This window comes from Mus musculus, chromosome 2 (assembly GCF_000001635.26).
Source record: "Mus musculus strain C57BL/6J chromosome 2, GRCm38.p6 C57BL/6J".
In the NCBI taxonomy this organism is placed as follows: Eukaryota; Metazoa; Chordata; class Mammalia; order Rodentia; family Muridae; genus Mus; species Mus musculus.
The window spans coordinates 5,131,780-5,275,958 of NC_000068.7; the positions used below are offsets into that span (position 1 = coordinate 5,131,780).

General features: G+C 44.4%; 1 protein-coding gene, 1 long non-coding RNA gene, 1 other non-coding gene and 1 pseudogene across 4 annotated transcripts; 3 read left to right on the forward strand and 1 right to left on the reverse strand.

Annotated features, from left to right (window-relative positions):
- The first annotated feature begins 5,531 nt into the window (after positions 1-5,531).
- Positions 5,532-104,188, forward strand: Ccdc3 (coiled-coil domain containing 3). 2 transcript variants are annotated; one of them, XR_001783188.2, is made up of 4 exons: positions 5,532-6,528; positions 9,452-9,626; positions 97,137-100,808; positions 101,171-104,188. XR_001783188.2 is itself a non-coding variant. In NM_028804.1 (3 exons), exons 1-3 carry the CDS (start codon positions 6,155-6,157, stop codon positions 97,407-97,409), a joined length of 822 nt encoding a protein of 273 aa, NP_083080.1. In that variant the 5' UTR covers positions 5,997-6,154; the 3' UTR covers positions 97,410-99,092. The 2 variants fall into 2 exon arrangements, 1 of the variants encoding a protein (NP_083080.1); NM_028804.1 differs by lacking the exon at positions 101,171-104,188 and having other exon boundaries at positions 5,997-6,528; positions 97,137-99,092.
- On the forward strand, positions 24,776-25,328 carry Gm13198 (predicted gene 13198; annotated as a pseudogene).
- Positions 83,626-89,075, forward strand: Gm46729. The gene is made up of 3 exons (XR_001783223.1): positions 83,626-84,132; positions 84,957-85,144; positions 88,860-89,075. It is a non-coding gene; the product is annotated as a predicted gene, 46729 (long non-coding RNA).
- A 23,961-nt stretch (positions 104,189-128,149) lies between the features above and the next one.
- Positions 128,150-128,336, reverse strand: Gm23118. The gene has a single exon (XR_003954251.1). It is a non-coding gene; the product is annotated as a U2 spliceosomal RNA (small nuclear RNA).
- Positions 128,337-144,179: the final 15,843 nt, after the last annotated feature.

A 144,179-nucleotide genomic window follows, 5' to 3' on the forward strand; every position in this document is an offset into this window, starting at 1 on the left:
ATAGAGTTTCTTTACCCAGTCACCCGGGTGAACAGAGTGGCCATGCAGAAATGGCATAGGCTCCTCACTGGTTTAGCACTTCCTTCATCAGGGTTGGCCTGATGAACTACTGTTGAGAGCTTAATGTGCCAAAAGGAGACAACACTAACTCCATAAGAATGCATCATTCACCCGGAGACCAGTCAGCCACCTGGTTGATTATATTAAACTTTTTCCATTTTAGAAGGGACAGAGATTAGGTACTGTCTCAGCCACCAGGTTGATTATATTAACCTTTTTTCATCTTAGAAGGGGCAGAGATTAGGTACTTTCTGGACATGAGTATGTTTTCCCTGTTCATGTTCCTGCCAGCATCATCATCAATGGCTGTAACTTTAATTTTTAGCAGCAGCAGTGGCAGGACCTAGCAGGAACAGCCAGGACTCAGCCAAATGGGGCATGAGTCAGCAGGAGGGATTTGGACCAACAGGGACACCAGGAGAAGTTCTTTGCTGTGCCTCTCTCAGGGAAGCCAAGACTGGAGACCAAGACGCACTGCACAGCCAGCTCTACAAGCAAGCCCCTCTCACAGTCTGTTGAGTCCTATGTATACCTCCTCCAAACACCAGGTGCCCTCCACAGGTCTTGCTTCAGCACGTGAGTCTGTTTCAGATGACGTCACACGCTGCCAATCAGCCCGAGCCCTCAGAAGTGGCAAAAGACTGCAGCACACCACCAGAAGTTTTTTGTTGTGCTTCTCTCTATGGAGTCCTGACAAATGGAGCTCAACTAAGCAATGTAAGGTGGACCAATACATGCATGCCATTAGCAAAGAATCTTTCATCATTCGTCCTTTCATGTGCTTGCTTTAGCAGAACATCCTTTCACCCATGTCTGCTTTACGTGTTTGCCCCAGCAAAACACTATCCAATAAAACCAATTCTCCAAAGATCCCTCAAGTTTCCACTTCCCATGGCCTCCCAGAACAGCCTGTCTGCCTCATCACATTTCCCAGAGCACCAGTTCGGACCAGTGCGTCCCATTGCTCCTTCACAGCAATGGGCTCATGGCCACAAAATCAACTGATCTTACCATGTATGCCATCACCTGGAAACACCCAAAGGAATTCTGAAAGGTGTGAGGGACAAGGAAGACTCAGTTATAGGGTCAGGTGACAGTCAAGGCCCTGTGGTAGAGATGACAATTCCTGACTCATACCTTAATTGATGGGTCTTGGAATCAATGGGCAGAAATGGCTTGCTTCACTATACAACCCAATAATTATTAAATGGAATTATATAGAATTTTCATTTCTTTCTAACTATCTTGAGCTCTGCTTATTTTGAGGATCTTGTTCTCCAAAGATTGGCAGATTACCAGGGAACACACCAGCAGCTCCACCAAGAAGAGAAACCAAATGGGGGCAGCTCTCTGCCAGCTCCTACAGAGAAGAAAAACATAACGGATTTACTGGAGAATCCATGAGGACAAGCTCTGGGCTGGCTTCAGGAAAAGATGTTTTGGGTAATATTGGAAGGGCTTTGATTCTGTCATCTTTCTACAAGACAAGAGGAACTAGCCAGGCCTATAACTGTTTGTTTATTGACTTGTCTAAACAGAAGGGAAAGTCAAGGTTTTAAAGGTAGTGGAGGCAGACAGACCTTGTTCATCCAGGCCCTGAGGCACTTGAGGTTTAAAAGAACAACTTTTAAATAATCTTGTCTGCATGAGTTTTAACATACGGCTGAAGTAGAAGGGGGCTTCAGGACTGAACAGTGTGAACACCAGGTCAGTTTCACAGTCACTAAATCCTTCCTGAGTGTGCTGGTTTGAATAGGTATGGCCGCATAGACTCATGTCTTTGAATACTTGGCCCATAGGAAGGTGTAGTTTTACTACAGCAGGTATAGCCTTATTGGAGGAAGCATGTCACTGTGGGGAAGGCTTTGAGGTCTCCTATGCTCAAGCTATGCCCAGTATGGCACACAGTCTCCTTTTGCTGCCTTCTGATCAAGATGTAGAACTTTCAGCTCCTTCTCTGGTACCCTGTCTGCTTGCATGCTGCCATGCTTCCCACCATGATGATAATGGGTAAAACGTCTGAAACTGAAGCCAGCACCGATGAAATGTTTTCCTTTGTATGAAGAGTTGCCATGCTCATGGTGTCTCTTCACAGCAATAAAATCCAAACTAAGACACTGGGGCTAAGTTCTTGCTAACTCTACTAGTACTTCTGAGTAGCTGTGTCCAAAATGCATGAAAAAAGTGACTTAGAGGAAGAATTCTCTGTCTTGGCTCAGGGTTTTAGAGATTGCAATCTACCGTCACCCATGGTGTGGTCAGTTCTGGGTCTGTGATGAGGCAGACCATCATGGTGGTAGAGGTTATGTTGGAAGGAAGACTTTACCTCATGGTGGACATGAAACAGAGAGAGGGGGATGGGCCTATGATGAAGTGCATCCCCAAGGGATGTGCCCCAGGATCCTGCTTTCGCCAGTGACATCCTATATCCTAAGCTTCTATAACTTCCCCAAAATGGCACAGCCAGCTGGGGATCAAGTGGTCAACAAGTGAGCCTGTGGGGGACATGTCATATCCTTCTGGTTTTGTCTTTAAGTGTCTTTAAGTATTCACTTTAAGTGAGTGGACCTTGGACTCCTGGCCCAGTCAGTTTCTAGCTTTTGTGTATTTGCTAAGTCATTTAACCTCCATGTGCCTAAATGCTCTTATCTATAAACATAGTGACAACAGGTCTAGGGAGATAGCTTGTGGAGTGAAATGCTTGCCGTGCAAATGTGTGGACCTGAGATTGGAACCCACGTAAAGCCTGTAATCAAAATGATGCATGGTGAGAAGGGATGTGGAGACAGGAGAATCCCTGGGTACTCATGGGCCAGCCTGCCTGGTAAACACAGTGGTAAATGGCAGAGATCCTGTTTTAAACCAGGTGGGAGCTGAGGACCAACATCCAGAAGACCAACATTGGTAGCTGTCCTCTGACCTCCACATGTGTATCATGTCACTGTGTGCCCACAATCACACACTCTACTGTGCAGGAGAATATATATGCTCACACACACACACACACACACACACACACACACACACACACACACACCACACAAAATCATATACATACAAATTTTTAAAAATGAGGACAACAATAGCAGTATCTATTCTGGAATGCTATTTGGCAATCTAGTTAAGATAAAATATGCACAGCCCATACAACAGTACTTGGCTCATACTTAGCTGCTGTTAATACTGTGATTTGACAATGCTTTCTCTGAGTCTGTTTGCCAGGAATATAAATGATGTCACACTTTCTTTCTCAGCAAATCTACAGAACACCTGCTGAACAACCTTTGTGTCTACACCGACTTCTCCACCCCACTCTTAGATCAAAGCTCTCTCCTGCCCCTCTGTGCAACTGTATTTGGAAATAAGGCCTTTATGGGGGTAGCTAAGGCTAGGCTAGTTGATAAAGATGGGGCTCTAAACCACTGGACTGGTAAGAGAAAGACAGAAGAGCACAGAGGAAAGGCCACCTCTTGCTACAAGGATACAAAATGGCTATTTACACACACTTCAGGGACAAAGGTCTTCAGAGACTCTAGTCTTGGCTTCTGAATACTGAACTTTTAGTTTCCAGAACTGGAAGAAATAAATCTCTGCCCTGTAAGCCTCCAGCCTGTAGTATTTCATCATGACAGTCAGAGCAGGTTCATACAGTAACCTTTCGAGAGTTCATAGCTTAAATGTCCAGTGAGAGACAATGAGGCTGTGCTGATAAGTGGCCTCTGATGTTTGGCCTGATGTTGCGTCACTACTCATTGTGTGAAAGTCTGGTATTTCCCATGGCAGGTAACTGCAGAGAGCCATTTGTCATCCACATCCTTGGCACTGCTGTCCCCTGGATTTATTTTTGCCTATAACTAAGACATTTTTCTACATAATTTAGGCGTCACTGAGCACAGCGGTGCACACTTGAGATTCTTGCGCGGAAGCATTAAGGGGCCACGACGTCGCAAGACCGAATCCCTGCCCACCTCCTACCACCATCAAGATAGAAATTGGTCGAGGTCGCAGGCAGAGTACTTGACACATGGAAATCTATGGCCCATGAAGGGCCTCTTTCTCACACTTGCTTCTGTTTCAGGGCTTCTATGAGGTTTGTGACAATTAAGCCTGATTGGCTCAGGGACAATAGTCTAAGCTCATGTGACCCTCATGATGTCTGAGGCTCTCCAAAACTGACAACTACATAATGCTGCCTGAAGTCTCTTTTACTGTCTAAAACTGCCCCACACCCTCCCTCGGGTTTCTTCCAACCCACCTTCCTTCTAAGCCCCCTTTGCGTAGTTTGGGATTTGTAAGAGCTGCCTGTCAACACCTGCAGCCATCCCAAGTGATCACAAAAAGAACCATCCAACCATAGTTTCAGGACACCCTGGAAGACTGCGGCGAGGTGAGGCCAGCCTTCACACTTCCTTCCCACACCTGTATATTCTCTTCACCTCATCCTAGGACGGCTCTTCTCTCCAGGTCCTGGAACAACTCCGGATCCCAATCCTGCAAACCCCAATGAGAAGCTTCCAAACAATCTTCTAAGGGCAACTTTGCTTAAAAATCTGCTGAAAATGCATTAAATACATTATGTATATTATGATAATGATATATGGCTAACACCCATAACATATAATTAATACACTTACACACAGGTATTCTCTCTCTCTCTCCTTCCTTTCTTCCTTGCTCCCTCCCTTCCTCTCTCTCTCTCTCTCTCTCTCTCTCTCTCTCTCTCTCTCTCTTTCTGTCTTTCTTTCTTTCTTTCTTTCTTTCTTTCTTTCTTTCTTTCTTTCTTTCTTTCTTTCCTTCTTTCCTTTTTTTGGAGACAGTTTCTTTAGCCCATGCTGGACTCAAATTCCCTGTGAAGCCTCCCTGTGTAGGTGAGAACAGCCCTGAATGTTGATCCTCCTGCCTTCATCTCCCAGTACCGGGTGTTTGCCACTGTGCCCCTCTGGTGAGGTGCTAGGGATCAAGTCCAGGGGGTGATGGATGCCAGCCAGCACACTGGTAATGGAGCCACACCCCCAGCCTTCTTGTGATTGATTCTCATTACACCAAGAATAGTAAAGGCAATGGAGGCTGGGCACTTTTGAGGGTTTTGGTCTCTTCTATTTTACCCACTAACTAGTGAAAAGCTTTTTTGAATTTATGGGTGAAGTTGCTTCCCAGGTATAGAACTTTCTGAATTTGGGGCTGTATAAAGCAGTTAAGCTTAAATAAATAAATAAATAAATAAGCCGTGAACAATGGATTTTCAAATCTTTATAGGGATTCTTTTGACATTATTATTACAGAAAACTCAATGTGTGTGTGTGTGTGTGTGTGTACATGATAGAGAGAGATGAGAGGGAAAGGGGATGAGGAGAGGAGGGGAGGGTGAAGGGGAGGGGGAGGAGAGGAAAGGGGAAGGAGGAGAGGGGGAACAGACAAGAGAGGAGGAGGGGATGAGGAGATAAGAGGGAAAGGGAATAGAGGAAGGGAGGGGCAGAGAAAGAGAGGAGAAAGGGAAGGAGAGAAAATATTATTCTACACGAAGTTCTGGGAAGATAAACTCAGATTTGATTTCTATGTGCTTTGATTCTAAGTCACTTGCATTGAAAACTTAAGACTCCTGCAGAGCACTCCACTGTACAAACTGAGAGCAATAGTAGGAACACCTGCCTAGGGAAAAACTCTACTGGCAAGCTCTGACCTAGCCCATAGTTGGGTGCTACAAACCAGTTAGGTCTGGTGGTCAAGGCGTTGTACGCACATCTCCTCTAGTCACCCTGGAGTCCCAGGGCGCAGGGGTTCGTCCCTTCCTCCCGGGAGTTCTGCACGGGCCGGTTGCGGGGTTGACGGACTCCCCGCCCCTGCCGCGGTCCACGCCCCAATCTCCGCCCGTCCCGTCGCGTCCTCTGGACCCTTTTTAAGCGTGGCGGGGCGAAGGCCCGGTCATGGTGATCCAGGCCGAAGAGCTAGCCGTGCACCCAGCTCTCCGGAGCGCGTGCAGGCGAGCCGAGCGCCCCGTCCGCGGTTCTCGGGCAGGCGCTGCGGGCTCCCCGGCTCCCCGCCGTCCCGGGCACCCGGGCGGGCCATGCGCCCGGGCTAGAGCGTAGCCGCCGGCATGCCGCTCCCGCTGCTGCTCGCCGCGCTCTGCCTCGCCGCCTCCCCGGCGCCCGCGCGCGCCTGCCAGCTGCCGTCGGAGTGGAGACCCTTGAGCGAAGGCTGCCGCGCCGAGCTAGCCGAGACCATCGTGTATGCCAAGGTGCTGGCGCTGCACCCCGAGGTGCCTGGCCTCTACAACTACCTGCCGTGGCAGTACCAAGCTGGAGAGGGAGGGCTCTTCTACTCCGCCGAGGTGGAGATGCTGTGTGACCAGGCGTGGGGCAGTATGTTGGAGGTGCCCGCCGGCTCCCGGCTCAACCTTACTGGTCTGGGCTACTTCTCCTGCCACTCCCACACGGTGGTCCAGGACTACTCTTATTTCTTCTTTGTAAGGTGAGCCTGCCCCCCTCTGCGGGCTACCTGCAGCAGGTTAGGAGCGCCCCGGGGGATCCGTTCCCCCTCCCCCAAACTAAACCACGTCCTAGGCTCTTCTCATTCTTTCCTTGCTCTGACCGCCCTTGGCTAAAGCTGTTTAAGATACAGTGATGCCTTTGGAGTTTATATGTATAGACCGGGTTAAAGACAAAAAGGTTAATAACGTGCTCTTGTTTATGAGATCGGATTTTTCTGTGATCTTCCTGCCTCAGCCCCTGAGTAGGGGGATTACACGCTACCACACGCAGCTATCAAAGTGCTTTCCAATCACTCATTTGATGTTTTGAGAAAGATGACCTTTGCCATCAGTTGTTGGGATTCTTTCTGGCTTTGAACTTCTTTGTATAAGTTTCGAGCCAGTTCTGAGTCCACTCTCACGCTGCTCCCCTCCACCAGTTCCTATCTGGATAAAAGTGGGAAGCAAATCGTGACAGAAGCTCGCGAAGCACCTGGGAAAGTCCTGTCATTTAATGTACACCCAAGCTCTCCTTTCCTACCCACCTTGATGCCAGAAAGCAGCCCCCCCCCCCCCCCCCCGTGCGCTGTCTTGTCTTGCTCTCTTATACCAGCTACCCTGTAATTCAAATTAGCAGAGCTTGACTGGGCCCGCTGGTGGGAAAGGTAAAGACCCCGGGTCACAGTGCTTTGAAGTGTGCAGAGGGGGGAACAGGCAGGTGGTGGGTCCTATGTAGACACCACCAGTCTTGTGAAGTTCCACTGAGGTTGGCCTGTGACCACAGCAAATTCCCCCAAATTCAGTTCATTTTTTATCTACTACTGAATTCAACCTAAATCACAGGTAGGAAACAGCTGGTGGATCCTGAAGCTGTGGGTTGCTTCTAATTTAATAAAGATGGATCTAGAACATGAGGGGTGGGGGAGGATAGGATTTTATAAAGATGGATCTAGAACATGAGGGGGTGGGGGGGGGAGGATAGAATTTTAGCCACGTTTTAAGACAGTGATTCAATCCAAAGGCTTATGACAGGTACTAGTCTCAGTCTTACCACTTGTAAACCAAGGTTTTGGGAATAATTCTGACCGCGGGCTGCAGATTCAGTTTTGAAGTCTCTGAGAAAGAAACTGGTAAGCTCCGCAGAAGGGGGACTGACCGGTAAGCTCAAGGCCACATGTGCTTTCCATAGTGAAGGCAGGCTAAGTTTAGAACGCGTGTTCTGCTTTGTGTGGCTTTGAGCTGCTTAGCCAGATTAGGTTGATTTTTTTAAAAAAATTAAAAAAAATTTTTTTTGTATTTGTCTGGAAAATATTGTTTCTAAATAAAATCAGCCAGGACTCTGAGCGTGCCTTTTCTTGATACAAAGAAATCCGAGTCGGCCTTTTCATGTTTTTATTTAGGGAAAAGACTGAAAGCCCAGCTATAAAACAACTCGACGCGGCTTTATTTTCCACTGGATGAAAGCTCGAGAAATGAGCAGGCAGTGTTGGACTTTTGCTTATTATTATACATTTTTTAAAAAATCACAACATGGACCAGTGACTGTGCGGTGGTCAGTCACTGTTTTCATCTTTTGTGATGATCTGTTGGCAGAAAGTCACACAATTATGTGACAGACTATCTTTTCTTTGGGCTGTCTTGCCTTGAAGAAGGCTAATAACTGCACACAAGGCATCCATTCCTCCTCTGGTCTGGCCTTTCTCTCCCTCTTGTTCACTCGCTGTGAGTGGCAAATGGAAAGGAGAGAGGGTTTGTGTTTGGCTCTTTCCATGGCCATGTGGGCCTGTGCACTGGGGCAGATGATTAAGAAGCAGGGGGAGGGGCTCTTCACCTCGTAGCAAGCAGGAAGCAGAGAGGAACATAGGAAGGGCGCACAGCAGGACATAGCCCCAGAGGCATCCCCCAGTGATTTATTTCCTCCAGGTAGATCCACCCTCCGGAAACTTCCCATTCTAGTTGGGTACCAAGGTTGAAACAAGAGAGGAAGGGGGAACATCTCAAATTCAAACTGGAACCCTTAGGTTAGAATTCTTACCTCTTTTTTTTTCTTTCTATTTCTAATAAGCACTTTACACTTAGTTGTGTGAAAAGGTTCACTAATATTTGTACTGCATCCGCTCTGTGCCAGGCTCTTCATCATCCTTGTGTGTGTTGGATGTGTGTGCTACGCGTGTATGTGGTTCATGTACTGCAGTGTGAGCACATGCAGAGGCCGGAGGAAGACGCTAAACACCTTCCTCTACCTCTCTCCACTATATTGTCTTGAGAGAGGGTCTCTCACTGACCTGGAGACTTGCTGTTTGGGCTAGGCTGGGCTAGCAGGCTCTCACAATCTGCCTGTCTCTGGCCCTGTGATGGTGTTACTAGCGTGCACAGCCATGACTGGCTGTCTATGGGGGTGCTATGGATTTGACCTTGGGTCCTCCTTCACACTTGATCAGGAAGTGCTCTTACCCACTGAGTCACCTTTACAGTTTTCCAGTGTAATCCCCATGAGAATACCAAGAAAGCATATTCTACTACAATCCTCTTGTAGCAGATGGGAAGACGATGGTGCTTAAAGAAGAAACTGGTTTCATGTCATGAGCCCAACATAGCAGTGAGACTTGAATCCAGGTCACATTACAACTGCTGCCTGCTCACCAGGAAGCAAGGGACACTATGAGACATGGGAAATAGACAGGAATGCATACATCGCCCTTTCCTGTTGTCTAGAGTCCATTCGTTAGAATCCCTTAGGCTAGACTCGAGCATTGTAAAGGGAAAGCAATGAGAAGTGTTAACGGTAGAGGTCCCTTCCTGAGACCCGTGCCAGAGTTCATGGAGACATTGGTGAGACCATCTCTGTCCTTTGTAAACCAGACTGAAGCTGGGCCCATCTCCAATAGCCTCACCAATGTGTCTGCTTTGACCCTTCCCCTTCAGGATGGATGAGAATTACAATCTCTTGCCACACGGAGTCAATTTCCAAGATGCCATCTTTCCAGACACCCAGGAGAACAGAAGGATGTTTTCCAGCCTTTTCCAGTTTGCTAACTGTTCCCAAGGGCAGCAGCTGACGACTTTCTCGAGTGACTGGGAGGTCCAGGAAGACAACAGGGTAAGGACTGGCTACACAGTCTGTGACTTGGCAAAACAATAGTGTAGTCATATTGTCATGAAGATATCGCATCATGATTGAAGGGGTCAAGAATGCTCTTCTAAGTTATGTATCCACCTGTCTTTTCTCCAACTTGGCGCAGAGCAAGTGCAGTGCACATACTAGTGGACATTATTGCATGCTCAAGGGTAAAGTGCTTGTTAGAACAGGGGCAAGAGTTATAACCTAAGTGTTTCAGTTTGAATGTGAGATGTTCCCTTTCCTCTCTGTTCCAATCTTGGTACCCAGCTAGGGTGGGGGGCTGTGGGAGTTTCAGAAGACACATCTACCTGGAGCAAATAAATCACTCGGTACGGTATGTCTTTGGGGCTATATCCTGCTGTGGCTTCTTCTCATATTCCTTTTTTGCTTCCCGTTTGCCACGAGCCAATGCTGCTCCTAGGCTTTGGATGACCAGGGTTAGTGCTTGATAAGGAGTTCTTCACAAAGTAGGAACGAGATGGGAAGAAGACACACGCATCTCAGGTTCCCCTTCTTCAAAAGGGAGACAAAAGTCAAAGCCATATTGCACTCATTTGATTTAAATATGTAAATCTCTTGGCATAGAGCTTAAGAGTGCTCAAAGTCTGTAAGCCATTATGACTATTCTTGTGACTGACAGTCTAAGGCTCTAAGGCAGTGGTTCTCAACCTATGTGTTTCGAACCCTTTGGGGGGTGTCTAATGACACAGGGGTCGCCTATCAGATATATATCGGATATTTACATTATGATTCATAACAGTAGCAAAACTACAGTAATTAAGTAGCAACAAAATAATTTTATTTTGTTATATATACTTATTATGATTATGATGATGATGTGGTTGTGGGTCCCCACAGCATGAGGGACTGTATTAAAGGGTCACAGCATTAGGGACCTTGGAACTACTCATTTAAGGTATTTTCTTGGAAGAAAAGGAAATGAAATAAAACAGGTCTCAGAGCTAACATTCCATGTTTTAAAAAGCATTTTTATTTTTCTAAAGATTTGTTTGTGTGTGTGGGTATTTTGCTTGGCTGTATGTGTGTGTACCATATGTGTGCCCGGTGGCTGGGGAGGTTAGAAGAGGGTGTTTGCTCCTCTGGAATTGGAGCTTTTGGGTGGTTGTGAGCCACCATGTCGATCCTGGAAATCAAACTCAGGTCCTCTGGAAGAGCAGAAAGTGCTCTTAGCTGCTGGGCCTCCTATCTAGGCCCTAGTCCATGGGTTTTAAAGTGATACTCCCTTTAGAGCTCACAGGGCAGCCCGAGCTTAGTAAGGGCTAAGATCACTTGAGTATGGAGACATAAAGAGATCTGCCAATCTGAGCCAAATGCCAGTGAAGGGGAACTTTTAGGGAGTGCCACTTTTCCCAAACAGTGACAGTGCCCATGGCCCCGATGGGATACAGTCAAAGCAGGCCTGGGGGCTGCTGGCCCATCATTCCCTGCCCTCTGTGCAAAACACATTTGAAGTTAAATGCCCAGTATCTGAAGACAGGTCTGATGCGCCTATCAAATTAAACAGTGGCCCTAATTTATGGCATAAAGAATCACCTTGGAAGTATCCGGCAGATCCATTCTTTCTATCCATGTGTGGATGGGCTGAGAGGCATGCCGTCTTGTCTGGTGACTTAGCCTGGGGAAGTGTCTTGTTCTTACAAGCTTCATCACCAGGCATCCCTGGCCCCCAAAACCATTCTCTTACTCTCACAGAGAAGCTGCGCCTGCGATGCACAAGGCTGTCCAGACAAAAGAAGTAACTCGCTTGCCTTTTCACACTCGAGGTTCCTGTCGTAGATCTACCTTACTGACAGCAGTCTAGGCTCTCCTGGCCTTTCTTCTGTGCTTTCTGAGAGTTTCCTTGGGTTTGTCAACCCATGTTTTGCTGCAGCATGGCCCTGAGCACCTGCTTGGTTTCTCCTCTCCCCGTCCTCTCTGTGTGAACAGAGAGGATGTGTGTGCTGGTGCACTTGCTGATGTGGGTGGAGATACATGGAGGCGAGAAGACTTCTGCTTTTGGTCTTTAGGCCCAATATCAGTTACTTTTCTGTTGTGCTAAAACACTGTGAATAGAGCAACTTATAAAAGACAGCTTTTAATTAAGCGTATGGTTCCAGAGGGTTCGAGTTCCTAATGGACAAGGCACAGGCGTGGTGGTAGGAAGAGCTTTGATCCCAAAGCAGGAGAGACTGGAAGTGGTGCCAGGCTTTTGAAACCACAAAGCCCATCCTTTATTGATACACTTTCTCCAACAAAGCCACACCTCTTAATCCTTCTTTGACAGTTCCACCAGCTGGGAACCAAGTATTCAAACCTGTGAGCCTCTGGGGGCCATGCTCATTGAAGCCACCCACTCTGCTCTTTTGTATTTTGACACAAGGGTCTTTTATTGATGTGGACCAGGCTGGATGGCCATCAAGGCTCAGGTGTCCCTGCCACCTCTGCCTGCTGTGCTAGAATTAGAGGGGTATGTCATAATGCCTCACATTTTTATGTGGGTTCTGGGGTCTTCATGTGTTCATAAACACTTTACCAACTGGGTTTTCTCTAGTCCTGGTTTCGTGTGTGTGTGTGTGTGTGTGTGTGTGTGTGTGTGTGTATACACTCTTGGACATCTTGCATTGGACATCTTGCATTGTCCTCTGCATTAGTTACTTGAGGCAGTATCTTTTATTGAACCTGGAACTAGACTGGCAGTTAGCAAGCCTGGAGGATCTTCCTATCTCTACCCCCCCCCCCAAGCACTGGGAGTTATGGATCTGTATGATGATGCTCAATCTCTTACATGTCTTACATAGGTGTTGGGGATTTGAACTCAGATCCTCATGTTTATGCAGCAAGCTCTTTCACACATGGAGCCATCTCCTAGTCCCGGATTCTTCCTTTGCGTTTTTATTGTTTGCTGCTTCTCATTACCTAAGACGCACGAAAGCCTTGGAATTCTAAACTCCCGTCACACCTATTCTATCGGGAATGTAATCAGTTTAGTTTTGGCTTACTTTGTGGGAGCTTTGCACATGTATATGACCCACAATAGCAATAGATTTATGCCAACAGATCAAATATTACTCCACAAAAAGCTTAAGGGACTCAGCTGAAAACTCTTCAGCTGCATAACTTATTAGTCGTTTGCTCACATAATGAAGCTATTAACGTTTGTTTGGAATTAGATTTTCCAACTTTAAAACCGGGAGAGCAGAGCAGCACAAGGCCACAGGGAATAGCTGCAGTGTGAAGGATAGCTGCAGTGTGAGGCGGGTCTGTTTCTGCCAGTCAGATGCGGCTGATCTTGGGGAGAGTGCTTTTCCCCTTTAGTGGCCCTGGCCTCTTAGATAATGGAGTGTCGGGGTGCTGGACATATGGAGGAAGAGTAAATATGAAGTGTGTGTGTGGGTGGGGTGGGGTGGGGGGTGGGGTGGGGGGTGGGGTGGGGGGTGGGGTAAGGAGTGATAATCATTCCAGAATGCTCCCTGATGCATAGTAAATTTAAAGGTTTGATTTAGAGCACTCTTAATTCCCTAGACCCTTTTTTTCATTCCACTATTACTCTCCACCCTCTTTGAAAGCGACCATATCAGAGCACAATGAAAGTGTCTGTCTATTGTTCTGTTTGTCTGTCTATCTATCTATCTATCTATCTATCTATCTATCTATCTGTCTGTCTGTCTGTCTGTCTGTCTATCTATCTATCATCTCTCTCTCTGTCTGTCTGTCTGTCTGTCTATCTATCTATCTATCTATCTATCCATCTGCCTGCCTGCCCGCCCATCCATCCATCCATCCATCCATCATCCATCCATCCATCCATCCATCCATCCATCCATCCATCCATCCATCCAAGCAGTGTGTCCGTGCACATACATGTGTGTGTGTGTGAGCATCAGGATCTCATGATGTGGATTCTCAGGCTGGTCTCAAGCTAGTCTCAAATTCTCAATCCTCCTAGGTCAGGACCTAACTGCTGGATTTGAAGGCATGTGCCATGATCCCTAGCGGCTAATTATTTAAACCTTTAACCTAAGGGCTGGCGAGCTGGCTGAGTGGGTAAAAGCACTTGCTGCATATTGTGAGCATGCTAGCCAGAGAGGTAGAGGAAAATGTTTGTCTATTTCTCCAACATTACAGATTGTTGAATAGGAATGAATTCTTAAGGTCCAGAGGTCTCAATGATAGCAACTTGACAGATAAACAGATAATAAACACCACACATGGTATATGTGTGTATGTATGTATATACATACACACATACATATATACATATGTATATACATATATGCATGTGCATATATGTAGTTTCTAGAAGGAATGCAAGTTAAAGCAGATGTAGCAGAACAGGAAGGGTTTTAGAAGTAGGCTGTGAGAGTCTATGCTGATAAAACTACAGGCCAGACCAGGGCTGGGAGGCAGGTGAAGTCACGGTTTGAAAGAAAGACTGTAGAGTTCAGTTATTGGTGTAAGTCTGGCTCTGTGTGCAGGAAACTGCAGTATCCTAATTAAGTTCCCATTGCTTTTGGAAAGGCCATGACCCAAAGCAACCTGGAGAGGGAAGCGTTTATTTCATCATGAAGAGAAGTCAGGACAGGAAGCTGGGGGCAGGAACTGCAGTAGAGGCCATGTTTACGGTTGTGTTCCCCATGTCTTACTCAGCCTCATTTCTTTTACCACTCACAACCACTGGCCCAGCCAGGGATGTCATCCCTCAACAGTGGGCTGGCCCTCTTTCATCAATCACGAATCAAGCGAATATCTCACAGACTTGTCTGTTTGTGGAAGGTGACAGAACCCAACATGGGCTGTTTTGGCTGCAGGTTCACGTGGTTGAATGGTGGAGAGGCAGGTGGTTGCATTGGCTGGGTTAGCAGAGGGATCCCCAGTGGAGATGAAGCTCCAGGGAGGTTGGGGAGTTCTCTGCTGGTTGGTCCTTGATGTACATACTGGCCATCAGGTGATAGGTTGGTATGACACCATATGATCACATTAGGTGTCTGTCACTTGATGGCATCCAGTCAAGTGGGTTATACTCTGGTAAAACCTTTTGCTTTTGTCTGGTGTGTTTAATAAGTTCTTAGGTCTGGTTACCCTGATAGGAGTTTAATGCATTCATATGCTTCCATAGTCTGAATTCACTCCAGATAAATGTGTAGGGTGGCTTTCCCTTTACTTCTGGTCATTTATCGGTCTGTGGCGCCTGGCAGGTGTTTTTTGTGTGTTTTACACAGGGGTTGTGTGTTTATACAGGGGTTGCAGTCTTCCTTTCTTAAAATGGAGTAAAAAAGGTCTTGGGGGACAGACAAGTTGATAAACCACTGCTTTAGATCACATGGGGTAACTCAGAGCAGCCTCATCTCAATATCACACAAACCTAACAACCTGAGTCAGGACCCTCAGAACCTGCATCAAAGTTGGATGCATAGTGCAGGTATCCATAATCCTAGCATGCTCCTACTGGGAAACAGGAGGCAGCGACAGGGTAAGTTTTACAAGCTCTTCAGTCAGCTAGTCTAGCATAGTCAGTGTAAACAGACCCTGTCTCAAATGAGGTATAAGGTAAGACCGACACCTGAAGGCCATCTTCAGACCTTCACAAGAATATCATACATGGCTGCGGACACAGACACAGACACAGACACAGACAGAGACAGAGACAGACATACACACACACACACACACACACACACACACACACACACAGACACACACACACAGACACACAGACACACAGACACACACACACACACACAGACACACACAGACACACACACAGAGAGAAAGAGAGAGAGATATGCATAAACACACAAAATTTACCTTAGAATCAATATATTTACTTGTAAAAATTCTATTGTGAACCTTGTAGTCTTTCTCTGTAGTGTGAAGTAATTCATTTGGTTGTGTGTGGGTGATTCTAATGGTTGCTCAGAGTGATTCAAATGGTCACGTGTGGACAAAGAGCTTCAGGAAGAGTTACCATCCCTTCCTTCCTTCCTTCCTTCCTTCCTTCCTTCCTTCCTTCCTTCCTTCCTTCCTTCCTTCCTTCCTTCCAAACAGCAAACACAAACTGAAAAGCAAGCAAGCAACAACAGGTACCCTTCCTGGGGGCAGGCAAGCCTCTTCCTAGGACGAGCTTGCCTATGATCTCAGACTTGTTACTTGTTTTCCCACAACCTCCTGATGGTTCAGAATTGTTGTGTAGGTCACTGTCCTCCAAGTAGGAATAAATGCTGGGCTGGGAGGCTTTTGTGAATGAGAACCCACTAATCCCTCACGTGTTCAGTGAGTGAGTGGCCTTGGACATTGTTGTTCTCAGTGTCTTATGTGTAGTGTAGGTGTGTAGCGAGCTCTTATGTGTCTTGTTGTTGATGCTGTTGCCCTCCAAGCTTCCTTGCAGCCTGGACAGGTGACCTAGACTCCAGTCATGAAGGACCAAGGTGATCTGGAGGGATGGGATGGGGTTGTAGGGAACTCTTACATGGGGATGCTTTCATGCACCAGACCCAGGCTGCCATTCAACTGGATCAGAAGGAGCAAAATCCTCCCTCACTCTGGTCTCTTCCCAGTACTTTATTTTTAAAATACCCCCTCCTCACCCCTTACTTAGTTTATAGAGACACAATCTTGCTTTCAAAAGTTGCCAAGACATCGGGAGTGTCACCAAGTGCTCAGCTCCTCTCCACTGGTGTCACGGTGCTAATGGGGCTTGAGGGGATGTCTTTGGCAATCAGTCTTTACTAGCAGGATTCTCTGCACTCCAGCCAAGAACATTTTTCCTTTCTGTTTTCCCCCTGCTTGGGTGAGTGTAACAGTCAAAACAGAAGTTGGACATTTTTCCTTTTCTGCCAGTACTATCCCCTGGGACCAAGACCTACCCTGACCTGACTTACATTAGTCTGTCATAAAATGGCATGGGTTTAAAATAAAACCTGTGAAGGTCAGGCTGCCCTCCGCTATCCGCACATTCTCCTTTCCTTGTCTGGAGTGGGGAAGGAGCTGTCTCATCCTAGGCTGCTTCAGAAGGAATGTAAACTCTTCATTGGATCTGGATGGCTCGGTGTCAGGAGGACTGACCTTGGGCAGGTCCTTCCACTTCTTGTAGCTGAAGTTTGTTCATCTAGAAGATGAGGCCCGCAGAAACAAAGATTGCTGCACTGGAGTGTGTATCCAATGCACTTTGTAAACAATGCAAAGCACTTCCGGATTCATCATGACTGTAGTCATTTCAAAGGCTTTCAGCATTGCGTTTTTACAATTTAAAAAAAAAAAAAACTCTCTAGGGCTGGAGAGAGCATATCCTCCTCTTGCAGAGTTCCCAGCATCCAGCATCCATGTCAGGTGGCTTGAGAGGCACCTGTAACCCCAACTCCAGGGAACTGAGTGCCTTCATGTTCACATTTGCATACACACACACACACACACACACACACACACACACACACACACACATACATACACACACACACACACACACATACACACACACACACACACACACACACACACACACGCAACTAAAAAAAAAAAAGGTTCCTATTACCCCACCCCCACCCACCAGGTAACTCCTAAGACCTGCGGGGACTGGCAACTGCTAATCCCAGCCCAACTCCCTAGATTGAGGAGAATATGTATTAGTTAGGCTTTCACTGCTGTGAACAGATGCCACGACCAAGGCAACTCTTATAAGGACAACATTTAATTGGGGCTGGCTTACAGGTTCAGAGGTTTAGTCCACTATCATCATGGCAGGAAGCATGGCAGCATCTAGGCAGGCATGGTGCAGGAGTTGCTGAGAATTTTACATCTTCATCTGAAGGCTGCTAGAAGACTGGCTTCCAGGCAGCTGGGATGAGTGTCTTAAAGGCTGCACCCGCAGTGACACACCTATTCTAACAAGGCCACACCCACTCCAATAAGGCCACACCTCCTCATAGTGGCACTCCCTGGGCCAAGTGTCTACAAACCACCACAGAACAGTAGAGGGATGGGAATGAGTAAGTAACTATTCATATTTTCTTCCATTCAGCAGCATTTAATACATTTAATAACTACTGGGCAGGAGCACTCTGAAAAAGTATGTTAATTGAATTGCAAAGAGATGACACATTCATGTGCTAACAGCAGATCTCCCTCTCTGACGCTTGCTCCCCAGTTCTTACCTACCCCACAGACAAACAGCCGGGGTTCTTAGTTTCTTGTGCAAACATTCAATCTGTGTTTTGATGCTGCAAACACAGTTCAACATGTCTTATTTACTGTTGTCTTTGCTAGGCTGCTGGAGCACTGAGGCACTTACCTGTGCATCGCTTTATTCACATATAGATTTCAAGGATCTTTCTGTTTCTGAACGTCTTAAATGGCTGCACAATATTCCATTGTATGGATTTAACATGATATGTCATGTTTAATGGAGCCTCCTGCTGTTTGGTTTTTGAGTCATTTCTAGTACAGCATCATCACAAATAGTGCTGACATCATTATATATAACTAATTGTAGGACTCACTACTGTGGCTAATCCTTAGCAAATATTTGGGTACCTCCCATGATGCAGTTACATTGTGAGATGCTACAATTTCAATATTTAGCAAAGCCCAGATGTCATATAGTCGTATAATCCTAATTAACAACAGACATAATCAAAAGACCATATGGATCAAAATATAACCAAAAGATTATTGCATAATGTTAAATGGAAATAATTGTTCCAACCTAAGAACTTAAGCAAGTAAAGATCCTTTCCTGGACTTGAAGGGGAAGAAAACCTTCTCAGATGAACGGATACAAACTGAGATAAGACCTAGACTGTAAAGGGGCATTCAAGTCAATGTGGGTGACTGTGGTTCAGAGACAGAAGAACATGCACAACAGCCCTGTGATGGCGAGGTATGTGGTGTGAAGAAGAGCCTTGTAGTGGAGCAAAGGCTACGAAGCCTGAGTTACAGCAGGAGCCGGACCACTAGGCTTGGTAGATCTGAAGAGGATCCAGACTTTGTTCCAATAGTTGGTAAATCTTTGACCCCTTGAAGGAAAGGGTAATGGGCAATCAAGCAGACAGGAGTGGGACCTGGGACTGCTGGGGTTAGAATGATTGCCTGTGGTGCACTTGAGTGGAAGTGAGGTGCTGTGAAGGTTCTGGGCCAACGCTAGAAACAGCGACAAGATGTAAGAGATACTTGGGATTAAAAAAAAATCAGTCTTTATCGGTCTCAGAAGACTGGTGGTGAATTTTCACTCTGTCCTGATAGGGCTCCAAGACTGGCTGTGGGCATTTACAATGTGCCTTTTTAAGAAATATTTCTTCCTTTGGAGGATGCCTCAGATTCTAAGCGTCTGAGCTGTGCCATCTGCCCCACTCAGGGGAACATGTATTATGGCAGAAGCCCCTGTAGCTCTTGTCTGATATTTGTCTGGTTCACTCCCTCACTCCCAGGCACGGTGTAGTCCTGGTTGCCCAGAAACTTGCTCTGTAGGCCAGGCTGGTTTTGAACTCACAGATGTACCTGCCTCTGCTTCCCAGGAGCTAGTGGGAATGCCATGGGATTTTGAAACCTCCAACAAGGTCATACTTCCTAATTCTTCCACCAAAGTTCCACCAATCAGGGATCAAATATTCAAATATATAAGCCTGGAGGGTAATTCTTATTCAAACGAACGTGGTTTCTCTCAGGGTGTTCTAGTTGGTGAAATGTAAAGTGCATAGGCATGTCCAAGTTCCATGGGAGTCACCTGTCACTGAGAGAACACTGCAGGGCATTCAACTATATCAGTTCTCTCTCATTCTCTCTTCATCTCTCCCTTTCTTTTCCAAAGTAGTTTAGGCTTGTCTTTTTCTTTTAACATCTTCATATAAATTTTGGAAGTATCTTGATGACATACAAAAGAAGTCCAGGAGCTGCACAGACAGCCCAGCAGCCTGAGCTGCCTTGTCTGTCCCAGAGGATCAGAGGATCAGAGCATGACACTGGACAGCTCCCACTGCCTGTCACTCCCCTTCCAGGGCCCTCAAATGCTCTTTTGGCCTCTAAACACCTGAATGCTTATATACACAAACCCACACTTTCCCCCCTGCCCCCACCACACACATGAGAGAGGTGGGGAGAGACACACAGAGAGAGAAAGACAGAGAGACAGAGAGTCGAGTTGGGGGCAGAGACACAGAGAGATAAGCAAATAATAAATCTTCAAAAATTCTATTTGTATTTTGCATTATCGCATCAAAGTTACAGAACAAGTTTGAAAGAATTAACAAACTAACAACACCAAATCTCCCACTCCATGAACCACATATATTATCTTTGTTTCTGGAAAGTTTGATTTCTTTAATTAATGCTCCGTAATTTTTAGTGTATGTATTCTATCGGCATTTGATTTACACTTCTGCATTTTATATTTTGTGCTATTGTTTCAGATACTGCATTAGTTATTTATCAATGCTGTGAGCAGATGTCTGGCCAAATGCAACTGAAAGTGTATATGAGATTTAATTTGGCCCAAAATTTGAAGGGATTTAGTCCATTGTGGCAGGGAAGGGATGGTGGTGGTGGCATGTGTGGTGGTGGTGGTGTGTATGTTGGTGTGTGTGTTTGTGTTTGTGTGTGTGTGTGTGGTGAGTGTATGTGATGTGTATGTGGTGGTGGTGGTGTGTGTGGTGGTAGTATGTATGGTAGATGGTAGCAGTATGCTGGCAGTCAGCTGACACAGGACAGGAAGCCCCCTGGAGTATAAATCTCAAGGCCTGTCTCCCAAGATCCACTTTTCTTCATCAGCCCTCTCAAAAGTCTTACAATCTCTCAAAATACGACCCCCATCTGGCAACCAAATGTCCCATCACATTTCACACACAAACCTTAATGCAGACCCTTTTTGTGTTGTTTCCAGTAAGCTTTGCTGTGTAGTTCAGGCTGGTCTAAAACCCACAGACGACCTGCTTCTTTCTCCTTTGCCCCGAGATTACAGGTGTGCCACCACATCAGGAGCAGGTACCTTCAAAGTATGCATGTGTGTACTTGCATGGTTGTATGTATACACATGATCATGTGTGTGTGTGTGTGTGTGTGTGTGTGCACACGTGCATGTTTGCATGTGCACACAATTGTGGACAACCTGGGGTGTCAGTTCTCATCTTCCATCTTGTCTAAGACAGGCTCTCTTTGTTATCTACCACTGTGTACATACACCAAGTGAGCCCACGAGCTTTAGGCGATCCATCCATCCATCTGAGTGCTGGGGCATAGAGATTCCAAGTGCGTGGTACCACACTTGAAATGGGTTCTGAGGGTGAAAATTCAGGTCCTCAGGTATGGAGCAAGTGCTTTATCCTCTGTGCCTTCTGATCAGCCCAAGAGGTGCTGTATTAAACCTTTATTGCTAACCTACAGGGACACAACTCAGCTTTGTGTTTTAGTCTTAGAACTGACAACTTACTGAACACACCAAATTCTGAAAGATTTTGTAGATTCCTTGCCATTTTTTCCACGTAAATAATCATGTTGCCATAGAGTACAGTTTTTATTCTCCTTTCAAAGTGTTTGTCTCTCTCTCTCTCTCTCTCTCTCTCTCTCTCTCTCTCTCTCTCTCTCTCTCTCTCTCCTCTATCTCTGTCTCTGTCTCACCTTACCTTTAGTGTGAGCACGTGTGGGAATGGTGAGCACACACAGTATATTTTAAATATGTTGACTGCATTTTTCAGATTTCTTTAATCAGCTTAGAGACGTTAGCTTCTATTAGTTCACAGACACTGTGTATATATGCACAGCACGTGGTACTGGGATGTATAAGGACTCTCACAAGCACACGTTGCTGAGCACATTGGTACACTTCATTTGCCCCTCCTTCATCTCTCCACACTTCAGATAAGAGAAAATGCATTTGTCTTCCTGACAATGGCCTAATTCATTTAACAAGGTGATATCCAGTAGCACACATTTTCCTGCAAATGACATAATTTTATTCTTCCTATGGCTAAAAGAATTCCACAATGCTCATGCAGTTAGTGAGAGTTGTAACAATGTATTGAATTTTGTCAAATGTTCTTTCAGCACCTACTGGGAGGCCATGCGAGTCACCCCTTTTAGCTTGTTAGTAAAGAAAATGCTAAAGCAGAGGGGATAGTCCCCCAACAGATTCCCCGAGAACCTCAGCTCTCTTGAATGAACTTCTACTATTCCTATATGAAAATCCATCAGTTTGTCATGTGTCTGAGGTTTTTTTTTGTTCTCTCTCTCTCTCCATATGTTCCCTCTCTTTTTCTGGTGTGTGTGTGTGTGTGTGTGTGTGTGTGTGTGTGTGTGTGTATGAGAGAGAGAGAGACAGAGAGACAGAGACAGAGACAGAGAGAGACACAGAGAGAGAGAGAGAGAGAGACACACACACACACAGAACATGGCCATTCCTTACAGCACCTTGGGGGGGGGTTAGAGGAGGATACTGAGTGGATGAGAGTGGATGCTGTCTTCCACTGCTCTCTATGTGATCCCCTTGTGGCAGGCCTCTCATTGAACCTAAAGCCAAGTTTGTAGCCAGCAAGCCCCAGGGATCCCAGTGTCGGGTTTACAGATGCTTGTGTGGTCACAAACAGGTTTTTATGTGAGCAAGTGCTACAGACTCAGGCTTGGGCTTCCATGCCTGGACAGCAAACACACCGACTCACCGAGCAAGTTCTCCAGCTCCAGACTTTTAAAAACTGTGTATGAATTTGCAAAATGACACACTGAAAGTATGAGGTCAGATTGCATAGATACACAGGCACTTGGCTGCATTATTTAAGAAATTATTTAATATCGATGTCAGTTCCATCTGGAAAGGCTGAAGTACTGGGGAACCTCATCCTTATAGTGGCAGTGTTCTTAAAACTCTGACACTTGGTGACAGCCCAGATGTCATTACTGGCAGCAACAGGTACAGTCCTGGTTTTCTTCTTCATGGCGGGCTTGCTTTATTCATTCTTTAAGGAAATTGAGCCAATATAGTTTCAATTGAGCACATATAGTTTGCCACTCACTCTTTCAAGTAAAAATAGTGTTTTTTGAATAAAACAAAACAAAATAAAAAACCAATCAAACAAACAAACAAAAAAAACCTCTCTGCCTTGGCTCAAAGCTTCATCATGTGAACACTCGACCTTGAGTCACTGCTGCAGTGAGAAGCCTCAAGCCTGAAAGTTCTTCTTCACATAGCATGCTAAAAATGTTGTATTTGGGTCTTTAAAAAAATGAATACTTCTTACTCTTTCATCAAGGACTTGAAGTAAAACTAGTTCATTTTCTTGTGTGGTGAAGAATACAAAGTTCTAGTAGAATCTGGTGTGCCTGCCTTGATTAGATGAAGTGGGGATAGCTCGACTCGCCTATGCTATTGCTACACTGTTCAGAAGAGGCCAATATGGTAAGGACTGGAGAGGGACTCAGTAGTTACGGCTGCTACTGCTCTTCAGGACCAAAGTTTGGTTCCCAGCACCCGTGTCTGGCTCACAGTCACTTGTAGCTCTGGCTGCAGGGGACTTGATGCCCTCTTCTGGGGTCCTTGGGTATTGTACTTGTACATGTAGTACACAGACAGACAGACAGACAGACAGACAGACAGACAGACACGCACTCAATAAAAATAAATCTTCAAAAGCCAACATGGCAAAAAGTCAAATAATATATTGATATCACTTAGAAAAGACATTTTTTTCTAAAATACAAAGCTCTGTTTCAGTGTGTGATCTGAGATGCTTTCCACAGCCCTTGCTGTCTCCAGGAAAATTCATCCACTTATTACTGATTATTTTTATATCTTGCACTTAGGATGTTTTTATTTTCCTTATTTTTGTTTGTAACCTGACACATGATTTTTGGTTTTTCGGAGACAAGGCCTCACACTCTGTAACCCAGACTGGCTTGGAACTCACTATGTAGCCCAGGGTAGCCCCAAACATGTGGCAATCCTCCTGTCTCAGCTTCCTGAGTGCTGACTTGTCAGAAACGAATACCATGCTGAGCTCAGAAAATAGCTTTTATCTCCTGGGTCACCAGAATATCATCAGTTTTGATCTTATGGGTCCCCAGGACTCTGCAAACTTTTAGCTATGCTGCATGGACCAGGTGGCAAGGAGTGGCTAAAGAGAAGGCAGGGGCTGGAGGCACATGCCCAGGAGCCGCAGTTTTTAATGGTCTAAGTGGTCCTCAATCTTCCTAAGGCTGCTACTCTTTAATACAGTTCCCCATGTTGTGGTGACTGCCCAACCATAAAATTATTTTCGTTGCTACTTTATAACTGTAATTTTGCTACTGCTATGAGTCCTAATATAAATATCTGATATACAATATCTCTGATATGTGACCCCTATAAAAAGGTTAGAGGTCTTGACCCAGGTTGAGGACCACTGGAAGCAGGCAGGCACATGCGGCCTCAGTGTGGACCTCAGAATCCACAAGATCTGGGGTAAATGTTGGACTTGAGATGGCTTCAGTGGCTAATCTTTTAACTCTCAGAAAACTGGGAAATGAGAAGGCAACCTGAGTGTGGTGGTGGAGGCCAGTCCTGTGGGGGCATTTTCTGAAGATTTCTTTTTTCCTAGAAGACCCTAGCTTATGTCAGGTTGACATAAAAATTATCTAGCCCAATATCATAGCTTAGTCATAACATGCTTTGTATAGGTTGTGTCCCACGTGACCATGTGATTGGCTGGGACCTGCAAGTGGATGTCAGATGTGGCTGGCATTGTAAGAAGAGCTGATCAGACAGTTTCGCATTACCCTGGAAATGGATCAGAATTTGAAGTACAGTTTCTACTAAATCCTATTACCTGTGTGCAATCAAAGAGTCAAAAGTCATAACTGGAGTTGCCGTCAGGGCCGACTTTACTGGTCATGAGTGAAACTGTAGGCCATGGTTGTGACAGAACTGCTTATAGTCTATAATGCCCTTGTATTGCTTATCTGCTGTGATTTGCTTGCTGGCATGATACATCTGCTGCAGCAGCTTGACCCTCTCGATGGGTGCTACCACCATCTTGGAGATGGCCGCAGCCACTCCACTGGCCAAGAAGTCCTTGGCGAAGGACACGGTGGCATCTGTCATGTTGAAAGCAAAAAAAAGAAGAGGCAGGCGAGTGTGGGACAGGACTGGGTCGACAACTGGCTTTGACTCCCTGACTCTGTGTGGTTCATATCCCCAAGGAACAGGGAATCCTGTCCATCTAGCGTGGGAACCTGGCCAATGTCATCAGATACTTCACCACTCAGGCTCTCAACTTTGCCTTCAAAGATAAATACAAGCAGATCTTTCTGGGTGGTGTGGACAAGATGACCCAGTTTTGACGCTACTTTGCAGGAAACCTGGCATCAGGTGGTGCTGCTGGGGCCACATCCTTGTGCTTTGTGTACCTTCTAGATTTTGCCCGTACCCATGTAGCAGCTGATGTGGGCAAAGCCGGAAAGGAAATTCAAAGGCCTTGGTGACTGCCTGGTTAAGATTTACAAATCTGGTGGGATTACAGGCCTGTGCCAAGGCTTTAATGTGTCAGTACAGGGCATTATCATCTACCGAGCTGCCTACTTTGGTATCTATGATACTAGAAAGGGAATGCTCCCAGATCCCAAGAATTCTCACATCTTCATCAGCTGGAGGATTGCACAGTCTGTCACTGCTGTCGCTGGCCTGACTTCTTATCCTTTTGGCACAGTTTGCCATCGTACCATGATGCAGTCCTTTTCAAATGGGCGGCAACACTGGCGGCAGCTGGGTCGCGGCTTTGCAAGGCCATCCCAAAGGTGCTGGCACCAAGACAGGAGTGTGGAGACAAAAGGGCAACTGCCTTAAAAACTTTTATTACCATGAAGTACAAGTGGAGGTCAGAGGTGTGATGTCACTTCCTTCCTCCTACTTTATGGAGTTTCAGGGATCAAATTGGGGCCTCCAGGCTTTCATCCTTGGCTCCACGTGGGTTTTAGCCCCTGAGCCACCTTTCCAGCTCAGGGTCTTGATTTTATCCTTTTTTTCTTCCAGATTCCTCCTCCCTCTCAGAGGCCCTCTGAGCCACCCTTACCCAGGGGTTAGTTTCAGCGTTCAGCTTTCCCAGCATACATTGCCTTTATCATAGGCCTGCAGGGACATTTCTGAGGCTGCTGGATCTCAGTGCTTACAAATGCTGCCTGTGAACCTGGTGCTCAGGGAGATTTCCTGCTGTCCCCCTAGGCAGTCTTGGCTCTGGCTGCCCAGACTCTCTGGGATGCTGCCCGGCTTCAGAGGCTGTATCTCATCTCAGCCGTGACACCCGGCAGAATCATGCATCCCTCCTGGGGGGTGGGTGGGCTAAGCAAAGCCTAGATGCTGTTGGCAGGAACGTTCAGGGTCCCCCAGAGGTGACCTGGGACTCTTGAGGCCAGTCTGTTAATTTTGCACAGATGTGGGATGCAGACTGCCAGGGACAGAAAACTGTCTAATCCAACCCTGAAGTGCAACATCTCAGGAAGCTGTGAAGAGAGAGACAAAAAGGTCAGGGAAGTCAGAAAGTAGGGCTGCAAGACAACGGCTTATCCCATAGCCCTACCTGCTAGCATGGGGCCTGTCTGTAGTTTATGTATGTGAGTACACTATCACTCTCTTCAGACACACCAGAAGAGGGCATTGGATCCCATTTCAGATGGTTGTGAGCCACCATGTGGTTGCTGGGAATTGAACTCAGGACCTCTGGAAGAGCAGTCAGTGCTCTTTAAACTCTGAGCCATCTCTGCAGCCCAGCCTATCTGTATCGACTTTATATCCAGACACTGACACGGGGTTTCAAAAGTGTACAGTTGGGTGGTTGTTGTTTGTTTGTTTGGTTTTGCACATAGCTTTGTAGTTGAGTAAAATAGTCCTGCTGAAAGTTACTGGCAAGATGGCTCAGTAGGTAAAGCACTTGCCTCACAAGCTGGCAGATCAGAGTTTGAACTCCAGGAACCACATAAGAGAAGGGAAGTTATAGTGCTACATGCTGGTAAGCCAATTGCTGAGGCTGCACGGTGAGTCCCTGGGGCTCCCTGGCCAGCTAGCTCAGCCTACAAGCTCATTGAGAGACCTTGCCTAAAACAAACAAGGGGTGTAGCATGTGAGTGAGGATAGCCTACACACACACACACACGCACACGCACACGCACACGCACACGCACACGCACACACACACACACACACACACACAAGCACGTGCATGTCTACATGCACAGAACAAGAGAAATGAAACTGAAATTGCTCTGATCTGAAATACCCCTGGAGCTGTAAAGGATGCGACAGAGATGTAGATGTGAGCTGTAGATGATGTGAGCTGTAGATGTGAGCTGTAGATGTGAGCTGTAGATGTGAGCTGTAGATGTGAGCTGTAGATGTGAGCTGTAGATGTGAGCTGTAGATGTGAGCTGTAGATGTGAGCTGTAGATGTGAGCTGTAGATGGTGAGCTGTAGATGGTGAGCTGTAGATGTGCTCCAGTTGGTTCTGTATCTCAGGGAAAGTCCTTCCTTCTGTGTCCTGGCCCCAGGGCTGGAAAGAGGCTCTGAGAGAAGGACAGCTTTCTAGTTTTCAGGGACATGGGGACATGGTTGTAGTCCTCAGTACTTGGCTTACCAGAGATCAAGTGCCTGTGGTTTCTAGATTCCCTTCCTCTTCTCTCCCCTCTTCCCTTTTTCCTTCCTCCCTCTCTTCCTCTCTTTCTCCTTTCCTCCCTCCATCATTTTCTCTCCCTCCCTTCTTCTTCTCCCTCCTTCTCTCTCTTCCTTTCTTCCTCCTTCCCTCCCTCCTTCCTTCCTTCTTTTCTTCCTTCCTCCATTCCTCCACTCATTATTCCCTCCACAGAGACCCCAGGTTGCTTGCCCCAGCTCTCAGCTTGCTTGCTTTCTGCCCACCCTGGCTTGTGTGCTCCTTCCTTCCTTCCTTCCTTCCTTCCTTCCTTCCTCCCTCCCTCCCTCCCTCCCTCCCTCCCTCCCTTCTTTCTTTTTCTTTCTTTCTTTCTTTCTTTCTTTCTTTCTTTCTTTCTTTCTTTCTTTCTTTCTTTCTTTCTTTTTCTTTCTTTCTTCATGAGTATTTTTCACTCCCCCCCATATTTGGGGGCTGTGGTGGGTTGAATGGGAGTGGCCCCCTTAGACTCATAGATTTGAATGCTTCTCATTGGAGAGTGGTGCTACTTGATGGGGGGGGGGTGCTTAGGAGGCATGGCCTTGTTGGAGTGGGTGGGGCTTGTTAGAGAAAGTGGGTCACTGGGGATGGGCTTTGAGGCTTCCAAATGCTCAAGTCAGGCCCAGTGTCACTCTCTGCCTGTTGCTTGTGGATCTGAGTAGAACTCTCGAGCTCTTCCTCCAGCATCCCGGCCACCTGCACACTGCCATGCTTCCCACCATGATGACAGTGGACTAAACCTCTGAAACTGCAACAGCCCCAACTGAATGCTTTCCTTTGTAAGAGTTGCTGTGGTCATGGTGTCTCTTCACTGACTAACCCCCCAACTCCAACAGGCCCTACAGTTTCTTTCTGCTTCTTCACTACCTCATCCTTGCTGTCACAGGACCTCAAGGCTCTGCCACACGGCTGGTGGTGTAGATTAAGTCAAGGTACGTGTTAAAGGGCAGCAGTAAGAATTCGTTCCTTCCTTTCAAATACTTAAATTTAAAAGCCTTGAGCCTTTCATCCTGAAATGAGAGTGAGGTACACGTTTTAGAGCTGGAGAGTGACTTCTGTCCAGATGATGTATTGGGTTCCTTCGACCACACAGTTGATACCATCCAGACCCCGCCATGCACAAGTCCAGGCTGAGCTTGTTCATGTGCACTGTGGCTCCAGAAAAAGATGGAGCCCATATCCAGGCATGACCCCAGTGAGTATTTATCTGAAGCGGGTAATGAGCGAGACTTTGGTCTTCTCACATCCAATTCTGTTGATGAACAATAGGCACTTAACGCGTGTCTGTTTGGGATGAAATATTGAGACTGCCAATGGAGGCAGCAGAGCACATGGTCCAGTGTTTAAAATACTGCTTATGAAATCTTACTGGAGAGGCCCCAGGGGAGCCTGGATTCTGTTATGAGAAACACTAATTAATTGAAGCCCTCTGTGGAGGTCACTTCTAAAGCCTCGAGACAATCTCTGTAGCAAATGGATTTCTCTCTTGCCTGGGGGGTGGGGGCATCACTTTCTGGAGGGACCTGCTGATGACGGAGGCTTTTAGAAGCTCTGGTTGCCAACACTGCAATCTAAGTGCCTATTCTAAGGGTGGGGGTTTGCCCTCCTCCTTTAAGATCTATACGGACGGCTGGTTTGATGGACCTGACGGACTGAGATGGAAGAGAGTTGTCTTCTGACCACCGCATACATGTTGTGGTGTGTGCATCCCCCCACTGTGCACATGTTTGCATGCACACGCACACACACACACACCAAATAACAATAATAAGGAGCTTTATGTATCCAGTATCAGTGAGCATCAGGGACATCGAGGCAGCACTGAGGAATGACAGTCCCGAAATTACTGAAGGTGGATGGCATCTCAGAATCTGGACTGGGACAGACCTAGGGTAGCATCTTAGCTCTGTTTCTTATGAACTCTGCAAGCGCGTTTATGTCCTTCAGTGTCACCGAGCCTTAGCTTTGGCTATGGGCTACAAGAATGGTCCCCTTTCTGAGTTTTGAGATCTAGGTGAGATGTCCATGCAGCGTTCAGCACAGACATTGAGACACAGACGAGGAAGTGTCCCACGGGAGAAAGGGGGGGTCTCAGGTTTAGTGAGTCCCAAAGGGCCTGCCTTGTGACCCATGGGCATTTACCTGCCATTGCAGCGTGGGGTAGAGCTCATGGTGGCAGAGTCTGGACTTCTAAGTGGATGCCTCTTCAGAGCCCGAACCCCTGATGGTGGGAGGCATGGGGTGGGGCACTCAGAAGCCTGCCATGCTGTGCAGCGCCCTCTGCTGACGTGTGAGAGTCTTTGTCCAGGCCAGAGCATGAGGTGATGGCTGCTGTGGAGAGCGTTGGTATAGAGACAGTGTGGGCTAGTGGGTGACTCAGAGCCCTCACCCCATTTAATCATTTTATGATTGAGAGGAGGCAGTGGTTTGTAAAGACTAGGTTTGCGGGCTGGGGGTGGTCCTTACTTGGCAGAATGCTTGCCTAACATGACTGACGCTCTGGGTTTGATTCCCAGAACTGCATAAACTGATGGCCACGTGGGAGGTCCAGAAGTTCAAGGTCATCCTAGGCTATGTAGCAATTGGAGGCCAGCCTGGGCTATGTGAGGCATTGTCTTGGGGGAAGGAAAAAAAAGGAAAAATTAGATTTGGCACCAGGGAGTTGGTTTAGTCAGGAGCTTAGGAAAGTACTGACTGTGGAAGGAGGGGGAGACAGGAGGATCCCTGAACTTCACTGGCCAGCCAAATTAGACAAACCAGTGAGTTTCAGGTTGAGAGAGAGAGAGAGAGAGAGAGAGAGAGAGAGAGAGAGAGAGAGAGAGAGAGAGAGAGACTCTCTCTAATAAAGCAAAACTGAAGAACAACTAGGGATTAGATCAGACATTGATCCCTACTGTCTGCACACACCTGTGTACACTTGTAAGCACACCTATACACACACACATATACCAAACTAGAAAAAAATAGATTTTGTTTCTTATAGCACAGCAAGTGGGATAGAGATGCAGGAAACTCCCACATACCTGCTGCCTTCACATATGTGCAGCCTCCCTGACTGTCAACACCCCCAGCAGGGTGGGACATGGCTTTAAGGATCTGTCAGCCTACAGTTATAGATACTGTTATCACACGGGCCCCATGGCTTTCATTAGGGTCCATGTTTGGTGTTACATTTGTGTGTGGGCAAATACAGAATAGCTTGTATCTGCCATTAGTGTGTCTTTCAGAACAGTCCGTCTACTCCAAGCATCTTCTGTCTTCCACTGGTTCAGGATTCATCCCCTCTTCTCTGGTCTTCTTTTCAGCAAGGGTTGAATTATTTGTATACAGACAGCACTATGTACGGCCCATGTGTCTGTTTTTATCTGTTTGTGTGGTGATGCTATGGATGAAAGCAGCCCAGGGACCAGATGAAGAGAGCACACCCCACAAGATGTTGGCCCTTGTGACTGTGGAGTTTTGGTTTGATAAGTCTCCTCTTAGGGCAGAGTGTGTCTTAGAATTCTGGACCATCCCATTCCCCATATCAGCACCTCCTTTGCTAGCCCACTCCCTCCTCTGACTCCAGTGCTCTTTGTAAAAGATTTTATTATATTTAGTGTGTGTGTGTGTGTGTGTGTGTGTGTGTGTGTGTGTGTGTGTACATGCATGTGCACATGTGCAAGCCACAGCATGTATCTGGAAATTAGGACAATTTGTATGACTCAGTTTTTTTCTCCCACCGTGTGGGTTCTGAATCAAAGTCAGGTCCTTTACCTGCAGAGCCATCTTGCCAGGCCTGACCCCTGTGGCTTGTTTCCCATGTGCTCAGTAAATGCTCTGTGAATGTGTGAGTGAATACTGAATCCTGCCGAGCTGTTCTTATGGTTATCTGCCCACAGGCAGGCTTTGCCTGTGTCTGCTGCTACCCCCACCCACTCCCTGTCCGGCTGCTCCAAGGCCAGCACTGCAGAAGCCAGATTCCCTGAGGCTCGGAGGTCGCTTCCTGGCTTTATCTGGGCTGTTGTTCTGTGCTCCAGCTGCTAGCAGGACAAACTGACATTGTCCATGTAGCTGGTTCTGATACAAGGACTCACAGAAGTCAGAGGCAAAACACACAAATGTAACTAACTATGCTGGGGTTAGCCATTCCTGTTCTGAAGAGAGTGTGATGCACGGTGGAAGACACCTTTGGGGCCTGAGCTGTGACCTGGTTCTTAGCCTGGCTAGCTCCAACCCATTGAAGCTAGACCTCACTCCTATAGATTGGGAGTGGGCTAACTTGTTCTTGGTAACGTAGCTGAGAGGGATGGTAAAGCGGGATGCATTGAGCCCTTCTGGTAAGAACGACTAGTTAACTGCATACCGTATATGTTCCTGTGGCAAGCTTCTGTGGTAATATGTGAGAAGCGCTGGTAAGATGAGAAAAACGGCTGGCGGGACTTTGTCCACTTGATTTCTGGCTAGCAGACACTAGGCTAGTGAGAGTCAGTTCTGCAAGCTTTGCCCATCTGTGGGAGGGGGAGTTTGCAAGTTCTGAGACCGTAGGAAGATTGTCTTCTTGTTGATCCATTTTCCTCTCCTCTAGTTGGAAAATCAGCGGGCTGGACTGGGCTGGTGGATTTCTTTCCACTTTTGAAAATCCCCTTTCCTAGACTTCTGAATCGCATAAGGCTAATTTAATGTCTGCCAGGTAGAGGTAGGGCTGCCTAGCACTCCAGAATATACCTGCCCAGGCAGAGTCTGGGCTGGTGAGGGCAGGGGGGTGGGAACCTGGAGATGAAACTTGGGTTTGTTTTCATGGGAGACTAGGGTGTGGGCCTCCCCTTTCTTTTGGGGAGGGTGATGCATGGGGTGCCATGCATGGTAAGGGCACCTTCCTTAACTCTTCTGAGATGGAAAGAGGTTGAGAAAACCCCGGAGGGGAGGGTGTTTACTGGAAAGACTGGCCTTCGCTTGGATCAGGGGCTTGAGGAGAAGGGATGATCTAAGCCCATAACCCTAATTTAAACTTAGGAAAGGGACTGCCTAGAGGGACACACACACACACACACACACACACACACACACACACACACAGAGAGAGAGAGAGAGAGAGAGAGAGAGAGAGAGAGAGAGGGAGAGGGAGAGGGAGAGAGGGAGAGGGAGAGGGAGAGGGAGAGGGAGAGGGAGAGGGAGAGGGAGAGGGAGAGAGAGAGAGAGAGAGAGAGAGAGAGAGAGAGAGAGAGAGAGAGACAGACGAAAGAAGAGGCCACAGGGAGTTCTTGGCTGTAGTAAGAGTTTCCAAAGAGCCTCAACTTTTTCCAGCTTTGCAACTAAGTTAATAATATTCCTTGAGGTCACTTAAGACTGAACTTCTCAAGTTTAAATCTAACCCGCCTTTAAGAAAACAGTGTATCGAACTTACTGTGCAGGGGATTTCTCATGTGGTTAGCTTTTACAACCTACGTTAAGTGCATAGCTTAAATCAGAAGTTATGTACTCTTTCTTGCCCTTACCCAGAACAGTGTATGTGTGTGTTGTAGTATTTACTGAGAACTGTCGACAGGTCAGCAAAGATCCCATACATGGGGGATGCAGCATGTGGATGCAGGTTGATGGGATGTGGTTTTGTTTGCTGTTCTAGGTGCGCAAAGTAACTTCTTTCCTCATAAAACTCTTGAAGATTTCTGAAAGAACTCCTTACTTCTTTCCCATCCTAAGTTTTCTCCGTTGTTCATGAAAAACAGAGTAAATACTTTTACTAGGTACAGGTGCACGCGTGTGCGTGCATGCATGTGTGTACACACACACACACACACACACACACACACACACACACACACACACACACAGGACAGAACAGACGCCCAGCACAAGACATGGGTAGTAGGGACAGACGGATCAGACAGGTACAAGAGATAGATAGAGATAGGCCAGTAACCACAACCTACAGAGAGACAAAAGCCACAGGGAGAAAAATGAAGAATTTAAATTTGGGTTTGCTTTTGGTCAAACTAATCCAAGAGGAAGTAGCTTTTTCATTCCTTAAGGTGACATTGACACATTTTGGGGGGCCCCCTCTGAGCTCATCTTCAGTGTGCTAACTGATCTATCCGGCCTTGCTAGATTTTGATTTTTAGAAGTTCCCCCATCTCAGGCACCTGACTCATTTGTTTCATGACATTTGTGGATGTAGCACTGCTTCTAAGACATTGTAACTTCATGGGATGGTATGTGAATTTTGGGGATCAAACCCAAGTGGTCAGGTTTGCCAGCAAGTGTCTTTTCCCACCAGGCCAGCTCAGCAGTCCAGTCTTTGTCTTACGTGATTGGCTTACATCATTTAACGTTTGCAAGATGCATCCGTGTAGAACAGGTGCCAAGATTTCCTCTTATACACAGACCAGTTTCTTTATTTACCCACTGGTGGGCATTCGTGGTTGCTCTACCGTCTAATCTACTATGCCATCCTTTTCTTCCATTCCTTACCTTGTATCAGCCCCACAAGAAGCTTCCTTATCCTCAAGAGGAGGAGGGGATGCCACTGGGCCATATTCTCCAACCCTTGCTCATACACCCACCTTGATAGCAATGTATTGAACGGGGCACATGCCGGGCAGAAATCAAATCTCACTCTCCCTAAGAAATAGTCTTACTATTTCAGGAGTAGGAGAGAGAATGTCCTCATTGGACCTTAAGGATGGACATCTGGGACAAGGAGGGTGGGGGCAAAGCACTATATTTGACATATGCATGGGCTGAGCTGCCATGGAGAAACATTTGCAAATCACTTTCCTCATTTCCTGTTCTAGATTCAGGGGGAACCCTCTCCACTGGGAAGAGCTTGCTCTTCCATTCCTTCGTTCCCTGTAGAAAGATGGGGTGTCATTCTGGCCTGGGGTTTCGCAGCCTAGTCTGAGTCTTTCTGGATGTGAGCTCAGCTCCTGTCTCCACTGTGACTCATAACTTGAACTCCATCAGTCCTCTGAGCCACACCCTCAGCTTCCCAGTACCTCGTGTTCCCACCAGAGAATAGCTCTCTCTCCACTCTACCTCCCCCAGCCTCTGCCTTTTTATGGGTGGCATGAGGCTGAATTTAGGTGGAGAAAACAGTCTCGTGTATGGTTTCCAAATTCCACCTAGGTCAGCCCCCCATTCAGCTGGCTCTCCCCTCTGCTGCTGGAGATAAGGACAATAAAAACACATTCTAAGAGGAAAAACAGGAGGAGAAGAATGTGGGCAGCCCCTGCCAGCGGGGCAGTGGAAACCTCTGGCCTGTACTGAGCTGACCTGTGTTCTGCTCTCTGAGTTATGCCTCACTCGGGACATGCCAACCAGCTGGACCAGGCCTTTCTTATAAATGGAAACTCCAGACAGGAAGCTCGTGACTTTGGTCCTGTATTCATAGTGGGATGAACTTTTAAAAAAATATGTAAAAAAATATATATTTACCTCTATTAATTAATTAATTTATTTAAGAGGGGGATGGGGTCACGTGGTGCACATGTGGAGGTCATTCTACCATGTGGATCCTGGTGAGCCACTTCAGGCTTAGCTCTTCAGGCTTGGTGGTAAGCACCTTTATTGAGCCATATTGTTGGCCTGGGATAAGCTCAGCATTGTGGTGGCTTGGCTCTTCTGGGGGTATTGTGTCCACCACTTCTTATCTACCACCAGTAAGGAAGCTATTGATCACACTCGGCCACCTTTCTGAAATGCTGCCTAGTTTCTGGGGTTCTTTGATTTTCTTTCTCTAGCCTCTCCTAGCACAGAGGCCATGACCCCCATTTACTCACCCTGGTTATATGGGAGGCCTCCATATTGGAAAAACAGATCGGCTCTCACATGTCTCTGAACACACAGGACCTACACCAGCGACATTGCTAACATAGCTGTTCAGGGCTTAGGTTAGTCAGTTGTCTGGTCCCTGGTCTTTCCCTTTGCTCAGACCTCCTCCCATTTGGTGACCTTGCTCTACAGCTGTCTCCTCCATTCACTCTTGTGGCTTACCCTGTGGCTTGGACTGCTGCTGTTGCCAGTTCCAGGACACATGGACAGGTGACTAAGGACAGTACTCTGCTAGGATAACATTTTTGTCTCTTGTGTCTCCCTTGCCTCTCCTCTGTCCATCTCCTGTGATCACCTCTCCCTGTCTCTCCCTCTCCTCCCCCTCCCCCTCCCTCCCTCTCCCTCTCCCTCTCCCTCTCCCTCTCCCTCTCCCTCTCCCTCTCCCTCTCCTTCTCCCTCTCCCTCTCCCCTCTCCTCTTCTCCCTCCCTCCCCCCTCTCTCTTGGTGGTGGTGGTGATGGGGACAGCATTCTGCTATGAAAGCTCAGACTGATCTCATTTGTGTGATCTTACCTCAGCTTCCTGAGCATCACAGACATGAACTCCCACACCAGACAGCCCACTACTATTCTTCAAAGTGCTATAATCCGCACTTATAGTTAGCCTTGGCACTATACCTGTAACCAGACAGATGCCCAGGGTAAATGATGGATCTTGATATGCACAATGGTTTTGATTGTAGCCATGACTTTGCCAAGTGCTGTAGGATTTCCAGGGTTAATAGTATATTTAAAGATAGGCTTGTAATTGAATTGACTATCCAAATTTACATGTATTGTATATGACATGTCCATATTTATATACTATATTGTAAAATGGCTAAATTAGTAATCAACATACGTTGCCTCACATTCTTTTCTCATGATTAGAACATTTAAGACCTAACCTTTCTGCAATTTAATTAATTAACTAAGGTGACTCTGAAATTTTCAAATGAATAATATATTGTGATGAACTACAGTCACTGTGATATACCATAGAGTCTTAATTAAATTGTTTTAATATAAATATATACTACTTAAATATATAATTATGTATATATTTATTAAAATATTAGATATGTGATATTTAAATAAATTTTTTTCTAACTGATTTCATGTCTGATGAACAGCATACCCCCAATAATCTTTAGCCTTTGATAGCTGCCATTCTGGTCTATTTCTTTTTTCTTTTTCCTTTTTTCTTTTTTGAAAGATTTATTTATTATTATAAATAAGTACACTGTAGCTGTCTCCTGATGCACCAGAAGAGGGCATCAGATCTCATTACAGATGGTTGTGAGCCACTTTGTTGTTGCTGGGATTTGAACTCAGGACCTTCGGAAGAGCAGTCAGTGTTCTTACCACTGAGCCATCTTGCCAGCCCTGGTCTCTTTCAGTGAATTCTACTTTTTGATATTCCATGTATAACTGGGATCATGTGGCATTTGTCTTCTCTGACTGGCTTATTTTAATTATCATGTGTCTTCTAAGCACATCATGTCATGAGCGACTGCCCTAATTAGGGTTACTGTCCTAAGGGTGTACACAGGCTCCCTTCTCCCACTGGAACACCTACGTGATACAGTGTGTGGGAAGGAAAATCACAGGACAACCTCAGTTGTTGGTCCTTGCCTTCCTTCTTTGCCCTGGATCTCTTACTGCTGTGCAGGCAGGATGGTTGGCCTGTGAGCTTCTGAGTGTGACTCTATCTCTGCCTCCTATCTTGATGCACACTACTGTGGATATCTGACTTGATGTGGGTTCTAGGCCCTCATGCGTCTGTGGCAAGTGATCTCCTAACACCACCTCCCCAACTTGATACACACCGTTATTTAACAATGCCATCAGAAAGAGTGTTCTGCATGTGTCTCTCAGGTACATTTGGTCTGAAATATGGTTCATGTCCCTTTGGGCTGTGGCTGGTAGTCCATAGTTGAAATGGGGGACTGACTGTATTATAACCTCTCCTTGAGCCCTAAACACTTGCTTTGTCTGCTCAGGATTAAGATGTTGAGTGCATGTCTTTTTTCTTTTCTTTTTTAAAAAAATTATTGAAAATAGTTTCTTCTCTCATGCTACATCCTGATCACAGTTCCTTCCCTCCAGTCCTCCCAGCTTCCTGAAGCTCCCCTCTGTCCTAGGTTCACCCCCCCTCGCCCCAGACAGGCAACGGCTGCACCTGGAAGCTGGACAGGTCACCTATTGGAAGGAAAGAGTCCAAGAGCAGGCCAACGAGTCAGAGGCTTGCCTTTTTTTTTCTCTTCATGTTGGTCAGAAAAACTTTATTATTTTTACTGATCACTCTCCTTCCAAATGCTGGTTATTAACGTCTTCATGATCTTTGTGTACTCACTGGTAGATTGGTGTGATTCTAAATAAATTTAGATTCTTTCTTCGTCTTATTTATTTTCTTTTTTGTTGTCAAAGAATCATTTTCTTTATATTTAGAATATTTTGTAATTAAATTTTTTTATATATCTTGATCATGTTAGTCCCTTCCCCAGGGCCTTTCTACCTTCCCACCCACCTAACTTTATCCTCTCTCTCTTTTTCTCTGTCTCTCTCTCTCTCTGAACAAAAACAAAAGACAAAACAAACCCCACAAAAATGAAAATTTAAACAAGCAGAAGACCAATGAGACAAAAATATTAAACAAAGAGAAAGTCTACAAACATATTCCTGAGTTTGTTTTGTGTCAACCAGCTAACCTCTCCCAGGATGATTTAGAATGAGGAAGTGGAGGATCACATGAGAAAAGAAAGAAAAGCTCTACCTTCCCTCCTCTCCTCCTCTCCTTCCCTCCTCTCCTCCCCTCCTCTCCTCTCCTCCCCTCCTCTCTTCCCCTCCTCTCCTTTTCTCCTTCCCTCCTCCCTCCTCTCCTCCCCTCCCTTCCTCCCCCTCCTCTCCTCCCCTCCTCTCTTCCCCTCCTCTCCTTTTCTCCTTCCCTCCTCTCCTCCCCTCCCTTCCTCCCCTCCTCTTCTCCTCCCCTTCCTCCTCTTCTCCTCCTCTCTTCTCTTCCCAGTTCCAGGCTTGGGAGAATCAAGTCTCCAGAGATAATCACTTGCTGCTCTTGGTGTGTTCCCTGATGTATTTTGTCTTCAGGCTAGCTACCTTTCCTCATGATTGCAAAAGGACTGTAGCAGTTCCAGGGATAACTCTACACTTAACAAGACCTGAAAAAGAAAGGTATTTTCTCTTCTTTGTGACTTTTATGAAGAACAGCAAATCCGAACAATGTCTTTTTTCATAAGCCACCTTTCTAAAAATGCATCATGGGCCAGAAATGTCACATCTTTGACCCTAAAGGACCTTTGAACCTAAATAATCTTGTTTTTCTTAGACTAATTGCAAGGATAGGCCCTTTTCAAGTAACAGCCTTGAGAAAGAGGGTGGAGCTGAGTTGGGTGGTCAGCCAGGAGAGGAGATAGATGTAAGTCACCAAGTTAATAAGCCTCATGGGACTATGTGATGGGTAGATGTCATGAAACTTAAGTTAATGAGTTAGCTTACATAACCCTTAAATAGTGGGAAGTGCTTTGTAAGAACATTTGCTATTACTCATGGTGATGGTGGTGATGGTGGTTGCGATGATGATGATGATGATGATGGAGTTAAAGGATGGGTACTGTAAGTCTCAGTCTATGGTGTTTGCCTAGCATGCTCAAGTTCCTAGATATGTTAAAAGAAAGGTCATAAAGGTTGCTCATTTGACAAAGGGATTGCCTTACAAGCATAAGGACTGGAACTGGGTCTCTAGAACTCATGTCAAACATCCCAGCAAGGTGGCTTGCACCTGCAATCCTAGCCCTGGGAAAGATGGAGGACAGGTGGCTGCCCAGCCAGCCAGCTTAGCTTATGAGGCAAGTCCCAGTCTTGGGAAAGGCCCAGGCCCAGAAGACCCCAAAAGGGGGGTGACATGTAAGTGACACCTGGAGTAGTCCTCTGGTGTCTACGAGCATGTGTGTGCATATGTGTACTTGCATACACAGAGAGGAAGGAGAAGGAGCGGCTCCCCAGGGCCTCTGCTTCTCTTCAAACATTCTCTTCTACTAGCTAAAGCTAGTGGCTTAGGGCTAGGGGAGAAGGGGAGGGAAAGTGCACACTGTGGACAACACTCCATTTTCTGCGTGCCTTCATGTATTCAACATAGCGCCTGTCAGAAACCACACAAGAGTGGTAGCAGTCCCAGCCATAAAAGGAAGAGAAGAAAACTGGCTTTTAAAAAAGCTGTTAGCTTGAACTAAAAATAATCCTCCCAGCCTGTGCCTGATACTCAAGAAAAACTGTGCACTGTAAATCCTGAATGAATTTTGAAGACCCCCCTCCCCCCACCGTTGTGTCTGTGTATCTGATTGTGTGTGTGTGTAGGTTGGGACTTCAATTGTTTGTTCTGGTCACTTCATGTTGCGTTTTAAAATCTAACAGTAGGATGGATGCAGGTCCTAGAAAGAAAAAAGAAACGCAGTTCTAAGTGTAAAGCCATTTCTCAGGAATGCATTAGCCAAAGGGACTTTGGGGATTCCCAATTCTGTGTATTTTTTAATGGCACACAGCACATTTGAGGCGGAAATTGTTATATCAAATACACCAGTTGTGGGAAACTAAAGAAGGAACGGAGAAGTACCAATGCTCACCCTTGCAGCTCTGCTTTCATTCTTAAACATCTGTTTTATATGTAGATGTCTGTGAGCGTGCAGGAAGCCACAGGGTGGGGCCAGGTCCTCTAGAATTGGAGTTCCAAGAAGTTGGGGGCCACTCACCACCTAATGAGGGTGCTGGGAACTGAACCTGGGGGTCCTTTGCAAGAGCAGCAGGTGATCTTAGCCTCTGAGCCAGCTCTCCAGCCTCTTGGCTTTTGCTCAAGTTTGGCTTTGCATCTCCTCAAAGAGTGACATTTGTGTTATTGACAATCACCCTCTATAAAACTCACTGTGTACCACCCTCTCTGTTTAGGACTTGGCATACACACATCTAAATACTGATCTCTTTATCTGAGGTTTAGATTTTCTTCCACGCCTACCCTTTGGGAAAAGGTTCGAAGGGGGTTTCCTGACATTTGCAGATTTTTCTTTGAAGTTCAGGTTGGCAGCAGGCTATTTGGAAGCTTCATGAAGCAGCTGATTATCACAAATCTGAATCAGCAAGGGGAGGGGTGTGGTGGGTGGAAATGCCTATTTCATCTGATTACTGGGACATGTTTTTTTTTTTTTTTTTCTGATCCACTCCCCCCACCCCCAACCCTTGAATGAGCCTGAGCTCTGTTGACCTTCTCTTGCTTTCAGTGCCTTCCTTTGGAAACCAATCTAACAGGATCTCACTGTCTACACCTATTGAGGAAGAGGCTGAAGACACACAGAGACAGGATCCATTTGTGCCGTGGTCCATGGCCCTGGGGAATAAAGTATAGAAAGAAAAACAATACTCCAAAGTGTTGATGCAAAATCTTGATGTGGGATGACCATTTATATAAATACTTGGGCAATGTTGCACTGCAACTAGAATACATTAATACTGATGGAGTCATTTTCTTCTCTACTTTAAGGCTCTTTGGATTCCATTTTTATTTGGTTTTAGAGAGAAATAGCTGGTCTGGGGCACTGAGCTAGTCTATCTGCTTTTTCCTTTCCAGACAAAGACTTGGGAAGTGCCCATTTGGTAGCAGGCAATGGTAAGATTGGGATGTGAGATTTTCTCCTGATCCCCGTGGCATGTGTTCTCCTCTCACAGAAAATGAAGCTGGTGTTTGCCAGGGCCTAAGTGACTTTCACCCCCCCCACCCCCCCACCCCCCCATGATGAGGCCCAATCAGGGTTGGTATTTCTGAGGCTCTAAGTTTGTGATTGCAGTAATTGTGTATGGAGCTATGCCTGGATGTAGGTGCTCTACAAGCACCTTCAAAGATGCTCAGGTTGCTAAGGGAGTCTTTCTTTCCAGGCATCTCGTCCATTATTAGGCTCATCTATACTACCATGGACCTTCTTTCTCACCCACTGCACTGGATATCATTCATTAAGAATACCAGCCCAGGCTGCAAAGGAAGGGAAGCCAAGGTCACTGTGATATCAGCCCTTGAGTTTACAGAGCTCTTTATAATCTCTGGACTCCGCTCCATCTATTATCTGGCCATGGCTCTGTCTATGAGAATGGTGAAACATTTGGTAATTAGCATCAGGTCACCTATAAGTCAGGGACTGTGCTGAGGGATAATAAAGTTCTTTTACTTATTGTTCACAGTATTCCTACTGTTTAAATGTTTTACTTTGCATTTTTGCATGTACTGAGGCAGCTGTGTGAAGCTTGGAAGACAACCTTCAAGACTTGATTCTCTCCTTCTTCTGTGGCTTCTTGGGATGGACCTCAGGTTGCAGGCTTGCATGGCGAGCACTTTTACCGGCCTAGCCATGTTGCTAGCCCATATTCCTGCTCTACTGTCTTGTAAAAGAGTGGAGGGTGAAGCTGGAGAGATGGCTCAGTGGTTAAGAGCACTGGCTGCTCTGATCTTCTCAGAGGTCCTGAGTTCAGTTCCCAGAAATCAAATGGTAGGTTGCAACCATCTGTAATGGGATCCTATGCCCTTTTCTGGAGAGTAGACTTAGATGCAAAGCATTCATATATAAAATGTAAACAAAGAGTGAAGGGTGAGACAGAGGATGCCTTCCTCTGACTGACTGATGACGGCAGCTGTAGGAGGCAGTGCTTATGTTCTCAATCTAGAGGTTGATGCATTCTTAGTCTGGTTTGTAACTAGTTCTGTAAGTTTTGGTGAATACATGTGCTGCACCTTGGTGAAATGTAATTTCTTTTCAGGGTTAGATACCTTGTCCATGTCTATAAATAAGTCATATGCTACACAATGATACTGTGGTCCGTGTTTCATTCTAAGAGTTAGTTCTTGCCCTCAGTTAGGAACACTGGCTTGCTCGCTCTTTCTTCCTTTCTTCCTTTCTTCCTTTCTTCCTTTCTTCCTTTCTTCCTTCCTTTCTTCCTTCCTTCCTTCCTTCCTTCCTTCCTTCCTTCCTTCCTTCCTTCCTTCCTTCCTTCCTTCCTTCTTTCTTTTTTCTTTTTGTTCACCGTGGGGTTTTTTTTTTGTAATGGTTCTCTGACCTTTTGTAGATCACCTTTTCTCAAATGGTACCCTGACTTTCTTAGATCATTCATTCTCACTGGGTTAATTGCAGCCATGGAATCCAGGCCTGGCCAGTTAGAACTTCTCATACTTCCTGGCCATGGTGTGTGGGGTTCTAAAGTGTTAGAGACCCGAGGGAGGCCAGTATGTCTTTGCTGGAACCGAGGCATAGAGCAGCTCTGGTCCCATGGGGGTTGCTCTAGGCAAAAGAAATATTAATTCTATTTTAGTATGCAGTTTAGACTTAGATGGACCACACTCTTCTCTTGGAGGTGGGGAGGGGCTCCTTTATGAGCACAAGACCTCTGTCTCTGTTTCTTTCTCTCTTGGTTTTGGTTTGGTTTGGTTTGGTTTTTTCGAGACAGGTTTTCTCTGTGTAGCCCTGGCTGTTCTGGAACTCACTCTGTAGACCAGGCTGGCCTCAAACTCAGAAATCCACCTTTCTCTGCCTCCCAAGTGCTGGCATTACAGGCATGTGTCACAACTGCCCAGCCTTCTCTCTTCTCTCTTCTCTCTTCTCTCTCTCTCTCTCTCTCTCTCTCTCTCTCTCTCTCTCTCTCTCTCTCTCGTTTAACATGGCTTCTAGTATCACAAAACAAGTTCCTCAGATGACTGCGCCCTACCCCATTTCTATCTTGGAAAACAAAGTTATATGGCATGGAGTGGCCACTGTGTGCCACCTTCCCACATGGGGTTGGAGAAGGTCTTTGATGTTCATCAGAACCATATTCCTGGTCTGTAGAAAGAATGTTTGTTTAGTTGCCATAGGAAATCAGGTATATTTTGAAAGGTATCAGTGATGGGCCATGAAAAGATTTTCTTTTCTTTCTTTCCTTTTTTTTTTTGACTGTAGGGTTGGTAGTTTGGCAAAAATACAAAACAGTGATCCCAAGTCCCTGAATCATGGATGAATCAGAAGTATCCAGGATGTGGTTATAAACTCACAAATGTGAGAGCTCACTTTGAACTTGCTTACTGCTTACATTCAACAACCTGTCCTATTCAAATGGTGAGAAGCTGGCCCCAATCCCCTATGGCAGCTATGGGAGTAGCTAGCCAAGAAAAGCTAGTCACTTCATGGGGGACAGGAAGCAGAGGGTAGCTGGAAGGGGGCAGGGCCAAGATGTCCTCCTGTACTCCCTCACCCACTACATGGCCTTCCTCCTTCAAGTTGGTCCCACATACTAAAGTTTCCAGAGCCTCCATAGCTCTCAGGTAGAGAGCAAACACTTAGTAAATGAGGCCAAGCAGGGCATTTCATATTAAAACCTAACAGACAGGAATCTAAGTTGTAGTCCATTAGAATTATAGTACTTGGTAGGTAGAGACAAAAGTATCAGGAGTTCAAGGCCAGTCTCAGCTCCATAGTGAGTCTGAGGCCAGACTGGGCTATGTCAGACCCTGTCTTGGTTTGAATATGCCTTGCTCAGGGATTAGCACTATTTGGTGGTGTGGCCCTGTTGGAGTAGGTGTGTCACTTCCCTCCAGTGGAAGCCTGGTTACAGGAGACAGCCAGTTCAGGTCCCATATACCCCATTGCTAGGAGTCTTAGCTAGGGGCACCCTCATAAATTCCTGTTTCCATTGTCCTTGGTATCTAGCTAGTCCCAGAGATACACCCCTCTCCCCAATTCAGTTATCTCTTCCAGTACTCTTTCCCTCCATCCTCCACCCACCTCACCCCTCCTGTTCCTATCCCCCAGTCAGTTTCCCCCCCCCCTTCCAATGCACCCCGATGTCTAATCTATTTCCCCTTTTTAGTGAGATTCAAGCATCCTGACCCTTCTTGTTACTTAGCTTCTTTGGGTCTGTGGATTGTACTCACATATAAGTGGATGTTAGTCATACAGTACAGGACAACCATGCTACAACTCACAGAGCCATAAACCTGTCTTAATCTACTCAGTCATGTTCTGAGTTCTTTTTCAATCTCAAAACAAAACAAATCACAAATCGGGGCTCTTGCTCATTCGGGCATTATAGATTATTTAAGTATATGATTCCATAGGTGGTAAGGCTAGGGGTTGTGCTACATTGCAGAGTGGGATACTAATGCCAGACCTGGCACGCTATGGACTTCTAACATCCAGTGGCAGATGTCTATAGAAGATGTCCAGACCACATGCATCTGTCCATAGAAGCAGATGACAAATAATGTTGCCAGTGTAAGCATAAACTTGAGGAAGAACATTATATAGTCTGCTTATTGGAGACTCGATTCTAAATTCTATTTACCAAACACTTGACAAAGCTCCCTTCACAAGCTAAACAATCCCTCCCAACACCTGGAACTCGGCATTTCTTTAACCTTACGTCAAGCACACCAAAAACTGGATGGGAGGCAGAGCTTGCTTTTCTTTTGGAAACTTGGGGGTGGGGGTGGGGTAACAGGAGGCAGAATTTCTGGCTGACAAAAAAATAAGATTTGAAAGTAGAAATTAGAAGGATCCAACATAACAGATGTGACCTCCATCTTTGGTTTTCTGTTGAGATTTCTGTGCCATTTGTTTTCTTTCATGTGGCTTCTGTCCTTTCTTATCCTAACAGGTTAGGAGGGTGGTAGTGGGTGGATGTTAGTATGTGGTGATGTCAGTACATGAACTACTGGAAAGGGGAGCTTTGTGGCAGTGTAGATGAAGTAAGTTTGATCCACCCCAAGCAGTGCGTATGCTGAGGGAAAAAAGAAGCTGGCAGAATGGAAAAGGGAAAATCCTACCCTGAAACCATTACAGAGGGAGTTTGAGAGTCTTGGGACCATGGTGATGTGTATGTAATACTTGTCCATAAATTGAACAAGTTGATTTGAGCAATGAATGACTCATGGTTAGGGCAGCACTTGGGACCAGAGGAGGTCAACAGCCCTCCACCCAGCAGTGTTAGCAGTGAGCCTTAATAGAACAGGAAGCAAAGAAGAGAAGTTACTTGATTGTCTACTGGTAGGCATTTGGCTTTTTTGGACATCATGTGATTGGTTGCCTGTCTGTGACTGTCTGAAACTAGACTATTTGTTACTAAGATTTACACTACCAAAGTCTACCGTCTGTTACTTAAGAATTTCATCAGTCACTGCATTTTAAGTTCTTTGGGTTTGTCTCTCAGTCTTGAGAGGTTGGTCACCAGGGCTTCTCCATCCCCATCCTAATGGATGGGTTTGATGTCAGTACAGATTCTATAAGTCATGATACAAAGTCATCTGAATGATCTGATGGTGTCTCCTCTTGTGTTTAGTAGCATTTGGTGCACAGTGAATGCCTGTGTATAAGCACTTGAGACACTTGGGAAGACAGGATGCAGCGGGGAGATTACTTCAAGGGCTTTTAGGAGGGTGATGTCATTAAAATCCCCCACCCACATTGACCTCTTCTCCCCTTCACTTACTGAGGAGTTGCCAGCACATGTGTTGGCTGATAAATCTTGCATAGATAAAAATATCTCCTAGATGGGCACTAACGACAATCTCTTTGGAATGCTTCCCATGTTAGGGGTCACCAGTAAGGCAGACAAACTAGTGTCCACTCAGTGTTCTCTGTCAAATTATTGCATGGCTGGAGGCTACTGACAGCAGAGACTGAAGCTAATGAATTTGTCTATAGACTGCTGAGTTACTTTTTCGGCTGGTTTTCTTCATCAGTTTGGAGCTCAGTTTAACTGTAAAGCCTTCAGTATAGGTTTTGCTACTGTTAAATTTCAACAAGGGGTTGGCATGTAGATCTAGACAACTAACTCTGTAAAGAGGTCCCGATGAGGAATCGGAATCACACTTGGATTACTTAATGAATTGAATGGCCTTCTTGCATTTTTATTATGACCCTAGGTATATAGACACATAAAGATGAGCACAAATCAAACATCTCCTTATATCCATAAAGAAATGTAATTATTTAAATTATATATAAATAAATTATTAAAATATTTAAATCCAACACGTAAGAGGAATTGGAAGCAGGCAGATCTCTCTGAGTCCTAGGAAAGCCAGCACTATATAGTGAGAGCCTTTCTGAAAATGAACAATCCACCAACCCTCAACTCTTTGACATACATGTAGATTTACCATTTGTTAAAGATGAAAGCAACTTTTCACATTAATAAGGCCATTATCCGTACTGGATGAACAGATCTTTGATAATTTTCAGGGCTGATGGTAATTTTGATTTTATAGTTGTCAATGCTGAGAATGATACTTTATATAAAACCAACAGTACAAAACGGCAGAAGTATGTTCATGGCCATTTCAGAAATCACTGGAAACTTTACTAATCCTGAGCTGTCTTAGTCAGGGTTTCTATTCCTGCACAAACAAGAAGCAAATTGGGGAGGAAAGGGTTTATTCAGCTTACACTTCTATACTGCTGTTCATCACCAAGGAAGTCAGGACTGGAACTCAAACAGAGCAGGAACTTGGAGGCAAGAACTGATGCAGAGGCCATGGAGGGATGCTGCTAACTGGCTTGCTCAACTTGCTTTCTTATAGAACCCAGGACTACCAGCCCAGGGATGGCACCATCCACAAGGGGATCTGCCCCCTTGATCACTAATTGAGAAAATGCCTTACAGCTGGATCTCATGGAGGCATTTCATCAAGGGAGGCTCCTTTCTCTGTGATAACTCCATCCTGTGTCAAGTTGACACACACAACCAGCCAATACATGAGCCAAAATTCAGTTAATATTTTTTGTTTGTGAAATTCAAGTTTTTAAACTTATACATCCTAAAATAATACAAACTACAGATAAACTACTTTGATCCTTACATAATAAGGAACAACCACAGAAAAACATTAGTCTTTATTTCCTGTAGCAAATCATAATGATTGTATAAGAATAGAAAAGTTGAGGGGCGGGAGAGGCTCCAATAGAGATGTAAAGTGAATAAATTAGTGGAGAAAAAGAGAAATTTGTACATTAAAAACAGTAAGTTAAATGATTCCTAAAATTGTGTAGTAGTCTCAAATCTGAGCCAATGTGTTTTAGCAGCATTCATTGCTGTTGAGATATCATGTACAGGGCCTTGTGTGCATGGCTGCCAGCAGTGTTCATTGCTGTTGAGACATCATGCACAGGGCCTTGTGTGCATGGCCGCAGCAAAGTTAATTAATTCAACATGGGCCAGTACAGTCAGAAACCCCTCTGGCTCACTGTGCCTTAAGAAGCCTCTCACCAAAGTTTTCACATTCCCCTCCTTCAATTATGTGGCAAAATAAACATTCCTCACCCTAGTTAAGATGTAAGCTTGACATAACTTCTAAGGAAACCCAACTGATTGCCATTATCTTGTCATACACTAAAAAACAAAACAATGCGGCAGAATGGGAAAGGCCCAGACAAGTGTTTCATGTGCAAGAAGTCACGATCCTGGTGATGTGGTGGGATGTTGTCTTTCTGGGAAATGTCTCTCCTCCTCATCTTTACCTTGAGGCTCACAATGGAGCACACATCTGAGAATCTGGGCAGGGCTTTCTTGAGAGATGAGGCCCACCAATGACTTGAAGCCTTTCTGAAGCTTTGTAGCAGTGTAATTGGTGAGAAGAATTGGGTATGTGCCCTCTTTAAATCCTGGTGGAAGGGCCATCTTTCTCTGGTTTCTAAGAGATCCAACCTCTAGGTTGGTTGTCTTCAGCTGATGGCTGTACTGGTTGGTTTTGTGTGTCATCTTGACCCAAGCTAGAGTCATCAGAGAGGAAGGGGCCTCAGTTGAGGAAATGCTTCCATGAGACCCAGCTGTGGGGCATTTTCTCAATTACTGATCAATGAGGAAGGGCCCAGCCCATAGTGGGTGGTGTCATCCCTGCTCTGGTAGTCCTAGGTTCTATTAGAAAGCAGGTTGAACAAGCCACGGGAAGCAAGCCAGTGAGCAGCACCCCACCATGGCCTCTGCATCAGCTCCTGCCTCCAGCTTCCTGCCCTGTGTGAGTGCCTGTCCTGATTTCCTTCAAAGATGAACAGCTATTTAAAAGGGTAAACCCTTTTCTCCCAAACTTGCTTGTTTGGTCATAGCAATAGAAACAGTGGCCCTTTCTAAATCTAGGTTTATGCTGTATGTAATTAAAACAACCCATGCTTGGTCGCTAGGCTCTGGAACCAGCAGCTGCCCACTCTTCTAGCTGGCCCTGCCGAGCTGCTCAGCGCTGTCTTGTGAATGCCCGAGCCACTGCTCATGCTCCACAGACCAGCCACCCCTGTGGCTGGCCCTGCCTACTGCCAGTGACCTCTCTGGCCTCACCCAGTTCCCTGTAGCTCCATGAAAGGAAAACACTGGAGACTTTTATATTTTAACACCGACCAGATAACTCAAAGGCTGGGTGAAGAGTATCCTTCCCCACCGTCCTTGGCCTCTGCAGTTGCCTGTGGAGGCCACAAACTATGGGTGCCCTGAGAAACCTACGTGTCTGTAGCTCCATTCTCTCCCTTCTTGTCTGAATCCCAACCCTCGTTCCTATTCTGTCTGGAAATCCTGCCTATTCTTTTACCCAGCGATTAGCTTCTGCTGTCTTTATTTAGCCAATCAACAATTAGGGAAACTCTCCCTAGAGGCTTAATACTGACTTACGCCACACCAAGTGCCAATTTGCTGTTCTTAATCAGGAGGTGCATAGTGTTAATTATAAAATAGGTTTATCATCAGCTGGCTTAGGATAACACATGCTAAAGTAGTTATTGCACTGGCGTGCTTCATTAGAGTTGTGGAAACTGATCTTCAAGCCTCAAGAAATACAAGTAGCTTGTATCTCCAATAGCCCTGTCTACAGATGTCACGTGTGTGCTGTGTTGCTGCGTGCAGCATCTGTCAGAAAAGCACAGGCATTGCAGGCAGCACTTAAAATTGTGTTGATTGTGAAACCTTTATAATCAAGTAAAATGGAAATCTCATCATTTGCATGATAATATTCTAAGATAATAACTGTCCTGGTTAGTTTTACATCAACTTGATGCAAGTTAGAGCCATTTGGGAAGAGAGGACCTCAATTGAGAAAATGTCTCCACCAGATCAGCTTATGGGCAAGCCAGTGGTACATTTTCTTTGGTTGATGTACTGTTTGCAGTACTATGTCTGGGCTGGTGGTCTTGGGTATTAGAAAAAAAGCAAGCTGGAAACCGGCATTCCTCTGCACTGCATTAGTCCCTGCCTTGGCTTCCTTAGGAGACAGACTGCAAGCCGTAAGCTGAAGCACACACTTTCCTTCCCTAGTTGGTCGTGATGTTTTATTACAGAAATTGATACCCTAATTAAGAAAATAACTAAATCATTAAAGTTAACATTATTCTAGGAATGTTATGTAGTTTACAAGAGACATTAATAACATGCTCATATAATGACAACATTGAATAAACTTACTATTAACATTCCTATCAATTAATTGATAAACTTAATTAATTTTGAGACAAAGGCTGTTGTACCTCAGCATAGACTCTTAACTCTGTTTAGCAAAGAATAAATTTGAGCTCCTGATTCTCCTGTTGCAACCTCCCAAGTGGTAAGATTATAGGCATGTGCCACTTATAGAGAGAGACAGAGAGAGAGAGAGAGAGAGAGAGAGAGAGAGAGAGAACCATTTTTTAAATATTCTAGAAGATCATTGGGAAACTCTGAAAGCGAATAATGAGGTCAAAAGGTTTTAATTTAGAGTTTGATTTGGGAAAGTTGTCAAAGTGCTGAACGATTTAAGACATTTGATTAAAATAAGTCCAGAGGTCACTGTGAGGCAATACTTACTTAATCTGAGTGTTAAAGCTCAGAGGCACATACACTCAGCTATTTAGTTGCAGAGAGGGCCCAGTTTCCTTAAACAATAAAAGATGTAATAATTTTGATAAAACTATAGTCTGTTTCTTTAGTCAATTGCTTCAGTGAGAGAACCTGTTACTTCTTTGAAGTCTTAGAGGCAGAAGGCAAGGCAGAGGAGAAAACAGCTCACCTTGTATGTTTATCTATTACTTAGCATATTCCTTATAATAAATACAGAGAGTGGACTGGACTGCCCTCAGAGGCAAGTCACATGAGAATAAACACTAGGCAGTCATGCAGCTAGATCAGAGTTGAGCTCTGGGTTCAGAAACACCAGATGGTGCATCTAAGTTACTCCCTCCCCCCAATAAAAACCCAGCCTGACTCCTCTCCTTTGACTAGGAGACCATTGTAACCCCTAAGGCCATGTCTATAGACACCTCCTTTATCGCCTGGATTTCACTGGTACAACACTGAGCTTTTCCACAGTATGAGCTTTACTGACTGACATTCTTCCAGATCCTTCCATCGTAGTCCCTGGCAGCAGCCGTCCCCATGTTGCATTTCCCAGTGATGAAGTCATGTTCCCAGGAGAAGAGGGAAACTTGGCATACAGGGAAAGGAGACCCTGTCAACTCTCCTTTCCCCAGATGCCCTTTCTCTTTGAGGATGGGTGGGGGAGGGACAGGACTCCATAGTTGAAATAGTCTAATGCTGGCTGCTTGTCAGCAGGTCCAGGAGAAAGGAGAGGTGTCCCACTCCTGCCAGTACTGCTGGGGTCTCTCCGGGGCTGAGTGGGATGGCGAATGTCGTCGACCCAAAAGAAACACACCTGGGCAGGGAGTCTGTCAAAGTAGGAACTCAACTCTATGACATCAACCTCTTGTTTATATAAGTTCGGAACATAGGGAGGAGGATTTTTGATGGGGTAACACGACATAGGAGATGGGGAAGGGTGATGGAGGGTATGGAGTGACTGACAGGGCCAATGGCAAAGCTCTACATCAGCAATGGTGGGGCAGAGGCAGGCCAAACAGATCTTGCTGAGACATCCTAATATGGAAGTGACTGAGACAGGTCTCTGAGCCGGGCTTAGGCTCTCCCACAAGGCCACAGAAACTCAAGCCAGGCTCAGGTTTGTCCTCAAAGCCCAAACCAGGGCCAAAATGGGGCCCACCAGTCTGATGAACTTAGAGTCAGTTTCTTTTCTAAGAAGAATATTCACTGTCAGATTTCTGTGCTTTGTTGGAAAAATAAGCCTGTCTCAGACATTCAGATTTATTGTTAACACAGGACTCAGGTTAGAAATGGTAAAGGTCCTGGATCCGTCCATCTGTCCACCTGTCCATCCGTCCACCTGTCCAGCTGTCCATCTGTGCCTCCTTTAAAGTCCTTCAATCCCTTTGATGAATAAATACTTACCAATTTTATGTCTAGGAAAATTTTAGAACTAGTCAAAAAAACTATTATTTGTAATACATTATGGTTATGAAAATGATTTAAAAAAAACCAGGCTCTTGCTATGTAGCTAAGTCAAGTCTCCTTTGAACTCAGTGCAGGTGTTCTGCGTTCTAACTTATTCATGCAGGTCAAACTGGCATTGAGGCCAAGTCAACCCACCTCTACCAACTATTACATACCAAAAGCACCTTTTACAGAACATGGCCCTTCCTTTCTCATGCTGCTTCAAATTGGACTGAAGTTAGGTAAATTCTTGCTTCTGTATTCTAACTCAAGAGAGGGGCGGCTTCTCCATCGAATGAAGAGGACAGGATGCAGGTACATCTAAGGAGAACGGAGCAAAGTTGAAGTTTCTACCTGGGAGCCTCTTTATTTTTGCATACAATAAGAATCAAAGAACTCTTTGCAAGACTGTAGAAAATGGTAGTAGGAAAGGGGATGCGTTAAAGGACAGACACAACTGTGGTAAGTAATGTGACAGAGAATTGACCAAGATAAGCAAAGGGACGGCTTGGGAGAGGGAGCATCAGAAATGATGAATGTGTAGTGGCAGCAGTGAACACCAGAGTAGTGGGATGGAAGCTCGATGTCTAGTTATGTGTAGACTAGCCTATAGGTGGAACAGGGAGGCAATAGATAGAGAAATTGTAAATGCATCATTGATTCATTCTCCAAATAAACACAATAAGAGACATTTTGGCTGGACACAGAATCTGTCAGGAGACTAGAACCCTCAGGTTAACACATTAGTGAAAGTGATGGATAGGTAGGTGATCTGGAAAGATGGAGTATTTTATTCCTTTATGTTTAAACACTATGTCGGATGCTTTACAAGTATCAGTTCAGCTCTCTCTCGCAATGATGTCGAGATCAGACTCACAATGCAGGGATCTAGAACAACCAAGTGAACCTGTCCACAATTCCCCAGCTAGTCCATGACAGAGCTTGGACTTTTGTATCTATGTGTTCTGGCATCAACCCCCAAGTTCTTCTTTCTACATCACACTGCCTTTAGAAGGGCATGGGAAGAATGTATGAAGTGATTAATTGCCTGCAAGAATTAACACATAAACAACACTGGTGCCACTGAAAGTGACTGGAGACGAGATTTCTCGCTACAACATCCATATGGTTGTTGTGTCAGTGTCAGCAAGATGAAAAGGTGTGAGAGAAAGATGTGGGGCTGGGATGATAAGAACGTTCACAAGTGTGGGCTGCTGATCAGAAGAACAGCACAGGACAAAATGAAGAGGTGTAGCTGGTCATGCAAGCAGATGGACTGAGTCCCAAAGCTCAGGCTTATGTGGGTGGAGGAGTTAAGTAAAAAACGCTATGGTTGGAGAAGGAAAATGTTGACTCTTCCTCTCAGCCCTGAGTCCTGATGGGTTGGAAAGAGCCAGGCACATCTTAAGGAGGTAGATGGAAGGCACATGCTCCAGGCAAGTTGAAGACTCGTAGAGACTCACTTTGTATACTGCAAAGTCCCAGGAATTTGGGGAGACTGTGGTGTTTTGAATAGTTTTGGCCCCCCATAGACCATGTGTTTGAATGCTTGGCCCATAAGGAGTAGCACTATTAGGAGGTGTGGCCTTGTTGGAGGAAGTGTATCACTGTGTAGGTGGGCTTTGAGGTCTCTTAGTGCTAAAGTTCCACCCAGTGCAGAAGACGCCCTCCTCCTGATTTACTGCAGAAGACGTGTAAACATCACTGCCTTTGGATCAAGATGCAGAACGCTCAGCTCCTCCAGCACCATGCCTGCCTGGATGCTCCCATGCTTCCTGCCATGATGATAATGGACTAAAACCCTGAAACTATAAGCCATTCCCAATTAAATGGTTGCCATTTAAGAGTTGTCTTGGTCATGGTGTCTCTTCATAGCAATAAAATCCTAAGACACCAAGTGAAAGCATAATAATGTAAGAGAGCATTTGAATGGGAGTGTCAAGCATATTCAAACCACCACAGCGAGGGAAGAAAAAGGATGGCTAACTTGTGGGAAGGAGAGAATGTGTGGGCAATGATCAAGGATGATGGACTCTTGATGCCACAGCCTACCTGAAACCCTGCAGGCAAATTTGCAAGGCTATCAGAAAAGTACCCAATCCAAGAGGACAAAGGTGGTTGGTTTTTTATTTGATTATGGATAATAAACATGTCCTCTCATAGCATGGCAGACATCTACCAGATGGGTAACACAGTCTATTACCATCATACTGGCTTTTTAACATTTTCTCTACCCTGGAGCTCTTTCAGAGTATATTGAAACTATGCACCCCTTTTCAGAATATTTATAGATTATGTACTGGCTAGTTTTATGTCAACTTGACACTGAGAAAATGCCTCCTAAGTCTGTGTGAGCAAGTGTTCTAGCATGCCTACTAAACACATTCAATGCATCTCTAACTTGCAAGTCTAATTTGGATGTGACCCATTCTTAGATACCATGTGTATTTATGTGATTCACACAGAAATGCCAATTTCTTAGTCCATCATGAAGATTAGAAGTTACAAACAACAAATAGAGGACTGAGGGGAAAAAGCCTTAAATTCAAGAACTCTTCTGAAATCTGCCAGAGAGGGTCACGAGCCAAACTCTCGAATCCCAAATTGGAAAGAGAGATAAGTTGGATGCAAGAGACATAACTCACTGGAGCACACACATGGACAAAAGGCAGCACTAGGGTCAGAGTGGCTTCACTCTAGTTGGCAAAGTGCCAATCAGAAAGAACACACAAGTTTAAGAGTCAGAGATTCCAGGGGCCAGGGGCAGGGCACTTTTCCACAAGCATGTTGTTAGTTTGACTTCAGGGCCTCATAATGAATATTGAAATAAAGATCCCTGGGTTTCTGACACAGGGACTAAAGAAAAGTATCATTTCGTGTTCTTATATGTATATACTGTAGGTCAAATAAGTTCTCCCTTGCTCTGTTTTGCTGGAAAATATGTGTGTGTGTGTGTGTGTTTGCGTGCGCGTGCACATGTGCCACATGTGTGTGGGTAGATGTGGAAGCCCGAAAAGGATATCTGGTCCCCTGGGCTTGGAGTTACAGGCAGGTATGAGCCACTCAACATGGATGCTCAGAATCGAACCTGGGTCCTCTGGGAGAGCAGCAAGACATTAGTCATTTACCTCTCCAGCCCAAAAGGCAATATGATGAAAGAGTCCAGCCTGTCTTCAATCAGAAGAAACAATTTAACCAGAGCCTCTCCAACCTAGGAGGGAGGAAAAATATACTTGGTTATAATATTCCATGTGGAATAATAGGAATACCTAATTCTATCTCACTTAAGCCATTCTGGTCGACCTAAGGGGAAGGGGACACTAAGAAGTGTGTGTGTGTGTGTGTGTGTGTGTGTGTGTGTGTGTGTGTAGGTCACAAGCTCTCTAAAAGCCTGAGGCCCAATACTGATCCTCATAAAGTGCACCCTGACTACTGTCCCTCTCTATGACCGGTGTGGTGACAGTTTCTTTTACCTATGGCAGCATTTCAAGAAAAACCTGCCTAGCATAATAAAAGTTAAGAAAAAAAATACAGCTTGAGGATGTCAACACACATCACAGTGAGAATCTGATATAGCAAGAATGTTGGCTTTAAAATAGGAATTTTTAATAACCATAATTAATAGTGAAATGTAGTGAAAAATGTAGTGAAAAAAATCAGATGATATTTAAGAAGAGGCGGATAGAGTAAATAGGCAGAAACATTAAAGAATCTGAAATAAATGGAAGAGACCAAGGCAGGTGTCCCAGAATGAGGGTGGATGAGGGAGGAGAGAGGAGAAGGGAGGAGAGAGGAGGAGGGGAGATGAGGGAGGAGGGTGCTGTGAGCTCCTGGCATCTAGAGTTGTAGAGTAAAGCCTGCCTCACAATGATAGAGATGAAGAGAACTAATGGAAATGGAGGGATGCCTTCCATGCAGTCATTGGTAGACTGTCATAGGTAAGGAAAGAAGACAGTAGCTGCTTCTAAAACTGAAAAGCAAAGGAAAAAAAGACTGGAGCTTGTGGGGTGAGCACAGCACCCACAAGCGGCCACAACACAAGCAAGAGGACACCAGAAGGAAAGCGATAAGAGAAGAAATACAGAAAAACATCTAAAGCAATCACCACGGAACATTTCCCAGGTTAACACCAAACCACAGACCAAGGAAGTGCGGGCAGCGTCAGACTGGACGAATGCCAAAACTCCACACCTGGGAGTATTATATTCAAATTTTAGAAAATCAAACAAAGTATTTTAGCCAGGCTTACTCTCTTCCTACAAAAGAATGTCACTTTATCAAAACAGGAGCAAAGAAGAAGAAGGTGGGGTGGGATGTTTAAGAGAGGAGAGAAACAACCAAATTAGGATTCTCTACCTTGTGGGATTATTCTTCAAAATGAAGGAGAAATGGATTGCTCAGAATACACAGGGAAGAAGCTTGTAACATGATGGAGGAAGGACACAGAGAATGAGTGGGTGGAGGGGAAATCTTTGGTCCTATTCATGTCCTCAGTGTGTGTGTGTATGCGCGTGCACACGTGCGAGTGTACACACACAAGTGTGTGTATGCATGTAAGTGTATAAGAGAGAGTGTGCATATGAATGTATGCACACATGTATGCATGTGTGTGTAGGTTAGTATGCATGTGTACGCACACGTGTGTGCGTGTATGTAAGTATGCATATAAGTGCATGAGTGCACACACGTGTATGAGTGTGCATGTATGTGTGTGAGTGCATGTGTGTATGTGTGCATGTATGTGTGTGTCTGCATGTGTGCCATGTATAGTGAAATTAATAACATGACAGTAATACAAGATTGGAATGAGAACTATTTTGTTCTGATATCCTCATACCTGTGAACCATTATAATGCTATTAGAAACGACACTTGTAATTTATATGCTAAGAAAGAAAATGGAATCACATGACTTGCTCAGACTAAGCTCACAGAAAGTAAGGATTAGCAGATAAAATAGAACAAAGAATGGAAGTCACACATTAGACCTGTCCTGGTGTTTAATCCCGGCCTGTGTCTTAGTCAGTGTCTATGCTGTGAAGAGACACCATGACCACAGCAACTCTTATAAAGGAAAACCTTTACCTGGGCTTTGCTTACAGTTTCAGAAGCTTAGTCTATTGTTATCATAGCAGGGGCATGGCAGCACACAGGCAGACATGGTGCTGGAGAAGGAGCTGTGAATTCTGTATCTGGAATTGCAGGGAGCTGGCAGAGAGAGAGGGAGAGGGCAAGGGAGAGGGAGAGAGAGAGAAAGAGACTGGGAGAGACAGAGACTGGGAGAGAGACAAGGCTTGGCTTAGGCTTCTGAAACCTCAAAACCCACCCCTACACTTCCTTCTAACAAGGCCACACCTTCTAAGTCCTGTCAAATAGTACTACTCCCTAAAGAACAAGCATTCAAATATATGAATCTATGGCAGCCATTCCTATTCAAATTACCACAGCCCCAAATAATCCAATAAATAAATAGGTAAATGAATCAGGCATTTATCAAAAGGCTACATATGGCCAATAAATTCATGAAAATGTTCAATATCCTTATCCATCAAAGAACTAAATGTAAATCAAAACGACACTGAAGTTTCGTTTTATCCCAGCTGGAGTGAATGAGGACCACCAAGACATCATCAAGAAGTCAGTAGCAAGTGTCCGTGAGGATGTGGGAGCGCTGTGTGGAAGCAAGTGTCCATGAGAGTGTGGGAGTGCTGTGTGATAGCAAGTGTCCATGAGGATGTGGGAGCGCTGTGTGGCAGCTAGTGTCTGTGAGGATGTGGGAGCGCTGTGTGGAAGCAAGTGTCTGTGAGGATGTGGGAGCGCTGTGTGGAAGCAAGTGTCTGTGAGGATGTGGGAGCGCTGTGTGGTAGGGAAGAGCCTTTACACAAGGCTAGTGAAAATGCAAACGGGTGCAGCCACCCTATGATCCACCTGTCATTCCTATATATCCGAAAGAGCCCAAGCAACATGTAACAGCTACTCATACATATATATTTATTAGAGCAGTTTCCCAAAACAGCCAAGGGATTAGCTGAGGGATACCATCAAAAGATGAGCAAAGAAAATATGGTATGAAATATTGTCTTAGTTAGGGTTGTACTTCTGGGAACAGACACCATGACCAAGACAACTCTTAGGACAACAGTTAAGTGGGACTGGCTTACAGGTTCAGAGGTTCAGTCCAGTATTATCAAGGTGGGAGCATGGCAGCATCCAGGCAGGCATGGTGCTGGCAGAGCTGAGAGTTCTACATCTTCATCTGAAGGCTGCTAGCAGAACACTGGCTTCCAGTCAGGAAGGATGAGAGTCTTAAGGCCCATGCCCACAGTGACACACCTACTCCAACAGGGTCACACCCTCCAATAGTGCCACTCCCTGGGCTGAGCATATAGAAACCATCACAGACACACACACACACACACACACACACACACACACACACACACACACACACACACAAACATACAAACACACTCTAATAACCTTTGGATTTTCTAGAATGTCAAATAAGATGGCTCAGGTTTTAACAGTTATGAATCTGACTATATGAACCCAAATATGATGTGTGTGTGTGTGTGTGTGTGTGTGTGTGTGTGTGTGCGTGTGCATGTGTGTGTGTGCTGTTGTATATAGGTACGACACCACATTCCTCAGTCATTGCATCATTTCCAGGAAAATGGATGGAATAGCAGATCATCATGGTAAATGAATCATGCCAGACTCATCTGCAAGTAACACGTTTCATCTCCTATGTGGCTCTACCCTTTAAAAAGATAAGTCAGAGGGAGCAACAAGTGGTTGCATAGCAAGAGGCAGGATACAAGTGCATGGTATCAGATTAAAGCCAAGTCCATTATTTTACACCATAAATATATCCTAAAAAATAAAGGGCTGGTTCAATAAGAAAAGGAAATAAAAGACACAGATATGTGATTCATGAAATAGGTGATAAGCTACTCTAAATTTAAATTAAATAAAATTAAAATAAGTTATTTGCAAAGAATGCAAAGGAAACAAGAGAAGACACAAACCTGGAAGAAAATGCTCATGACCCACATACTTGCTCCCCCAAAGAATTATCTAGAAGACACAACCCTTAAAATGTATTAATTAAAAAAAAAGAATGGCCTGGTTTAAAAGTGGATAGGAGATCTGAAAATACAAGTTATTAAGAAAACATACCAGAGGCAAGTCAGCCTATACAAAGATAGTCAACATGATGTTGTTGTGGATTGAAGATTGTAACAATAAGTCATTACTACACATTGATTACAGTGGCCCAAGTCTAAGACCCTGAACTATCAAGTGCTGGTAAAGACAGCGAGCAACACACGCCCCACGGCATTGTTGGTGGGAATACACAGTGGCACAACTGCTGTGGCAGCCGGTAAGTTATAAAAATAAGCATCCTCTTGCCAGGTGGTCTGGCAACATGCTCCTTGGTATCTAATAAATAGGAAACTTATATATACCCAAAACATCCATTAGGGTACCTATAGCAGATTCATAACTGTTAAAACCTGAGCCAGCCTATTCAACATTCTAAAAAAATCTAGATGTCATTAGTTTCTGGGTTAGTGGGGAGGAGGAAGGAATAGGTATAGTGTGGAGGACTTTGAGGTCAGTAAAAATACGCAGCATGAAACCAGAATGACAGACAAAACCAAGAGTGAACCAGAGTACGAACTATGGATGTTGGGTGAGAGTGATGCAGGGCAGGACCAGCAATTTAATGGATGTGGTGTGGGATGCCTTTTGGGGAACTTTGTGTATACATGTAGATGAGAATATATCAGAAGTGTCTCCACTTTTCCCATTCAGTTTTACTATGAACCCAAAACTGCTCTAGAAAATAAAGCTTACTGACTTTCTGAAAATATAGTGGCTGATAACGTAGCCACTGGAAGCTGCCTCCAAGTCTCTTGGGTGGCAAGGGTTCCAGATTAAGGATTCCTGCATTGAGAAAACCCAGTATAGGATTGAGTGGATTTGTGGTTCTCCTGGTCAGGTCCATCACGGTTCTGTTACAAGAAATGGTAGGTTACTCTAAGAATTTTAAGCAGAACATAGTTTAAAACATAAAAGTTCAGTCTTACATAACTGTGAGAGGGACAGAAGTGGAAATGACTCTCAGAATGCTACAGATACATTCTACTAAAGGAACTACTACTTCTGCCAAAACGCCACTGTAGGAAGACTGAACATGGAGGAATAGCACTGGCCGATCAGCATGGATTGCCTTTTAAACTAACCACTGCAAGGAAGTCTGGGAAATGTTGCTCTTCAGCCTCCAACCTCTGTTAAGGAGGCAGTGCAGCTAGGAGGAGACAGAGCCACATTCCACCATGGCTGAAATACATTGTTCATAGCAAGAAGCCAGGGTGATTCTTTGTGTCTGCACTGAGTGTGGACAACCCTCCCTAAATGTTGTATGAGTTTTGAATCAATCTCATTTCCATGAATAACCTAAGCGGGACACATCTTACACAAGTCCTGTTACTGAGGGACGCACCCTCCTCACAGGTCTCTGCCTTGCTTGATTCTCCAGACACGATTTCAGAATGGTTTTCTCACCCTTAGAACCATTGCTGACACAGGAAAGATGAGCGTATTGTGGTAGTGGGTGTTGTGATTCCAGTACTGCAAGGTGGAAGCAGGAGGATTGAGAACTCAAGGCCAGCCTTGGCTATATAGCAAAGTCCAGACTAGTCTGAGTTACATGAGACACTGGCTCCAAAGAAAAACTGTCATTCTCAGATGGAGGATTCTTTGATGTAGGAGGCTGCCCGGCACTTCAGCAGGAAAACAGCACTTCTGGCCTCCAGCATCCAATGCCAGGAACAATCTCCAAGACATGACAAGCAGTCTCTGGGTAGTGTCATATGTCCCCCGGGGAACAGAATCCTCCAACTGAGAGCCACAGCTCTAGCACAGAGTATCAGTTGAGTGGTGGCTACCACCTTCTGCCATGGCAGTTGTCAAATGCACAAGAAAGGTTTCAACTGCTCACTGGAATACACCATCCCATCCCTTAGGCCATGTTAACGTCTTACTCCTAATGCAGAGAACCGCTTACAAAGAAGTCTCATGACAAGCAGTGGAGGAAACTACCTCTGAGCTCCCAGTGCTCCTCAGCAAAAGTAAGGCAACACTGTCCCTAAAGCCACCATGCACTGGTACATTATGACTCCTCTCGTGAGATACATGTAATCTCTGGGGACACCCAGTGAAACTCCGATGATGTCTTACCACCAAATAGAAAAGAAACTGAAAAATGTCTGCCATCCCACAGACAAACCTTCCACTTTCTTGCCCTGACTGCTTTCTGAAACAATTGGATCCCCCTCCACCCCCACCCCCTCACCCCCCCCCCCCAATGGTAAAACTGGATCCAGAGTCTGTGGGCTGGTGGATGTCACATTCTATTTCTGCTATAATGGAAAACTGGGGAGATCTGAAAGCATCTTCTATTATGTGTGTTTAAGAGCTATCATTTTAATATGCAAGGTTAACCATCAGCAATGTCATTTCCCATAGTCAGCTTGTAAACTGCTTGCTAAATGCACATTTGTCCAGCCACAGGAATCTGAGAGTCAGGAATATAGCTCACTTGAAAGAGTGCTTGCGTATGTAGCATATTGAAGCCCTGGGTTCCATTCTTAGCCCTGGGCATTGTGACATATGTTCAATATCCAAAACCTGAGAAGGTAGAGGCAGGAGGATCAGAAGTTTGAGATCATCTTCAGCTATGTAGAGAGCTTGAGGCTTGGTCTGGGGTACAGGAGACCCTGATTCCATTTTCTTTCCCACTGTTCACTTTGAACCCCAAAACCTCTTTCTCATTTCTCATTGTGTCCCTAAGAATCCTACTTCTCCCTGCAGGCACCTCAATATCCCAGTTTCTACTTTAATTTTATTTATGTATATGTATGAGTGCCCATGTGAGTATATGCCTTGTGTATTTGAATGCCTGAAGAAGGCAGAAGACTATGTCAGATCCCTGAAGCTGGCATGACCGCTGCTTGTGAGCTGCTGTGTGGGTCTGGGAACTACACCTGGGTCCTCTGCAAGAGCAGCAAATGCTTTTAACTGCAGGGGCATCGCCCCAGTCCCTTAGTTTGCTTTTATGACATTTTATGGGTTTCAAAGGTCCACCCTTTACATTTCCACATATATTTTTCCTCCCTCCATCAGACTCTCATGACTGTGTACATTTAGATATGAGAAACGTGACCAAGATCTTAAGGATCCCTCAGGATCCAATAGTGATATTTTATATGGGCTTAAAGTTGGACCACGATAGATCACTGGAGAAGGCATAAAATCTGCTCTAGGGAGCCACTTGAGGGTGAAGGGGGTCACTCCAGGGATCAATAACATGTGGCTGAGAGTATCAGAAAATCTATGCTAATCAATAGCATGTGGTTGAGAGTAACAGAAAATCTATGGTGAGAGGGGGCAGAGTGGGCTCTGTTCCCCAGGGGTCGTAGCTGGTGTCTCTGTGTGAATGCTGTCATCTATCAATACCAGGAGGCTTTCTCCAGGAGTGTTACAGAACCCCCAAGTCCCACAGAGATAGCAGCCCTTGGCCCTTTAAGGTCATTTCAACCTTTAGGCAGTGACAGGTTGTCAGAGTGCAGGCACTAACATGCAAGAGACAAAAAATAAAACTCAGCAGAAAGCTAAATCTAACATTGTCCCTCAGAATAACCTTTCAGCAGCCCATCCCAATGGCTTTGATCTTTGCCTCCAGGGACTGGCAGAGCTCTGCTCCTCTGGGGTCACAGCACCCCTTCATAATGGTGGTCATGGGGTAGAAATCTAGTTGTTCCTTCACTGTGGATTCTGGAAGACTGAGTGTCTTTCATGGAACAAGAGCCTCTTTCCAGCTCAGCAGGATTCTGTGAGGGCCCCAGGACTTCACATCTGCCGAGGGATGGCGTCACGAGAACAGAGTAGGTACTTCACATCTTGCTTCAACAGAAGTCTCTGTGTAAAAACAAAGCCCTCCCCTGCAAGGTTTCCCGATCGAGGCTGGGCCTCCATGAAGATGACAATTTTGCTGTAGGTATTAAATACCATCTCTCCAGAAAGCCACAGGAAGAAGGTTCCTCAGATCATGGACTTAGTGGCCGAATTCAGCTTTGCCACAGGACATGATGGCTCACTAGCGATAAACTTGGTCTGCGCTTGTTCTTTCAGTTCATGTGATGTCTGATCTTGGTTGTCAACTTGAACATGTAGACAGAGGAACTTCAGATGAAGAGCTGCTATCATTAGACTGCTCTGTGGGCATGTCTGTGGGGCATTTTTCTTTATCATTGACTGATGTAGGTGGGCCAAACCTATTTTGGATGATGGCATCCCTGGGAAGGTTGGGCACAAGCCACTATGCAGTATCTCTTTCTAGTCTCTGCTTTAATTCCTGTCTCCCCGTTCCTGTCCTGACTTCCCTCAGCATTGTAACCAGTAAGCCGAATAAACTCCTGCTACCCCAAGTTGCTTGTGGTCATAGTGTTTATTACAGCAACAGAAATCAAAGTAGAACACCTCTCTAACGTATGCATTAAGGATATCAAGAATTATAATTTAGAAGAGGGGCTTGGAAGGACTTAGTAGAAATCTAGAGTTTAAAAAGCACACCGTACTTGCTGCTTCTTGCTGCATACTCTTTACAGCCTTCTCCCCCGTGCCTGGGCGCTGGTGAACTTTTCCTTTCTACAGCTTTGGCTTGCTGAGTTCTCTGAGAAATCAAAGTTTGGATTTTTGCCAAAGGTTCCCCGTGATGCCATCTGACTAGCTTCTGTGTCCTCAGCCATAGCAGTCATGAGTTACTTTCTCAAACCTTCAGTATGTCTATATTTGCTTATATTAGGACAGTGTTGCTATGCCACCTCCTTGGCTGTGTCTCACCACACGGAAGCCCTGTGTGTACACACCTGAATTCCTTGACATCTCCCATATGCCCCAACATGCCTCCAGGTCAGAAGAAAGTTAGATAAGTTACTTATGACTTGGCAGTGTTCATCTCTTGGAGACCCAGGAGGGCTCTGAAGTCTCTTCTCCATTGTGGTTCCTTTTAGGAATGTGCCCTGCAGTCTGAGATGGATAAAACCTATTTATCTTGTTTGTGCCTTTTAAATGTAGATTGAATTACACTTGAAATTGAATTAAATTTTTTTTTCTGCTCCAGAGGATTCTAACAGGCCCCATGGGTTCTGTGTGGTTCAAATTGGCCCAAACAGGTCACATGGATTCATTTGAAAACGAGATGGAAGCCCTTCAAAGTAACTGTGAATCCCTTTGGGGTGTTTCTGAAACAAAGAGTGTATATTAGAGAATTAACCCCTAAGCTTCCAATGCAGTGTTCTTTACCTGTGAGGAGGTGATAACTGCTTGTGGAGAGATCCTTTCTGAGTCACAAACAGGATTTTTGCCATCCTGTGTCACGAGAGACTCAGTTTCTCTTAGGCCGTCAGTTACACTGTAAACAAGGAGAAAGGAGACTTGGGAGCTGAGGCATGGCTTCAAGTCACGGCCTGGCTCCACTCAGGACTTCAATAAACGATGCTCAGGACTTGCACCATGACGACAGGGGTACACATCAGCGGAGTCATTCATCACAGGTTAGAAAGACTCACAAAGCTGACTCTGGACTGAACGTGGGTAGACGTTCTTGATGATGCTCATGATTCCCTAAACAATACCATCATTTACACAGCACTTACATTGTACCACTAACTGTAAGTGATGTAGAGATGACTGACTGGACACACGAGACTGCACATAGGTTATATGCACATACTCCAGCATCCTACATAAGGAATTTAAACATCTGCAGACTTAGGCATGTACAGGGAGTTGGTATAGAGCCATGGATACCAAAGGGTAACTGCATTGAAGTGTCTGTGGGGCAGCCATGTGGGTGTTAGCCAACACTGAATCATTACTAATTTGAATGTGATGGTAGTATGGAGGTTATGCCTTAAAAATGTATTACCTAGAGATATGTAGTATTTACAGATGATAGCTTGGAAATACCTAAGCAAAAAATACGCCACTGGTTAGACAAGGCAAGAAAGGCAACCTGCTAAGAGTTCTTGAGGATACAGAGCAGGGCTCTAAGAAATTCATTTTACTAGTCTGCAGGTGTCTGTACAGAGTCTACAGGAGCCAGCAAGAAGGCTTGAAGGGTTAGGGTGCTTGCTGCTGAGCCTGAATGTGCTCCCTGGGGCCCATGTGCTAGAAAGAGAGACCCAGCTTCTAGCATTTGTCTTCTGGTTTCCACATGTGTCCCATCTTTCCGTGTATGCACACTAAGCAAACAAATGCACGAGAAACTAATGTCCGTGGTCAAAGTAAAAAGCAGGACTGAGAAAAATCTCATATCTGCTGATAGGAACAATTGGATCTTGTGGTTTCCTTGCTTCTGAAAGCCATAAAGTCCCCTTTCCAGAAGCTCCGTGTTGTTTGGGTGTGGTGACGACTCTGTTCCCTGTGCTGATGGCCATGGCGATGAACGAAGTCAGTGGGTTCTGCGTTTGAAACTGTTCTTAATTAAAGGTTCTTAATAATGATGCTTGGGAAGAGGTGAATGAGATCTGCATTCTGTTTTGTTTGTCTTTTGTGTAGCTGCCCATCTGTGTACACGTGTGGGTTCACATGCATGTGGAGGCCTGCGGTCAACCTTTCTTTTTGAGTCATGGTCTCTCACTGGGGCCTGAGGCTCCCCATTTTAGCTATGCTGACTGGCCAGTGAATCCCAGAGACCATCTTGTGCTGGGATTACAAGCAAGTGTGCTTGCTACCTTGCCCAGCTTTTGATGAGAGGTGGGGATCTGAACTCGGGCCCACATGCTCGCACGGCACTTTTTCCAGCTGAGCCACCTCCATAGCCCTTCGTTACAGTTTTGTTTGTTTGCTTTTTGACTAGCATTGACAAGTACAAGCAACTCAGAGACTTACTTACTGTTTAGATTTTTTTTAAAGGTTCTTTGCTTCACATTCCTCTCTAAAATACCTAGCTTTTCTGTCTCTACTTGGATTCTCCTGGTCCCTTGTGCTTCACTTAGAGTCCCTTTGTCTTATAGAGCTGTGTTTACCCTTAAATAACAATTTTGGTCACTCTCCCTCAGCAAAAGATATTTCTAGAACTTTAGGATGACTCTGCCACTCAAACCTCTGGTGACCATGACCCTAGGGCTGTTTACCACTGAAGAACTGTAAGTCATCCCTGAATCACCTACTCTCATGTTAGTCCCTTAAAGTCTTCTCCTAGCCTCCCCAAAGCTCTCCGACGCCCAGTGCCTACATATTCTTGCCCAGGAGGGAGCTGTCATGTGGGTGCTGTGGTATGAAAGCCCATAATACTACCTTATTTCAGAAGAAGTCAGGGATTTTGAGGGATCGGAAGTCAGGCAGAGGATGGAGCTGACAAATGGATGTGACCCCAGGCCACCTGTACACTTTGCATCTGGCTGCTTCTCTTGGGCTATTCTCAGAATCACCAACATTTCAATATTCTTAGGCTAAATGAAGCATGACAGATTGGCTGCCATGGCAACACAGTTATAAATTCTGTTTTGGTGATGGGTTTCACGTCAGAGAGCTTTCTAGGATTTCTCCTTTAACCCACAGGCCTAGCATTTTCTAAAACGTAACCGAAGACTATGGCAAATCCATTGCTGCTCAGAAGTAGTGAAGGTCTCCCAATGCCCTGCACTGTGGGTCTTAAATCAGGGTAAAGACTAACTCAGGAATGTGAAATGTCCCATTCTTTATCTATTAAACAACTTTCTAGGAAATTCAAAGCTTTAAAAACTTAGGACTTTGCCGGGCGGTGGTTGCACATGCCTTTAATCCCAGCACTTGGGAGGCAGAGGCAGGCAGATTTCTGAGTTCGAGGCCAGCCTGGTCTACAGAGTGAGTTCCAGGCCAGCCAGGGATACACAGAGAAACCCTGTCTCAAAAACAAAACAAAACAAAACAAAACAAAACAAAACAAAACAAAACAAAACAAAACAAAACCTCAAGGCTTCATCTAGAAGCTTGCATATATTGTGCTAATGATACCAAGTGCTTAACACAGAAATAGAGGTTGTGGTGATTCTAAGCATTAAAACCCAATGTCTTTCAATGCACAAAACTGAATGTACAAATGCTAAAACTTATTAGTACTTGCATGCCTGGTTCTACTGCCAAGTGTATCCACTGCAATTCAGGGACTGCTGAATTGAGGTGGCTTCACCAACGTTTGTGAAGATACGCACAGCAGGGGAGGTGATGTTCATCTAAAGGCTGTATGTTTGGAATAGCATCACTGAGGTGTGCAGCATTAACTAAGTTCATTGAGTACCCAGAAAGTTTCAAACACGGAGGCAAGGTTCTAAAAGTGGGCACCACACACATCTGCCTTCATGTAACTCTTCACAACACATGAACATGAGAACAAGATGCCATTGGCCACAATGCATATCCCGAAAGGAACCCCATCTGCTGCAGAAGGCAAAATATAACCATTTTCTCCCACTGGATGGAAGCAGGAAAGGAAGTTCTATGAACCTGGGGTTTCGAGGGAGGCTAGAGGTCACATAGTCCATGTTATCAAGGGATCTAGGAATGTCTATGTAGAGATGGCATCACCTAGCCTTGGAGAGGGGACCAGTAGGCTAATGGGAAGATGTTCTGGGCAGGAGCATCCAAATAAAGATGCAGAAATGTGCCTGGGTGCGAGACCAGTTCAGTGTGGCTGTACTTTAGGTGCCTGGGACAAAGTGATGCTGCCGAAGAGGCAGACAAAGAGGAGCATGTCCAGTTCCCTTTGAAGGCATCTGGCAGAGACATGACATAACTCGAGTGTGCCGGCATGTGTCCCCAAGCAGGGAACGTCACTAAGACACTTTTTCCTTTTAGAAAATTAAACTTACAGACGGCGAGCCCATGGGGAGTCTGGGGAAGCTTATCCCAGTTTGGTTTTGTCTCCACGGTTGTTTTCCTGAGCTGTGAGGCTTTCAGAGCTCACAGATGGCCTTTTCTCCCTGACCAACTTTCAAAAATAAGTGATTTATCCATCAAGTGCATTAAGGGATAGTTTTTTTTCTTTTTTTTTTCCTCACTGGGACAGTGGAGAGGGAAGAGAGAGGATGTTGTAAGTTTGTGAACCGAACTATCTCGGCAGTCCTTGGAACAAGACCCTGTATCCCGAGTCCTGAACGCCCCAGGCTCCCTTTCCATTCTGTAAATTGGTATTTGGGGACGCATCTTCTGCATATTCCAAACCACGAGACGTGACAGCGAAGTCAGCACTGCGCCAGACCCAGCCACAGGGAAGAGGTTAGACACTGAAGCCCATTAGCATTCAGACGGCAGCGAGCCTGGCTCTCGCTCTGTACCACATCCTGGAATAACTTAAATATTCCAGTTTCCCACGGAAGGCGATACTTCCAGGGAGCGAGGAAGGGTTGGTTGGAGAGAAGAGGAAGTGAGAAAGAGCGGGATCGGACAGAGAGAACCTCAGGATGGGACTCCTTCCAGAATGCAGAGCAATGGATTTGCAACCATTTGTGTGCCTATGTGTAGATGCATATGTGTGTGTACATGTTCATTTGTGTGTATACCTGTGGGTGTGGGTAAATGGAGAGGTCACAGAGCAATGCCCTGTGTTAGTTTTCAGGCACCTTCCACCTTTTGTTTGCAATGGCCTCTCATTGGCCTTGAACTTTGCTCACTATGAAGTACAAAGATCCATTTATGTGCCTAACATGCCTGGCATTTTACATGGGTTCTGGGGCTGTGAACTCAAGATTCTTCAAGCTTGTGGGCAAATGCTCGACCAACCAAGCCACCTCCGCAGCCCGCAGACCTGTTTGACTCTTACAATCAGACTAACAATTATCGGCGACTCCATTTTGTGGCAAACCATACGTTCTGAAAGTCCTGCCAAGAAAGGAACAAAGAGTTCTGACCACTGCACTGGGTCCCTGACAGTAAGTAATCAAAGGTAGGGGAAGGCATGATGGCCAGCATGGGTGGCAGCTTATGATCCTGCTGGTGAAGAAGGTCTTACCCAAGTCTCGGGGAGGCTCAGACACCTGGGGGAACAGAGACAACTGGGGAGCCTGTGTTTACTTGGTGGCCAGAGGCCAAAATGAACGCTAGCAGACAGTACAGCAATATGTTAGAAAGCAACATAGTGTCTGCAAGAGAAAGTCAGTTTGTAAGGAAGGAAAAACCAAGCAGGTGCATTAGTGAGGTTTGGGAGTACCCAGGAAGTAAAAGTTAAGGCGTGGGAGGTGGATGACAGCTAGGACTGTGTTCCATTGGGAGTCTCCTGCACGCCATAAGCATGGATAGAATGGTAGCTACACTTTCTGGACTGATTGTTTCACTGCAATAAACAAAGCCAGTATAGGCTCGCAAAAGGAAGAGAGGACCAGGGATTGGTTGTACAAGCAGGGAGAATAGAAGATAAGCTTTCTGTTATGTAGTTTTATCATTATTAAAATCTACAACAATGGACTAGAGAGATGGTTCAAGCAGTTAAGAGCACTGACTGCTCTTTCAGAGGTCCCAAGTTCATTTCCCAGCAACCACATGGTGGCTCACAACACCTGATCTGATGCCCTCTTCTGCTGTGTCTAAAGACAGCTACAGTGTACTCATATAAATAACATAAATAAATCTTTTTTAAAAAACCCACAACACCACCCAAAAGATAGACGTGGGCTTTTCCATTATTCAGTGGAGCCTGGCTGTGGGCAGGGATTCCTCCTCCAAGTTCGGAGGAATCCGGGGCTGGAGCTGACCTCTTCTAGCAGACTTGCTTAGGCAACCTTGGGGGCAGAAGCCCCACACAGAGGCAGCTCCAGCCCAGGCACATAGAAATTTTCAAGTCAGAAGGTCACCCTCTGTCAGACCACAGTGGAATTTGATGTTCATTAACTCCATGTTTTTAAAAGCTCTGACTGACATCCTCCCACACTTAAGTTGTCTCCTTAATTCATTTTAAATTGAATGCTCAGACTACTTGCAAGTGGGTTTATACAAGTACATGAGAAGCCAGTCATCTGGAATGGCGGTTTTCAGTTTTTATGTTGGGAGAGTAAAACCACCATGTCCCAGCCAAGATCCCAATGTGTAGTTTGCGAGTGTTTTTCTTGCGAGCGGTTGGGAGGGGAGTTGGTTCCCAAGGAGAATGTTTGTGTGTGTTGCTGATAGCCAGGGAGTTCTGATGAGGCTGCTAGCCTTGTGTTCCTCTATCCCCGAGAATCCTGCTCGTTGTATGGTCCCGAGTGTTCACAGACAGTCAACCTACCATGGAGTTTACAAGCATGAAGACGTAACCTTTTATGACAGATGGTCTGCACGTCCGAGCTCCATCTGCCATCACAGTGCCCTGCTATGTAAATGCTACCAGCTTTCAGAGCTTTATCTGTCTGACCTAAGGGAAAATAGGCCCAAACTATGATATGGGTTGGATGTCAAAATTTCATTAAAAAATATTCTCTAAAGTCCTTGCACAGTGCCTGTTGCATAGTTATGTTCAATATATTACATCCCTAACACCAGAAGAAAACCTCAAGTTTGGAGAGCTTTCTGCTCCAGGCCAATAACATTTTTATTATTTGTTTGTTTTTAAAAAATAATTTTTCAGTGTGTGTGTCTGTGTGTGTGTGTGTGTGTGTGGCTAAGTGCCCAAGGAGTCCATAAGAGATCAACAGAAATCCTGGAGCTGGAGCTACAGGTAGTTGTGAGCTGCCCAATATGATGCTAGGAACTGAACTTAGATCCTTTGCAAGAGCCGTGTGGACTCGTAAGCACTGATTCATCTCGCCAGCCAGGTCTCAATAACTCTCAATGCGTCCTCCTTCCCATCCAGCTGGCGTTGGACTACGTATGTGCACTGGATGTCCCAAAGCCTCAGCTTCCTTAGCAAAAGCCTCTCTATCACTAGACAGGACATACTGCTTGGGACCCACCCTAACCTGCTAGATCGAATTTGTGACTCATGGTTAGGAAGTCTAGATGTCATTTATGATCGGACACCCAGTCACTCACTGCCCATTCCTGGGTGAGCCTCCTTTCTTACTTAAGCATGGCTGTTTAACAACAACAAAAAAAAGGCAACTGCAAAATTTGTTATCCCTACTAGGTGAGGACTTAGTCACAGCACTTGTCCCTGTGAGCTCAAGGCCATCTCATGCTAGCGCACTGGCACAGTGCAGGGGTGACAAGTCCTTCCTGTGCATGTGACTCAGGAATCAAGAGGCACCTGGGTGAATGCCACCTAAGACCAAAGCTCTGAACGTAACACTCATTTCTGTGCACATAAGTGAAGCCAGCGTCAACATGCCATGTCTAGAGAGACGTAAGCTTTGCAGTAAAATCACCAGGACGTTAGTTCTGAGACTAAGTCATGAGACCCTTCTCAGTAGTTCCTTCTGAAGTCCTGGTCCCCTCCGCAGAGAGAGCCATGTTAACAGGAAAGAAATTATAACCCCTCCCACCCCAATATAGTTATATATGAACTTTTTTTGTGAATGGCATATTACATGGATGATTCTGGGGGCTGGAGGGGGCTCTTTTCATTTGGTAATATATATTGGAGCAGTCTCCTCCCTCATCTTTTAAACTGCACATGGTTCTATTCAGGAGAGTGCATATCATTTAATCTGTCCCCATACTGATGATGAGAATTAAAGTTCTTAAAGCTTTTACTTTTCCAATCTACAGGGCTCATCCTTGACACTCCCCTTTATAAACATCTGTGCATATATATATATATATATATATATATATATATATATATATATATTCTATATAGATTATGTGAGGGGCAAAACACAACACCCAGAAGTTAAGTCCACAATGGAACATAAAATATCACATTTTTAGTTCCTAAATGGTGCTAAGAGAAAGAGGGAATCAAGAGTATATTTAGAAAAAAAAGATCTTGATCAGGGGACTGACTGGGGGGAACATATACTTTGAATTAAATTTTCAAGCATAACTTTGCACTCATCAAATATTAGTCTGTGGCTTTTCATACATTCAAAATATGTGTGGAACCATATCATTCAAAATATGTGTGGCCCCATATAAGTTTCATATTATATTTTAAGATCTTTATAGAATCCTTCTGTATTTAAAGTTTTTTGGCCAAGAAACTTTTTTGGAAAAAAATTTCCTATCACGTGTTATGTTATATAACTAATGAAAGCCACATGGTGTTGGCAGAGGAGCCCATGGCTAAACAGGACAAAGTAGGTCCAGTCAGACCTTAGTAGGAATACTAAAGAGAGAATCCTAAAGGAAGCAGTGATGCAAGAGGGCAGAGAAGGGATGAGTGTCACAGGTTTGCTCTTTACTTATTTATGCACTGCAAACCCTGAACCCAGATCAACAACAGGACAATTAAAGAAAGAAACACACAAAGTAAACCTTTTTATCAGAGGATGTTTGCTGGAAACACCTGGGTAACATAAAGCAAAACTCCTTTATTTCTAGTAAGTTTACTTTAAATACTGATTTTACTTTCTAATTGACTGATCAACCTTTGGATTGTTAGAGAAGGGCCTCATTATGTAGTTCAGACTGGCCTGGAACTCACCTGCCTCTGCCTCCCGAATGCTGGGACTAAAGAAAGGCCTGTGTCACCAATTCTAACCCCAAGTATCCATTTTAAAGAAAGAAAAAAATATAGCAGGTTAAATTTCTTAACACCACTTAAATCAATAAAGGATGCAGAAGCAACCTGAGAATCTATGGAGAATGTGGTTAAATAAATGAAGGAATAATCTTGAATAAATAACTGTGATCACTCAGCTACTCAGCTATTGGGTTGTGGTTTCATGTAAAAAAACTTCAAAGAGCAAAATTACCAACCTCCAAATAAGATACCACTGTGTTTTTCAGGACTATAACTGGGGGCTAGGGAGATGACGCAGTGTGTAAAGGTGCTTGAACCTGAGTTCGGGCTCTTAGCATCCATGCTCACAGGCCTGGTAGTCTGGACTCCACAGTGCTGAAACAAATAGGAGAGACTGTGCCTCAAACAAGGTAGAAGGGGAAGACCAGTACCCAGACACGTGGTAGGCACCCCCTACCCACACAGAGAGGGAGAAGGGGAGAGAAGTTTCGGGGGAGAGGTGAATTTTTAAAAAATAAGACAGAACAATATGACTTTCTGGCATGTATCTTTCTCATAGAAACAGCAATTTTAACAACTCTCCATATATAAAATATAACTTCACAGGAGCTAAGGAAACAATACTGTCTTAGTTAGGATTTTACTGCTATGAACAGACACCGTGACCATGGCAACTGTTATAAGGACAATATTTAAGTGGGGCTGGCTTACAGGTTCAGAGGTTCAGTTCATTGTCATCAAGGTGGGAGCATGGCAGCATCCAGGCAGACATGGGGCTGGAGGAGCTGAGAGTCCCATCTCTTATTCTGAAGGCAGTTAGGAGACCAACTTCCGGGCAGCTAGGATGAGGGTCTTAAGCTCACACCCACAGTGACATACCTACTCCAACAAGGCCATACCTCCTAACAATGCCACTTCCTGGGCCAAGCATATACAAACCATCAGAAGTGCCTAAATGGAGTCAGAGGTCCATCTCTCTAGTTACAGCATCTGGGAAGCTGGGGCAAGGAGACTGCCATGAAGATGGGGCCATTGTTCCAGTCATTACCTCAAGAAAACAAAAAGAAGACATATTAAAGAATACTTGGGTATAATATAGAAACAGGAAGAGACATTTTGACTAGGATAGAAAGTATATTTTTCCATTCTACACTTCTTCCCCAGTCAGAGGCATATACAGTGGGATGTCTTTCTACTTGGGGGAAGATGAGAAAAATAAGTACTGACTTTGCCTCAGACCCTGACCCTAGACCTTCCCCCAACAAAAGCTAGTGTCACAAAAAGCCAGTAGTCCTGGACTCCTAGATGGTCTCATTCCTAACCTTAGTGCTACCACCTGTCAAGTCAGCCTCCACATTTGCTCACACTCAGGCCGGTTCTTGTGACCCTGCCTCAAGTTTTGCATCAGACATGAGGTTTAGCCCACAGAATTCCAGGCTTCAGGCCTGCCCTAGTTGCATAAAAACACTGGGAAGGACCTGTTCATTGCCACACCCAGCATACCCAGGCTCACCCAAGTTGTTATGATTCACATATGAAATGTCTCCCAGAGGCTTGTGTTTGAATACTTGGTCCTAGCTAGTGGCATTGCTTTAGGAACATTTTGAATGTGGGGCCTACCTGGTAAACCCAGAGGCGTATCTCAAGAGGGACCATACTTGTCTCCTGTCTGCTGTTGAGATATACCAGATATCCCTAAACTCTTGTCGCTCAAGTCATAAGATAGTTGCTTCCATCTTTCCTGCCATGATGGACTGTGATCAGGGTTAGGGGTTAGGGTTAGGGTTAGGGTGAGCCAAAATAAATCCATAATCGCTTGAGTTGCTTCCATCAGGTATTCTGTTACAGCAAGAAGTAAAATAAATAACATACTCATTCATACACCCATTGCTGAGCCAGCCCTTAAGGACTCAGGCTCTAGGTACAAAGCCAGCCCTTATGGATGGAGCTGCAGTGCTCCCACAGTTCAAGATGATATAGATTTAAGTACCAGATAAGCTACCAGCCCTACTGGTTGGCTCTTATGGATGAAAGCTCCAAGTCTATCCCTGAAAACTCATGCTCCATGAGAGTTTCCATGGTTAACGGACACATGCTCACCTCTGTGGACTTGGCTTCCAGCTATGTCCAGCATGTCTAGGAACTAGACATCTATATCTATCAGAACACTGGTCTCTGCAGACTAAGACTTCATGGTCCCACAAAGGCATTTTAGCTCATAGGCTAAATCTCCAAAAGACCTAATTAGCTGATTTACACTAGGAGATCCAGATATGACCAGCTTTCCCAAAACCTCTGGACTTGCTACTGATGAAGGGTTTTGTCATATTAAAAATCAGTCTTCAAAACTTGGAATATGCATCTACTTCTACAACTGTATAGATACCACATATGACTACATGAATCAAAAAGGATCAGGAAACATGAAAATACCAAAGAACAATACAAAACTTAACTGATTCTAATGAGAGGGAGACATGTAAACTCCCTGACAAAGAATTTCACATAATTATCTTAAGGAAACTCAGCAAACTATTCAGTGAGTCAGGAAAAACAATTAATGACCAAAGCAAAAGAAATTAATTTAAAAAATTCTAGAAATAAGAAGTATAACTGAAATGAGTCATGCAAGAAAACAAACCACAGCAGAACTGATCAAGTAGAAGAGATAACCTATAAACTCAAAGATAGGATATTTAAAAGTGTACAGTCAGATGAGAAAATATCAATAAAGAATGGTGAAAGTTTCAGAATTTCTAGCACAGCATTCCAAAGAACAAAATGTCAGTTATAGTAATTCAAAGATGAGAAGACAGAAAAGATCATAAAGCATAGTTTAGAAAAAAATTTTCAAGCCCAGGCAACAATAAATGTATGTTCAGACATATAAGGCCAGTGGGGCCTGGTGGAGAGTCTGTCACTTGAATCTATGAAGTAGGCTTGGATTGTGGGTGTACTTCATCTGTGTTCCAACCGTATCCAGTCCAAAGGAGACTACTTCAAGATAACTGTCAAGAATCAGAGACAAAGGTGAAATTACAAAGGCAGCAGGAATGATGCCATCCCCTGGAGGAAGTTACAATGGGCGAAGAGCAAGCTTTCTCAATAGGAGCTTGGCAGGGTAAGAGGATGGAATGACATGCTAAGGAGAGACAAGAGGAGCTACCGAGCAACACTGCCTTTCAGAAATGAAGGTAGGCAAGGGCTCTTCAGCACAAAGAAGGCTAGGAGATCATCATTACCAGACCTGCCTTAGAAAGATGAGAAAGGGGTTTCAAGCTGATGGCACAAGCCAACACAGTATAAAAACATATCAGTGTTAAGTAACAGTCAAGTTGAGAAAAGCCTATCAATTTAATAATATGTAAATGTATATAAAACTTATCTTCAGCATGCAAGAGACAAAAAGTTTAAAATTAATTGCTAGAATAATGTGTCAAATAAGTCATGATATAAAAAGGTGTAACTTAGAACATGAGATCTGGGTATGGTGGCATATGTCTGCAATGTCAGTGAGTAGAAGCAGGAGGATCAGAAGTTCAAGGCCAGCCTGGCCTGTTTGAGGTCACTCTGGCCTACAGTGAGACAGACCCTGTCTCAAAATGAAAAGACAAAACAAACATAAAATGTGGGTGGGGAGTAGTCAAGCTTAGTTTTAAAAATGAATGTGAATGTGTGTATGTGTGTGTTGTGTATGGAGGTACATTTGTGTGCACATGGGTATGTAGGCCAAGGGATACCTCTTGTGTCATCTTCAGGAACACCATTTACCTATACAGGGTCTTTTATTAACTTGGAGCTCACCAATTAGTCTAAACCAACTGACTGGCCAATGAGTTCCTGGGATCCTTCTGTCTCTGCCCAGCATGGTGATTTGATTTAGGGATCAAAATCAGGTCCTTCGACTTTGTAAGCAAGCACTTTACTGGCTGAATTGTCTCCCAGTTACCAAACTGTAGGTTTTGTTTGTTTGTTTGTTTTGAGATAGAGTCTCTCTATATATAGCATTGACTGTTTGGGAACTCAAATAGTCTAGCCTGATTTCCAACCCACAGAGATCTGCCTGCTTCTGCCTCCCAAGTGCTGGGATTAAAGGTGTGCACCACTATACTGGCTCTACAAACTGTAGTTTTAGGAACATGACTAATGATTGGTTTAAAATAGCCTATTGGAACTGTAAAATGTTTTTTTGTAAGTCTAAGTAACCACAAAGTCCAAACTTTTGTAGATATGCAAAGTATAGTTGGTGATTTTAAAATAAAACAACAACAACAAACACTGGCCAAAGCTTATCAGAAGGCAGGCAGCAAAGGAGAAAGGAAGGGGCCACACATCCAGGAACTAACAAATGGCAGGAATTAGCTCTATCAACAATCACATATCATGGATGTAAAGAGATTAAAATCTCACAAAAGAACACACATGATATGCACTCACTGATAATCAGATATCAGCCCAGAAACTTAGGATACCCAAGACACAATTTGCAAAACACATGAAACTCAAGAAGGAAAGCCAAAGTGTGGATACTTTGCTCCTTCTTAGAATGGGGAACAAAATACCCATGGAAGGAGCTACAGAGACAAAGTTCGGAGCTGACATCTCAGGAAGGAAGGACCATCCAGAGACTGCCCCACCCAGGGATCCATCCCATATACAACCACCAAACCCAGACACTATTGCATATGCCAGAAAGATTTTGCTGACAGGACCCTGATATAGCTGTCTCTTGTGAGGCTATGCCAGTGCCTGGCAAATACAGAAGTGGATGCTTACAGCCATCTATTGGATGGAATACAGGGCACCTAATGAAGGAGCTAGAGAAAGTGCCAAAGGAGCTAGAGGGGTCTGCAACCCTATAGGAGGAACAACAATATGAACTAACCAGTATCCCCGGAGCTTGTGTCTCTAGCTGCAAATGTAGCAGAGGATGGCCTAGTCGGCCATCAATGTGAGGTGAGGCCCTTGGTCTTGTGAAGATCATATGCCCCAGTACAGGGGAATGCCAGGGCCAGGAAGCGGGGGTGGGTGGGTTGGGGAGCAGGGCGGGGGGTATAGGGGGCTTTGGGGAATAGCATTTGAAATGTAAATGAAGAAAATATCTAATAAAATATATTTTATAAAAAAAAGAAAAAAAGAGATTAAAATCTGTGATCAAGAGACATACTGTGACAAAAAGGATTAAAAAAAAAAAGACCTAGAAAGACCCCAAACTGTATATCATCTATAAGAGACACACTTCACCTTTAAAAACACTGTAATTCCTCTCAAGTACCCATAGCACATTGTGCAGGACTGATAAGCTAGGCAAAAAACTATTCTGGAAGACTGAAATAATATCAAGTATTTTGTTTCTGGCCAAAATGGTATGGACCAGGAGTAATTTCCAACCAATTATAACTAGGTAGAAGCAAATCACGCTTTTAAAAATGCAAAATGTCTAGGGAGAAATTAACCATGGTCAAGGATTTATCCCTGGGCTGCAAGCATGGTTTAATACACAAATCCATAGACAAGATTTAGCACATTACCAGGGTGAAGGGCAAAGCTCATGCAGTCATCTCAGGAAGTAGAGAAAATAGTTCGGCAAGATCTAGTATCTTTTCATGATAAAAATTTTCAATAAATAAAAGAACATATCCCAACACAAAAAGGCCACATACTATAGCAAGGAAATGGGATTAGCCTGTATGTTCATCAAGAGATGAATGGGGATGAAAATATGGTATATAGATACAATGGAATTTTATTTAGTCATAAAAAATGAACCTGCAATTCACAGAGAAATGGATAGAACTAGAAGTTCTATCCAGTGAGTTAACAAAGGCTCATAAAGACAAACACTGCATGTCTTTCTCTCATATTAGAAGATCATAGCTTCTAATAGAAGTATATGTATTTATGTGGGAATGGGGAGAGTCAGCCAAAACAAGGATTATGAAAATCATATAAGGAACCAATTGTAAGTAGCTAGAATCAAATCACACTCTAAAAAATGCAAAATGTCTAGGGATAAAAAAATGCAAGCCTACTTTGCATGCTACAGTACATTATATGGAAATGGTGTGTGTGTGTGTGTGTGTGTGTGTGTGTGTGTGTGTGTGTGTGTGTGTAAAACATAGACACAGTTAACCCCAAACACGTATTGATGAAATGGTCAAAGCTTTTCCTGCAAGGTCAATAAAGGTGAACACAAATTATTCTGGCCAATTTTGTTCAGCACAGAACTGAAGTCATGGCTAGAACAGTTGGGCAAAGGAAGAAATAAAAGGCATTGGAAAGGAAAACATTAAATACATTAAATTGTCTGTGTTTGCAATGACATTTCAGATATACAAAGCCCTGGAATCCACAAAAAAGTCTATTTGAGCCAATAAATAAATCCAGTGAGGCTGAAAGGTATGTATAAATCGGTAGTATATCTATACACCAACAATCTACCTAAGCTGAGAAGAAAATAATCCCTTTTACAGGAGCTATGAGAAATGATAAAATTCTTAGGAATAAATTGAACCAAAAAGGTGAAAGATCTTTACAATGAAAACTACTCACAGCACCAATGAAAGCAATTGAAGGTGGTAAGTAGAGATATCCCCATTCATGGAGTGGAAGAAAGAACACTGTTAAAATGTTCCCACAACCTGAGATGACTTGCAGAGTCAAGCCAATCCTTAGCAAAAGTCCAGTAATCGTTTTCCCAGGAATGGAGATTTCCATCCCAAGGGAACAAGGAAGAGAGTGGTAAGAGCTGGGGCACCTCTCTCATTCTTATCATCACTAATCATCGGAGAGATGCTAATTAAAACCACCGTGGTTGTATCACCCTGTACCTCATGGGAAGACTATAATTTTAAAAAGGTAAAAATTAAGATTATTAGTCACTTTCTTATTACTATGATCAAATACCCAACAGGAAGCAAATTAAGGGAGGGAGAGTTTATTCTGGCTCACAGTTTGGTGGTACAGTCCACCATGGTGGGGAAGGAGTGGCGGTTAGAATAGTGGGATTCTGCTTGCTCACATCAGGACACGTCAGGAAGCAGAGAACTGGGAAAGTTCTTGTACATCTGCCCCGCTCCTTGGCTTTGGGCTGAGCCTCCATCTCATGGGATGGTGCTATTCTTGTTTAGGGTGTGGGGACATCTTCCTTCCTCTGTTAATACTCTCTGGACGTGACCTCACAGACAAAGTGTATCTCCTAGAGAAATCTAAACCCGGTTGAAGTTGAAAATGAAGATTGACTACTGTACTAAGGGTTGGTGGGCAAAAGAAGCCCTTGCTAATTAGCTATCAATTAGTACTGTGGTTGTGGAAAACTTCATGGAGGGGAGAGAGAGAGAGAGAGAGAGAGAGAGAGAGAGAGAGAGAGAGAGAGAGAGAGAGAGAGAGAGAGAGAGAGAGAGAGAAAAGATTACCTTAGGTTCCAGTAATCTCACTACTGAATATTGGAAGTGAAATGCATATAGTGTGAAGGACATGGGGTGGTTGTATCAGGGAGGATCTGTACCATGTGTGTTCAGTGATTCATTAGTTATAATTACTAAGCTATGAAGTCAACCAAGGTGTCCAAGGACAGGATATAAATGAAATAAAACAGGAATGTGGTCTTACATATTTTCAAAGTCTAAAATGAATAATCTCACTGGGTGTGGCAGTACCTTTAATTCCAGCTCTTGGGAGGCAGAGGCAAGTAGATCTCTGTGAAATCAAGGTCATCCTGATCTATGGGGTGAGTTTCAGGATGGCCAGGTTATGTAGAGACCCTGTCTCAAAACAAAAATAAAATGAACTAAAAATGTAAAAAGAATGATCTCAAGGAAGCAGAGAAAGGGAATGGTATGTACTAGAGGCTGAGGGGGAGGAAGGAGAGAGCTCTGATGGAAGGATACAAATCTCAGTTACATAGGAAGAATGTATTCAGTGGTTATCGAACATTATATGGTATGCCTAGTGAGCTATAAATACAAATATTATATCAAATGCATATTATGTATTTGAAAATTGCTACAAGTTGGACTGGAATCAGAAGTTAAGAGTGAGAACTGTTACTGCTCTTCCAGAAGGCCTGAGTTTGGTTTCTGGCACCCACATTGGGCACCTTAGAACCACCTGTATCTAGCTCCAAGGCAGTCTGGTGCCTCCGGCCTCCACAGGCATCTGCTCTCATGGCCACATACCCACACATGTACATATAGTTAAAAACAACCTGAAGAAATCTTTTATAAAACAGAAAAAAGGCTGTGAAGTTTTATGTTGTCATTACTAAAATTAAGCTACACAAGTTAATTAATTTAGCCTCTATCTATCTATCTATCTATCTATCTATCTATCTATCTATCTATCTATCTATCGATACAGATAAATATTTCAAAGAATAATAAATCTGGTTTGTAATAAAGGTTCATTTTTTGGCAGTGCTGGGGATCAAACCCAGGGCCTTACACATGCTAGACAAATCATTTATCATGGAGCTATACACCTACATCATTTAACAAATAAAAAATACTAATTGGTTTATAGCCAGATTTTTTAAAAAAAAAATCACACTAAAAGAGAAATGAAAGTTGTCTTTGAATAGTGAGGTTGCTTATTTTCCCTGTTTTCTAGAAGTTTCCGGTTCTTTGACAATTGATATTTTTTATTCAGTAAGGAAGATAGAAGAGCAGGCTGTTAAGATATGCAGGAATACTGCAAATTCATCTGGAATAACAAAAAACCTAGGATAGCAAAAACTCTTCTCAAGGATAAAAGAACCTCTGGTGGAATCACCATGCCTGACCTAAAGCTTTACTACAGAGCAATTGTGATAAAAACTGCATGGTACTGGTATAGCGACAGACAAGTAGACCAATGGAATAGAATTGAAGACCCAGAAATGAACCCACACACCTATGGTCACTTGATCTTCGACAAGGGAGCTAAAACCATCCAGTGGAAGAAAGACAGCATTTTCAACAAATGGTGCTGGCACAACTGGTTGTTATCATGTAGAAGAATGCGAAACGATCCATTCCTATCTCCTTGTACTAAGGTCAAATCTAAGTGGATCAAGGAACTCCACATAAAACCAGAGACACTGAAACTTATAGAGGAGAAAGTGGGGAAAAGCCTCGAAGAGATGGGCACAGGGGAAAAAATCCTGAATAGAACAGCAATGGCTTGTGCTGTAAGATCGAGAATTGACAAATGGGACCTCATGAAACTGCAAAGCTTTTGCAAGGCAAAAGACACCATCAATAGACAAAAAGGCCACCAACAGATTGGGAAAGGATCTTTACCTATCCTAAATCAGATAGGGGACTAATATCCAATATATATAAAGAACTCAAGAAGGTGGACTCCAGAAAATCAAATAACCCCATTAAAAAATGGGTCTCAGAGCTAAACAAAAAATTCTCACCTGAGGAATACCGAATGGCTGAGAAGCACCTGAAAAAATGCTCAGCATCCTTAATCATCAGAGAAATGCAAATCAAAACAACCCTAAGATTCCACCTCACATCAGTCATAATGGCTAAGATCAAAAATTCAGGTGACAGCAGATGCTGGCGAGGATGTGGAGAAAGAGGAACACTCCTCCATTGTTGGTGGGATTGCAAGCTTGTACAACCACTCTGGAAATCAGTCTGGTGCTTCCTCAGAAAATTGGACATAGTACTACCGGAGGATACCTCACACAATACCTCTCCTGGGCATATATCCAGAAGATGTTCCAAACGGTAAAAAGGACACATGCTCCACTATGCTCATAGCAGCCTTTTTTTTATAATAGCCAGAAGCTGGAAAGAACCCAGATGCCCCTCAACAGAGGAATGGATACAGAAAATGTGGTACATTTACACAATGGAGTACTACTCAGCTATTAAAAAGAATGAATTTATGAAATTCCTAGGCAAATGGTTGGACCTGGAGGGCATTATCCTGAGTGAGGTAACACAATCACAAAAGAACTCAAATGATATATACTTACTGATAAGTGGATATTAGCCCAGAAACGTAGTATACCCGAGATATAAGAGACAATTTGTAAAACACATGAAAATGAAGAATAACGAAGACCAAAGTGTGGACACTTTGCTCCTTCTTAGAATCAGGAACAAAACACCCATGGAAGGAGTTACAGAGACAATGTTTGGAGCTGTGACGAAAGGATGGACCATCTAGAGACTGCCATATCCGGGGATCCATCCCTTAATTAGCCTCCAAACGATGACACCATTGTATACACTAGCAAGCGTTTGCTGAAAGGACCCTGATATAGCTGTCTCTTGTGAGACTATGCCGGGGCCTAGCAAACACAGAAGTGGATGCTCACAGTCAGCTACTGGATGGATCACAGGGCCCCCAATGGAGGAGCTAGAGAAAGTATCCAAGGAGCTAAAGAGATCTGCAACCCTGTAGGTGCAACAACATTATGAACTAACCAGTACCCCGGAGCTCTGGACGCTAGCTGCATATGTATCAAAAGATGGCCTAGTTGGCCATCACTGGAAAGAGAGGCCCATTGGACTTTCAAACTTTATATGCCCCAGTACAGGGGAATGCCAGGGCCAAAAAGTGGCAATGGGTGGGGAGGGGAGTGGGGGGGGAGAGTATGGGGGACTTTTGGGATAGCATTGGAAATGTAATTGAGGAAAATACGTAATAAAAAAAAGAAAGAAAGAAAGAAAGAAACCCTGACTAAGACAGAGGGGAAACCAGGAAAGGGGATAATATTTAAAATGTAAATGAAGAAAATATCCAAAAAAAAAAAGATATGCAGGAATAGCTTGGAAGTTTATATATAAGGAGAGGTTAACTTATTTACATTGTAACTTTTCTCTGACAGACAGTAACCCCTACAGGATCTGGCCAAAGCTCCTGGTAAAATGTGCTGGGTAAAGCCCTTTAATCTAATGCTTTCCACATGGAAAGTTTGCCCTGTTATTAAAGCTTTCCAGTTTACAAAGACTGAATCCAACACATGCCAGGAAAGACAACCTTGGACTGGCAGCAGTATTTATCACCATCCCTTCGAGTTTGTCATCTGTTGTTTATAACTTTTCCAGTCACATTTTTACCAAATGAATTATCAACTGAGATTTCATTCTGGGACATAAAATTATTGACTGAGTCTGGCAGTTTGTTAAAATAACCACAGTCAACATGCAGTGACCCCAAGGCTTCCCCAGTGCATCCCTGCTTCCCCCCCAGCAGTATCAGATTTAGCAAGAAAGGCAGGGGAGGCTGGGTAATAACTCCATCAGTAACTTGCTTATCATGTGTTTGAACCCTAGCACTCTAGAATCGAGGTGTGTAGACTCACACTCTTATCCCAGCACTGGGGAGCTGAAGAAGGGAGATCTCTGAGTCTTGCTGGCAGTCAGTCTAGCTGAATCGGTGAGCCTCAGTCACAGAGCCTGTCACAAATGTAAGGTGGGGAGCCATATTGACCTCTGATGTCTGTATGCCTACACATGGTTAAATATCCATCCCTCAAAACACATGCACATGCTAGAGCGAGGTGGGAGGAGAGGAAGGGGGAGGGAGAAAGGCAAGGGAGGGGGAGGATGGTGGGAAAAAGAGAGGAGGGGAAGAGAAGGGGAGGGAGGAGAGGGATGAAAGAGGAAAGGAAGCAACATTTAGAGTGTGTGCAAATCTTGAAATGTCTTAGACATTCCACCCACCTCCACCCCCAGCCCCACTCCCGACTCTTTACAACATAGTCCTTTGCCACCTTCAGCTCCAGGGCCACCTGTCTTAATTCAGGAGCATAAAACGTGTCTGCGTTTGGTAAATTCTCCAAGATAAACAGTCTTTGTTGTGTCTGGCTCTGGATATGGCCACGTGGACAAAGTCACTATTCTGTACGAAGCAAATACAAGCAGGCCCTCAGCTGCTAAGTTCCCATTGCATTCCCCAGCAGGGTGGGCGGAAGGAGCTCTTGGAGTTTCCAGCCAGCCATGGGATGCCAGGCAAATGCAGGAGTCACAAGGAAAAAAATCAGACTCGACTGCCTCTCGAAGTGGAAGAGCTAGAGACTGAATGCTAACTATCAGTGTCAGGTCAAAGGTGCGTCAGATCATTTGCACCCATGTGATGGAACACCTGTGGGATGGAGCACCAGTGAGAGGGAGCATCGGTAAGAGGGAGCACCCATGGGATGGAGCACCCATGAGAGGGAGTACCAGTGGAATGGAGCACTTGTGGAATCGAGCACCAGTGAGATGGAGCAGGAACAGAGAGGTTCTGCTCTAGGATTCCTCTTCTCAGTGGAGCTGGTGCCACAGACACTTGGTCTTCAGTCCAGCCTGACACTCCATATCCTTGTGAGATGGATGTGTTATAGATGTTTCCTCTACTGAGGTCAAAGCATGAGCATCATTTAGACATCAGCAGTAGTCCAGAGGGTGGAGCTTAAAGAGCCCACCGATGGCTCAGTTATAGCCTATTCATCCAGGGCTGGTACACCAAGGACCAGGGCAGGAATGAACAAAGATCCTCTTATTCCAGCAGCAGCAAGGTCATCCACTGGGTTTTAAAGAAGCTACATGGTACCCTTTCACCCATGCAGTGTGAGGCATTATAGAGGCATGCATGCATGCAGGATCAACCATCAGATTTTCACAAACCTGAGATTCCAGGATCAGGGAGGGTGAGGCTGTCCCTCCCAAGGGTGAACCACATCAGCCAGTGTGTAGTGTAGAGCAACATTTGTTGCTGCCATAGAAAGAAGCACTAGCTGGCGTGACTGGCTAAGGGAAGTTGATATTTCAGAAGGCCACAAGAGTTGGAAAATGTCTTTCTGACACTGTCATGGAGAAGACTGCAAATGAATGCCCAAGGCCATCATCTAAATGGCTTCCTGTAACTAGATTCACATTCTATCTACTGTGATGCTGAATTTTTGGAGTGAACTCCTGGAAAACCAATAAAAACATAAAACAACCCCTCCTTTCCATTCAGGTGGAAGCCTTCTCTCCACTGCAGAGCTGAGCATCCTTCTTTTCCAAGAATCTGTGATTTCAGCGTTTCCTTCCCCTAGCAGAGTTGCTTGCTCTTGACATAAGATGGAGTTTCACTATTCTATCAAAGAAGTAGGCATGAGTTTCATCATTTCTGGACTATATTTGACCATGCAGCCACCCAATGAGGTGAGTCTTCTGTGGAACCCATTTTGGGAAACACTTTGCAGTAGGTTTATAGTAACAAAGACACAGCTCTATTGTCCATGTAACTACCATAGATAGGAAGAACCAGCCTACTCTGACGAGAACTCACTCCCAGCAGCCCAGCCTCCCCTGCTCTTAGCATTCAAACCCTAGCCATCTAAATTTGTTCCCATCCTCCTTATCCTAAGGCACTCGGCACTCCACCCCAAGACTCTATCTTCCACATGATGATCCTGAATGGTCTGATTTCTGTTGTTGTGATAAACACCGTGCCCAAAAGCAACATAATGGAGGAAAGGGTTTATTTCAGCCCACACTTCCAGACTGTAGTCTATCATTGAGGCAAATCAAGGCAGGATTCCAGCAGAAACCATGGAGGAATACTGCTAATTGGCTCACTTATGCTCAGCTAGCTTTCTTACACAGACCAAGCCCTAGTGAAGCCTAGGGATGCTGCCTCCCACAGTGGGCTGGACCCTCACACGTCAATTGTCAATCTAGACAACAATTCACACACATGGCCAGAAGCCATGTTCCTCAATGGAAGGTTTCTTCAGAAGAGCATATGTTAAGTCAAGTTGCTTACTGAAGCTAACTACACAACGAAGTCTTATGAAATCCAGCATTTCTTCCCTCAAATGCTCTTTTCTCATTTCCAACACGCTCTGCTTCTACAGGATTTGACATGAGGATGTACAAAATAACTTAACCAAGTAAGACCAAGGCAGGATCAGAAAAAGAACATTTATTAAGTGCAGAAATCCTAAAAGTCAATCCAAATATAGTCAGAACAAGTCAAAATTACTAAACATTCATGGGACTCAGAGACTCACAGGGTGATGGGGGACCCCTTAGACTCAAAAGATAATTTTCTTGGTGGCTTAGGTTCAAACCATTGAACTTGTTCCTGTTTCAACTTAAACTTTTCCTCCCATTAGTCACTAAGGACTTACTATGTGCTTGGCGCTGGATACAAGGGGTTCAAAACCTAGGAGGCCTAGGACAGAGTGAGATGAACCATAAGAGAACAATGTGATGCACTTAAGTGGATTCAAGAGGAATTATTGAGCTCTGCCTGGAGGAATCAGGAAGGCCTCAAAGACTTGGAGAACCCAAAGAATGTTATCAATTATACAAAGATGTGAGGAAGGGTCAATAGAGAAATACCTGTGCAAAGATCTACATGGTTTGAAAGACTCCGCTATGGTTGAGAGGCGCTTTCAATCAATGAGGGTCAAGTTTATTGTTTGTCAGATGCACCATCAAAAACTCAATATATTAACCAACTTAATCTTCCAGGAAGTTCAATGAAATAGGCTTAGTCAAAGTTCTATGGTTGTGAAGAGATACCATAACCATGGCAACCCTTATTTAAAACAACATTTAATTGGAGCTTGCTTATAGTTTCAAGTGTTTAGTCCATTATCATTATGGCAGTGAGCATGGTGGTATATAGGCCACCATATAATACATCTGGATCCACAGGCAGCAGGAAGAGAGAGACACTGGGTCTGGCTTGAGCTTTTAAAACCCCAGAGCCCACTTCCAGTGACACACTTCTCCCACCAAGGCCATAGCTCCTAATAGGCCACTCTCAAGCAGGGCCACTCCCTAGTAACTACCCATTTAAATATATGAGCCTATGGGGGCATTCCTATTCAATCACCACACTGGTGGTGTTATGCTATTCTATGTGTGAGAAAACATTGCTAAGGCAGATTCTTTGACTAAGGCCTTGCTGTTAGATGATGGGGCAGGTCACACAGAGTAATATCAATGTGGGGTGTCAAATCCTATGAACAAGGATTCAGTCCCAGTTTTGCCCAACTCGGAAGGCCCCCCCCCCTTTTATCAGGGGTGTTTGATGGTTCCTTCCTTGGCTAAGTGAATAGGGGGTGGGGCCTGGGGATGAGCTCAGACAGGCCAAGTGGGGAGCCTGGGCCTCCTTACTCAGACCAATGGGAGATAACTCTCACTCCAACTCTCTCATGACTTTCGACTTAACCCCACGGCCTCCTTCCTCTTCCCCACATACCTTGCCTTCAGGTCACAAAGCCTTTTCTTTTCTTGGCACCTGGCACAGAGAAGGCAACACTTTTGATTTTGGGTAGAGCAAAGGAGCCACCAACAAGTCAAATGCTGTCATTGGCATCTCAGGCTGTCCCTCAAGAGAGTCCTCAGAAGAACTGCCCTGTTTGTCACTTCCAAGGTTTGGGTGTTTCCCTAGTAACTGTGGGTTTGGCTCAGCTTGGGGACTGCTTGTCTGTCTGTCTGTCTGTCTCTCTCTCTCTCTCTGTCTCTTTCTGGAGTTAAATGATGTAGCAAGGCTAACTTTCCAACTGATTTGCAGAAGGGCCAAAGAGAACTGTGGGTATCTGAGCTGAGGCCAGCTGAGCTCCCGTAGTGCAGATGGTGAAGCAATCCTGACCTGTACTGGCTACTGTTTTTAGACCTTCTACAGTTTAACATTGTATAAAGTTTACATCTCCATCTGGACTTTTGAAATTGGCCACAGTCCATTGGGCTGGAGTGCAATGACCTTTGAACAAAGATTACTGGTATCCTGGGCTGTGACCCACAGAAATCACATGTTAGTGTTCCAGAGTGGTATGAATGTGATTTTGGGTGTGAGGGGTGGATATACAAGGTCCCAGAAAGCTCTGATTAAAGTGTTCGTCTGTTCCTTGTTCTTCCTTCAGTCTTTGGCTGTCTGTCGAACACCTTCCCTCCCAATCCATCGAGTGGTTAATTATCACATTTTCACCTCCATTTGTCCCTCCTCAGTCAGGTTTCAGATGCTCCCTAGCCTTATGAAGAACCAGATAGTAAATATCTTAAGCCTAGGACCACAAGGTCTTTGTGGCAACTACTTAACTGTCACTGTAGCACAATAAATGCCACACATAATATGCAAACATACAATTGTAGCTATATTCTAATAAAACTTTACTCATGCGGGGCAAGATACTGTGATAGGCCATAGTTAGATTACTCTCCTTTAAAAAAAAATCCTCTCCCACTTCCTTCTTATTTTGAATCCCAAGAATGGGAATGAGGTGTTTAAAATGCAAACTATTTGTCTGTCTTGTTACTTTTGGACAGTCCTTCTGTTTCTTTATACTTCAGAAAGTACACATTGTCTTGTCCTTGTAGATGGTTATTTAAATTGAAAGCAGCTGTGCAGAAAGGCACTCCCAGGGAGCACATTTGTTATGCCCACTACTAGGAAACAGTGACTTTTAGACACACTACATTTGTTTGGCTAGATACAATGCTTACCATTGTGTTACAAAGAACCCAGGAAACCCTTCTACCCCTCACATAGCCCAGGCACACAATGGCAAGTATTTTGTTTAGTTTTGTTTGCTGAAGAGAACAAAAAGGAGGTGAGCTGGAAGGAGGGAGGGAAGGAAAGAGTATAAGAAAGCTAAACTAATTTGGAAGTGGTAGATGATTCTGGACTGTAACATGGATACCCTTCCTTACCCTCTCAAGGTTGTGACTATAAAACCTCACAGCACCTGAGCTCCTGGGGGGAAATGAAAACCAGATAGGAATATACCAAACAGAGGTTCAGACAAGGAACACTCCATAGGTGTGTCCTGTCAATGGAGGTGGGCGACCAAAATGTATGCATCAAGATCACTTGGCCTCAAGGATGTATCAGCACCAATCCCATACTCCTCTCTCTCCTCAGCCTGTGGTTATCAGGAGAAAGGGTTCCTGACTGGGGGCCTTGCAATGCTTCTTACACCTGCTTATATTGAGATACTCAATGAAAGAACTATGCAGACCAGCGTCTGGAAAATGTTGCAGAGTATTTGATCACACTGTAAACCCCGAGATTGTGTTGGTTCCTGTGGTGTGCTGGCTAGTCTTGTGTCAACTTGACACAGCTGGAGTTATCACAGAGAAAGGAGCTTCCATGAGATCCAACGGTAAGGCATTTTCTCAATTAGTGATCAAGGGGGAAAGGCCCCTTGTGGGTGGGACCATCTCTGGGCTGGTAGTCTTGGTTCTATAAGAGAGCAGGCTGAGCAAGCCAGGCGAAGCAAGCTAGTAAAGAATATCCCTCCCTTGCCTGCTTGCTGTGTGGGACTGAGTAACTGCTAGATCCTTGGACTTCCAGTCACAGCTACTACTGAACCATTGTTGGGAATTGGACTGCAGACTGTAAGTCATCAATAAATTCCTTTACTAAATAGAGACTACCCATAAGTTCTGTGACTCTAGAGAACCCTAACTAATACATGCAGGGTGGGGGGGACCCTGTTTCTTGTTGTAGTGTGGCTTAGCCTCAGAAACCACCTTTAATTCCTCTGGCTGGAATACAGACATGCCCTTAGTACTCATCTTTAATACCAAATGATGAAGGGATGAAGGTAAAGTTAGTTTGTAGAAGGAAAGACCCGTGTTTGAAAGTGATGTCTAATTGAGGGGCGGACAAAGTGACAAATCAGAGAAAGACTTGACAAAATAGGATCTGCCTAGCTCTCATGAGGAGAGGAAAGGGCTGCCCAGCTCTCATGAGGCAAGGAAAGAGAGGTAGGGCAGGAAGGAGGAGGGGTCAGTTTTACCAGGAGAGTCTTATAGAGAAGAGAGAACAAGCTAGACAAGGGTGAAGATAGAATGAGCCAGAAAATGAGAAGGAGTTAGAAGATTAGAACATATTTCTGGAGTTAGTATGAGGACAAGCAGAGCTATTCAGGAGAAACTGAGAGAAGCCAGACTGAATCAGTCAGCTTGGAGAGTAGTTTGAGTCAGAGTAGCTAGGTTGATCAGCCAGCCAAAGTTCAGAAAGAGCTAGAAACGGTGAGCTTATTCAGCAGTAAGTCCTCAAGGCTGAAAATATTCTAGGCCTAGATAATATTGTATGGAGGCTAGAAGCTTCCAGGACTAGGCCTATGTTAGCAGAGTGAGACAGTAACCCTCAGAGACGATTATTAACTTCAGGCAAATAAAAGGTACTTTTATAGCAAAATATGATAAGATTCCAGGGAAAGATTAGAGCAGGCAATGTAATAGCAGCATGATTCCAGTTTTGCTTGAAATCTTTAGGTACTTTCCTGGACCAGAACCCAACTGTAGGAACACATGCAGTGATATGTCAACAGTGCCTTTCTCTACGTGCACTCACAGATGATTTAAACTGTCCACGTTTGGATTGCTTTGCGTGTGTGCGTATATACGTATACCTGCTTGTGTGCATGAGCCGTGTGCACTGTGAACATGCGTGTGGAAGCCAGAGGTCAGCATTGGGTACCTTTTAAAGTTGTTTTCTATCTTACTGTAATTTATTTATCTTTAACAGTCATATAATGTGTGCACTGCTTGGAGGCCAGAAGACTACTCGCAGAGGATGGCTCTCTCCTTCCACCATGTGGCTCTTGAGGATAAAATTCAGGTTGTCAGGCTTGATCACCTAGCTGGCCCCACACTGTTTTTTTTTTTTTTTTCTTTTCTTTTTAGACAGGATCTCTTAGTGGGACCTAAGACCCAGGGCTTGCCAATCCGACTAGGCTAGCTGGTCAACCAGACTCAAGGATGCTCTATCGCTGTCTCTCCAACTCCAAGGTTATAAGTGTGCATCTCTGCACCTAGGTTTTTACTTAGCATCTGGGGAGCTGAGCTCAGGTCCTTGTGTTTGACAGAACCAAGAATCCAGTCTTGGCTCCTTATTTGTCTTTTAAAAAGTTGATTGATAATTAGCTTGTTACTGCTTCAGCTTTAGACAGACACAGTTTTAAAAGAGAAGGAAGCCTGGGGCCCTCAGCCTAACTTGTTAAAACATCAGAGAGCAATCTCTACCTGCTGGCAGTTTGCCCATCTGCCCCAAGTCAGGCTTCTCTCAGCCACACGGAAACTTCCAGATAAAACTCTGCCACAGGCCAAGTGGAGGTGCTTAAGCATCTAGCTGGAGAGTCATCTTCCCGGGTTAGCCTGGGGAAAGTGCAGGGGTTCTGCAGGGACAGGCTGGGGGATGTGTGGTTCTCCTCCCAGGACCTTTCTTGTTGGTTCTTTTTCAAAGACTATGTGTAGTACCTGCTCCAGCCCAGCCAGGCCTCCTCCCTCTGCAGCTCAAATTACTGAAAAAAGGACCTCAAAGCTAAATAAATGAGCAAATAACCTCAAAGCTAAGTGAGGAGCAAAGAGCACATCTTGGCCTTTTCTATTTTTCCTTTTTCTTTTTTTTTTTTTTTCCCCAGAAAATGTTAAGAGATTGAGTTCATTTGGAAAGTATTCTACAAACAGAAGTTTCTTTTTCTTTTCTTTTTTTCTTTTCTTCTCTTTCTTTTCTTTTGTTTTTTAGATGTCTTTTTAATTTAATTTTTTTTACTTAGTCACTTTAGGTCTCACTCACTACCCCCCCCCCCCCCACACACACACCATAGTCCTTTCCACATGCAGGAGATCCAGGGGTCCCCTACCTGCTCAGAAACAGGAGTTTCTTAAAGAAACATGTATTTGAAAAGCATAGTTCTCCTCTTAGGAATTCTCACTTTTGGGGGGAGCAGTGATGGCTAGAACCCAGGAGAACCACTTTAGCTTTTATGGGCAACAGCTTCATTATGTCATGGTATTGTCTCGGTGCACATGACATGTTTGCTGAAGAGGAAAGACTTGTGTGACTGTAGTCTTGGATTATGGCTTTGCTACTGGTGGCGTTGGACAAGTGAGTCCTTTGATGTCTTTCTTTGCTCCTCTGGGGGAAGGAGAAGCCATGAGGACCACAGGATGATTCACCAAGAAACACATTTAACCTTGCTTTGGAACTTGTCATTTCTACCTCTAGTATACTCACTCCAACCCCAAGACAGCTTGGTGCCTCTCAGATTCATCTTGCCTTCTTTAGGTCATTGGCTGCCTGTGTTATTTGTGCTTTTCTTGACCTGGTGTCCCTAGAATAGGGACTTGTTTTCCCTTGGGTCTAGGAATGTTGGGGACCCAGGACAAACTTTGTCCATGGTGATAGCTCATGTCTCATGATCCCTTTAACTCTTCCTTGATGTGATAGTCTAGGATATACTAATGGATTCTGCTCAAATGGAAAGACCTGGGTCTCTTGGTTTGGTAGACACTGCTTATCATTTTCTTTTATCCTGTTCTTGAAAAATCTACTCTAACTCCTTCAAGGACCTCAGTATAAGGAGAATGGATGCAAAGTGTTTCTCCCAGCTACTTAGATATTTGGAATTTTAAAATATAGAGGTCGTACTTACTCACACATATATGATAGAAATAGAATGAGTTCCTCGAGGTTTTTGTCCAAATTCTCTTCTGTGTGTGTGTGTGTGTGTGTGTGTGTGTGTGTGTGTGTGTTTATTGGGGAGGGTGGGTCATTTTGGCCAGAAGAGGGTGGTATTGCATATGTGGTTTCCTTGAAACATTCCAGGAGCTTAAAACGGTTAAAATGACAATTTTGGAACACTTGCTCATTTTTTCCTCATATATCCAAAATTGCTAGGCAACAAGAACCCACAGGTCAATGTTGAGTTAGATCTTGAAAATTTTGTGATCTGCCAAGGACACAGAGACTCATTATCCCTAGTATGAATAACTGCAGGAGAGATAGCGTGGTATAGGTGGCACCATGAAAGCAGACCCACAGAGGGCTTGTGAGATAGCCAGACAGCTAGATATAGTGGCATATGCTTAGAGTCCGGGCACTCAGGCCCTGAGAGAGGAAGATCATAGAATTCACAGCTAGCCTGGGCTACATAATAATTTTGAAACCAGCTTGGGTTACGTGAGACTTGTCTTTTTAAGAAGGTTCAGAGACTGCTGCAGGAGACTGGTGCTCTAGGAAGAGAGACAGAGGCATAGACTTGGAGTTGAGAAGGACCACAATGAGCTGGTGGAAGAACTGGGAGCCAGCATGCTTTGTGGTCAAGCTTGTGGTGCACAAACTGTTAGCAAGACTGGAGATGTGTAGGAGGGTCTGACCACAGAGGTCCAGTTTTAAACCATGCCCCTGTATTTTCGACTACTGGCTGACAATGACTTTAATATGTATCAGGACATGAGCCCAAAAGCTTTCTAGAAAAAAAACTCATTAAATCTTTCAACCCTGGTGTTTAATTTTATGCTACATGCAAGGAAACTGTGAGTGGCCAGTCAGGCTTCCTGAAGTGGAGACTCTGAGAGGATGGAGCAAGCAAGAGTATTTTTAGGGAATAATCCTGTCATTAGAGGCATGCCTGGGGGCAGGAGGGCAAGAGATGATAAAGGACCAGTCAAAAGGTAAAACCATTTGTAATTCCAACTTCATTGGGGCCCTAGTCTAGCTCGTGGGACACTGTGAAGCTGAGATGTCCCTTCAGACATGTTCCAAAATAGGATGAGGGGCCCTGGAGTTCCTAATCCATGTCACACAGAGTGTCATTAACTGCAAATGCTGGAGGGTAAGGGAAGCTAACCCAGGCAGGTTCTAGAAAGTCCACTGAGGACTGTCTCCTTGTAACACTCCAACAACCTGGAAACAGACCTTCCAGTCCCAGAGCCAGTGTGGCTGGTGCTATGCAGAGTCTACCACACTGAGGTCAAGAAACTTGCCTGATGTGAGAGCATTTGGAAGCAGAAAAGGAAGGGAGAAACCAGGACAACTGGCCTGAGGATGACTTAGTCAGGGCTTTACTGCTGTGAACAGACAGCATGACCAAGGCAACTCTTAAAAAGGACAGCACTGAATTGGGGCTGGCTTACAGGTTCAGAGGTTCAGTCTATTATCGTCAAGGTGGGAGCTTGGCAGCACCCAGGCAGACAGGGTGCTGGAGGAGCTGAGGGTTTCACCTGTTGTTCCTAAGGCAGCTGGGGAAAGACTGGCTTCAAGGAAGCTAGGAGATTTAGGGCAGCTAGGGTCTTGAATCGCACACCGTCTCCAACAAGGTCTCCAAATTGTGCCACTCCCGGGCCAGGCATATTCAAACCACCACAAAAGGCTGTACATCTAACCCGTACTGCTGTACATCTAACCGTACTGCTGTACATCTAACCTGTACTACTGTACATCTAACCGTACTGCTGTACATCTAGCCGTACTGCTGCACATCTAGCCGTACTGCTGCACATCTAGCCGTACTGCTGCACATCTAGCCGTACTGCTGCACATCTAGCCGTACTGCTGCACATCTAGCCGTACTGCTGCACATCTAGCCGTACTGCTGTACATCTAGCCGTACTGCTGCACATCTAGCCGTACTGCTGCACATCTAGCCGTACTGCTGCACATCTAACCGTACTGCTGCACATCTAGCCGTACTGCTGCACATCTAGCCGTACTGCTGTACATCTAGCCGTACTGCTGTACATCTAGCCGTACTGCTGCACATCTAACCGTACTGCTGCACATCTAGCCGTACTGCTGTACATCTAACCTGTACTGCTGTACATCTAACCGTACTGCTGCACATCTAGCCGTACTGCTGCACATCTAGCCGTACTGCTGCACATCTAGCCGTACTGCTGCACATCTAGCCGTGCTGCTGCACATCTAGCCGTGCTGCTGTACATCTAGCCGTACTGCTGCACATCTAACCGTACTGCTGCACATCTAGCCGTGCTGCTGCACATCTAGCCGTACTGCTGCACATCTAGCCGTACTGCTGTACATCTAGCCGTACTGCTGCACATCTAGCCGTACTGCTGCACATCTAGCCGTGCTGCTGTACATCTAGCCGTGCTGCTGCACTGCAGTGCAGGTGGCTGAAGCTAGATGAACACACACTTCCCTCAGCACGAGAAGGGTACTGGGATCCAAAACCGAAGTCTGCAGATGCTGAAGCTCCTTGTGTATGATGTATAGTGTGGCACGGAATTTGTATGCAGGAACCTCTGGATGATGTAGAACACCTAACACAACATGCATAAACAGTTGCTGTATTGCATTGGTTTCTGGCAAAAAGTGTATACATGTCCCAGTAGAGATGCACCCAGCAGTTGTCTCCCTACAAAGTACACAAAAGAAGCACAGGGAACATATCCCAAATGATGGGTGTTAGAGCAGATTAAGGGTCTGAGAGATGGTGTCAGGCTATAGCTGGGGAAGTTTAAACCCATTCATGTGGATTCAGGGTAGTTCTTAGCATGTACATGCAAATTATGCTTTTACGAACTTCCAGAATTTTTCTTTTTATTTCTTCTTTCTCCCCTTCTCTTCCTCCTCTTTTTCTTCCTCCTCTCCCTCTTCCTCCTCCTCCTCTTCTTCTTGATACATGGTTGGTTGACTGTGATGAGGAGGACCCCCTAACACCCACACCCCCCCCCCCACACACACACACAGATCCTGCAGATACTGAAGACTCCATTTCTTACCAGAGGACAGTGATGCTCTGGCTTTTGGTAGTGCAGCTCTTGATAATGGATAACAGGTGGGGGCAGATGATGTGTAGTGGTGAGAAGACCTCTTACTTCCTTATGAGAGTGGGATCTAGCTTATAGCACAAGACTCAAGGAGTACCCAGAAAGATGGCTGGAGAGATGGCTCAGTGGTTAAGAGCACAGACTGCTCTTCTAGAGGTCCTGAGTTCAATTCCCAACAACCACAAGGTGGCTCACAACCATCTGTAATGGGATTTGATGCCCTCTTCTGTTATGTCTGAAGACAGGTACAATGTGCTTATATACATTAAAAAAAAAAAAAAGGAAAGGAAAGGAAAAAAAAAGAAAAGAAAAGAAAAGAAAAGAAAAGAAAAGAAAAGAAAAGGCAAGGCTGAGTCTTTCCATACTCCTGACCCCTCTGCTCCCGGGACACAGCACTGTCACCAGCTGCTTGTGCATTCTCTCAGAAAGAGCGCGCACACGTGTAAGCATAGGTACACGGGGTCAGATGCTATAGCCCTCATCTCACAATGCCCACATCATCCTGCACTGGGCTTTCTATAACGCCCGGCTATGGAGCCCTATTCCCTTAAAGACACAAGACATAAAGCTCTTTGGTCATGTAATGATTTCCTCTCCTGTAATCCTGTGCCAGCTGGACAAGTCTCTGTGGCTGAGCTGTGCTCTCAGCCCTACTGTGATTTTTGAGCTAGGTCTCTTCTGATGGACATTTTAAAGATGTTTTCAACTCCTTAAAACAAAACAGAAACCTTATGTTTGGTTTTACATTTTAAAACATACATATTGGAGGCAGTCTTGTTTAGCCCAGTCTTACCCCAAATGGAAGGCAGTCCTGGCTCAGCCTTGCAAATGCGGAGATCACAGGCTTGGAGCACTATTTAAGTCACCTTTCAAATAACAAATGATGGGATACAGCTCAGTGGCCAGGCACAAGTTCAGCACGCTCTGAGGCCACTGGGTTTAATCTTTACCACCCACGCCACAAAGAAGGAAGGGACAAGCAGTGTACAGTGTTTGTATGCCCGATGGTTTGCACATGTGAATGTATTTCTGTGAGATGAAGCCTCAGAATCACTAGGTCAAAGGATGTACAGTGTTTATGTTGACAGAGTCCGTCTGCTCTTTACGGGGATCTACACATTGTCCAGGAGAGTTCTGCGACTCACATCCTGACTTTGCCAGTCTATAGTCCGAAGAGGGCTGGGGATGCAGCTGGGAGTAGAACACTTGCTTACATGCGGGGGGCCCTAGGTCTAATCCTTATTACCCACTACCATCCATAAATCTGTGGAAAATAATAACCTGCCATGGCTTTAAACTGCTTTTACCTTTGTAAGCAAGGCTAAGCATCTGTTTGCATGTTCAAGAGACAGTTAGGGCTCCTCTCTGTGAACTACTCCATTTCCTTGTACATATATGCTTACTGATTTATAGGACAGAGCTCATTCCTTCCTGCCGCCAATGACAAATATTTAGAATATTCTTTAAATGTAAATTCCTGCAAAGACGAGCAAAGTGGGGATGCTGTTTGTATCTGAGGTCAGGCAGGATTCCAGTGCGGATGAAGGCGGCCGTTGCCTGGCTCATACCTTCTGAGACTCACCTACCCCTCCCTTTGTACTGTTTCTGCCCTCAGCTCATGTGCTCCTCGGTGCAGAAGGCCCTGTTTGAGGAAGAGGACCATGTCAAGAAGCTGCAGCAGAAGGTGGCCACCCTGGAGAAGCGGAACAGGCAGCTCCGAGAGCGGGTCAAGAAGGTCAAGAGGTCTCTGAGGCAGGCACGGAAGAACAGCCGCCACCTGGAGCTGGTGAACCAAAAACTCAATGAGAAGCTAGGGGCCTCCAGTGCTCAGCAGCACATTAACGCTCTGGGCCGGGAGCCCGTGCGTGCCCCCTATCTGCATGGGTAGCAGGGGCAGGTGGATGCTGGCCTGCCTTGCCTGTGCCGGCTGACTGAGAACAACCGCAAGCTCTATATATGCACTTACTTCAAACATTATAGTAGCTATCCATTTGGCATTTGGTAGAGTCTAACTGGGTAAATTGTCAGGTTTTGCTTTCTTTCCCATTGGGTCCTGGCCTTACTGGCCATTTGACTTCAGATCCCATGTGCCACATGTCCTCTTTCTGTCCTGGTGCCACACAAGAGCCTTAAAACCGGAAGGCAATAGTATCTTGAGTCTGGCCCTCAGCCTCTAGAGAGTTCCTTCGCTGGGGGGAGAACATTCTAGAACCTCGGTATACATGAAGATATCACAGGACTCTCTTGTTTCAGAAGGGAGTCGGTGTTGAGGCTCAGCAACCAGGGTTGGCACACGCATGCGTGTTCTAAAATGTTCTGGAATGTTCTGCCTTTTCTCGTGTTTTTAGAAATGGTGTCTACGTGTAAATGTGCAGGGCACCCACCCGTGCTTCAGTCACCATTTCTCCCAAAGCTGAAAGATGTTAAGACTTAATGAGTTCATTACAGGTAAGGGAACTGGGCGAGGAGCTGAGGCAGCTAGTAATTGGTAAAGATAAATTATATCTGTTTTCCAACCCCAGCTCCTTGGGGCTGACATGATTCCCTACAGGATGTTTTAATCTAAAGCGTAATTGCTTTTATAGACATACCATATTTCATCACTCATGTTTCCAAACTGGAATTAAGCTCAACCTAACTTTGTGGAGTCTTAACTTTGTGTTAGCGCAGCTTGCCATGGCTCCGAGTTTAAGGTCACTGACTTGCACACACTGAGACTTTCTACTCTGCAGAAACAGCTCCCTGCCTGAAGGGGTTCAATAAGCTCTATGCTAGGGTCCCAAAGGGCTTTGTCCAGGGATTCTAACCCAAGCTTCTATGCAACCTCCAAGCCTCTGACCCAACACACACACACACACACACACACACACACACACACACACTGCTCAGGTTCTCATAAAAGGTCTACGTGTACCCCATAGAAGTATTTGCATAACAAACACTTTCTTTTAATAAGAGTGCTTTCACTATCCTTCCCATGGCCATGTTTGATCATGTCCCATTTGTGTTACTAAGAAGTCAATGGAGTGGCTGCTGGTTCATCGCCTCTAATGGTGGCCCTCCAGATCTAATGCCGTGCCACACTGTTCCACCAATAGAAAGAATCCTTCAGCTCTACACCATTGACCACCTAGAACCCATTCCAGACACATGATACTGATAAAAGTGGTCATTACTGTCACACTGCCGCCTTTCTGCTTGCAGGAAGTCCAGGCCTCTGTGAGAAGTCCCTCCTGTCACATGAGTATTGGTAGGGGTGGGGATAAGTTTGTGCCCTTGGCTGGTCAGGGCATGATGGGAAGGAACTTCTATTCTGGGACCAATCTTCATCCACTCTCCCCCACTCAGCCTCTTTAAGCAGTGCTATTCATAATATGCTACAGAGGTGTGCCTTCTCATTAATTCTCCCTGGGAGCATTAAGTTAAAGCGCTTTTGTTACCTCCCAAGGGAATGAATGGCAAGCTTAGGGGTGATGGAGTCAGGACTCGGAGAACTGTGGAAGCCGAAGATGTCTTATGTTCTGCTTTTCCAATAAACATGAGCAGTGCTTCCAATGGCTGTGGAAAAAAAGAAAAAAGTGAGTGTGTCTTTGGATCGGGGCGGCTTGAGGGTTTCCAGCTTGAGCCTGGAAAAGTCATTTGGAGCCTTTGGGGAGATGGCTGGAGTGACCCGGGAACACTGAGGAGACTCTTCAAGGCTGGTCTCCTGCCCTTCCCTGATGGATGTGGCCCGAGTCTCCCTCCCCGTGAGTTCACATCTCTCAGGACACCTGTGCTCCTGCTCTGCTGCCCCCAAGGGACAAGCGGTATCATTAATCAATGTCTTCTGACGTGCACCGAAGTCTTGCTAAAGGAGACTTCCCTGGGTCCCATGATCTTCTGCCTTGTCATCTCGCCACAGCTCTTGCCACCTGTCAACCATACCAGTGAAATGTTTAATGTGCCATAAAAGGCGGACTCCAAGCATCACTCGGAACATGACACACTCTCGCCAGTCTGTCCTAGCACCTTCTGTGGAGTGCAGGCTATTGCTTTATTTCCCTTCAAGGCACCAGAGACAAAATGAATTTTCTAAAATCACAGCGTAAGCAAAAGAGCAGGTAGACTTATTTACTCTTTAGCTGACAGTCCCCAGGAATGTCCCACTGGCAAGGGGTGGACCACAGCAAGTGTGGGGATGAAGCCTACAGTATGTTGAATGTCATCATCTTTGGTGGATTCCCATTCAGGACACCATCTCTGTTGTACTCCATTTTTAAACACCTGTTTTAAAGACCAGGCTGTAGGCACGGTATGAGTCTGGCCTGGTAGACATTACTGGAATCCTTGCATCCGGAGCACAAGGCTTATCTAGTTGGAAGAGACAAGCCTAAACTCAAATCACGGTGACTTCCAGTCATATGGCAGAATCAACAATTCATAGTCTGTGAGGGTGTTTTAAACTGGTAGGGCAGTGCACACCTATAACCCTTCACTTGGAAAACAGAAGAATCATTAGTTTGATAGTGTGAGCTGTGTAGCAAGACATTGATCTCACAGCTCTCCCCTAAGAACAACAGAGCACCCCAGTTCATATTAGGTTTGGTTCCACAGGATATTTCGTTTAATATTCTTAATCATTTTATAAAGTAGATGGATTGATTCCTATTCTCCAACAGGAATCGAGGTTTCAGGGCCTAAGGTGCAAGCTGTACATGCAGTGAGCCAGCCCTCTCTCTACCTCTGCTCACCTGTAGAATGGGGACAATCCTGTCTCCTTGCCCTGAGATTAGATGGAGGACTGGGCTGTCATTCAGATGTGCACACAGCTCTGATACTCTTTTATGCCCTGCTTATTCCTCACACCTTTTATTATCAATGGCTACCAGCAAGGTCCAATATGTGTCACAGTAAGGAAGTTTATCAGACAAGGGTATTGGGTAAGGGTGACTAGTCAGTCATCGTATGTGCTACACAGGTATACAGAAGTCACGAGCTGAAAATTTCATACTTAAATATGACATGATCAAGCTTGTTGGAAGGAGACCATTTGATAGGTTGCCTATAATTGTCTCACCGATCCCCATATGAGTCTTTGGCTTTCTCTATTTGCCATAAATCTTTTTTAAAGTCTAAGCATCTTCCCGTCTCCCACACAGAGAGAGGAGTTACCTGTTCCTCCAGATTTACAAAGCAACCGTAACCCCGTCTCAGTGTGCTCCCCAACCGCTCACCTCCTCCACTCACACCATCTAGGATGGCTGCCCTCCTTGTCTCCCACCGTCAAGGGGTGACCTGCTTCTGCAGGGTCAGTAAGATGCCCTTTCCCTCTGATGATGTCATATGTGTCGTAAATAATCTCACACTCATATGTTGAAAGTAAATTAGGAGTTGATGAGATGAACGTGCCTCCCCTGTGATGGTATTATCAGCTAGCTACACAAGCAGGAAGGGGGGGGGGTAAGGGAGAGGTGCATGGCTCATGTGTGATGCCCTCACCCATGCTTTCATGGCCACCAGATGGTCAGTGCCATGCTCTTAGGCCTTCTAGTCTCCAGAACCATGAGGTAAATCATCTTGTATTAACGAGTCAGCAGCTTGGGTATTTTGTTATAGCAACAGAAAACAGACTGAAACACCTAATTCCAACATTCTCCTCTTTGAGCACAGATCTTCAGGATTGGGGGCTCCTGTATCTACCGTGAAGACATTCTCAGACCTCTTCACACCATGACAAAACCAGAAGGAAGCTACATCCCCAAGCACAAGCGGGCCCATGATGGCCCAGTACTCCCTGAAGTCACTGTCTTGCTTCTGCCCTTTGGTCCCCAGTGGACTCAGTATCTCAGTAAGCGATACTGACCTGCAGCTTCTACCTCTCACGGCCTCCTCAGCCTGTGGGGATTGGATTTTAGTCCAGACTTCTGCTCTCAGGCAGCAGATGGCCAAAGCTGCCTTCTCACACATTTTCTCATATTCTCAAAAAGAAGAGCTTGACAGGATTTGCAATGTGTCACCAAGTCATTCTTCTTCCTGCTTCACCTGCCTAATCCCATCCCCCTGACCGCTGCTAAACAATTACACTAGCTTTTACCAAGCAATACTTAAACTTACAAATTCTAGTAACAACAAAACTGTCATTAATAAAATGCCTATATGTGTAGTAATGCAGGTCTAGACCAGTGTTCCCCAATAGGACCTTCTTCTGCAATGGAAAGAGTAGAAGCTGCTAGCTTTAGAATATGGCCACTGCCATGGGCTGGAGAGGTGGCTCAGCAGTTAAGAAGAGCATTGGCTGCTCTTTGAGAGGATCCAAGTTCAATTCCCAGAACCCACACAGCAGCATAAACTATCTGTAACACCAGTTCTAGAGGGTCCAATACCTTCTCTGGCTTCCATGGGCAATGCCTACATATGGTATACAGATATACATGCAAGAAAAACTCCATTAATACCAATAAGATAAAAATAAAAATAAATTTAAAAAATGCGATTGGTGTTACTAAATACCTAAGTTTTCACTTGAGTCATTAATTAAAAATGTTTGTTTTATTTTACTTTTTACATAAGCTCTGGAACACATTTCCTTTTGAAAGTGTTGAGCACTGGCATCCTTGGGAAGCACAGAGGTAGGCATCCTCTGATGTAAATATCAGAGACACCTGTGGGAAATACTCCCTACAGCACAGAACACACATAGCACACTGAACGTCTGGAGTCAGAGTGTGCTGGCTGTGAAAGGAATCAGGGCAAAAACATTATCCAAATGAGCGGTCATGAGATTGCACAGATGAAAACGATGGTCTGACTAATAAGCACCAAACTGAACCCTACAACTAACATCAGTCAATCTAGATCTGGCAAGCAAAAGTCTGATTTTAGTCTCTATTTGCAGGGAGTCATAGCACTTCAACTGATTTCAAGATGGATGGCAGTTCAGAGAGTCCCTTGAATAAACAGAGGTCAAGAGCCCTGTTGAAGCAAAGTCCTGTGATAACACTGGGATGTGCTCTCAGTCTTCTTAGACTTGTACAAAGGGAGCTGTAGGTACGTACCAGTGTCGGTGTGTACAGAGCAAGAGAACCCCTAAGGCTGTCGTGGGAATATGGTACTGATGCTGAACTGTATCTGAGACAGAAGTCAAAGGCATGCTCATGGATAAGGGGGTCAGATAGTTCCTAGCATCATGGTACAAGTCTATCTCTTAGTATGTCTCACTGGTCTGTGAACCCATTCTGGGCTTACTTTTCCTAGTCCTTAAGAAGGTAGCTAAAACACATGCTCTCGTGTACACTGCCAAAATGTCCACGCTTGGATTTCCTGAGCCTTGTAGCTAAGTCTGTTATGTCAGCAATGTTAAGAGGAGAATGTGGGTTTTCTATTATTTAGGAATGATAAAGTAGATTAACAATAAAACAAACCAGGAAGCCAATATCCTGCCAAAGAGAACAGACAATGAATTATTAGGAAGCATTGAAGATGGATCCTAGGGTTGGAAGGTTACAACGACTGAAATGAAAAATTCACAAGAGGAATTTAGTGACATGTTTGAATGGGGAAAATAAAGATAAGTGAATTGAGATTAGTTGTCTAGGCACAAACAGAAATTAAAAATTATGGGGGAAGAAAATAGGGCCTAAGCCATATCCCATGCAAGTCACCCAGAACCCAACGTCTTTGATTATATCATATATTTTCCTCTCCCTTTTCCGTTGCACTCTCTTTGTCCATCAGTGAGAAAATCCCACTTGTGTTTCAAACTCCAGAACATGATTCTTAGTCCCCACAGTGACTGTTACAGTTCTTTGAATTTTTACGGTTTTGAAAGAAGTAGTCGAAGCCATTTGGAAAGTTTTGTCAAAAGTCATTTTTTAAAAGATGTAGTAAAATACAAATGGCTAAGATGACAGGTTTTGTAAATACCCAGGCCAGTAGTGGAAAATATATTTACACCAACTGTGAAAGAAACAACTTTCATGAAAGGTTAGTGAGACTTTTAACCTTCCCTAGACCAGTGGGATCTACGACTGCCTCTTCCACGGTCCTGTGACATTTGGGGGACATTCCCAATTGCTAGCATTGACTACGTTTTACTTCACTAATTTGTAAATTCCCCGAGGAGGACTTGTGGCTAGTTCAACAGGACACGACATTAACTAAATACTTGAGGAGAAAAAAAAATGAGGCAAAGAAAGTAATGCCACGTGCTGCCCCTTAGAAGAAGAACTGGAGAGATACAGAGGAGGAGACAGAAAATGGCTCCCTTCACCTCTAGAGAACTCCGACCCTCTGAGTAACTGGGTCCTAAGCAGTAAAAATTGCAGGCAGGGCAAGGATACACCCAGCCCAACCTCTTGCTACCTAGGGGTCAGAAGCACCTGACTATTGTAATATCGCATGCATGGGTTCCGCAGGAAGCGGGTCCTGCTCTCTTATCCAGGGAAGGAGTCACCACTGTTGTATAGCATGGGCCGTCTATGCCCTATTGCTCTGCCTTAGCCATGTATATAGGTCACAAGTTAACTAACCTGCTTCTTTATATGTAAGACCCTTCTCACAGAAACCTTTACAAGTGGAAACCTTACTCTGTTCTGAAGAACTAAAACTCTCCTTCAGTCCATCCCCTGCCCTCCAGGCCTTACTGCCTGCCCATTCCTGATGTTAATAAATCTCTTAAAGATGATTGGATTTGGTACCCTGTCCCAACTCTTTCTTCTAAATATCCAATCATCACTCAAATTGCCTCCTCTTTCTTGCATCTGTCTTGTTCCCAACCAGATGCCAAGGCCACAGATGCCATTGCCTGGACTCTGGGTCCCCTTGGCTGCCAACATTAAGAAAAACTCCTGCTCCAGAAGAGCGTGTAATCTAAGGTCAGGAACTCGAGCAAGGAAGATGTATTTTGGCTTATGGTTCCAGAGTGTTCTGTCCATGGTTGCTTGGCCCCGTTCCCTTGGGCAGAACATCATGATGGCAGAAGAAGATGGAGGATGGTGTCCTTCCTCACATGCCAGGCAGGAATCAGAGTAAGAGAAGGGACCAGGCATTGCGTATACCCTTCAAAGGCATGCCCCGTGGGACCGACCTACTCCTCCAGCCAACCCTTACTTCCTAAAGAGTCTACTACTTCTTACAATAGTACCAGCATCTGGAACTGAACATTCAACACATTCACGGGGGGGGGGGGAGGCATTTTAAATTCAGATCCTAAGAACCCGATACACACAGCAGCTGGATTGCCACCATCCACCTAAAGATATTTGTTCTGTGCACAAGGATCTAGCCTCCTCCTAGCTCCCAGCTTGCCCAAAGGCAAGGATTATCCAAATATCCATAAATCCGCACCACCAGCTCCCATCTTGTATAGCTATTGTATAGAGGGCAAATAAAAGTCACCTCTTGGCTGCCTTGACACTTATTTCTCTCAGAGTGGGGGGTTGGAGCTTCAAAATCTTATTTTCCTTCTCCTTGTCCTCATGGTTTCCCTTGCCATCTGTAAGACTGCTTAGCTTTGCCACCAGAGGAAGCTTCACAAGGCAGAGGAGTCAAGGCCTCATTGGTTTATCTGGGGTTTTTCTTAAGTTTTTACTAAGGACCTGGAAAGAGACCTCTAAAAGGAAGTGAAATGAAGCTTTTCAATTATCAGAGTTTTCAATGAATTCTGCTTCCCATTAAGAGTTCATGAGTTGGCCGTATCCTCTGTTCCTGTGAGATGAATCTCTAGATGCCAGATGGCTGGGCATGAGCCACATGGCCTGGCATTTTGTGTCTTCCTGTCCAATAAAGTGGGAAAATCTAAACCAGATACAGAAACAGAGCTTTTCTTTTATTAAAAACGCATCTTAATCATGAAGCTGGGCACCCTGGGAGCGGATGTCAGCATTTCCAGACCTTTGAGCACAGAAGAGGACAAAATTGTCACCAGGGAAGGCCAGACAATGATGTAATATAACTCTAATGAGGGGATCTCCACCATAGCTGCCCCCTGGGGACACCTAAGAGCTGCAAAGTAAAGTTGCCTTTCTACCCAGCTTGCAGGCCTGGCTCCCACACTGAGAACAACACAATACCTTCTGCATGGGGGTGATGAGCAGCCAGGACTGAGAACCACTGTGTGGAGGGTCATCTAGGCTATTTGGTTTTAGAACAAACACTTCATCTGGGAGATAATAATTTAGTCCACTGGGTAAGAAATTATCTGGGTATTTGAAGGAGCACTGAGGCTTTCCAAAATGATCTGAGTACATTAGACTGACATATTAGGAGCCCATGCCTATATAGCAAATCACCAGAAACTGAGTCATATATAGGAATGCATATTTACTGCTTCATAGCTACAGTTCAGCGTCTAGGGGCAGCTTACTGGTGCTGCCTGCAAAGGTCTGCCATTGGTTCAAGTCAGGATATGTTCGGAAAGCTTGGTGGGAAGTTCCATTCCAAAGTTTGTGGGACTGTTGGCAGATCTTATCATTTGAGTCTGAAACACTCCCACTCCCCATTGGCTCATATTTTGAACACTTGGTCTCCAGCTGGTAGAAGGTTCTGGAATCTTTGGGAGGTAGAGCCTTGTTGGAAAAGTTGGTCACTGGAAGAAAGTCCTTGGGGAAATATTATCTCTGCTTCCTCCTCTGCCACAATATGAACTGAGATACTGCCTCAAGCCTCTCCCTGACCGGCAGGGACAGACTGAGCCTTCAAGTGTGAGCCACAGTCAGCTCTCCCTCTTTGTTGTTTATGCTGGCGAATTTGATCACAGAAACATGAAAGGAACAAACGCACACAGTTTAATTTCTAAAAGTGTGTTGAACCATAGCCTCACTGGCTAAATAGCTGCCCTCACGCTCTTGCCAGATGGGCCTCCCAAGCATCAAACATGCACGCTTACAGGGCACTAGGAGCATGTACAAACAAGACACAATTTACATCTACAGAGGAAGTGAACACACATCACATTTGCAACACTTCATATTAGAAACAAGTCAACCCCCCCCCCCCACACACACACACTTAACACACAAAGGGATAGCAATACATTCGAGACAAGTAGTGAGGGCATTATCTTAAAATTAGCCTGTTCTAACTGGACTCTAATAACTCATTAGTACAAAAGCGTGTTCTAAAGGAAGGGTGGCAGGTTCCCAGACATGTGGATATCACATCTCTACTATGTCTGTAACACCATAACTAGCTTGGTCACTTTTATGAAGGACAACTGCCACCCCTGAAGATGCCCCAAAGCCATAGGAACACCAAGTCTCTCACTGTTTTCTAGATGCGGTCTAACATCCAAAGGGAAATTGACGAGACTCAGTTGAAAACACAGTGATATTCAGGGTAATAAGTAACTCTCAAGATTCTACTGAGAAAATTCAGTTCATATTCTCTCTCATTCTTTAATCCTGTCTTAGTCAGCTTAGGGGGCTGGCTATCTCACACAAAGCACTACCAAGGTGCCACAAACAGCATTTCTTTCTCATAGTTCTGGAACATAGATGTCTTAGATCAAAGCACTGGTTGATTTGGAAGCTAGTGCCAAATTCACGCGTATTGATTTGAAAAATACTTCCTGGTTTCCTTACCATCCCTCTTCCTTCCTCCCTTCCTCCCTCCCTTCTCTTTTTCAAATTCATTATTATGTGTATATGTTTTTGCCTGCACCACATTCATGCTTGGTACCTATGGAGGCCAGAAGAGGATGCCAGATCCCCTGGAACTGGAGTTAGAGATAGTCATGAGCTGCAATGTGGGTGCTGGGAATCAAACCCAGGTCTTCTGCAAGAGAAGCTAGTGTTCTTAATGGCTGAATCAATTCTTCAGTCCTCAACCTATCTTATCATTGGCTCTCTACAGAATGGATGAGGTTGTCGATCTGTGGTATCATGTGGAACATAAACAGTGGTCTATAGCAACATCTTCTCTGCTGGTTTCCTGAATTTCATGAAGAAATTTCCAGCAGTAGAAAGAATGCTTTATGAACAAAGGACTGTCCTTGTGACATACCACAACAGAGTCTGGAATTTATGTTCTTGTCATCTCTTCTCTGTATCAGTGAGCAGCATGAAACCAAGACTCCAGATGTCCCTTCTTTGTTTCTTTCTGTGAGGCTGTTTAATGTCACTTGTAAATTTAAAACCAATCAGCCAAGCAAACATTTTCATATCTATATTACCTTCAACATGGCCCCTTAAGACATATCAAGGGGGCTGATTTTGTAAAAAACTTTCTCACATGCATCAATCTCTTCCAAATAGGAGTTTTTCCTAAATCCCACGGTCTTTTGCACGCCACATTTAAGTGTTTTCCTTTGTAAGTTTCATTTTGCCCTGGATTCCTCGAGGCAGTTGCATTAGTTGGAGTTAATAACTCAGACCCCAGTGTTTAGCTTGGAAGAGGCAAGCTGTTGCAAATCTCTGGGTTAACCAGCCCTAGGCTATGTGGAAAGTTTTTGTAACAGTTGGTGGGAGGAACCCACCTGGTTCTTCCCCTGCTCCCATTCAGGTAACAACTCACTCAGTGTCCCTGAGGCATAAATCTTTCAGATCCACTCCTTCTGCCTGTTTGCCAAGAACTGTATATCACAGGGGACTTCAGAGAGGAACGCAGCACATCAGTTAGAGAGAAATGCTTTTTTCTTTCTTTTCTTTTGTATTCTCCAAGAACCTTAGTAATTGGAAAGGACATCCATCCTGCTACCATTAGAGACTTTGCTTTGGTGTGTACACATGAGAGGCCATTGTGTGGCGGTCAGAAAACAACCTCAGGTGCTCTTCATCTTTGTTCTTCTCTGTTCTTCTCGTCTCGTCTCGTCTCGTCTCGTCTCGTCTCGTCTCCTCTCCTCTCCTATCCTATCCTATCCTATCCTATCCTCTCTTCTCCTCCTCTCTTCTCTTCCTCTCTCTCTCTCTCCTCTCTCTCTCTCTCTCTCTCTTTCTCTCTCTCTCTCTCTCTCTCCTCCCTCTCCTTACTGTGTTTCTTGATGGCGTGGGACTTGGCAAGTACACTAGCAGGAGAGCTAGTGAGTCCTGGGGATCTGCCCATCCCCCTTCACTGGCTCTTGAATTCCCAGTAAGCAGGAGTATGCCTGAATCGCCACCACCACCACCACCACCACCACCACCACCACCGAGAGTTCTAGAGATCAACTGGTATCCTCATGCTTTCAAGGCAAACACTTTCAAGGCAAACAAGAATTTTCTTGTCCTCTACTATCTCGATCATCAGTAGGAGACAGGGAACCCAGAAGCACCCCCTCCTATTCATGACATGTCTGATCATGACCAATGGCCTCCTTGTGGCATGGAGCATGTCATGAGTTAGGGGAAACTGAGAAGCCAGGACCAAATTTCATCTCAGGAAGAGTACACAGTCGTGGGAAAATCCTACCAACACCATAACTCCTGTCGCATAGAGCCCACTTCTGCTTGAAAACCCTGTGTTGGCTGCAGCTGTACGTTTTCCAACCACACATACCACCGATCAGTTTCCCTCTTTTCTCCTGGAACTCTCAGGGGCTGGATCGCCTGTCCTTTATTTCTGAGGTGGGAGTGGCTGGTTAAAGTGAGAACGCACAAGAGAACTCAGGTGTCTTTCACAAAGTGCCATTCTGGACCTCTGAGAACTATCTGAATTCAACTAATTTAAATAATTTTGGTGTCAGACACCAGGTTGGTACCAGTGAGTTGGACATTCATTTTGTGACTCAAATGCTCAAGGCTTTGGGCTGGGGGATTTGCCAAGTCAGTTTTCCTTACACTGGAGTTGTCTAGCCCACCTTTTGTTGGCTTTTTCTTCTGAAACGTGATAAATGCATCCAGATGTTTCTAGCACTTTATCAAACCATTGAGTGCAGGAAAGACGGTTTTTCATCTCCCCAAGAGTCATAAGCATTGGACATGACCTGCTTGTATCTCCTCAAATGCATCATCTCTCTCCTCCCACAAACTCTGACTTGTCATACCAAGAGGAACACTGTGCTAGGGCTCCCCTTACCTTCCTGTTGTCCCCTCCGCTGGCTAAGTTTCACACACAAATCAGCTCTCTTCAGAATAGACTCTTAATGTCAAGAGAACAAAAATTCAATATTTCAACTTCTCTCTGGAATTTTCTTTCCTTCCCTCCTCTTCTTCATCGGCTGAACACAGGGTACCTGCTCTTTGTACTTTCAGTAGATTTTGAGGCTCAAACTCAGAGAAATGGAGACCTGTGGGATAGTGTGGGCTTCATCCTTAGGAGGCAAGCTAGTGCCTCCCCCTCGCTTTATTCCCTGGCATGAAATGTGAACACAGGCTGGGTTCCCAGAATTCTCCAGGGTAATGTATTGAAACATTAAAAATAGACTTCTCCCTGCAGGGGACAGATTCCAATTAGAATTCTGAAATTTGTTCTCAATTTCATTTTCCACCGAAGGGACTAGATTTAAAATCAGGCAGCTGGCAAATTGCCACGCAGTTTTTTCAGCCTGCTAGCCATGACGTCTCATGAGAACAACTCAAAATGCTTATACAGAAGTCTTCGTTTCAGGAGCTCAGTGGGAAGCTGGATGGGCTCCATCTGTCTCTGGCCCATGAGCCTGTTAACGTTACACAGACTGTGGTGCTCAGTCACTGAGGCAAATGGCACATGCATCCAGTGATGATGGAAATTTACCAAGTGGCCTCTATGCCACCTGTTGACTTTGCCCAGGGTTAAGTTCACCGTTTTATTAACTTCCTTTTTGGTGGTATAGGGGTTAGAACCCGGGATCTCATGCATACCAGGCAAACACTCTACCCGGTCCTCAAGCCCTTTGCACACAGAGCCTGACTCCTTCTGATCTTTGTACAGATTCCCTTTCCTCCTGCTCTGAAACTTGGAAGCTCCTCTGGGAGCTTCTCCTTCACCACGCAGCTGATGACATTCCTCTCATCTTGCTTGTAGCTTCCTCCTCCTCTCTCCCCAGGCAATCAACTCTGTGGTCACAGGGCCCTGGTAGGCTTTGGGTTTTGACTATATTTTCCAGATGGTCATTTCCTGCTGTCTACCTGATCAGACCCTGACATGTAGCAGGTGTTCATTACATACTCATTGCATGAACATATAAATGAATGAATTACCTTTATGAAATACATCTTAAGAAAATAGCAGACTGCTTTCTTAGCACTTGGGAGGTGGAGGCAGGAGGATCAGGAATTCAAGGTCATCCTCAGATTCATAGCAAGTTTGAGGCTAGCCTGGGCTACATGAATGAGAGAGAGAGGGAGAGGGAGAGGGAGAGGGAGAGGGAGAGAGAAAGAGAAACACAAGATGAGAAACTGGAATCTGAAAGATCCAAAGACATGAAGTCACAGGCTGTATGCCTTAAACAGTACCACATAATTGATATGTGGTGAAGACAGAAGTCAGAACTAAGACTTACAGCTCAACTTATGTCTTTTTATTCATTTAGAATAAAATGTTTTAACTTTGTGATCATTTTGAGTGACAAGTTATATAACATACATGTTAGTGCATAGGTTGATGAATTTTGACAAATCCATACACCCATAGAGACACCACCAAGATGTAAGACAAGATATAGAATGATCCTATCACCCCGGAGAGCATCTTTCTGATTCTCAGGATTGTATCACCCTAATCTCTAGTACAAGGACAACCTTTCCATTGGTGCATCAGTGTGTGTGTGTTTATCAGTGTCTGTCTGTTTGTCTGCCTGTCTGTATATCTGTCTGTGTGTATGCAAGGCATACCTTTCACCATTAAAGCATGTGGCTTCCCCATACCTCATTTGCATTGCACAAAACAAACCATCTTTCCTATAGACTTATACTGAATAGTTGATGTAGTGTTGAGAGTGGCCTTCATTATTGTGCTGGTTTACTTGGGGCACCATAACAAAAGAGCACAGGATGTGTGGCTTGAATGATAGAAATTGATTCCTCTATAGTTTGGGATGCTGGAAACCCCAGATCAAGGCTCTGGAAGCTTGTTTTCTGGGAAGGCATTCTTGCTGGCTTACAGAAAGTCAGCTTCTCACTGAGTCTGGTCATAGCTTTTCTTACAGGCACATGCAGAGAGAGAGATGTCTGCTGTCTCCTCTTTCTATTAATAAAGACACTCACAGCTCACCCATTGAACACTAATTACCTGCCAGAGTCCCTTCCTCATGGCACCTCCATATTAGGAGCAGAGCTTCAGTTCAGTGCAGATCTGAAAGGAGGTCCGGATATACTATGTGAGGCCTTTGCCATCATCATGAGATCACACGCTAAGACGCCTCAGAGCTGAGATTTGCTCACAGAGATTGCTTCTGCCATGACCCTCCCTTGACTGTACCCAAGCCATCAAGTAATAAAAGTAGTAAACAGAAGATGTGTGGCTTCCCTTGTAGAGATTATGGTTTCCTAAGCAGCCCTGCCTTCAAGCTGTCATCTCAGCTCTAGGCAAGAGGTCAGCCAAGGCCGTACAAGAAAGGACAAGGCTTGGGGGTCAGCAGCCTCTGTGCTAGTCAACCTTCTACCACTATGACATAATCTTGAGATAATTAACTTATAAAGAGAGAGAGAGAGAGAAGATTATCTCGGTGTCTTAGTCACTGTTCTTTGCTTCGAACAGACACCACGACCAAAGCAACGCCTGTAAAGGAAAGTGTTAAACTGGGGGCTGACTTACAGCTCAGGGCTTTAGTCCATTGCCATCGTGGTGGGTATGAATGGCAATGGAGCAGAGGCTGAGGATTGCATTCTGATCTGCAGGCAGGTAGGGAGAGAGGAGAGGGAATCAGAAAGGGGGAGAGAAGACAGACAGACAGACAGACAGAGAGACAGAGAGAGAGGGAGAGGGAGAGGGAGAGGGAGAGGGAGAGGGAGAGGGAGAGGGAGAGGGAGAGGGAGAGGGAGAGAGAGAGAGAGAGAGAGAGAGAGAGAGAGAGAGAGAGAGAGAGAGATTGGCCTGGCTTGTGTTTCTGAAACCTCAGAGCCTCACCCCCAGTGACACACTTCCTCCAACAAAGCCACACCTCTTAAACCTTGTAATTTCTTCTAACTATATTCTCTGGTGACAAATCATTCAAGTATAAGATCTGGAGCCATTCTCTTTTTAAATTTTTTAAAAGATTTATGTATTATATATATATATATATACCATTCTGCCTGCATGCATGTCTGCAAGGAAGAAGAAATCTCATTACAGATGGTTTTGAGCCACCATGTGGTTGCTGGGAATTGAACTCAGGACCTCTGGAAGAGCAGCCAGTGATCATAACTTCTGAGCCATCTCTCTAACCAGCCTTATTTAAACCACTGCATTGTTTTGGAGCTTCTAGTCTAAGATCATGTGGCCCTAACAGCTTTGGGCTCCCTGAGGCAGCCCACTATGACAGAAGCATGTGACAGAGTTTGAAAATCATCCATCTCATAAGGCAAGAATCAAAGCGAGGAAGAAAGCTGCCGTCATTTAAATGAGAATGGCCCCCATATTTGAATGCTTGGTCCCAAGTTGGTAGCATTGTTTGGGAAGGTTTAGGAGGTGTGTCACTGGGAGCAAGCTTCAAGATTTCAATAGCCTAAACCACTAAAACTAAACCAATTAGTTTTCTCTTTATCTTGTGCTTATGTAATCTCTCAGTTACTGCTCCAGGGCCATGCCTGCCTCCCTGACTGTCTGCTACCAGGCTTTGTACCATGACAGTCATAGACACACTCTCTGAAATTGTAAGCCAATAAACACTTTCTTCTATAAGTTGCCTTGGTCATGGTGATTTAGCACTACCATAGCAAAGTAGTGAAGACAAACAGACTATGATCTCCCATACCAATTCAAATATACACCTCTGCTAACCTAAGGACCTCCCATTAGATCCTTCATTCCAATGGTTCTACTGCCGCCCAATGGCACCATCCCAGAGACAGAGCCTTGAACATGGGGACTTTTGGGGGATATTTATCCAAGTCATACCAAGCCTAGAATGGAATCCGTGAGGTGGAGATAATAATATCACTCCTTAGCATTGTATCAGGAGTTCTGAGACCACACATATAAAGGACCTCTCATATGCATGGCTGTTTGTAGGTGTTTGGCCCATAGGGTGTGGGATTGCTCTTACATGGGCTCTGTCCAGGGGAGGGTCTTCAGATGGCTTGTGTCAAATGTACTGACTTCAGATCCTTCAAGATCCATGCTTAGCCTTTTTTTAGCCCACTTTATCAATAGCTACTTGGGGAATTCCAATGAGCCCAAGTTGAAAAGCTCATCTAAGAACCAGGAAGCCATATCTTCTATTTGTTTAACTGTCCTTGAGAGGAGAGGTGACATAGCAGATTTGAAGAGAACAGCCCTAAAATCCAAGTTCTTCTCTCAGGAGGCATTACCCTCAGCAGAACTGGACTTTACATTATACAGAGAAACCCAGTAGTGAAGGGAAGGTATAGGGCAGTCTTTTTCTTGGAAGCCCCCTTTGGTCACTGGAATAGAAGCTAGACTGCAATTACTTAATTTAAAAGTGCAATATTTCATGAGTAGCTAACATCAAGGCATTAAGAGAAAAAAAATGCTTTCCCAAAGATTAACACTTGCTCAGACATCAGAGAGTTTCAGGGAGACATTTGGTCCCTCTCACAGTAGAACTAAATTAAAAGTTTAACAATCTGAATCTAGGGCAGCTGGCCTTGGTGGTGTCCCTAAGGAGATCTTTCCTTAAAAGGAAACTGTGGGTGGTAAGAGAAGAAAACAGAATAATCATGGCTCTAACTCCCATGTTATTTCAAAGATGCCCAGGACCGTTAAAGAGCGGTACCACTCTGGTTGGAAGATACAAATCACATGAATATAAAATTACTTCCAATGGCTTTGAAGCGTCAGAGACCATTTGGAGGAGGTCTCACCAAGATGAGGCCCTGGGCTCCAGCCTATTTCCCTAGTGTCACTGTTTTGAACTTTTTCAATTTTCTAGGAGCACATAATCTGTGCAAAAATCGAAATAGAATCCTGTTTTACAGAAGAGGAAAATAAAGGCCAGAAAGACTAACTTGGCCCCAACCACAAAGCTAGTAAATAGCTGAGCTAGTAATCTGATTCGGAAGGATTGCCTCAGCCACCAAGTTTACTAGATTACTAGAAGCTGTGGCTAGCTGCCCTCACTAGACACTGTAATACATGAGCAAGGCAGGTAGAAGTCCCACCACGTCTCAGTAATGTAGGGATGTTGCACCAAGAGCAGGAACTGAGGTGCTGTTGAGAGACCTCCTGGCAAGGTTTCGTGCTCAACTGCTTTCCCTCGGACTCTGAGGACAGTCATACTTAGCATACAGCTATGAGATGCCTCCCACCCAAACACAAGCCTTTCATTCAGTTACTCCATGTGGCCTGTGCCCTGGACCACCCCTCCCTGACCCGACCTGCCCTTAGGGGTTGAAGATGAGGTGGTATGGAGACAATAGCACAGACTCCAGGAGCAGGTGAGAAACACCAGAGCAAGCTCGTCTGAACACTGCTGCAAGCTCCTTTAATACCCTCCACCCACGTCCCATTGGTCCTGTGAAAGCATCTCTTCTAAACAGCAGTTCCTGATTGGCTGGCATTGTCAAGGTCAGCAACCCTTGGTCTCTCAGGCAGTCCTCAGTTAGGACCTCCTGCAGGAGATGCCTTTGGGGCTGTGCCACCCCCAGTGTTTATGCAGGGGCAGCTGAGCTGTTTCTCCTACAAGTCCAGCCTTTTGTAAGAACACCCGTGAGCTGCTGGTGGCAACAGAGAAAGAACATTGAGCATTTTATAGGTGACAAATAGAGGCCTGCCAGCTTAATAGGGACAGAATACATCTGTGTGTATACATATACACACATATATACACATATGCACACAATAAATATATACATAAATATATGAAACTACCTCAATCATGATACCTTGGTTCCAAGTGACAGAAAAACTAGTAAAATTATGTTTTAGAAAATGAGACTCCAGCTTTGTCTTAGATATGAAATGAGAGCTTAGTTTTACTGACTTTCTGTTCTTGAGTGTCTAAGCAAAAGTGCTTTCAAGGTTGCTCCACTACAGCTGCAGTAGAGGTCAGCACACTGGCACACGCTAGGCCACAGGGCCTCTGTACTTTGGTACACGGTCTCACAGACATAACGTGAAGCCCTCAGGGCTGAGTACAACTGCTGAGCTGAATATGGGAATAGGGAAGAGTTGATTTTCCAGGAAAGGTCTTCAATGAAGAATAAGAACGCTGTTGGCTGTTTCAAATATAAAAGCAGGGGGCTTAGAGTTAGCTGGTAAAGGTGACTTCCACCAAGCCTGGGGACTTGAATTTGATCCCTGGACCAACGTGGTGGAACTGACTCCCACAGTTTGTCCTCTGACCTTCAGATGGGGGCCTGCATGACACCCACCGCCCCACGCACATAATAAAATAAAATATAGAATGTACAGTAAATATAAAAAGGAGTAAAAGTGCATTGGAAGGCAAAATGGAAACTCCTAATTACAATCACTTAGCCTAATAGCTGGTTTTAGCAGGACATGCCTATGATACCAATCCTCAGAGGATGAGGCAGGAAGATCGTGAGTTCGAGGCAAGCCTGGGTTCTGGGTTCCCCAGTAGGACTCTATCCTAAAACACTTTAAGATCATCTAGACATTTAAAATCTATTATAACACCCCTTGGCATCATGTGGGAATGCAGACCAGGAACAAAGCTGATGGCCTGAGATCAGTCCTTGTCACCCACATGGTAGAAGGAAAGAATTCACCCCACAGGGCCTCTTGACTTCTGCAGGTACAAGCCATCCGCAAATGAATAACATTTTAATTTTTCCCCACTTGGGGATATGAACATGATGACATATGCCTGTAAAAAAGCAACTGGAGCCGGGCATGGTGGCACACGCCTTTAATCCCAGCACTCGGGAGGCAGAGGCAGGTGGATTTCTGAGTTCGAGGCCAGCCTGGTCTACAAAGTGAGTTCCAGGACAGCCAGGGCTACAGAGAAACCCTGCTCAAAAAATGGAGGTGAAGACAGGAGGACTAAGAGTTCTAGACCATCCTCAGCTTCATAGCAAGTTCTCCACTCCCAAACTCCCAGTTTGGTCTCAGATGTTTCGGATCATATTGGTATTTGAGATATAATCATGGTCTTCCACTCCTAACAGTACATTGAGTGACCTCCTGTGGGACCTTGAAGCTTGACAGTAGTCACGGTGAGAATGTTAACACCACAGAAGCCAGAAAATGCTGCAAACCAGGGCTTATCTCCCCACCCCCAGTGCTCATACGGTGGTTATATAGCCCATTAAAATTTGTGTATCAACTGGACTGGACCACACAGGTATCAGGTACCCGTGACGCTGTTTCTTGGGATGCCTGGGAGGGTGTTTATAGAGCTAGCACTTGACTCGGTAAGACTGAAGGAAGCTCGTGGTTCTCAGTGTAGACAGGAATCATTCGGGCCATCCGTGGGTTGACTAGAACAGAAGGACAGTGGCATTTGCTCTCCGTCTGTCTGTCTGTTTGCCTTCAGCTGGGATGTCAGTTTTCTGACATCTGGGCTCCTGGTTCTTAGACTTTTAGATCTACTGTGCTCAGGATTTTATATCACATCATGGATTCTCCTGGCCTTGCAGCCTACAACTGGAGCCTCTATAACTGTCAGAGTCAACACCTTAGGTTTTTATATTGTCAGGTTTGAGGGTTAAATGCCCCTCCCCCCGACAGGCTCATGTGGGGTTTTTATTTTATTTTATTTTATTTTTATTATTAATCATTTTATTTGTTTTTTATAATTAATTTTATTATTAATCATTTTATTTGTTTATTTTCCCGGTTTCCTCTCCACAAACCCCGCATCCCATACCCCCTCCCCTTTGCCGCTATGCGGGAGGCTCATGGGTTTGAATAGCTCATATGCTGCTTTGGAAGGTTGTGGCATGCATTTATTCATCCCTCCCCCATCTCATGGAAACACATATTTCTAAGAAAAAACATGAGAAGGTTTATGCATTTGACTGGACCTGGCGACGCAAGCCCGCAAAGCTGCTTGGGAGGCTGAGGCAGGAGGATTACAAGTTCAAGACATTTCTGGGCCACAGAGCAAGCTCAAAGTCAAACCCCGCCCACTAACCGACTGGAGTTACGCTGATTAGCAGAGTACTTACACAGTGTGATGGTTTGTATATCATTGGACCAGGGAGTGGCACCATCTGAAGGTGTGGCCTTGTTAGAATAGGTGTGGCCTGGTTGGAATGGGTGTGTCACTGTGGGTGTGGGTATAAGATCCTCACCCTAGTTGCCTGGAAGTCAGTCTTCTACTAGCAGCATTTGGATGAAGACATAGAACTCTCAGCTCCTCCTGCACCATGCCTGCCTGGATACTGCCATGCTCCCACCTTGATGATAATGGACTGAACCTCTGAACCTGTAAGCCAGCCCCAATTAAATGTTGCTTTTTATAAGACTTGCCTTGGTCCTGGTGTCTGTTCACAGCAGTAAAACCCTAACTAATACACACAGCATGCAAAGTCCTAGTTTAAATCACCTGAACAGAAAACAACCACAAAAATAACTTGCCTCTTTAAAAGTTTCTTTACATAAACTACATGTTACTTAAATAAAGAGGAAACTGGGTTTAAAAAAAAAAAAAGCAAAGAAAGCAAATTTCTAGTTTCAGGACCCAATATTAAGCCAGTAATCATCTCTCTAAAATTCTAACTGCAGATGGCATTTTTCTGGAGTAAATTCGGTATAAACTGAACGGGTTTTACCCCAGACCCAAATATCCACCTCAGATTCCCCAGTGCCTCAGCAGCCTCAAGTTCCGCTGGATCAGCTCTGTGTCTCCCTCTAATTGCAGCGTTTAAAACTGATACTCATGGCTGTCTTCCACCGCCAGTCTTATCTGATGCTTCGTTCTCGGGGTAAACAGATTTCCAGCGGAGGCTGCCAGCAGCACCGAGAAACTGCCAAGCCTGGCAGATGCTAAGGTTTGAGGTTCTTCTGTCTGTTCTCAGCTCCAAGCTGGCTGTGAACTAGCTCTACTCCCCACGGCCCACCAGACTCTCAGCTACTTTTGCCAAACACCATCTTCTCTGCTCAACCTCCTGCTTCCCGACGGTCACACTAGCTGAACTAGTGAAGGTCCTAATGTGGCCCAGTCGCAAATGCTATCCCCGACTTCCCGATGTGGCCTGATCTTTCTTTCTTGGCTCCCACAAAGGGAAAGCATCTCTCTGCCTCTCTCTCTGTCTCTGTCTCGTCTCTGTCTCTGTCTCTGTCTCTGTCTCTGTCTCTGTCTCTTTCTCTCTCTTTCAAACTGACAGTCAGTTTTTCAACATGAACACTGCTTTCCCCACAATACTGACAACAACCATTTCTCCCTTAGTCGTGTCTCTCTTGAAAGACATTGTCTCAATTAAGAGATGAAATCTGAACTATGGGAGGGAACCACTGTTTTTGCCTGCATGTCTCAGCCTTTGACTGATGTAGCTCTCAGCTTTCTTGTTATGACCAAACTACCTGAAAGAGTAAGTTAAAAAGAAAGATTTTAGCTCCTGGTTTCAAAGTATTATCATCCCTAAGTCCTTGTCTATTGGCTCTGGGTCCATGCTATCGCAGAATGCAGCATTGGTGGGATTTTTGTGGAGAAGGACGCTGCTTGTACTGGACAGGAACGGAGAATGAGCAAGGGACTGGAGACTGGGTATAACTTTCAAAGTCATCCTTCAGATCCCACCAACTAAGCCCTCATACCTGAAAGGTTTCAAAGTTTCTCAAACAGCCTTCTGGGTTGGACATTCTAGTCTTTCAACACATGAAACATGCTGGTCATTTCATATACAACCGATAGCAAGGCCTTTCCTTGGCAATGGTCCAGAGAAGATGGGGACAGACTGTCTTAGTTAGGGTTTTACTGCTGTGAACAGACGCCATGACCAAGGCAACTCTTATAAAGGACAACAGTTAACTGGGACTGGCTTACAGGTTCAGAGGTTCAGTCCATTATCATCAAGGCAGGAGCATGGCAGCACCCAGGCAGGCATGACAATAGAGGAGCTGAGGGTTCTACATCTTCATCTGATGGCAACTAGGAGAATACAAACTTCCAGGAAGCTAGGAGGAGGGTCTTAAAGCCCACACCCACAGTGACATACCTGCTCCAACAAGGCCACACCTACTCCAATAAGGACACATCTTCTAATAGTGCCATTCCCTGTGCTGAGCATATACAAACCATAGCACGGACACTTTAAATCTTTTAACTCTGGACCTCAGTTGAAAAGTAGGAGGACCCTGTCTGGCATTCTATTATATACAGTGACCCTGGAACAGAGATGCCACCTCCTTCATTCCCCTCCCACCTCCTCCAGGTACTTGGTGGCCTTGCCCCTACCAAGTCCTACTAATCTATTCTTCCTTGGTGCTCACATTCAATTTCTGTGTTTCAGTTGTGGCAGAAACTCCCAACCCAACTGTGTCTACTGACAGCCCCTGCTGTGTGAAGAGCCAAGCTCTGTCCTTAGGAGAGAGTACAAGAGGGAGAAGAGCCACAAGGGGAAAGCCAAGTCCTGACTTCTTGGCAGTGAAGAAACCACAAGTGCAGAGGGGGTACTTCCAGGTTGCTTCAGAGAGAAGAGAGACACTGTTGGTCATACCAGTGAAATGAGATACATTGATGGCTTGAAAGCAACCGCCCTCAGCATTCAAAGTCAAGGAGAGAAGAGTTGCATGATGGCAGCACAGAGTCTAGTGGACAGGGATCTGTGGAGGTTTCCTTTCTCAACATGCCCTATGTTAGCTGAAAGCTGACCATTCTCACCTATGGTACCTCAATGTGCACAGGCCTGCAATATCATCTACTGAGGAAGCAGAGGCAAGGGGATTACAAGATCAAGGTCTGTTTGGATCACAGAATAAGCTCAAGGCCATCATGGACAATTTAGTGAGACCCTATCTATAAACAAAAATGATAGAGGTGAGGATACAGCTTAGTGGTAGAGTGTCAGCAGAGTATGCAAGAGGCTCTGGACTCAATCCTCAGCAGAGGGAAAAACTAAAGATCTGTGTCATCTAATATATAATTAATTAAAATGCAATTCTATTCTGAGGAAGAGATCTATGATTTAGATACCTTTAAATCTTCCAGAGATGTTCATTCATAGAAATAAAATAACATATATTTTTCTTTCAGGAATCTTGCAGAATGGAGAACTCTATGAAAATCTGCAAATTGACATGCATTTATTTCCATGACAACTATGCTGCATGCCCTCGCCTTCTGCTTTGCTTTGGATGCGTTGGGTCAGCTCTGTTTTGCATCATCTCACAGGTCAACCTGGAGTCCTCCCCTTTATCATACAAGGTCAGAGATAAAGCAGATGGTATTCAATATCTCTTTTATTTTCTCATACTCCTCACCCTCCCACTCTCTGCTGTGTGTGCACTCCTCTTCTAGTACAGTGAAGCCTGCTATCACACTACCGAAAGAACTCCACTATGTAAGGAGGAGGTGTGACCATTGAGGTATTTTTGACTGAGGGTCTGGTCTTCTAAGATGGAGCCAAATATGGGTTCCTTGACTTGTATCCACAACAAGGGGAGTCTACATCCAGGCTTAGTACCCAGGTTTTAAATGGAGAAGAAAGAGAGAGAGGGAAAGTCAAGAAGTGGTTCCCTGTAGTAGACCCTGTGCATATAGGAAAGTAATGAATAGTGATCAAGTCCTTTGTCTTATTCCTTGAGTTCCCTGAAAGCCTGTCCTGGTTGGTTTATTGTTAACTGGGCATAAGCCAGAGTCATTTAGAAAGAGAGATTCACAATTGAGATAATGCCTCCTTAGATTTGCCTGCAGGTGACCACTTCTGCTCAAATACCTGGCCCAAGAGGGACCCACCTGGAGCCCTCAGGACACAGGAACCAAGGAGCAGTCTGGGACGGATATTTCTAGTTTCAGTCTGTGCCCCAGAGCTGACCCTGTGCCACAGCTCTCCATACCCAGGTCCTGCCAGGAGAGAGCTGGTCTCCCAGGAGAGCTGTCATAGCAGCCATATTTATAATAGCCAGAAGCTGGAAAGAACCCAGATGCCCCTCAACAGAGGAATGGATACAGAAAATGTGATACATTTGCACAACGGAGTACTACTCAGCTATTAAAAACAATGAATTTATGAAGTTCTTAGACAAATGGATGGATCTGGAGGATATCATCCTGAGTGAAGTAACCCAATTACAAAAGAAAACACATGGTATGCAATCACTGATAAGTGGTTATTAGCTCAGAAGCTCAGAAAACCCAAGATACAATTCACAGACCACATGAAGCTCAAGAAGAAGGAAGACCAAAGTGTGGGTGCTTTGGTCCTGCTTAAAAGGGGGAATAAAACACCCATGAAAGAAGATATAGAGACAAAGTGTGGAGCAGAGACTGAAGGAAAGACCATCCAGTGACTGCCCCATCTGGGGATCCATCCCATATACAGTCACCAAACCCAGACACTATTGTGGGTGCCAACAAGTGCTTGCTGACAAGAGCCTGATATAGCTGTTTCCTGAGAGATTCTGCCAGTGCCTGACAAATAAAGTGGCGGATGCTCTCAGTCATCCATTGGACTGAGCACAGGGTCCTCAATGGAGGAGCTAGAGAAAGGACCCAAGGAGCTGATGGGGTTTGCAGCCCCATAGGAGGAACAACAATATGAACCAACCAGTGCCTCCAAGAGTTCCCAGGAACTAAACCACCAACCAAAGAGTACCCATGACTCCAGCCACATATGTAACAGAGGATGGCCTTGCTTGTCATCAATGGGTGGAGAGGCCCTTGTTCCTGTGAAGGCTCAATGTCCTAATGTAGGGGAATGCCAGGACCAGGAAGCAGGAGTAGGTGGGTTGGTAAGCAGGGGAAGGGGAGATAGGATAGGGGGGTTAGAGGGGAAACCAGAAAAAGGGATAACGTTTGAAATGTAAATAAAGAAAATATCAAAGAAAAAGAAAAAAGAAAAAAAAAGACACCCCCCCAAAAGATTTGCTTTTAGGCAAATTTGCTTACAATACATTTTCTTATATTTTTGGTTGTGAGCCTAGCCTTTAACAGCTGAGCCATCCCTCCAGCCTGCAGTACATTTTCTTAAATAATGATTGATGTGAAAGGCCCAGTTTATTGTGGACGGTGCCACCACTGAGCCGGGGTCCTGGGTTGTATAAGAAAGCAAGCTGAGCTAGCCAGTAAGCAGCACTCGTCCATGATCTCTGTCTCAGCTTCTGCTGGTTCCTACCCTGACTTCCAGGATGATGGACTACAGTGGTAAGATTGAAATGAGCTCTTTCCTTCCCAAGCTGCTTTTGGCCATGGTGTTTTATCCCAGCTACAGAAACCCTGCTAACCAAGAGAAAGCCTGTGTTCAGGCTTCCTTCTTTCTACTGAGATGCAGCTCCTCCATGAAAGCACCAGGCTCCAAGTGGAGAGGCCTCTTAAGTAGCAACTCTCTACTTTCTACCTACTACCCTAAGTAGAGGGACATCTGAAACAACAAGACAGGCACAGGAGAGATATAGAAACAGGCACCACTCCAGGCTGGGCCCAATCCCTCGCTCTTTCCCCAGATGTTCTCTCCTCCCTCCCTGCTGGCAGCAATACTAAGGTATGAGAAATGGGTCTTGGGAATTGGGAACAGAGAACAGCGAAGCTGTGTCAGACACATCAACTGAACTAGGAATCACACTGTTGTGCGTTTTACTCCCAGGTGATTGAATGATCTCACAGGATTCTGGTGTCCATCCTGTATCCCAAACACTGTTTAGTTTGAATAAACACATGTGTAAGGCTCTGCCAGCTAGGCGTTATATATCTGAGCTGCCATAGTCAAGACACAGTTACTGATGGGTTATTGGCTCTTATACATCTATCTGTTTGTAGGTGGGTTTGCAAGTGTGCATATGCCTCTTCTATAGGTTCTGATGGTGATCCTCAGGCTACATGGCAATGTGAAGCTCTCTGGTGAGGCTCATGTTGAGAACTAGGGTCTAGAGTACACTGTCTCTAGTAGGCACATGAATCGTTTCCCTCCAGCCTGCTTCATTTTCTTACTCTATAACCCTAATATCAAGAAAACAAAAACAAGTGTTCTAATTAATCACACAAAAACAAAGACTGATGACACAAAGAACAACGAGTTAAGAATCTCTGCTGGGCAAAAGTTTAGACTCCTTATGGTTTCTATTTTACTTTTGTTACTTTAGTTTTGGTTATTTGGACCCAGGCTCTCAGGTAACCCAGGTTTTACTCAAATTCCTTATGCAGCTGAGGAGGTCTTTGACTTCCTGATCCTCCCTCTTTAGTTATTAGAGGCATATAGTGCTATGTTCCCACATGGTCTCTATAAACTAAATGCCAGACTTGAGGGCTCGTAAACAACTCACCCTCTTCATTGTTCTTCCTTTAGCCTTCCTCTTACTCTTTACTTTTCAATCTAAGATGGAGGGCAGAGATAAAAACTGGGTGTGTTTACAGAGACTATGGCTATTTTTGAATACCTAGTATCCCAAAATGAAAAAAGAGGAGATTCAGGGAGCCAGTGAGATGACTCAGTGGATAAAGGTGCTTCCCACTGAACCTGAAAACTCAAATTTTGTGCTTAGGGATCCACACGGTGGAAAGAGTCAGCTTCTTTAAGTTGTCCTCTAATACCCTTATAGTGCATACATGTGTGCATATACAAGCATGTGCACGTGCACGCGCGCGCGCGCGCGCACACACACACACACACACACACACACAAACACATTCTCACACATGTAACACACAGAGTCATAAGCAAAATAAATAAATAAATAAATAAATAAATGTAAAACAAAAGAGACAATTCAGTTAGGAGACAGGAAAACTTATGGGGGAAAAAGTGAGACCAGAGAATAAGACCAGAAAGAGTCAAGAGGAAGTCATTACCCACTTTCTAGGAGATTTCTCGTGCTGCCACCTCATGGATCTGGGAACTTATAGGTACCTACAGAGGACCCCCCCCCCCAATTTCCTATCTTGGCTGAAATCTTTCACGTTCTAGAGTCTCCGTGTTAAAATTATTGTCCCTGATCTTCTTCAAAAACTAGATGTGGCCGTGTGTATAACTTCTGTCCTGTGGGATGGTATAGGAGCTGCAGGAAGTTTTTGGTGAACACATAAATGAGAATGGTTTACCAATGGTTTCGTTTTTTTCTCACTGGCTGATAGTGGTGGTGGTGGTGGTGATGGTGATGGTGACGGTGATGCCGATGGGGTTAAGAGCATCCTGACCATGTGTCTTAGTCAGGGCTTCTATTCCTGCACAAACATCATGACCAAGAAGCAAGTTGGGGAGGAAAGGGTTTATTTGGCTTACACTTTCATACTGCTGTTCATCACCAAGGAAGTCAGGACTGGAACTCAAGCAGGTCAGGAAGCAGGAGCTGATGCAGAGGCCATGGAGGGATGTTTCTTACTGGCTTGCTTCCCCTGGCTTGCTCAGCCTGCTCTCTTATAGAACCCAAGACTACCAGCCCAGAGATGGTCCCACCCACAAGGGGCCTTTCCCCCTTGATCACTAATTGAGAAAATGCCTTACAGTTGGATCTCATGGAGGCATTTCCTCAACTGAAGCTCCTTTCTCTGTGATAACTCCAGCTGTGTCAAGTTGACACAAAACTAGCCAGTACACCATGCTAGAGGAGAAAATCAGTGGTGGAACAGTGAAGCAAGAGAATGACCAGCTCTAGGTTCACAGAAGACATCATGGGCTCGAGATGCCTCATCCTCCTGGTCTCTTTAGAACTTCCGGTGCTCACAGGACAGGCAAAAGGAGTAAACTACCCTGTTACTTAAGGCATTTATTATAACTTGTTGGGAATTGAACCTAGGGCCTGTCACAGGCTGGGCACATGTTGCACAACTAAGCTCTGCCCCTGTTTCTTTTTAATTTTCATTTTGAGACAGGGTTTTAGTAAGTTGCTCAAGCTGGCCTTGAACTCACCTTATATCTCAGGCAGGCCTTCAACTTGCAGTCTTTTGCTGCTGCCTGGGATTTTTGTTGGGATTATAGGTCTGTACCTCTAGGACAGCTATTGGTTTTGTATCTAGTTAGGAAAAACTTAGCAAATATAGAATCATGTTGGGTCCAGTATGGCCAGAGAAGGGACTGTGTGACAGGGTTTCTGCCCATGGAGCAAGGCCAGCAGGACGTGGGTCTTCTTGAGAGCTGATGGTTGCTGGGCATAAGGCTGTTTGCATAATAATGTACATATTTTACTTTACATTTCTTCTTCAGGGAATATTTTTTCTTGCCAAAGTTATTGGGGAATGTTCTCCCTGCCATGGCCAGTGACTCCATGATAATCACAAATAGCATGGGTCTGGGAAACAAGAATGTGTTTCTAGTGATCCTTAGCAAAGTAGTAATGTTGTAGCCTTCAGGACAGCCCTTAAGGCCGTGGGAAAGAACTCTGAAAATATGAGTTCAAGAATATATTAACAAGAATAAGAACTATTCTTTACAGGGTTTCTCAACTATGCAAAATATAAGGATGCAATATGAATTTTTTGAAGAGCTTCACAGACCTGGAATAACAGAAGCAGCTGCACTAATAAGTCAACTTAAATAGAAAAATATTAAGGAAGGAGCCATGATTTGGCCAATAGAGGCAAAAACCTGGATCATGAAAAGGAAAAGAATAGTTTGGACTTTTAATCTGGAATGAACAACAATTCAGAAATGTAAGATACAGGCTTTTGATCTGGATCTTGAGGAATAGTGGCCATGAAAAGCTTCAGCCTACACATGGTGGAACATATCTTTAATCCCAGGAGACAAAGGCAAGCAGATTTCTGAGTTCAAGGTCAGCCTGGGACAAAACAAGTTCTAGGTGAAGAACAGCTTGGGTCCAAGTGTGGTGGTACATGTCTTTAGTCCCAGCATTCAGGAGACAGAGCCATGATGATCTCTGAGTTTAAGGTCTGTCTACAGGATAAGTTCCAGGACAGCAAGCTTAGGCAGTGAAGGAATTGGAAAACAGAAAGTTGGTGATAATGTAATAGAACAAGAGGGGCCATGTTCCAGCTCCAGCAAGCAGCAGAACTCTGGCAGCTTCAGCCATGTGAGTCTGTCTTTAGAGTCAATGGCTAAGGTCATAAAATGCTGATTTGTGGGATAATAAAAAGGGAACCTGGGGTAAATGATTAAACTGATACCCAATTCCTAAAGAGGTAGCTTATGCAAGTAAAAGACTGGGCTTTGTTCGGCAAAAGAGAGCTATCTCTATCTTGAGCAGAGGACAGAGCTCTCAGCTTGCATTAAAGGAAATGACACTGGAAAATATTAAAAATCCTACTCTGTTGGGAAATGCCTTGTCTTCGTCTTTTGAAAGAATATGCCGTTTTTAGGGCTTAACTAAGATCTGCAGCCAGCAATGCGATTTACTATGGTGGTTTGAATGAGAATGGTGCCCTATAGAAAACATATTCGAATGTTTAGTTTCTAGTAGGTTGGAGGGCTATTTAGGAAGGAGTGAGGGTGTGGCCTTGTTGGAGATGTGTCAATGGGGGTGGGCTTGCTGGTTTCAAAACTCCAGGCCAGACTTCGCCACTTCAACCTACTCCCAACCCCATCTGTAGCTTGTGGATCAGACAGATGTAAGGTCTCAGCTACTGCTCTAACGCCATGCCTACAGTCATGTTCTCCACCACAGTGGTCATGGATGCACCCTCTGAAACTGTAAACAAGCCCCTAATTAAGTGCTTTATTTCAGTTTATGAGTTTCTTTGGTCATGGTGTCTCTTCACAAAAATGGGAACATAACCAAGTCACCACTGAACCATCTCTCCAGACTCCACAGTTTCCTTTTTAATAATTAGAATTTTTATAAACACCTTTTGAGACAGGGTCTCACTTTGTAGCTCAACCTGGCCTTGAACTTTCAATCCTCCTGTCTTATCCTCCTGAGTACTGGGGTTGCAGGCATGTACCATACCTAGCAGTCCTAAATTTTCTATTTTTATTTTATAATGATGTCAAATCAATAAGATAAGATCAAAAAATAAGCTTTTGTTACTTACTTCCTCCCCACTCTATTTTCCTCCATAGGTAATGTTTTTTAGATATTAAATATTTATTAAAATTATAAAATTCACAAGTTATCATCTTTGCTTTAGTATGATTTTTATGTACACATGGAATAATGCTATAGCTATTATTTGTATGTGTATCTTTTGGTTTATTATTTTTGTATAACTTAAGATAACATGTGACCAGACATGGTGCCATATGTCTACAGCTATTTTTATTTCTTTGTCTGTATTATAGAAATGATAACATAATGATTTATTATTGTGCATAGTTTCTTGTTCACTTTGTATGTGCTGGGGACAAGCCCTGCTGCTGCAAAAACACTCTGCAGTCACACCCCAATATATGTAGACTTTTGTTTTTTTCCAGTGTTTTGCTATAGAACACAGCCCTGCTAGGTGAAGGGTAAACACCCCTGAAATCTTGCCAGACTTCTCTATATCTCCCTCCAGTGCAGTTGTATCCTGCTGGCAATAGAAGGGGGTCAGGAGAGTATGGAGTCAAAGGTAGATGTGTGTGTGTGTGTGTGTGTTTGTAGCCAATATAGTATGAGAAAAAAAGGTTTGTCTATGATCTTTTTTCTTTTGTTCTGTACTCTGAGGGGTGCACATTTTCAGAAGTACTGAAGTACCAGAACTTCTGGAATCAGTGACTCAAACTCTTATTCTATCTCCCAGCTAGAAAAACACATCAAATACACTGTTCTCTAATAGAGAAATATGAGTTGTAAAACTGATACAAATGGATACTATATTTGATCATAGCCAGAAGGCTGATGAATAATTCACTTCCTGTGATGATGATGGTGGTGGTGGTGGTGGTGGTGGTGGTGGTGGTGGTGGTGGTGGTGATTTGAAGACAGGGTCTCACTGTGTGGCCCAAACAGGCTTTGAACTCAGCAACTCCTTACCTCTGCCTCCTGTGTGCTGGGATTCTAGGTGTATGTCACTCTGCGTGCTTCGCTGTATTTTCAATTCACATTTTTACTACGAGGAGAAAGGTTGAAAGGTTCTTCAAAATGCATAGACTGGTAGACTGAACCTTAGGCTAAGACCTCAGACTAGGAGAAAGGAAGCAATTTCAGAGGCAGTTAAGAAGGTTTCAAGCAGATATCATTCACACAAGATCAAGATGAATCCAGCTACTCCTAATGCACTCTCATTTTGTTGTTGTTAGTGTAGCATCTGTTGCAGTGATAAAGCACTATGATTGACAACAAAACATGGGAGAAAGACTTACTTGAAGTTATGGTTCTAGGTGGTCTAAATTGGGAACGTGGTAGCAAGTGGCAGGCATGACAGCAGAAACAGGAAATCACATCTTCAGCCACCATCAGGAAACAGGAAGAGTAAGCTAGAAGTACGGCTAGGCTATGAACTTCCAAGCCCATCCCCAGTGATGGTAAACTTCTTCCAGTAAGACCACACCATCTCCCTGCAGAGTGCTACAAACTGGTGACCCAGTGTTCAAACACATGAACCTTCAGGGGCAGACAACTCATTCAAAGTACCACAATACCTAAAAACATTCTTCAAGGGAGAGGTAAAAAAGAAATATAGGAAAGTGTGTAGCATTAGATGCTTGAATTAGAATATCCAAAATATATAATGGACTCTGAAAGTCAGCAATAGAAAGAAAGCAAGAACATTGGGGAAAGATGTTGTCTTAGGCTTTCACTGCTGTGAGCAGATACCATGACTGAGGCAACTCTTGTAAGGACAACATTTAATTGGGGCTGGCTTACAGGTTCAGAAGTTCAGTCCATTATCATCAAAGCAGGAGCATGGCCGAATCCAGACAAGCATGGTGCAGGAGCTGAGAGTTCTACATCTTCATCTGAAGGCCTCTAGGAGAAGACTGGCTCCCATGTGACTAGGAGGAGGGTCTCATTGCTCATGCCCACAATGACACACTTCTTCCAACAAGGCCACACCTCCTAATAGTGCCACTCCCTGGGCCAACCATATTCAAACTACCACAGAAGTGAACAAATATTTTTACATAAGAAAAAAAATCAAATGAACCAAACAACTCAAGTAAAAATATTGGGAATTGGGAAAATACAATGTTGATATATAATACATATAACTGATGTTATTTCTCCACTGGTAAAAATGAACCAATTCAAGCCAGATTAAAATATATAGAATTCAGGTTTATTGGAAAGCTGATCTCAGGTGGGAGAGCTCACTGGTCCCAAGGAAGAAGGCTAGGGATGGTGCTTGGGAAGGAAGTCAGAGGGGAGGGGGTAAGAAAGAGAGAGTGTGTGGGCATGCAGAGACAAGGAAAAGGGGGGGAAAGAGAGAGTGTGTGGGCATGCAGAGACAAGGAAAATGGGGGGGAAGAGAGAGAGTGTGGGCATGCAGAGACAAGGGAAAGGGGGGAAAAGAGAGAGCGTGTGGGCATGCAGAGACAAGGAAAAGGGGGGAAAGAAAGAGGACACCAAAATGTCTGGATTACAGAACAAAGAACCTCTGGGGGAAGGGAAGCCTAGGGCTGGAAAGTTTAGGGTTGGGGTGAGGTATGTCAGATAGGGACAGAGGGATGCTGGGAGAACCTGGAGGCCAGGTTTGCTTTGGTATTTAAAATATGTTCCTCAGCTGCTTGTTCTTGGGTCTGAAACCAAACAACAGCATGTAAGTATACAGCCAATGACATATAAGTATATAATCAGTGGTCTAGCACAGGTTTAAGTCTGTCAATTCTAATGTGTGGGAGTTAAAGGAATAAATAGCAATTCTCAGAAAGACTCCTCAAGGCTGTGTGCAATCAGGAAAATGATGTGAGGTTATCAATTAAAAGTGAGTATGTATAGGGCACACGGTCTAAGTATTTTCACTATTGGGACACACACACACACACACACACACACACACACACACACACACACACACACACACAGAGCCCTTAGAAATGGGAGCCCATTCTACCAGCACACATGGAAGAGAATGAGAGAATATTTACTGACACAAACTGGAAGTAAACCAAACTTTTATGTTCTGTAGAATAGACAAACACATTATCATATAGTTACTGGCAAATTGACAGGTGTTCAACACCAGAGAGAAAAGCTCTAATTCATAGTGCCTGCCAATTTCCATGGTGTAAATACTTCTGCCCAGGCCAATTTCAAGCTCCTATTATTCCATTAATTAGCTTACAGAACCCATGAACATTTAACAACCATTTCTCAATCTGGGCAAGCTGGCTCCAATACATTCCTGGGAATATTCCCAGGTTATAGTACTATCCAGCAATAAAAATGAATGAACGATCGCTACAGGCAACAGCATGGATAAGTCTCATGGATGTTACCTTGAATAAAATAAACAAATGGCAAAAGACCTCTCCGAGCATGATTTCATCAATCAGGATTTCTAAATGGGCCAATTTAAACCAGAACATTTCTGATGCATTCTTGTGTGTTGCAAAGGTAAAATGCATTTATGGTAAGTTTACCTGAAATATGAGCCCAGTGGCTGATTCTAATGGGGAGAGGGTTCCAAAATGGCAAAGGGTGTGTGGTGGGCTCACTGCAGTTAATGTTCTATTTATTGACCTCGGTGGTGCTATGTGGTGTTCTATTATGTATTCTCATATGTGTTCTTTTCGCATGTGTTAAATCAGTGCATGTTGCACTCTGTCAAAATGGGCTCAAACCAAATCCCAAGAGCCACCTGTGTGCCTCTATTCTCAGCTCTGTATCAGTGATATCTTAAATGCCTGACATCAGCCAGATGTAGAACATTTACAGCACAGAAATTGAGAAGCACACACACTAAAGATGATTATTTTTTTCCTAACAAATAAATTTATCAACCCACCACTGACAACACATTTGGAATACCCATATGACTCACAGCACTGGCATATTGAAGAAGATAATTTTTTTCAAGGATAAATGTCCTCAAAAGTTTCCAGGCAAAACCAAATAAAACAAAGCAAAATGCCAACAGCTAAACATAAAGATTCCTTTAACAATAAAGATGGGATGTTAGCTGTGAAAGACACCTGGTTGTAAGAAATGTGAAGTGTTTGACATTCTCCATTTATATAAAATAAAAAATCATCAAATTGTTGCTAAAATTAAGGACTCCAGGTAGCCATTCACATTTATAGTACTTAGTGAACACTTTGCAGGAGGCGAAGATGAAGATCAGAAGCCTTGTCTGCCTTTCAACTTGACTATCTCTCATCAATTCCTGTGGGAATAGGACAGAGGAATGAGGGTGAGAGGTGACAGAGTCACGTGTCGAAACCTGGGAATTAGACTCCAAAGATCAGCATCAGAGTGCAGATCTGAGTTTTTTGTGCATCACATAAGCTTATAGAGTTTTGAGCCAATCTCATGCTCTACCACGCCTCAATGAAAGCCCTGCCTGGTGAGGTTATTCAGCAGGAGTAGGGGGTGGGGGAGATATCATTACCTGCTAGGACTTCTATGAAGACTGGAAACTGAAGACAGGACACAGCCACTCCCCTGGCTTCTGTTCAGTTTTGCTGTTTTGCTTGTGTTCCAGGAGCCATCTTAGACCTAGTACTATGTATCAGGACTCTTCAAGGAGTCCCAGGACCCTGTGGCCCCTTGCTCCCCATCCTACTTTTTCCTTCACAAGGTTGACTGCCACAGACCCTCTGGGTCCCTTTGTCTGCATGGAACGGGTCTCTGGGTGCAGATGGGCAAGGAGTTGGCAGGAATTGAATGACAGACAGATGCACACAGGAGAGGTTGTGTAGAATCTGAATGTAATTTGTCAAATTGAGCATCAGACTTTTTATACAGAAGAAAATAGGGAAGTTAGGTGACACATTGGCAAGGTACAAATGAGGTTACCGGATGCTTAATGACTCTTACACAAAACAGAGGAATGTAAACACAAAGGCTGGCAGGAACTGGGCAATAAAACAACTGAGACAAAGTCAGACCTATCTAAGGTCAGCTATAGTCTTAGAAGCCAGGTGTGAGGTCTTTACACTTCTAGGGCAAGGGCTTTCACACCCAAGTCGTGGCTCTAGTTAGGGAGTTCTGCTCTAGCTAACCATCTCATGAATAATACAATATTCTAAAACCACAGCTCGATCTACTTCTTAAACCATTGTAAATTCCTGTATATGGGAGCAACTTGACTTTTATTCTAAGTGATAGTGTAATACCAGAGGCAATTCTGAATGTCACTGAACAGGCAACATTCTTACTGAATTCCAAGCCCATGGTCAGCTCAGGGACTTTCTAGGACTTTGGAACACTGACGAAGGCTTAGCTATGTCAGAATTCAATCTTAAAAGGCACTTATAATAAGATAATACTAAAAGAGAGCACGTGGATCCATACACCAGACTAACTCGGGAATAGGGTATGAGTATACGGGTTTATGAGAACGCCAAAGCTCCAGGTGAGTTTCCGTGAAACTCTTTGCCTCGTGAACACATCCAGGCCTCTCGGCTTGCCAAGCAGACTTCACTGGGGTGTGCGTGGCAGTTGACCTCCACATCTCCTACAAATATATACCCACATAGGCCCTGCATGGTACTCCATGCCTTGGAAGTATACTCAGCAGCTACCCTGAAGTAATTACCTGCCTGTCACAACCTATGTCCCTAGGAGAAGAACACTGATATCTCAGTCTGCACATTTACATGGGTTTATGTTCTCAAAACATGTGGCCGTAAGATATGGTATCACTTTTGTTCATTTCTGCCTTCCTGGTGGTAAACAATTATAAATATTATGTCATATTAAAATAATAGAGGAATTTCCACAGGGAAATTTGGCCTTGTGGTTGACATCTTCAGATAACTCCTCCCTGGGACATGGAATCAGTTTAGCTATAAAGGCTTTGACTCCTCTCTTGGGCACACAAAGGTAGCTAAAAGCATCATAGAACCCTGGCATATCTGCCTTCATGAAGATGTCTCCTTTGCAATGGCTTAGATTCTAGGGTGCGTTCTTGTGGATATGCCATTAGACTCTGGATGTCAACCACCCATATTGATATAGAAATTAACGATGCCTAATTTGCTTCAAGGTTGAAGGTAGAAAGTAACTGAGGCATTTCATACCAACTTTAACAGACCCGGAGAAAGCTTCCAGAGTCTCCAGTCATTGTCCTAACCCCCCTGGATTCCAGGAACAGTAGAACCTCACAAGTCATCTCACTGCTGTGATTGCTCTTCAGCTACTGATGCATAGACAATGAATAGAATCTGGTGGGGTTTCATTCCCAGGGGTGCTAAGTGGCTTCCAATCACTTCCCAGAAGCTCTTAAATGTTAGATTGGGATATTCTCCTCTGAGTGAATACACTACTGTATGTAAAGGCCCTGAATGAGGGCCCAGGGAGATGGCTCAGCAGGGAAAGGTGCTCACTGGAAGCTTGATGACCCGAGTTTGGTCCTTAGAACCCATATGAGACAGGAGAATGGATGAAAGTTCTCTGACCTTTTACCCTTGTGCCGAGACATGTACGGCCCCTGATAAACTAACTACAATCCAAAACAAAAACAAAAAAACAAAAAACAAAAACAAACAAACAAACAAACAAACAAAAACCCTCATGTTTTAAAGCCTGGAATGAACAACCAGAGAAAGAGCAGAATTTGAATGGACAAGGCATGCAGCCAAGCTGACATAAACAGATACCCCTAGAGGTAAGTGGTCATAAATGAATGCATTCTGTGGGAATCATCTGAAACCTGTGGTGGGCAGAGGGGCTGACCAGCTGGGGGTCACCACTGCCCTTCCCCCTCACTGACTCATTAATTCATGATTCACCATTCTTCTTGCCATGCACACCCCAGTGAAGTCTGCTTGGCAGGCCGAAAGGCCTGGAAGTGCTCACGAGGCAAAGAGTTTCACAGAAACTCACCTCCTGGAGCTTTGGCGTTCTCATTAACCCGTATACTCATACCCTATTCCCGAGTTAGTCTGGTGTATGGATCCACGTGCTCTCTTTTAGTATTATCTTATTATAAGTGCCTTTTAAGATTGAATTCTGGGGGCCTGGAGAGATGGCTCAGCGGTTAAGAGCACTGACTGCTGTTCTGAAGGTCCTGAGTTCAAATCCCAGCAACCACATGGTGGCTCACACCCATCTATAAAGAGATCTGATGGGGGACCAGAGACCCAATTCCCAGCAACCACATGATGGCTCACAACCATATGTACATCTACAGTGGAAAAAAAAAAGATTGAATTCTGACATAGCTAAGCCTTCATCAGTGTTCCAAAGTCCTAGAAAGTCCCTGAGCTGACCATGGGCTTGGAATTCAGTAAGAATGTTGCCTGTTCAGTGACATTCAGTATCACTTAGAATAAAAGTCAAGTTGCTCCCATATACAGGAATTTACAATGGTTTAGGAAGGAGATGGAGCTGTGGTTTTGGAATATTGCATTATTCATAAGGTGGTTAGCTAGAGCAGAACTCCCTAATTAGAGCCACGACTTTGGTGTGAAAGCCCTTGCCCTAGGAGTGTAAAGATATCACACCTGGCTTCTAAGACTATAGCTGACCTTAGATAGAGCTGACTTTGTCTCAGTTGTTTTATTGCCCAGTTCCTGCCAGTCTTTGTGTTTACATTCCTCTGTTTTGTGTAAGAGTCATTAAGCATCCGGTAACCTCATTTGTACCTTGCCAATGTGTCACCTAACTTCCCTATTTTCTTCTGTATAAAAAGTCTGATGCTCAATTTGACAAATTACATTCAGATTCTACACAATCTCGCGTGTTGGTCTGCCTGTCATTCGCCGACTCCTTGCCCATCTGCACCCAGAGACCCGTTCCATGCAGACAAAGGGACCCAGAGGGTCTGCAGCACTTCCAAAAGAGTTGACTTGGTCCAGACTGTCAGCATTCCTTGTAGGCTTTGCCCCACAGTTACCTGGCAACAGTCAGGTATGCCTGAGTCACTATAAAAGGGGCTGTTTGCCCCCTCCTCACTCTCTTACTCTTACCCTCTTACTCTCTTATTCTCTGTCCCTTCTCTTCCCTATTCCCCTCCCTTCCAAATGTTCTTGACTGGCCTCTCCCCTCTCTCTCTCTCTCTCTCTCTCTCTCTTGTTTTTTTTTTTTTTTTTTTTTTTTTTTGGTTTTTCGAGACAGGGTTTCTCTGTGTAGCTCTGGCTGTCCTGGAACTCACTTTGTAGACCAGGCTGGTCTCAAACTCAGAAATCCACCTGCCTCTGCCTCCCGAGTGCTGGGATTAAAGGCGTGAGCCACCACACCCGGCTCCTCTCTCTCTTTAACTCTATCTTGACTCCCTCTTCAACTCTCCTTCTATGCCCTAAATAAACTCTATTCTATACCATATATACTATATTGCTGGTACCTGGGGGGGGGGGATGTCTCAGCATGGTCCTACAAAGGCACCCCTTCCACCTCACCATACCATGCCTCTACCAAACATATCCTGATTCTTTTTTATAAAACACAATACTGACACAAGGATGCAATGCTGGGAGCCAAGAAGTCTTAGCTTCCATGTCCTTTCTAGCTACTCCCTGCAGGTCAGGCTAAGATAACCAAGGATCTTGGTTAAGAGGAAGCAAGGGGAAGTTGTTGCTTATACTAAATGGAGACATTTCCCTAGTCACTTCCTAAAGCAATTCCAAGCAAGTCAGTGCCAGTGGGGTCCTTGGGAAGATGTTCTTAAGGATACCAGGCATGAATTTACAGCTACCTTAGAAACAGTTTCAAAAGCATTTCATCCCCCTTGGGAATAAAAAGGGCTGTACATATTTATAAGCAAGTGTTGGGGCAACCCCCACAGCTTTAACCAGACTTCTGCAGCTTCTCTGACCCAGAGCTTTTTCTGCTACTATGTAGGGCAGTGGTTCCCAGCCTGTGGGTTACAACTATTTGGCAAACCTCCATCTCCAAATGTTTACATTATGATTTACAACAGTAGCAAACTTAGTTAGGAAGTAGTAATAAAATAATTTTATGGTTGGAGGTCACCATAACATGTGGACCGGTATTAAAGGATCACAGAATTAGGACCGTTAAGAACCACTGATGCAGGGGATTTCTGTAAAGAGAGACCCCTGTAGAGAGCAGGCTGATCTCCCCCCTCCCCCACACGTTTGAAACATCAGAATGTGTAAATTTCTTTCAGCTTCTTCACATTTGTGGTGGGGGGGCCAAAGATCGACATCAAATCACAGAAGGATGACTCCCTCAGTCAAATTGAGTGGAAGGAGCCCTAGTCGACCAAAGAGAAAGCACTGGCTGTTCCCTGTGGCTCTTGGATCTTAACCTTGTCTGTGCAGGATGAAGTTGGAACAAATCCTTCCCAGTACTCTTGATCTGCAAAAGAACAGATCACAGAAAAAAATTTCCCTTCACTACGCTAGTATGGTGTGTACCAACAGCTCACAGAAGTGAACATGCTTCACCCCACAACACCTGCATGTAACCATCTCTTGAGTCAGATTGGCAGGTGGTCTTTCAGTAGAGAGCCTGGTCATTTCTAGAGTTTCCTCCTCCCTGCAGGGGGCACTGTGGTGCCCATGATCCCTGATTCTCTAACTCCCTTCCATGGAAGAAAGAATTGATAAATGCTCTTATTTGGCTGGAACGAACTTTGAAGTGTTATTGGTTCAATAGCTCAGCTCCAGATAATTGACTACAACACATGGTTCCTGTGTTTTTCGTAGCTCACTGCCACCTGCCTTTATTCTACACCTGATGGTTCTGGCAGCAAATGGCCATGGGCTGATGAACACTCTTGTTCCTGTGGAAGACGCATACATGCCACCCTGGGTCTTTGGTGTTAGAATATGTAGCCACCAGCGACCATGGGTTACTAGATTCCTGAAAGGAAAGATGGGGTTTTGGATGGGGAAGGCTGTGAGAGAAATAATGAGCCAAGACAAAGTTCTGATCAAGGCCAATGTTTACTTATGAGTCTAAGCTTATAAGGGGGGGGGGGGGGACGACCCATTCCCCACCATGCCAGGATCTCTTTGCTTTGACAGGATAGTGTCAGGAGAATAGGTTCAGTCTCTCAGCGGGTAGTGGTGTCTTAGAAGAAACCACAGATGTGGCAGACAAAAGACTTTAGCTAGGTCAGAAGACTCCACCCTAGGTGGGCTAGCAACTGTAGCAAGCCAGGTCTGAGCCAGCCTGCTCAAGGCTAGGGGAAGGGCACAGTTCCTCCCTTTTTATTTATTAAAAATAGCTGGACTGGGGCATACAATTTACCTATGCTCCATGGTCCTGCCTGGGAATTATGGTGGCTGGTAACTGCACCTGTCTTAGGACTGAATCTAATTGGACTTTTTTTGACCTGTCTTGGAGAACACATGCAGCTTGTTGTGTTTATTTGCACAAACATGGCATTTTAGTGTTTATTAAGAAAAAACACAGCCTTTGGCACATGCCTCTGTCTTAGGTTGAAATAAAAGCCATAGACCAGTGGCATGTCTTTGGCTGCCGGTCCTCATTGTACACCTTTCCCATTCAGACCAAAGCCACAATATGCACTCAATGTATTTCTTCATAGCAATGAATTACTGCCATCTGCACTTTGCTGAGGGCAAGCCTGTATGAAGGTAACCATCTACTTGAACACACAAACTCAAAGTTGAAAGCTACAGTATTAAGGTTTTTTGTGTCCCAGGCACTCAATTCAAATTAAAGCTAATTGCAAATTAGCAATGATCAGGCTCAAGTCTGGCCTCCGGGAGTGGGGGAGGTGGCTTTAAGAATAAACAGAAAAACTGTTACTTCTCATGTAAATTGTGGAGGCTATGCTCCAAGTTAACTCTGCTGGCTAATAAAGATTTTTAGCTATCTTCATAATAAGAATCTCCAATATTGGATTTATTTCTAGACAGTCCATAATTGAGTCAGCATAACTGGTCACACTAAAGGAAATACAAGAGTCATTATAACTCCTCCTTTTGATTAATTTTTCTAATCAGTTTCCACAGTCAATATGTTCTCTGTCCCACAAGGTTAAAAAGCTTGAAGCGAGGCAGCTTAACTTGTCTAATCTGGGACATAGGCAAGCAAAGGTGGGTCAAGAACATATACCCAACACAGCTTTTCTATCCCATTGTCAGGGAACTCAGCAAGATCACAGGTCAGCATGTCACACGAATCATTCTGGCAGCTAGCAAGTTCCTGCAGTATTCTGTGGACAAAACACAAACGTGCCCTCTTCCCCATATTAAATATCTGGTCAGGATCATGCCATATGCCAATAAGTGGATCCTTTCATCTTACCTAGGCATGAGTATGCCTAGTTATAGGATACTATAAGGCACTCAGCAAGGAGTTCTTTGGCATCCAAATTTAAAAAATTTTAAAATAGAAAGTGTCATATAAATAATGTGTATGGGAATATAATTCTCCTTTTTTTGTTGTTGTTTTTTAAGAAGATATTGTTTTTAAAGTTCCACAATACCTTGTCCTTGAGAATTATAAAAAAAATCCCAGTAGCATGGGTAACATTAAATTGTTGACAAAACATCTCAAATGCTTGACTGTAATAGCCAGTTCCATTATCTGTTTTAATCTGATTTGGAACACCAAGCATAAAAAAAATTAACATAGGCAATGACTAATTACAGTTTTAGTTGCTTCTCTTGTTAGAGCAGTTGCAACTAGAAAGCCTGAAAAGGTATCAATAGTCACATGTGCATATTTTATTTTTCTAAAATCAGAAAAGAGTATCCATTTGCAATAATTGATTAAGTATAAGTCCTGGAGAATTAACACCATTATGTGGAACAGGTAGAAAGTGAGGACACTGAGAACAACTCTTTACAATCTGACATGCACATTCTCTAAAAATATTAAATTATTATCTCAAGCCATTACTATTTTGATGATGTAAAGAATGAGATTATATGGCCAATTATCCTTGTGTATGACCTATAATCTGCATGGGATATAAATCTAGGGTGGCATTGCCTTAAGAGGTCTTGTCCAGGCAATATAGAATGAGTTCTTAAATATCCAAAGCAGTCCTTTAAAGGAACAGTATTTTTTCTTAACTTGAGTTGTATACGCACAAACAATTGCAATTTTGAGAATTAGAATCTAAAAAAGGAACAATTTCAAGCAATTGTAAGCCTATATGTGTGTGTGTGTGTGTGTGTGTGTGTGTATACATAGTCTATTAGTATACAAATTAAACCTTGATTTTTCAACATTTCAAAACACTGGCTATGGCATACAATTTAATTATCTGTGCTGAAGCATGAAGAAACTCAAAAGAATAAACATGTGATCCAATCACATATACTTCTCTCCCTTAGAAGGGATGTTTATAAATACAGTAGATGTATTCTTTATGGGATTCATGCATGCATAAATTTACAGAAAATACAAAAGCATGCACAGAAGCAATTTTTAACAACTTATCTTTTGGATAATGATTATCAATTTTATGTAAAAAGTTTGCTATGCAATAGGCCAAATATTAATATTCTGCAATAACCAATTTAATTGCTGCTCAAAACAAGGAACAGACATCTGTTTTTAAGGTTTTTAAGACTCTTTTTTCTAAAATACCTTCATGATTTTATCTTACAATTCTTTATTAACACCACAACAGCTTCATAATAGGATGTTAAAAGTTTACTTGGAGATGAAGAAAGATGAATCCACATTAATGCTCTCTTTTGCCAAAGAATTGCTGTGGGTACATTGAGTAACAATAACTAGAATACACAGCTAATGTTTGATTACAATTGATTACAATTGATAACAATTGATTACAGAAGCTTCCTCTACTTTCTGCAAAGCCTTTTGTTTTTCACCAGTTAATTGGCATCTCCTTTGATAATATCCAACAAAGGCTTAAGTCCTCCTGTGGTGAGTTTAAGGTGAGGTTTTAGCCAACTAACATCTCCTGGAATGTTTTAAAAACAATTTGAAGTAAGCAAATTCTCTTTTCTTTCTTAAATTTTCTGTGCCATAATTTTTCTAGGATATAACTGAGACCCTAAATATTAAAAAGATATTGCCTCTGAATCTTTTCAGGAGCAACAGCTACTCTCCCAAACTTTAAAGCTCATTGTATAAGAGCAAAGATTTGTAGTAAACTTCCCTTCAGAGGCATCAGCTAATAAAATACTTTCCATATTAAAAAAACAATATACACTGAAAGACTCAAAGTCCTAACTTCTTGTATTGAAACTGAGACAATTTTTTTTCTTCATAATATAAGGCTATTAGCCATTCCTAGAGGCAAAACTTTCCAAAGATCACAAGCTCACTAGAAGCAAATCCTTTACAATTATCAGGATGCAAAGGAAAAAACAACCTCCCCAATCTAAAATAATTCTATTTGGAGTAGGCAGGCCAGATTGTAATACCTTTAGAAGTTCCACAGCCTCATTGACCTTTCTTTTATTATTATTATTTTTTATTAGATATTTTCTTCATTTACATTTCAAATGCTATCCCAAAAGTCCCCCATACCCCACCCCCACCCCCCTACCCACCTACTCCCACTTCTTGGCCCTGGCGTTCCCCCTTACTGAGGCATATAAAGTTAGAAAGACCAATGGGCCTCTCTTCCCAATGATGGCCGACTAGGCCATCTTCTGATACATATGCAGCTAGAGACACGAGCTCAGGGGGTACTGGTTAGTTCATATTGTTGTTCCACCTATAGGGTTGTAGACCCCTTCAACTCTTGGGTGCTTTCTCTAGCTCCTCCATTGGGGGCCCTGTGTTCCATCCTATAGATGACTGAGCATCCACTTCTGTATTTGCCAGGCACTGGCATAGCCTCACAAGAGACAGCTATATCAGGGTCTCATTAACCTTTCATAATTTTGAGCAACACCTGAATAGATCTGTAATAATGTTGTTTTGGCTTAAAAATAATTCCCTGGAGGCAAGGAGAGGTGAGGTCCCAAAAACTTCCCTAGGCAGGGCTTGAAAAACAAAAGAAACACCACACAAGCCTCACAGAGGCTCCTCTGAGCTTTGCATTAACTCAGATGTAAATATGTCTTAATCTGAGCATACAGCCTAAGTCCGGCCCAAAGATTATCATCCCTCTTTTAGTGAGGACAGATTCCAGGGAACAATTCGACTGTCTGTCTGTGCCTCTAAGTTTTGGATAGTCTTTCTTAAGATGATTTATACTTAAAACATGATGATTTATTCCTTATAACCTTAGTGCTATGAAAGCATTGCTTGTACTTCAGTCCCCTACAAGGCAGCAAACATAGCCCAACTGATTGTATGAGGGTCCAATTTCTGCAAAGACTGATAAATCCAGATAATCCTGTCTTTGCTTTGTATGGCCAGAGGGCTGCAGTGAGCTTCATTAGCGCTCTCATAAGATGATTGCTCTTGTAATCCTCCTAATAAACAATATTTGGGTGAGTTAAAAATCTTAAGCTTGTGACCAAACTGCAATCTTCAGTCAATGGAACACTGGAAATTTTAACCATAATTTTAAAGTTTTTTTTTTTTGCAATAGTAGACTATATCTATAACTTTTGGAAAGCAAAACCCAATTTTAAGCAATCTATTTTTTTTAAAATTAATACCAGAAACATTACCTTCATGTTATGAAGTTTGGCTGCCAATTTGTACATATGAATGTATGACAGTGCAACATTTAATGCTTCATTAAAGAGACCTTGTTTTAAATCTTATCCCTTAAAAGTCTAGTTTCTAGGATAAGAATTACATAAAATATTATCCCAACTTAGAAGTATCTTTAGAGGTCTAGTTTCCTGGGCTGATTCATGCCACGTGCTTTTGTTTAAAATGACTCCAACCCTGAGTTACCAGTTTTAAGCTAACATTCTTGTTACCAATGTTACACCTTTTTAATCATACCCAGTAACTTATAAGCCAATACTCTATGACCAAGACGTGCAGAACATATTTATACCGTTAAGACCAGTCAGAAACCAAATAAAGTGGCTACATGAATCTTATAGATTTAGACCAATCAAAGAATTTTTACTTTTTTTAGCTTATAATTTCAAGATAAAAGCACTTTGTCATTTGCTGAACCCAATAATCACAATTGCAGTGTATTTTCTAGGAAAAAACAACTATTAGCTTATTTGCCTTAGAACTAAGAAGATGCAGACTCCTTTTTAAAAGCAGCTTTTCACCAGGACCTATCCTGCTGTGCTTGACTCCTGGTAAGGGTGTGGGGCAACTTAAATCAGCTCCCGCTGTGTAAACTGAGACTGAATCAAGAGATGGATAGCCAGCAGATAAAGTCTTAACCATTTTTTTCTTTTCAACATGAAACATAGAACAACAGTCATTCAGACAACAAAACAAAAACAGACACAAATTGACACGTGGAAAGATTGGTGCACCAAACAGACAATACAGAGAGGGTAGAGAACTTGATGTAACCAGAACTAAGGATGTTTCCTGTAGGGACCAGAGAGAAAGCAGGATGTCTCCTGATTTCCCTCTGTCCCTGGGAGAGCTCTGAAATCCATTTTCCTTCTCTCTTGGTCTCTCTTTCTCATGTCATTTGTATATCTAACATCCCCCCTTTTTTGTATTTTACTTATTTTATTTTATTTTATTTTATTTTATTATGTTAAGCCCTACTCCTCTCGCCTGATGCAATTCTTGACTGCCAACAAATGCCTGTTTAGAATTTTCCACTCCCATTTTCCACTGTCAACTCCTAGCTGATATCGGCACTGGGCCAACGATGACTTAGTCTAGCCTGTATCTTTTTTGCACCCTTGCAATCAACAGCATTCAGAAGATGACATTTGCAGCACAAACATTAATGCTGTATGTTGCTTACCATGCAGGGATGCATCTTCTTCTGTTTTCTGTGGAGCCCAAAACAGTGTACCCCGAGTCCTGCTTTCTGCTTTCAGGTCACTTGTTGGGCGCCACTGGTAGCTGCCAGCAGCCACAAGTTACTGGGTTCCTGAAAGGAAAGATGGGGTTTTGGATGGGAAAGGCTGCGAGAGAGATAATAAGCCAAGACAAAGTTTTGATCAAGGCCAATGTTTACTTATGAGTCTGAGCTTATAAAGGGGGGGGACCCATCCCCCCATGCCAGGATCTCCTTGATTTGTCAGGATAGTGTCAGTAGAACAGGTTCAGCCTCTCAGCAGGTAGTGGTGTCTTGGAGGAAACCACAAATGTGGCAAACAAAAGACTTTAGCTAGGTCAGAAGACTCCACCTGTAGGTGGGCTAGCAACTGTAGCAAGCCAGGTCTGAGCCAGCCTGCTCAAGGCTGGGGGAAGGGCACTAGAATACAGTATCTTTGACTCCCCAGGCAGAATCAATCTACGTTGAAAGAAGGAGCTCAGCACACAGAAGCTGACAGCTTCTGGAACAGGCGGGAGCCACAGAGCTTCTGAGGCAGCACCCCTTTTGGGCTCCAGACATCCGACCACCTTCCCGCCCAGAGGACAGGTGTCTGCCCTGCACGGGAGGCCTTTGCCTCACTCAGGATCAGCGGGAGCCATCTTGGTTCCGGGACTCCGCCGAAAAGTAGTCTGCACAGGTGAGAGTGTGCACACAGAAACTAACAGCTCTGTGACAGGCCAAAGCAACACAGCTTCTGGGAAAGGTTCTGTTTTGGGCCTTCATCTTTGGCCAGAAGGGAGGTCTGAAGGCCAGATATCTGTGCACCTTCCCTGTAAGAGTAGAGCGTGCCTGAAG

Coding starts and splice junctions, on each gene's coding strand:
- Ccdc3 (NM_028804.1), top strand. CDS start 6,155: ATGCCGCTCCCGCTGCTGCTCGCCGCGCTCTGCCTCGCCGCCTCCCCG. Junction 6,529..9,451: donor TCTTATTTCTTCTTTGTAAG/GTGAGCCTGCCC, acceptor CTTCCCCTTCAG/GATGGATGAGAATTACAATC. Junction 9,627..97,136: donor AGGTCCAGGAAGACAACAGG/GTAAGGACTGGC, acceptor TTCTGCCCTCAG/CTCATGTGCTCCTCGGTGCA.